Source organism: Rhinatrema bivittatum, chromosome 6 (genome assembly GCF_901001135.1).
Source record: "Rhinatrema bivittatum chromosome 6, aRhiBiv1.1, whole genome shotgun sequence".
NCBI classification, from domain to species: domain Eukaryota; kingdom Metazoa; phylum Chordata; class Amphibia; order Gymnophiona; family Rhinatrematidae; genus Rhinatrema; species Rhinatrema bivittatum.
This window is the reverse complement of record NC_042620.1, coordinates 322,512,779-322,656,957: the sequence shown is the minus strand read 5'-3', so window position 1 is coordinate 322,656,957 and position 144,179 is coordinate 322,512,779.

Below are 144,179 nucleotides of genomic sequence, written 5' to 3'. Positions count from 1 at the left end.
AAGTAGTTAAAAAACCGCCGGCAGTCAGGTGCAAAAAACGGACGCTCAATTGAGAAGCGTCCGCTTCCTGAACCCCCTGGCTGTGCGGTGTTTAGGAAAACCGTCGCCGATAAACTCGGCGTTGGTTTTCCTAACCATCGGAGGGCCGATGCACTCAGGCTCTCCTTGCTAACGCGACCCCCTAATTTAAATATTGCATGGTGCCTCCACGGGGGGCACCTGGGGGCGCATTAAGAAAGAGGGCGCTGACTGTTCAGGGCCCGCTTTCTCCGTGAAAATATTGCATCGGCCCCAGTAGGTTGCTTCTAGGATATGTACTTGGAGTATTAGGTTCTAAGTGATTCCGCTCAATTCTCAAAATGTATTCATTCATTAAAATTTGGGTATTCTCCTTTCCTATCTATCTATCTATATAAACATATAATTTATAATAAGTATTAAAAAAAAGTCAATGACAATATAAATGTAGTAGGGGCTGGGCCCCTGCTTGCTTTGTGTATCTTGCTCGTCAGCCCTGCCAGTGGGCTCTCTGCTGTAGACTCCATGTTCCTGCCTAGGTGGAAAATGCAAGCTGGGAAGGGCGAGTGACTTTAATGAAAGGAAGGATGGGGAGAGAGCTATGGAATTCTCTAACCCCCCCCCCTTCCTTTTTTCCCCCTTGACTGATTGTGCATGGATGATAAGGGAACCTCCAACAAAGAGAGAGTTAATCGCACAGCAACATCATAAAGTGGGTTTTATGAGCCCATATGTACATAACTGCTTTCGTACTTGCTCTGTTGCTCTGTCTTGAGGATCATTCAGTGGGTAAGGGTGTAGGTCAGAAGGCTTGCAGAAGGTATGTGAAGGGGGGGGGGGTGATGGGTGGGCACTTGTACTCTCCACATTCTCCCCCCTACCCCTCTTCTCCCTACCTGTGTGGCAATGGTATGTATGTGTGGGTGTTGTGAATAGTGGATGTGTAAATGGTATAGGGAGGTGAGTGGAGGAGGGGAACCACCTCCATTTCCATCCATCCTATCCATCCTATGTGAGGCAAGTGAGTGTGTCTGTGTGTATGTGTACTTTCTCCCTCCCCCCACTGCACTCCCCATTTCCCCCCTCCTCCCCTATTTGTGTGCATGTGGGGGGATGTGTGTGTGTGTGTATTGTGGGAAGGTGAGAATGAGTGTGTGTGTGTGTGTGTGTGTGTGTGTTTGTGTTTGGAAATGGACTCTTTTTTCCTTGAAATCTCCCCTCTGTATGTGAGGAGGTGAGAGAATGTGTTGTGTGGTTATGGGGCTGGTGTGAGTGGTATTAGGAATTAATTTTGTGTGTGTGTGTGTGTGTGTGTGTGTGTGTGTGTGCATATCTGGGGGAAAATAAGATTGGTGTATGGGTGTATGTGTGTGTACTCTCCCCCTTACACTCTACTTTTCTCCTCCCCCTCTTCTTCCCCATAACACACACACATGTGTTATGGGGTTAGTGTGCGTGACAGGTGTCAGGGAATGGCTGGGCATGTGGTGTGCATGTGGGGGGTGACTGGGGGGTGGGGGTTAGTATATGGGAGTGTGTGTTGGGGGAGTTGGTGTGGAGGTGAGCAATGTGGGGTAGGATAGTAGGAAGTGTGTGCATGGGAAACAGTGGGGGGTGGGGGCATCATGGTGAAGGGGAATGTGCACTCGAACCCCCACCCCCTAATCCACTACCCCTCTCTCCCACTGCTCCTCTTCCCCTCTCACTCACCCACTTCTCCAGACCCCTCCCTTTTCACTCTCCTAATGGTCCCCCTTCTCTTCCACTGCTCACCTGCTGCAGCCCCTTCCCCAGTCATCCAGTGGTCTCCCAATGTAGTCTCCCTCTCTCCTTCTGTCCCCATCTCTTCCTGTCCTCCTTCTCTTCTCCCACCTCACTCTCCTCTCCCATTCATCCCCCATCCCCCTCCTCTTCCTTACTCTCCCCTTCCTTCACCCTTCTCCTCTTACTCTGGCCGTCCTCCTCCCGTCTCCTCCACCTTGGTCTCTTTGTTCTACTGGTGGGGCCTGGGAACCCCCTACCAGCCTTTCTGCTGCCTGTCAGGGCTTCTTTCTCTCCTGCCCTAGAGGGGGCCTGGGAACCCCCCATCAGGTCTTCTTTAGCTGGTGCCTCCGTATGGGTTTGTTTTTTTTTTTTTTCCTTGTGCTGGTGGGGCTTGGGAAACTCCTACCAGCTCTTCGGCTTCTGCGCCTCTGTTTGTTTCTTTTTTTTTGTTTCCTTTGTGCTGGTGGAGCCCGGGAAGCCACTACCAGGCCTTCTACTGCCTCTCCCTCTTTGCTGTGATGGCGAGGCCCGTGAAAGCCCAGCAGCCTCTCTCATGCTGGCACTGCTGCTGCTGCACTCGCTGGCTCCCCCTTCGCAGACCTCGGGGCCGCTCCCTCGCTACCTTTAGGTGAGGTCATTATGTCGCGCATGCATAGACACGATGCAGTGATTATCCAGAGCCCCTAATCTTTTACAATATAGAGAGATAAATAAAAACATCATAAAGTGAAGTGTAAGGACTCATCTGAAATAACATTTAAGAAAACCTAAGCCATCCTTCAGCTTATTGCCTTACAATTAGCATCAAATATACTGGGTCAAGCAAGGCTTTGTCTGGTGGTAATTTTATTTTATTTTTTTTCCCCGTAAAACCAAACTGAAACTTCTCATGTTCAGCTACTTTAATAATAAGAATTAAACAAAAGCATAAAACCAGATTCATAGTTAGTGCGATAGTGATACAAGAAGACACGGCCTGTTTTCTCCAGATACAATGGCTATTTATAACTCTAACTGTGGCGTTAAGACCCCCACTTCAAATTACCAAGGAGCATGGGGGCTGGTGATGCTGTTCACCTTTCTTTCCACGTTGAAAGTAATTGCAGTGATATAATTGCTACCCAGCGGTTTATTTGTGCGACTGCCGGTGCTGCAGTGTAGCATGGCGGGGCAGGCGTAGTAATCCCGCCATTGGGTGCCTCACCCGTGCTGTGTGCTGCAGTACTGCGTGACCTCGGCCCCCCTGAGAAGTTTAATTGTAGGCTAAAAATACATACCTTTCAGCTACACTATCGCTGTCAGAAGAGAGAGATGCACTAAAGTGGCCTTATGAGGTTTCTCTCTGTATTATCGGAGTCCGAGTTATGGTGGAGGGTGATGGAAGAAAGTCTAGCTCTTTGTGAATATCCTTCCACTTTTAGCATGTCTGATGCCGACTTTCCAGAAGCTTAAGATATAAATAATGCACGGGAAGCAAACCTTTTTTCAGAGGAAAGAATGCTCTAGAACAAAAGGTTATGGCAGAGGCACTGCTAGCAGTTTTCTCTTGCAGGTGCACAGTTGATCAGCATATCTGCTAGGGATGTGCTCTCATTTGAAACGAAATGGAAAATGTCAATGAAATTTCCCGTTTCATTTCATTTCACTTTGAAAATGAAGTGAAAGTACAACAAACGAAATCTGGTTTTCATTGTGTCTTGCTTTCAAAATATAATCGGCAACCGGCCCCCCTCTGCAAAAAGAAACCATTGCTGGCCTGTGGCCACCCTGCCACATCTGCCTCCGCCAAGTTCCTTCCCTCCCCCTTCTCCCACTCTTGGCTTCTAGCTATTCCTCTGCCAAAACAGCCCCTTGGGCATTGCTCACAGCCCCCTCCCCCTGGACCTCTAGTACTCCTGCCAGCGACTTACCCCATCCGTAGGTCCAAGTGGCAGAGGCAAACCCCAGCTGTTCCTGCCTCGGTGAGCCTCCGCTTCAGAATGGTGCTGACTGGTCCTGAGACTGTCACCAGTTTGTTAAATGGCCAATCAACAGAATGGTGCCTGCCTCAAGGTTAGTGAGCTGGCTGGTGCCATTTTGAAATAGAGACATGGCATGGCAGGAGCAACTGGGGATCATTCCTATTCCATGTAAGGAGTAAGAGGCTGGGGAGTGTGGGAAAGGGAGCCAGGCCAGGGAGTGCTACGGGCAAGCCTAGAGAGCTTTCTTGATGGCAATGGCAGGGTGAAGGGGGGTGTGGGCTAGACCTAGCTTTTATTTCTTTATTGTTTTTTTTTATGTTTCTTTTTTTTATTTATTTCATTTGTTGCTTGGGGTTTGTTTGGTTTTTTTTCATTTTAAATAAAGAAAATTAAATGAGACGAGAGAAGAAAAAAGAAAAAAAAGAATGCAACGGAAAAATAAAATGAAACAAAACGTGTTCAGGGCCCCACCCCTAATATCTGAAGTGGCCCCCCTCATGTCACAAACCAGGACACTCTCAGCTCTGTACCGCCAAGCCATCGCCAACTCCCCAGCAGCGGGAGCCTGGTCTGCTCTGCACCGTCTGTACCGGCATTGCTGGCAGTGCGTGCTCAAAACTGGCGCTTCCTTAGTGTCTGATATTGTAATGCCGACAGCCAGGAAGTGCGAAACCGCGAGTTTTGAAAATACTTGTGGTGCCGGCACAGAGAGGCAGAGTGGTCAGCAGCAGCTGGGAGGATTTCCACCGCTCTTAACGTCAGCTGAGAGGGGCAGGAAAGCAGATATAAGGGAAGTGTGTGTGTGTGGGGGGGGGGGGGGGAATGAAGGAGGGACAGATGCCAGGGGGAAACGTTGAGGAGGGAAAGTGACGGGGGAGGGCAGATGCTGGGGAAGAGGCAGGCAGTGAATGCTGAGAACGGGCGAAAGAAGCAAGGAGTGGATGGGCTAATGAGACAGAGAGAGAGAGAGTTCATGGAGACGAGGGGTAAGAAATGTGGACGGATGGGAAGGTAGACCTTATAGGGATGATGTAGGGTGACGGAGGAGAAGGTGGTAGAGGGGATGGAAGCCATAGGAAAGTACTTGAATGGTAGGGGAAGAGGAATGGTGTGCAGGGGTGAGAACTGAAAGATGTGAGAAGTTACCGAGGTGCTGCGTCTTAGGGATTGGGGGAGGGGCAGATGATGCCAGATCCAGTGGCAGTAAGGTTAGCAGGATTTCCGTGGGCAAATCTGGGGTGCTTGTTTCTCTTAGCAGCAGTGGTGAGTGAGCAGTTCATCGTGGGGGAGAGTTGCCGGTGGACCATTCCGTGGAACATTGTAGTAATCTATTCCCAAAATATACCTAAAAGCTCTTAATATTTTGCTAGCACAAAATATTTAGGACCCAAAACAAAAGCCTAAGTCCTGCGTAGAAAAGAACTATGCGCCAGAAAAAGCCAAATCGGATGACAAAATCCTGTGTTCCCAACATGCAAATTCTCTGGGAGACCTACAGTGCCTGAATGTAATCCACTTTGAAGTGCTGAAAAAAGTGTGAAAAGCGGAATATAAAATCTAAATCTAAATGTTCAGGGCAAACTGGCTCCCAGGATACTTTACACTGACGAGTTATTAATACTCTGTACCAGGCAATACAAATTCCCAACCTCTGGTGTCTCTGGCCTGACTTTCTGATTCAGCACTTCTCATTTTTCTCTAATCCTTTGCCTCCTCTTCCTATTCTTTCTGCCTGCTCTTCTTTCCCCATTCCTCCTCCTCTCTCAACCCCTTCCTACTACATTATTTCCCTGGATTCTTTCTTCATCTCCCAAATCCTGGGATCTCTTCTCTGTCTCCTCTCTTCCACCCTCCACCCTCTACCCCCGACTGTCTCTAGGCCTCTCTCCCTGGTCCTCTCTCTCTCTCTTCCCCTATCTTGGGTCTTTTCTTCTTCTGCCTCCATCCAATACCCAGTCATCTCTCCCTTCCTCCCAGGTCTTTTCCGTGCCTCTCGACTCTTTGAGCGGGGAAAGTAGTCCTGTGCTAGCCTCAATGGGATTGGGTCAGGAGGTTGCTGCTTTTTGGATGCAAGACACTGTTGGGTGGAATCAGGACGTGATCCCCATGTGCCAACATCAAAAAATACTTCTTCATAGAAAAGGTGTTTAGATCCATGGAAATTGCCTCCCAATGGAAATGGTGGAGGCAAAAACAGTAACAGGATTTCAGAAAGCCTGGGACAAGCACAGATTCCTCCTCTTGAACAAGTGAGGGGACAGCCAGGAATGGAATAGGTACACCAAACAGGCCTGATGCTATCATATTCTGTGGTGCTGCATGTCAATATTTCCTAACCCTTTTGGCTCTTCTTTGAGACTCATCATTTTGATATTTTTGTCTTATCTTTAAATGATTATGTTTATGGTATTCTGCCTTCAGCTTCTGTATCAGCTGGCTGTTTGTTTGTTTAATAGAGAAAAGCTAGCTATAAGAGTGGGTGACATATGAGGGGCATTGGAAGTCCTGGAATGTTTGCAAGAACAAGCTTTAATTACCTTGTAAAGATATCCTCTCTACAAAGCCCTGCTTTGTTGATTGTATTTTTTTGGTAGGCTAACACAATCTCTCTACTTTCGGTTACGTTTGTGCCATTCGTTTATATTGCTGTCAGTTCTCGATTGATCAAGCCTCCTCCTGGAGAATTAAATGCATACTTAATAATACTCGACTCCCCTGTGGAATCCAGCACCATAAATTAATGCAGCTATTCTGCTGACAGTATGAACTGCAAGAGCCAGAAGAGCAGCCTTGGCATTCCATCTAGGGGCCCTGGCATGTTCCCGGCCAGTGCCTGTATATATGATTGGTTGTTTGCATTTAAAACCTGTGACAGAGAACAAGAATGTTTATATTGCAGGTGACACCGCAGGAGAAGGATTGCACTGAGGGCATGCAAAATTAGGAGCCAGATATTGCTAGAAAAAGAAAGTGAGCACATGGCACAGCAGTAGTTTTCTCTGGAGGTCACAGCGAGGTTTAATCGATATATCATCTCAGAGTACAGCTAGAGATAATATAAAAGTGAGCTTTTTTTTTTTTCCTGGGGTGCTTTTGTGCATTGAAGTGTGGTAGGGTATGGCTGCACTGTAGGGGTGTGATTGAGCAGAGGGACTAGAAATAGTTGCCTGAGGACAGAAGGATGGGGGGGGGGAACATCTTCCTTTCTGGCAAAACTAACATCAGTACGAGGGAACCGTGGTTAATGTTTGGAGCCCATGTCTGTTGCCACACCACACAAATACCTTTGCCATTAATCTGCTGTGGGCACAGTGCCGGCTTTGGACAGTGTTCATTATGTGGCAGCACCGTGACTGGCGCAGTTCCCGGATACATGTGAAACTGGAACTCAAGCACCGCGGCCCCCAAAAAATGAAACCCGAGATTTAAAGTTATGTAAACAGGTTGTTAAAATTAAATTGGAAATGCATGTTTTGTTGTTAAATATTTGATCATATGCACAATATACAATTGGTAGGCTAAACCAAAAAGTAAATAAACAATGATTTTTTTTTTTCATACTTTTCAATAGCTGCTATTAGCACAGTGGGATTTCAGTTACTCTAATAGTCAGCTGTCGGGCCACCAGCTGGTTATTTGAACACTCACAGGACTTCATCTGTTCTGCATTTTCAAAGGCTTTTATTCAGTCCTTGATAATGACCATACTCTCTTTATTATGACCAAAGGCATTTTCGCTGTCTCTTGCTGCTGAAAGCCCCGGGGCAAGCTCAGTGGGAAAAAAAGTGCAGTGGACTCCGAGGAGAGATGGGGGGGGGGGGGGGGGGGGGTGGGTGGGAAGCAGAGTAGGAGATGAGAGAGAGCTTGTGGTTCAGGTCCTGGAGCTGGGAATGCGAGCCTGGATTCCCCTCCTCTGCTGGAGCTGGTCTGGCGTGAGGGGAAGGGATGTGCTTAGGATGACTGCAGAGGGAGTGAGAGGGGGCTGCTGCTTTTGCCTGCCTCGGCTGTCCACCCTAGCAGCTCTCTCTTTCAATTTCAATTTTTATTTATTTATTAGATTTATGTTCTGCTTTTTGGCACTCCAAAGCAAATTACATTCGGGTAGGCTGGATGTTTCCCACCGTATCTGAATGTGATCCTCCCTTGGGTCAGCGAGGGTCCCAGAGCCATCCTGATATGCCATCTAGATGGCATATCAGGATGGCTCTCTTATCTAGATAAGAGAGGAAAAGACATGAATGGGGCAACAGAGAAATAAACAGCAAATAAGGCATAAAAGAGACTGGTAAAACTAATTCAGGTTAAATAACACTGATTGATGGGCCTGGTGTGGTTTCCCCAAGAGGAGCCTGACCTTATAAGAATCAAGTCTGTGTGTCAGTCCATTTCCCTTAATAACCTTTGAGCCTTTCATCCATTTTCATTAACAGAGTCGGCTTTCTTGATTGTGTTACCAGTGGTCCTACGCAATCTCTCGACTTCCCGTTACATTTATGCCACTCGCATACACTGCTGGTCAGGTCCCAGCTGAGAAAGTCTCCATGCCTGCTTTCTGGGGCATGCCTTGCTCCTGCTCCCAGGCACCTTTCGAAGGGAGCCGTGCCGTGTGAGTTGCCCACGGGGAGTTTCCCTTTTGAAAATTCTCTTGCCCGTCTGCGGGCTTTCTGACCCGTTTAGGGTAAATTACAGTGTATTGCACACTCCATGCTGAAGAACGACCTCTACCGGGTGGATTCCCAATTTATTTTTCCAAGGGCGTCAGGATGGAAGGAAGGATGGCTATCGCAGGCTAATATTTCATAAAGTTGCTGGTTCCTGACCTACAGACGATTGTTAATAAGTACTGAGCTCAGCCTGGTGCAGAGAAGGAAATGCCTATTACAGTGTTTCCATTCTGGGGGAAAGCCTGTGCTGTAATTTAATTTTATTAAAGCATTTGTCATGCAAAAAAAAAAAAAAATCCAAGTTTTCAGCACCCAAAATAAAGAAGAAAAAGAGCTGCTTGTACAGTTCCTGTATTTTCTAGGTTCTCATCTTGTGCAGACCAGAGATTCCAGCTGCCCTTGGATGAGGCAGGTGCTGAGATGAGGGCTTGAGATGCACTACTGAGAGTTAAATTGTATTTCACAATAATGCCAAAACCAATTTATATCTCTAAAAATACCCTTCTTGGCTGCTAGCAGCTGATGTTAGTGTTTCAGAATAAAGCGGTGTGTGACCTTTGCCGTAAAACTTGATGTTTTTGAGTTAGAGTCCAACAGCGCTCGTCCTCTTATAAAAATGAAGTCATTATTCCGCTTGTGTCATTGAATCCAAGTGATTTTTAAGAATGACTTTTCCAATGAAAGGCAAAAACAAAAGAAAAGAAACAGACAAAAAAAAGCTTTTTTTTATCTTCAGGCTAGCAAATCAAGTCATGGAAATGTAGCTGCTCTTGATTGGAAATGGAACCTCCAGGAGATGACCCCCAGCTCAGTGAGGCTGCGAGAACCACCACTCTGCCTGCGTGATGGCACATCACGGCAAGGGCTAGCTGAGAAAACAGAGGGGCTACACTGAAAAGGGAGGGGGAGGGGGGCAAGGCAGTGCACGCACATTTGGAAATCAAATGTGCACGCACTGTTTCCCTTCCCTGACCCAAACACGCCCATGGCAGCTCCTCCCTCAATTCCCGAGGCTAACAGCAGCTGGGTAATGGAATAGGCGCATACTTTTGGCCACATTTGAAAGAGGGAGGCGACTGTCAGCCAGGGCATTTTTCCTGGGTAAAGCCCCTGTTTGCCCAAGTAACTAACTTCTGAAAATCGCCATGCATGCACACAAAATACTGGTCAAGGTGGGTGGAAACCTGGAGGTGGTGAGATATCTATTATGTTTTACTGTGTTTTATGTTCATTTTAATGTCTTTAATATATGCACATCGCTTTGGAAATTTTTATTGCAAAAATTGGAAGGCAATTAACACATTTTTATAAATAAATAAATAAAACAGCATTCTTAGTTGCGCTCAAAAGAGAGGGGCGTGATTTTTAAAAAGTATGCTCTGAAATTCACACGCAGAAGTTGCAGTCTGCATAAAAGCTGCTGTAGCTTTGTGCAGGTGAGTCTGTGTGTGCTGTTTTGTATAAATCTCAGCGTGAACCTGTCCATGTAGCTGCCACATAAGCTACTCACAATTTTACAGAATCGCCCTCCCTATGACCATGAGCAGCATGAAACCATTTAATCTAAACTGATCCGAAATATGAGGCTCCCAAATATGAATAAAGTCAAGTTACCACCAAGCTCCTTTTTGAAACATTTCTGAGCCATATACATGGACGGATGTCTGGAGATATTTTTCACATGCTGTTTTTCTCATAGTTCAAACCCACCCACCCACCCCCACCCTCCAAAAAAGAAAGTTCTTTGGGCCAGCTTCAGGGCTATTTGGCCAGATCCTATGGAGTTTTGCCCTGTGCATGGTTTCTTTTTGCACACTGCTGACTAGAGGCCTCTGCATTTCAATCTGGCCATTTTAAATGGCCAGGAATTCTCAGCTTGGTAGCTATGAGATATCGATCACAGGCTCCCAGCTGGACTTTTTTTTTAGTTGCGATAGTATCCCTGAGTTACTCCTGGGGGAATTCTGCGCTACTGCGGAATGCAGAATTCAAGCAGAATTCCCCCTTCCCACAGATTTCCTCCCTCATCGCCCTTCCCCGCAGATTTTCACTGTCGCCTTGCCGATTTCCTCCCTCCAAAACCGGAAGCGCATGGACAGCAGCCATCGCAAGAGTGGGGGCATCTCAGCACGGCAGAAAATAGCAGAGGAGACCCTGGCATGCTGCGAACGGAGCGCGTCCCGAGGCACATGGGACGCGCTCCGTTTGCGGCGAAGATGAAGGCCTGACATGCCGTTTGCGGTGAAAAGGGAAGGCCCCCGGGTTCCGCGAACAGCGCACCTGGCCTTCACCTTCGCAGCAAAGATGAAGGCCCGGCATGACGTTCACGGCGAAAAGGGAAGGCCCCTGTGTGCTGCGAACGGCACGCCCGGGCCTTCATCTTCGCCGCGAATGGAGCGTGTCCCGCGGCATGCCATTGAGAGAGAATGTGTGTGTGAGAGAGGGGAGGGTGACAGAGAGCATGGTTGGTGAGGGGGTGGGTGGGGAAGGTGAGAGAGAGCAGGAGGGTGTGAGAGAGCATGGGAGGTAAGAGAGGGTGGATGGGGGGGATGCTTGAGTGGGTTTCAGAGAGAGGAAGCCTATCTGAGGGGAAGGGGATGCCGGTGAGAGAGAATGTGTGGGGGAGGGTGGTAAGAGGGGGAGTGGGGGGGATGATTGTAGGTTTCAGAGAGGGAACCTATGTGAGGGGAGGAGAGGGTGACAGTGCAGGAGGGTGAGAGAGAGCATGGGAGGTAAGAGAGGGGGGCTGGGGGGATTCTTGAGTGTGGGTTTCAGAGAGAGGGAGCCTATATGAGGAGATTGTGAAGGAGTGTGTATGAATGTGTGAGAGATTGGGAGCTCGTGTGTATGAAAAAGGGATTGTGTGTATGTGAGGGTGCTAGCCTGTGAAGGGATTGTGTATGTGAGGGAGCCTGTATGAGGATATGTGTATGTGTATTAGAGAGAGGGAACATGTGTGTGAGAGAGGGAGGGACAGAGGGAGCCCGTGTGAGGGGCAGTACTGAGAACAGGGTCAAAGTCTGGGACTGGCAATAGAGTGGAAAGGGTTGAGCCTAGAGGTAAAGGGGAGAGATATTGGCAGGTGGAGGAGTTGGGGCCTGAGAGGGCAAACTGGCCAGGGGAGTAGGAAGAGTGAGTGGAAGGGACACTCTTACAGTGAATTTCTAGGGAAATTCTGCTCAAAATATTTAAAATTCTGGAACTTTAAGTAACAACTTTTTTCTGTAATAATTTAAAATGTAGTTAAAGACTGTCATGTAAATTGTGTTATTTTGACCAATATAAAGTTTGCAGAATTTTCAGTTTTTGTGCGCAGAATTCCCCCAGGAGTACCCCAAGTCCACATGGAATATCTATTTTAGAAACGGGATCTTGGGCATCAAGGTAAATTGTTAAAAGCAATAGCATTTTTAATACTTTAATGTCTCCTACTTAAAGGCAGCTAAGGTACCTTGGCTGCAGCCTTTCTAGTTGTGAGGCAAGCGGTAATGGATTTTGCGATGGAATGTGATAAGCAGGAATTATTGATTCTGTTGGATGCAATGGCAGCACTGCCTTGATATTCACTATAGCTCCTATTGTTGGCATTACGTTCTCTCGACTTAATACTCTCCATGGTTTAGGCTTGTCAGTGTACTGACATTTTCAGGGATTAATAGTAACCACCAGAGGGCGCTCGGACAGCCCCATTAGCATGGCTGAAGCAGGCAGCATCTTGGCAAGGAGAGATTGCATCAGTGAAGTGAACGGACGGATAAGGCTCCAGTGTCACATGTTTACACCAAACCTCTCCCTACAATAAACAATACAATATTAGGGTTACTAGCTCTGAGGGGACCTCCCGCAAGTACCTCCACGTGACCTCCTTCTACTTTCCCCCAGCTCTCTTATACACCTTTATCCCACCGCAGGGTTTCTTGTACCCTCCTCTTCATTCCGTCTCACAATTCCCCATGGATCTCATACCCCACCCTCCTCTTTCTAATGCCCTCTATGCCTCTCCTCCCCACTCCTAGCCCTTGTCTTCTCACACCTGTTGTAGAACATGGAGCAGTGCAGAGCTGGGGAAGGAAAGAGGAGCCAGACATTTAAAGTTGGCTTTGCCGAGTTCAGGGAGCGAATTCACCCCATCTCACTGACCTGTTATCGTCAGGCAGCATTCACGGCCGCCTCGTCACTCCCTAGCATTCATTCCTTCCCCATGCTCCCTCCCACACTTCACCCGCTCAGTACCCACCCCGGCATTCATCTCTTTACCCCCCTTCTCAGTATTTGCTCTCCAGTGTTCCACACCACATAATCACCTTCCAGCCCTGGGCATTTGGCCCCCTGATCACCTCCTCCTCCTCAACTGTTCCTTTCCTCCACATCAGATAAAGATTGCCTGCTGGCTCCTTCCTTTGCCGGCAGCCAGCTTGAAACTGGGGATCCCAAGGGGAGAGCGGCTGCTGTCCCGTCCCAAGCCCCTCCTCCTCCTCCTTTCCCTACAGAGGGGGAGGGGCTCTCCTATGCTCCGCGTCCTCCGCTGCGCGCTGTCCGTGTCACTGCAGGGGGAGGGGAGGCGAGGAGGAGGCGCGACCACGATGGCCGACGCTGTACAAACTGCTTCCTCCCGCCTCCGAGCAGGGCATCTGGCCAATTACTGGCTTTTATAGGGCGACTTCTGACTCTGCCGACAGTTAGCCTGGCCTAGCCTGATAAAACCCAGCCCATTATGCAAGGAAATTTTCATGAAATCGGGCTAAAATCAGAGCCAGCCTAGCTGAGGGAAATCCTAAGCTGCGTTATTTCTTTCTCACTATCATTTAGGGCGTGTACAATTCGGGAGATTTTACTGCTGAATGGTTGATTTGTACAAAGAAACCACAGCCAGTCACTACAGTAAGTCGTCTTTCAGCATCATGAAATAACAAAAATACAGATTTACCTAAAGGAAGAGCAGCCCATCCTTCCCCAGCCCTAGGCTGAGAACCAGGGGAAACCAGGGCTCAGACCCCACGATTCCCCCTACTGCTCCTTGTGACCTTGGGCATGTCACTTTACCCTCCATTGCCTCATATATATATATATACATAATTTTATTTTTTCATAATTTTTTATGTATTTCAGTTCATGTATTTAAAACAAAATAAACAAACAGAAGGCAGCGGAGGGGCTGGACCCCCCTTCTGCCAAGAAAGGTCCCAGTAACTGATCTCCCAAAGTGTAAAAGCTGAAGCCCTACCCCCGGGCCTTGCTTCATCCTCCCTCTGGATCCATCTTACCTCATTTGTGGGATCCATACATCCAAATGCCTATTATGAACCATTCCCAGGTGCTCCTGCCCTGCTGAGTCAGTATTTAAAAATGGCACCGGCTGGACATGAGGCTACTACTGCTTAACATTTCTTTGACATACACAGCGCTGCACAAGCACACAAAAAATGACAGACCCTTCTCAGTAGAGCTTACAATCTAATAAAGGCCGGTGCTCTTTTCTTGTATGGAGGTTACACTGTACAACACAACGAAACAGGAAATTTCTTTAACAATGAAAGCTCATCCCCATTGCCTCAGGTGCCAACTTAGATTCTGGGGCAGGGACATGCTTACTGTATCTGCATTGGAACTCATCTTGAGGACAGGTTTGGAGAGGTGAGTAGTTACATCCAAAAATATCCAAATCTTGGACACAAGTACTGTTATTTTGTGCCCTATTCTGTTTCAGTGTACTTGAAAACAAGTATCCAGATGCAGTTTTTTTTCCCTTCTGTGCGATACTAGAGATATCTGTCCCAGTAAGAATGATGGATTTCTTTATGGTTTTTTTTTTTTTTTTTTGAGGCCTGACACCTTTTCTGCCCTAGAGGTTAAAGTTAATAGGCATAGGAAGCAGGATAGGTACAAGGGTATTAGGCACCCTAGCTATACCTTATACCCAACGCCTCCCCCCAGCCTTCCCACACACAATTTAAAATTAAGCATTGATAATACATTTTTTTCATGATAAAGGACATTCTGAGGTAAAAATATAAAATACATTTTGTGATAGTTACATTTACTGCTGCAGCGCCAACCAGAAAACTCTGGGAAAAAACCCCCACTTGGAACCCATATGATATTAGGTTTATTGTAACATATTGGGTATGGGCTGTTAGAAACCGTGCTCTCCAGTTGCTCTCTCCGAGCTGCCTGACTTACTGGCATCCAGCTCCCTCTTCATGGCCAAGCGCCACCATTATACGCTTGCAGCATGGATATAGCAATGGACACCTTAGGCACGCGTGTGCCCAGCTATGTACATGATATACATGCTTAGGCGAGAAAATGCAGGAGTTGTGCTTGGATGATGTCACCCTATAAATGCTCCTAACCATTCAGCTCTGCACTCTTTGCTTCGGCAACAGGTCATCAGAGTGATCTGCTCCTTGGTGTGTGTTGCTTCTCCCTGCCTTATCTGCCTGTGGTCCTGCCTCCAGCCATGTTTCTGTGTTCTGGTTCATCTTCCTTGCCCAGTCCTGGTTCTTTCTGTAGTGGTCTTAGCCTGTCCTTTTCTTTGACTTGCCCTGTCTCTCTTGGCTTGACTTCTTAGTATGACCTTGGCTTGTTTTCTGTCCCTCCTAATTGCTTCCTGGCCTTGACCCTCTGCTTTGGACCTGACCTTCGCTTGTCTGCTGCCTGCCCTGACCTCTGGCCTGTTTACTAGCTCTCGAAGTTCACTGCCTGCCCTGAACTTTGACTCTTGCTATTGTCTTCCTAAGAACTGCCAGCTGTCGGAACAGATCCCATGCTGCTGATGCCGGAAACAAGCAGTGGCTATTCCCTAGTGAGTAATAGCAGTTTATGAATTTCTTATCCAGGAACTTATCCAAACTTTTTTAAAACCCAGCTACACTAACTACCTTAACCACATCCTCTGGCAATGAATTCCAGAGCTTAATTGTGCGTTGAGTGAAAACGAATTTTCCCCGATTTGTTTTAAATGTGTTCCTTGCTAACTTCATAGAGTGCCCCATAGTTCTTGTATTATCCGAAAGAGTAAATAACTGTTTCACTTTACCCGTTCAAATCCTTTTATAATTTTGTAGACTTCTATCATATCCCCCCTTAGCCATCTCTTCTCCAAGCTAAACAGCTCTAACCGCTGTAGCCTTTTCTCATGGGGAGCTGTTCCAAGCCCTTTATCATTTTGGTCGCCCTTCTCTGTAGTTTCTCCAGTGCAACTATATCTTTTTTGAGATGTGGCAACCAGAATTACACACAATATTCAAGATACTATCTTACCATGGAGTTATACAGAGGCATTATAATATCCACCGTTTTATTTGCCATTCCCTTCCTAATAATTCCTAACATTCTGTTTGTTTTTTGGACTGCTGCAGCAAACTGAGCCAATGATTTCAATGTATTATCCACTATGATGCCTAGATCTCTTTCTTGGGTGGTAGCTCCTAATGTGGAACCTAATATTGTGTAACTACAGCAAGGGTTATTTTTCCCTATATGCATCACCTTGCACTTGCCCACATTAAATTTCGTCTGTCATATGGATGCCCAATTGTCCAGTTTCGCAAGGTCCTCCTGCAATTCATCACAATCCACTTAAGACTTAACTACTCTGAATAATTTTGTGTCATCTGCAAATTTGATCACCTCACTCATCGTACCTCTTTCCAGATAATTTAGAAGTATAATAAAGACTACTCTGTTTCCTGTCTTTTAACCAGTTTGCAATCCGCAAAAGGACATCTCCTCCTGTCCCATGATTTTAGTTTTCTTTTAAGCCTCTCATGAGGACTTTGTCAAATGCCTTCTGAAAATCCAAACATACCACTTCTACTAGTTCACCTTTATCCACGTTTGTTCACCTTTCAAAAAAATGTAGCAGATTTGTGAAGCAAGATTTCCCTTGTGTAAGTTTATTTTTGCTTGTCCCATTAAATCATGTTTATCTATATGATATCTGAGTTTATTCTTTATAATAGTCTTCACAATTTTTCAAGGTACTGAAGTCAGGCTCACCAGTCTGTAGTTTCCCCAGATCACCTCTGGAGCTCTTTTTATATATTGGGGTTACATTGGCCACCTTCCAGTCTTCAGGTACAATCAATAATTTTAATGATAGATTACAAATTACTTGTAATAAATCTGAAATTTAATTTTTCAGTTCTTTCAGAACCCTGGGGTGTATACTATCTGGTCCAGATGATTTGCTACACTTCAGTTTGTCAATCTGGCCTACTACATCTTCCAGGTTCAGCATGATTTGGGTCAGTTCATCTGAACCCTTGAAAACCATCTCTGGAACTGGTATCTCCCCAACATCCTCATTAGTAAACACTATTACAAAGAATTCATTTAGTCTTTCTGCAATAGCCTTATCTTCCCTAAATGCCCCTTTAACCCATCATCTAACAGTTGATCCAACATCCTTGCAGGTATTGCATCTGTGGACCCTTAGACTGAGACAGGGATGATGCAACTGCACAAGGAGGAGCCCTGCATTCCCCACTGTCAGCAAGCAGACCTGAATGAGGAAGAGGCTCAACTGGAGCTTTGCTTATACCAACCCATGTTCTCAGGTTGAGCCTTTGGGTGCTGGGTTTGGTAGGGTTAAGTGGGGGCCTCTGCTGAAGGTGGAGAGATCCATCAAGGTACCTGGGTCATAGTAGGAGTAGGCAAGTTGGATCTGGTGGTAGCCAAAGGTTTGTGGCAGGCGGCGATCAGGAGAATCCAGAGGCAGGCAGTGGTCAGTTGTAGGTGGTGATCAGGAATATCCAGAAATCAGGCAGATGTCAATATCAAGTATCCGTCCGAAGAGAATGGCGTGACGGATAAACAGGGCAGGAAGGCAAGGAGCAAAACAGGTAGGCAGGCAGGAAAGATGAATTGGAGGACTGAAGGACTGAAGACATGGAGGCTGGGCTGAAAAACTGAAGACACATAATGCAGAAACTGAAGACAAGAAATGCTGGAACTGAAGACAAGGAATGTTGGAGCAATACGCACTACTGAAGAGTAGGGAGACCTGTTGCCAAGGTGTTGGTGGAGAGTCCACAGGGGCCATCTTGGACATAAAGCACCCCCCCCCCACACACACACATACATCAAATTGCTCTTTCCTATCATTGCGATATAATTTGTACCCTGGTATAACAATATCCCATTGGTTCTTATCCTTCCACCATGTCTCTGAGATGCCAATTAAGTCTGTCAAGATTCACTGCTATACACTCTAACTCTCCCATCTTACTTCTTAAATTTCTGGCATTGATATACAGACATTTCCATTTTTTGGTTTGTACTAACAACCTGCTTTTCAGTTGATAGGGATAAATTGGAATCTTTTGGCTGAGGTGAGTTTTTAGTTACAGGCACTTGGACTACTTTTCTTATTATTGGAACCTCACTGTCGGGATGCCCTCATTCTAATGCATCATTAGTATCCTTTGAAGATACCTCTCTCTGAACCATGCGCTGCTGAGCGACTGTCGGCTTTCCCCTTTGTTCTAGTTTAAAAGCTGCTCCATCTCCTTTTTAAAGGTTAGCGCCAGCAGCCTGGTTCCACCCTGGTTAAGGTGGATCTCATCTCTTCGGAAAAGACTCCCCCTTCCCCCAAAAGGTTCCCCAGTTCCTTACAAAATGGAATCCCTCTTCCTTGCACCATCATCTCGCCCACACATTGACCTTGCTAGCCTGGTTCTAAGAGAAATAGGATTCTCCAGGTTTATCTGCAATATAAATGCTTCTTGACATTTTTGTTGGCATATGATAAAACCTGAAGCGTTTAAAGTCAGAGCAAGGACAGTAACAGATGATGTCACTCACAAGTCTCAGAATGCCATTACACAGTGTGATAAGAAATCTATCGTGGTATAGATCTTTTATATTTAGTAACTGTATTTTTTTTTTGTTTTTTAAATTTCATTTGGGGTTTGACAAGAGCAGACTGGGTGTCCTCTGGATGTGTTGGACCTGCTGAAACAGTTGGGTGTACAGTGTGCCCCTGATTCACCTCCCCTTTCTAATATCTCTTCAATCGGCCCTCCTCTTCCTTTCCTCTTCCTTTCCTCATACTCTCCCCTTTATCTCTCTCCTATCTGTCTGTCTCTCTTTCCCTGCCTTCCCCTGACCTGACGTTTATGCTCCAATCTCTCCTCACTACTTTATGCTTCTTCCTACTCAGGGGCGGCTCTATAATGAGGCAGGATGAGGTGGGCGCTTCAAGCGGCAAGATTCTGAGGCGGCAAAATTACCCCCTGAAACCTTCCTGCCACTGCCACCTCACCCTTCATTCAGGAAAATCTGGCGTGCTGGCAGCGTGAAACAGCGACATGCTTGGCAGAGTTTCCTCTCCCCGCCAGCAAAAGAAAGGTCCCATGGCGGTGCAGAATTGTGATGTGCTGGCAGGGTTCCCACTCCCTGCCAGCAAACAGAAGGTCCCAATGGTGCGGAAGTGCGATGTGCTGGTGGGTTTTCTACTCCCTGCCAGCAAAAGGATGATCCCCCGGCCAAAGAAGAGTCACTGTGGTGCTGCCAGCGTTTCCCCCACAACCGGCGGCAGAAGAAGACATGCTGCGCAGAGAAAAGGTCCAAAATGTGCATGTGAAAGATATTTGCCCTGTGAGAGTGAGTGCCTGTGTGTGAGGGAGGCTTTGTGTGTATGAGGGTGTGCTTATGCAAATGAGAGGGTGAGGGTATATATGTGTGTGGGTATATGAAAGGGTGGGTGTCTGTATGAGAGGGAAGGTGGAAGTGTCTGTATGAGAGGGTGGGTGTCCGTATGAGAGGGAGGATGGGAGTGTCTGAGAGGGTATGTGGGGGTGAGTTTGTCTATGTGTATGAGAGGGTGGTAGGGGTATGTGTATATATGAGAAGGGAGTTTGTGTGTGCATGTATGTATGTGTGTATATGTGTATTTATGAGTCAGAGTGCCTGTGCACATGCATGTGCATGGGTGAGAGAGGTTACAGTTTGTGTACTCTTCTCCAATCTATGACAATCTCAGGAGGAAAGGAAATCTAAAGTTCCCAGATATGGAGAGTGGGAGATTTGTTTTTTTATCCTTGCTAGTTTTAATTATTGGATGTGATGTATCTGCTGTTTTGAAATATTTTATGCGTTTGGTAATATTTTCAACATTTTTATACGTTTTTGACTGAATTTATCTGCAGATTTGACATTCTTTTTATTGGTATGTTTAATGTTTTATACTTCTTGCTTATGTTTGCATTGCTTACAGAGTTTGGCTTTTTGTGATTTCCAGTTCAGCTTTTGTCTGCACGTTTCAGTTTATATTTATAATCTCTTTATTCTGTATTTGATGAGAGTCTGTCTGTGTTCTGCTTGTGTGACTGAGGCTTTAGGTATTCTGCTAGCATGTAGTTTCTGTGTCGGGAGAACCTGGCTTTAATCTGACTCCTATTAGGAGGTGTAGTGGTGTTTAGGGCCTGATGTAATATTTGCAGTATAGCATTTTTCACAGGTTGAATGCTGACAATTATGATATGGAAGGCTTACAATACTGGAATTATAGATCAGTTTAGTCTTAGCTTTCTGTGGGCCAAGGCCACACCCAGTGCATTTTACCATAGGCCCAATACCATATGGTATCCAGTAAACCGCCTTGATTACTATGAGAAAGTTAGTTTATTAACTCTATTAAACTATTATTATTGAAAGTGTGGGGTTTTTTGCAGTGTATGCCTATATAATATATATGTTGTAAGTGATATTTTTACTTCAGAAGATTGTACTTTGAATGTCTGTTTTCCATATGCAATCTGCCTTTTTAGGTTGGGGAAGTTAATAAATTTTAAAATGGAAAAGAATGCATAAGTTTTAATTATATGGGGAGGGGAGAAAAGGGAGAATGAAAGGCTGTAAGGTTTGTCTAGGGCATCTAATACCCTTGTATCAGCCCTAAGAGAGAGTGTGTCACACACACAGAACTCCCACCATTCACCAACCTCTCACGCCCCCAGGGGGCAGATCCTGGAGAAGGGTGGGAGGCAGGCAATAGGGAATGGGGGAATCCTATTTATAAGACCCAGGGGATGGAGCTGCCCCAGCCCATTAAACATTTCTCCGGCACCTCCTAGTGCGGACACCAAAGACTGAGAACAAAAAAATAACAGGCCCAAAAACTGAGTGGTTAGAGCAGTGGGCTGCAAACAGGGGAAGCCAAGGTTCAAATCCTATTTCCATTCCTTGTGACCTTGGGCAAGTCACTTCACCCTCCATTGCCTTCTCCCCTTCCCTGGCTCTCGGTGATTTCACCTGCACCAGGCCATGAGGGGGGGGGGGGGGGCACCATTTCATCCTTCGCCTCAGGCAGATTGCCTTGAGCCGCCCCTGTTCTTACTGTTTGCCTTACCCTCCTTCTCCAGCAGTCAGTAACTCAGCCCTCCAGTACTGGCTGCAGTTGTGTGTGTTGTATGTCTGTGCGTGTGTGTGTGTGTGGGGGGGGGAGGGTGGGGGGAGAGCCATCTTTAGACTTGTGCAGCCACTGTGGAGTTCCTCCAGCCGTGGAGCCTGGTAGAGTTTCATCACTGGGACCTACCAGGAGCTTCCTGGAATCTCGCTAAGGCAGTCAATCCCTTGTGCTTGGGTTAAATTTGATCCGACGTAGCAGTACAAAATGGTGCGCACGTTTAATCAATGTATATGGATAGTTTACTGATTCAGTGCATAAAACACAAGGAAGAATAGGGTGGCAGTGATTCCAGCACAATCCAGCACCAAGATAATCCACAATGGAACCGGTAACCTCAAGGGAGGCCTAAGATGCTTCACTCCCTTCAAAAAACGGGCCACATCAGGATGAGACGACAAGGAAACACCATTCACCAAGCCTCTGAAACAGGCAAGAGCCGCAACCTGAACCTTCAAAGCATTAAGGGCCAAGCCTTTATTCAATCCATCCTGCAAAAAAATCTAGAAGAGGGATCTTAACTGAATGAGGAAGAACACCCCACTCCTCACATCAGACCTCAAAAAATCTCCAAACTCGCACATAAGCCAAGGAAAAGGAGAATTTGCAAGTGGGAAGTAAGATGCAATCACCGCAGAGGAATAGCCATGCTTTAACAAGTGAGCCCTCTCGAGAGCCAAACCGTAAGACAGAACAGAGTCAGATCCTCATGAAGAAACATTTCCTGCTGTAACAGATCCATGTGCGGTGGAAGGCGAAGGGGGGCCTCCACCAGGAATCTTTGCAAATCTGAAGACCACAGCTGCCTGAGCCAGTCTGGCGCCACCAGGAGAACTAGCCCCCCCCGTGGCCTTTGATCTTGCGAATTATCCTGCCCAGCAAGGGCCACGAGGAAAGGCATAAAGCAAGCTGTCTTCCAGCCAGACCTGTATGAGAGCGTCTATTCCCAGGGACCACGGATCTCTCCTGCGACCATAGAATAGAGGAACCTTTGCATTGCGAGAAGTTGCCAGCAGGTCTAGGAATGGAAGGCCCCAGAGATCCAAAATCAGCTGAAATGCCTCGGCTGACAACACCCACTATCCTGGGTCCAGACTCTCCCTGCTGAGAAAGTCCGCTCTTAAGTTGTCTTTTCCTGCAATGTGAGAGGCCGAGATCATCTGCAGATGACCTTCCGCCCATTCCATAAGCTGGTCTATTTCCTGCGACACTTGCTAGCTCTGGTTCCTCCCTTTCGACTGATGTAGGCCTCCGTTGTCGTGTTGTCCGACATCACATGAACTACTTGATCCCGCAGCCAGTGGCTGAACTGCAAACATGCCAGCCGTACCGCCCAGGCTTCCAGGTGTTTGATGTTCCAGTGGGACCCTTCGGCATTCCAACGCCCTTGGGCCGCTAACTCCATACAGTGAGCCCCCCAACCGTGGAGACTCACATCTGTTGTAATTACCAACCAGGTCAGAGAGGACAAGGGAACTCCCTTTCTCAGATGATCCTCCTGCAACCACCACTTCTTATGATTGTCAGTCGCTGACAGCTGCGACCGATTCAACTTATGTCATGTGTTGCCCTGCTCTCCTCTCTGGGTCAACTCGCGGCTGGGGCTAGCCACTACCACCACATTCTTCCGGGTTCTCAAGGCTCCTCATGGTGGCTGGGACACCGCCGATCCCCACGCCGACTCCGAGCCTTCCTAGGTGCACGCACGTGCCACTGGGCCTCCCTTTAAAGGTCCAATGGCGGGAACCTCAAGAGCGTCCACGATTGATGACATCTCAAGGTTAGGATTCATAAGCACCTCCCTCGGCCTTTGCTAATTGACTTGGCAATGAGTTCCTTCGCTACTGGTGCTTGCTCCTGTCTCATCGGACCTGTGGTTCCTATCTTGGATCTACCTGCAGCTCTGGCCTCTGGCTTGGGTACCCGCTCCTCGGGGGCCTGCTCGCGCTCCAGTTGGAGACCTCATCTCCAGGTAGCCCCTGCGCCTTCCAGGGGTCCTGCCTGCCGGCTTCCCTGCTTCTTGGGGTTGTCCCTCGAACTATCTTGCTGCTTTGGAGACTTGACTCTGCGCTTCCTCGCTCCTCGGGGCAGTGCCTATGCCAGTGACTGTACTCCACGCTTCCCTGCTCCTCGGGGCAGTGCATACGTTTCTCTACCAGAGATTCCATCATGCGCAGCCCCGCTCCTTGGCTCAGCCTACGTCATCACACCAGAGCCTCTCTCGCTACGCTATCCCGCCCCTCGGGACAGTCTCTGCTGCATTCCTCCAGAAGTTCCTGTTTCGCGCTCCCCGCTCCTCGGGGCCTGCCTAGCGCTTCTCTGTTGGAGGCTTCTGCTCTGGTACTTGCATCTCTAGTTCTGCCTGAATACTGTGCATCCCCTCCGAACTGTGTCTCTTGCCTTGCTCCTCGGGACACCTCATAGTACTCTCTGCAAGCTCCTGCGATCAGGTGGCTGTGACGCAAGATGCCCTACCTCTCTACCACTACTACTGTATCTCTTGCTGCAGCTGACCTCGCCTCCCGACGGTGAGGACCTGTGGGGCTCCTTCCCACAGGTGGTTTCAACCCTCACCTCGGGCCAAGGGTTCACAAAACCCATGAATCCTAACACCACTGGAGGCGGGAGCAGATTTCCATTGGCAAGTCCTGAGACTGCGGGTTCCAACAAGATAGCAGAGAGCACTGAAGAGGACATTTATTTATTTATGTGTTTTATATACTGTCATTCCGTGTGAAAATCATTAGTTCATAACGGTGTACAGGTTTAACATTCATAAATAAATAATGAAAACCTGAGGTAGGCATATGTACAGTAGTAAACTAGGGAAACATTTAAAGACAGAGGGTGCATATGCAAGGCAGGTACAATTAAGGAAAGACATAACTGGTTAGGTTAGGGGGAATTGGTCAGTACATTTTTGGTTATCAGACTCATGGCAACAGAGTTTTCTGTCAGACAGGCATTTGTGAAAAGAAAAGTTTTCAACTCACTCTTAAATTTTTTAATGTCTGTAATTGTTCGCAGGTCCTCTGGCATGGAGTTCCACATTGTTGGGCCAGTGACTGAAATCACTGCCTCTCTTGTTTGCATTAGATGAGAGTTTCTTATGGTCGGGATTTCTAGGCCTTTGTTTTGTGATCTGCGCGTTCATGGTGGAATATGTGGTTTAAAAGTTATTCCCATCCGCATTGTTCAGATAAATGTTGTTGAATATTATTGTAAGTAGATTGTACAGGGAGCCAATGCAGAGCGATCAGAATTGGCGTGATGTGGTTATATTTCCTTGTTCCGGTCAGTAGTCTAGCTGCAGCATTTTGCAGTAATTGCAGGGGTTATAGGTGGCCAGTCGGAAGTCCCAGAAGTAGGGAATTACAGTGGTCGAGGTTTGAGAATATTAGAGATTGTAGGGGAAAGGGAGAAGGGTAGAGGAAAGGAGAGGGAGGTGGACAGGAAGCAAGACCGTATGAGGGTGGTTTGAGTGGGAGAGTGTGTGCCACACGCAGACCCCACCATTCACCCACCTCCCTGGGGAGGCAGATGCTGGGGCAGGGTGGGAAGCAGGTGGTAAGATTCCTGGGAGTGCGGCAGGGTTGCCAGCTTTCTAGAAATATTATTCCGACACTTTATCTTCCAGACCTCTAAGAACCCTGACCCTTGCCTCCTCCCTTCCTCAGCATCTGAAATCACCAAACTGGCAAGACTGCAAAGGCCTCCCGCTCAGCAAACCTCCAAGCGGAACGCTTCCATCCCTGCTACCCCTTGACCTCTGCCGTGATGCCCCTTTGGGGGAGGGGGAAGTTGGAGGCACCCCTTTGCAAGCCCTATTAATTCAGGGCACTGACAAACAGAACTGGGGCATGGGCCAGCATCACCCCTGACCCCCCTACACTGCTGCTTATTGGCTGCATGAATACAAATCAGGTTCAAAGAGAATCCAGTTGTTTTCCCAGAGAAATCCAGGGCAATACGGAGAATCAGAGTGACGGCATTTTTCATTTTTGACTCTCGGCAGAGGTGAGGACTGCTGTAGAGTGTATGTTAGCCTTCCTGTTCATCAGGATCCTCTCCTGGAGCACAGAGAGAGAGATCTGTAACATCTGGGGTTGTGCTGCATTAACCGCTAGTAAAGGGGAACCTCCCTGTGGCAAACGTCTGCTTGTCTGTGAAATAACGTCAACGTATCAGCAAGTTTCCAGTGTCCGGAGACAGAGGTCTTTCTCTACTTATTTATAACAGAGACATACAAAGGTATTTAAAGTATAACCCGCCTAGGGCTTGGTGGCGGTGCGCCCTGCCATGCAGAGGGCCTGGGTTTAATTCTTGGGTTGGGCCTTTTGCCCTCTGCCTCAGCCGGGGCTGGGGATGCTACTGCTCCTGGGTAGGGGGGAGGGAGTGCCAGTCACTGTGCAGTGGTATCGTCTGGTGGTCATATTCAGGGTTCTAGAAGGATCCCTGGTGCGCGGCCCCCAGCTGAGCACTCTTACTGCCGCAACCTGAAAATGCTTTGCTTTAGTAAAATGCCACAAGGAAGCAATTTCCATAGAATGAAAGTTCATACGAAGCCCGAAGGGAAGAAAGCTGAAAAGGAGCAGAAGAAAATAAATGCACTTTCACTGAGAGGTAGTGGACACCTGGAACAGACTTCCATCAGTAATTACAGGAGCCAAAGCAATAGGAGAAACAGACAATGATGAGGGCAGGGGATGCCCACAGATAAAGTAAGACCTGTCACAGCAACCTAGGCAGGTAGGCATGGGCAGACTGTGTGGGCCACATGGGCCTTTTGTGCCAACATCTATGTTTCTAAAGAGCTGGAAGGGGATATAAAATACATTTAGGGCTTCCTAAACTTGTCCCTGCAGCTTCACAGCCAGTTGGCTTTTTTTTTTAGGATATACCCAATGACTATGCATGAGATAAGCTTGCATGTGCCAGTTTATCATGTGCAATCATCGTGGGGTTCCCAGGTAAGGGTCTCCCTGAGCTTGATCCTTTTACCTCAGACAAGTTTTTCTTCACTGTAATATTAAATAATAACTAGAAATGATGTCTTATCTGTGTGTCTCAACTAGAGTGTAAGCTCCGTGCGGCAGGGACAGGCTCTATTTCATGTATCTGTATAGCAGTAGGCTGGAGAAACCCTGCACTAGGCAAAAAATTCCCAGGAAATTGAGATCGAAGACTCACAGCTCCAGATCCTAACTGTGGTTCGGAGTGAAAGCTTCGCGCCTATGAAAACCTTTTCACTGAGAAGGTGGTGCCAAAAAAAAAAAGAAAGCCATAGAAGGCCTGTCAGTATTGGAAAATCTGATGGCCGACGGGACCGTTGATGTGCAATGAGTTATGTGCCTCCTGCATTACAATAGCAAATGGTGTGGTTGAGATGGTCAAAGAGCACGGCGATGAATCATCCAGAAAGCGAAAAGGTCATTTCATTTGAAGAGTAGACTTTAGAGCAAGGGGGCTCAGCCCCTAGTAAAGGCTGAAAGCCAGAATCCGTGCGTACGATGTCCGGGCGTTATTCTGAGTTTTGATTGTGACACTGGGGGAATGACTGGGTGTGCACCAGTTAAAAGCTTTGCATCCTAAGTTTTATCTGAAGGGCTACAGCCTAAACAGATTTAGAGCTGGAGGATTTATTCAGTGAGAGAGGAGAGGGCACGTATGTGTGCGAGGCACCGTAGAAATGTGGTAGGATGAAAAGAAAGGAGCAAAATGAGGAAAAAAAAAATCTCATAAAAATTAAAAGCCGGAGAAAGTAGGAAATTAGATCAGAGTAAAGAGCGTAAATCGCTGCCTATCAGCTATGAGACAAAATAATTAATGCTGCCGGTTTATGCTTTGTGCAGAAAATAGTGATCTCCTGGCGAGTTTTGAGAAACAGAAGTAAGCAATTGGCAAGATTCAAAGAGCTTGGGACTTGACTTTAATAAGAGCTTTCAAGTTTCAGCTGGGGGGGGGGGGCTTGGATCTGGAAGGCTCCAGGGCGGGCCTGGAAATCAGGTTCTGCTGCTTGAAAAATTAAAATCTACCCAGGAGTCCAGGATAAGTGTAACTGTGTTTACGGAAAGTAAAAGACTGCCAGGTGTAAGGACAGCTGAGGATGCCAGCCGCCACGCAGAAGGATGATGGGACTGTGACACAGGTCAATACAGTAAAGTGCGGCCGCGGTTACCCTGTTTCTAACCCGCCTTTTACTCACAATTTGGCTGCGTTAGTCCATCCCGTGATTCACTAGCCCCTTTAACCCATTCTTACCGCCTCTTTAAATCAACGGGTAACCCCTTCCGCCCGCGGCATGTATATGAGATGTAAACGATCGGATTAGCTATTCCCTCCCATACAGTAACCCGCGCCCCGACTATCGCCTGTTTAACCTGCAGTTTAGCCACGCGTTTAACCTGCTAATTTACGGCTTACCCCTACCCCTGCGTTAGAGGCAGGGGTAGGGGTAAGCAGCAAACTTTCCCCCAGCCCTCGCTCACCTGCCCTGGCCGGTGAGCGAAAAAGGGGCAGCCCAGTCCTCTCTACCCTCCTCCCGAAGCAACGAAAGCGAAAAAGGAGGCAAGGCGCAGGGCAAAAGTTAAAACAAAAGTGAATAAAGAGTAATAAAAGTAAACTTACTGGCGGGAGCCGGCGGGCGTGCGTTCATCGAGCCGGAGGGAGCCGGCAGCAAAAGCGGATTCCAACAGCCCCTGCCGGCGGCGAATGAATGCACGCCTGTATACGCTTGTGCAATTTGGGCGCTCAAGGCGTGAAGTCACGACGTTTGGCGTCACGTGTACCTGTCATTTCAAATGTCATTTGAAATTTCATTTGAAATGACAGGTACCAGTGCACCCAGGATTCTGTATAGGCGCTGTATAAAGCGCCTATACAGTAAAATGGGTTTCGCGGGCCTAACGCTTCACGTACGCTTCTTGGACGGTAGGTGAGCCGGACCGTGCATGCGGCAAACGCGGGTGCGCCCGGCACTAACGCAGCTCTTCCTACCGCTCCTTACTGTATCGGCCCGACAGTGAGCCCGCAGACCCTTGCCAGTCATCAGAGACCAAATTAGCAGGCGATCGCCTAGGGCGCCGGAAGTGTCGTGGGTGAGGGTGGTGTTTTCAAATGTTAAGGAGGAGAGGTGAGCGCAGGCACGCGTATGGATGTATGATAGGTTTTGGGGATGACTGGCGAAGAGAGAGAGACATTCATCACCGTTCTGAAAGGGTTTTCTTCTATGCTCTCTCTTTTTGCTTTGTTGGCTCTCCAAAAGGTATCACAAGTTGCTAAGACTCCAGCAACCACGATGACTACTGGAAAGTCTTTAGAAAGATGTGTAGGTGTGTCAAACGTAGTCAAAGGGATTTTATGTTGCCTCTAAAAACGAAGTACTGCCTGAGTTCCTGCTATTTAATGTAGCAAATTGTAGTGGTGACTTTTTGCAGAAACAGAGAGCTCTTTTTTTTTTTTAACTCGTCTCATATTGCTCCTTTGTACTTGGCATCGGGCACCAATCAGCCTTCATTCACACTTACTGGGGGGGAATTCCCCACCCCGATTGTTTAGTCCAATCATTGCAGTGACAGCTAGTGGTGTACACCTACATTTATTTCATTTTGCTTTGCTTATTTGAAAGCTCCCTAGCACCCCCACATTTTAAAAAATTAAAGCCATTCCAAGGGTCTGCCCATAACTCTCCTCTGGAGGTTGCTGAGGTAGAAGCTATCCCCAGCCATTTGTGTCCTGCTGGGTGCCGATTTCAAAATGGCTAATAATCCAGCACCATTTTGTTGAAGAATTGTACAACATAGGACCGTACAACAAAATGGTAGTAGCTTCACGGCCAGCTGGCACCATCTTACAATAGGGACCTGATGGGTAGCAGTGACTGGGCCTCACTCCTGCCCTATTTGGACATTGGTGATGTCCACGGATGAGGTGAGAGGCCTTTGGAAGGGGGTTGAGTGTAGGATTTGGCGGGGGTGGGGGGTTAATTTAGCAGCCCTGTAGTTTTTGGTGGGTGAGGGCCTAGGGCTGGATTAAGGTGATATGTGGCCATAGGAAGTGGGGGAGGGGAGTTATCCTCCACTTCCTCCCTTCAGGTGGAGAGCATGGGGTAGGGCTTTTAGCAGCCTTTGTGCACTGATGGACCCTGTGCTGCACTTGCCCCTCACACAGGTTTCCACTGTAATAGGAAGCCTCTGTCGGAGGAGGAGGGGGTGCCACGGGATCTGTCAGTGCGTGAAGTTGCTGAAGGTCCTGTGCTGATTTTTCATCATTTCTAGGCATCACTAGAGAAGGCTGCAGGCTGCAGGATCTAATTTAGGAATCTAATTTAGGAATAACAGCAATGGCCACACTCTAGTGGTAAAAATTTGCCTGGGCTAGTTGCTGTAGCCTGTTACTAGGAGAAATGAAACCTGAACGAAATTTGATTTGTTTTCCAAATACAAAAGGAAACTGACTTTTTTTCAGTGAGATCACATCTCTAGTGATAGTCTGGGGCCAGGGGTCTGTAGACCAGGTCTCCTTTTGGAACCCTGCAATTATGGTGCTGAATTCAGCCACCAGGTGTTATCCTTGGGCAATGACCAGGATTCCCTCCCTACCGGGGGAATAGAGCATTGTGAATGCTCCCTCTGTAGCCCTGGCTGATCTGGGGAGCAGAAGATCCAACCTGGGGATTCAACTTGGACCATGCACAGGGCAGTCCACAAAACTTAATGAGCCACTGGGTTGGCACAAAGAGTTTTTGAAGTTGGATTATTAGCGTGCAGTATTCCTGGCTGTTTCATCTACTGACTTCTTTAATTAAACTGGTCTGTATTTGTGTAGGTGTGCGAGTGTGTTCTGTGTGTATATATAAGAAGATAAGATTTGCCATACTGGGTCAGACTAAAGGTCCATCAAGCCCAGTATCCTGTTTCCAGCAGTGGCCAATCCAGGTCACAGGTACCTGGCAGGATCCCAAAAAGTTGATAGATTCTATGCTGCTTATCCCAGGGTTAAGTAGTAGATTTTCCCACCTCCACCTTAATGATTTATGGACATTTCCTCCAGGAACTTGTCCAAACCTTTTCAAATGCAGCTACACTAATAGCTTGTACCACATCATCTTGCAACAAATATCAGAACTTGAGTAAAGATATATTCTTCTATGTGTCTTAAATATATTGCTGCTTAGTAATTTCATTGCATATCACCTAGTCTTTGTACGTTTTGAAAGGGTAAACATCTAATATGTGTTTGCTCATTCCACGCCACTCATTATTTTATAGACCTCTATCATATAGCCAACTCTGTTCTAGAGTCCTTACCTCTTTAGCCTTTCCTCATAGGAGAGTCATTCCATCCCCTTTTATCATTTTCGTCGCCCTTCTCTGCACCTTTTCTAATTCTGCTGCATTTTTTTTTTGAGATGTGGTGACCACAACTGAACACAACACTCAAGATGAGGTGGCACCGTGGAGCTGTACAGAGGCATTATGATATTCTCCGTTTTATTCTCCATTCCTTTCCTAATAATCCCTCCTAGCATTCTATTTGCTTTCTTGGCTGCTGCTGCTGCACACTGAGCAGAAAATTTCAATGTATTTACAATGATGCCTAGATCCTTTTCCTGAGTGGTGATTCCTAGTATGGAACCTTGCATTGTGTAGCTAGAAATGGGTTTCTCTTCCCTAAGTGCATCACTTTGCACTTGTCCACATTAAATTTCATCAGCTATTTACATGCTCAGCTCTCAGTCTTGCAAGGTCCTCTTGCAATTTCTCACAATCCCCATGTGATTTAATAAATTTGAAAAATGTATCATCAGCAGACTTGATCACTTTACTTGCTGTTCCCATTTCCAGGTCATTCATAAACATGTTAAAAAGCAATGGTCCCAGTGTAGATCCCTGGGGCAGTTCACTATTCACCTTTCTTTATTGACAAAATTGGCCATTTAGCCCTACTCTCTGTTTTCTATCTTTTAACCAGTTCTCAATCCACAGTAGGACATTGCCTCCTATCTTATGACTTTTTAATTTCCTCAAGAGTCTCTCATGAGGTAATTTGTCAATGCTTTCTGGAAATCCAGAAACACTATATCAGCTGGCTCACCTTTATCCACATGTTTATTCACGCTTTCAAAAAAATTGTAGCAGATTGGTGAGGTAAGACTTTCCTTGGCTAAATCCAGGTTGGCTTTTTGTCATTCAACTATGTCTGCCCATATGTTCAGTAGTTTTGTTCTTTGTGATAGATTCTAACATTTTGCCCAGCATTTTGCCCAGCACTGATGTCAAGCTCACTGGTTTGTAGTTCTTGTATCACATCTGGAGCCTGTGCAGCATTTCGGGCTATTCCAGTCTTTACTCTGAGTTTATTTAACTACATATGAACAGTTAAAACAAACCTCTGCAATCTGTCTTTGCAGTTAAACATATCAATGAGTATTTTTTTTAAATTAAATTCAAAGTAAAAAGTGGAAGAGTTTAGGCTGCCACAGAATAGGGGTGATTGCTAAAAAAAAATAAATATTTTGCTTCCTTTTGTTTTTGCTGGTGTTTTTAAATACGGTTTGACTTTTTCTGTATCATCTTTTGAAATGAAATAAACATCTAAAGAAACAGGAAAAAAGAAAAGGTCACTGAGGGGGTCAGGCTCCTTCCCCCAGCAAGGCAAAAGTTAAAACACTGCAACCCCCATGGGCTTCCCCTAATGCCCCCCCATACTCCAGGTGCCTCTTACTCCAAATGGGGCAGGAGAACTCCCCAGTCCCTCTGATTTTAGAAAAGGCAGCGGCCGGTCCTGCAGCCCTACAGCTTACGGCTGCACGGCGAAGTGGTGCTGATCTCAGGGCTACTAACCAGGGCCGTTTTCAGACTGGTACCTGCTGGGGCAGGAGAGACAAGCGGTAAGAGGCATCCAGTGGGTTGGGGCACAGGTGTTAACATTTTGGTGGCATTGAGTTTTTGGGGTTTTTTTTTGTTTTGCTACAGTGGTGGTAGGCGATGAGACTGGGGCCGGGTGCTTGCTGTTTTTGAAAGCAAATGGAAAAAAACCCCCCAAAAACCTATTGAAATTCATGGGGGGAGGGGGTTTGTTTTGTTTGGAAATGACATGGAATGAAATAGTGCTTCATTGCATTTCTCATGTCCCTAACACAGAGTGGACACCTCGTGCTGAGTTTTTAATGATCATGAAAAATGCTTCAGATATTACAGTGCTGGGAAGTGTCTTGGGTGCCTGATGCGATGAAAATGTTTCCAGTTGGTCTGCTGCAATACGAATCTTGCAAAATAAAACATCAAATGTGCCCAAAAGTTACTGTAGTGATGAAATGAACATGTTCTGGTGTACATTGTTACTGACGGCTCATAATATGAATTTATAGAATGTCTTAAAATCTAAGTTTCAATGGATGCCATCTTGAACGCTTAGAAAAAATCCGCGGAGCATTGATTCTGCGAGAGCACCCTGCAGATTTTCCGTTGTGATTGCTTTTTTTTTTTTTTTTTTTGCCTGGATTGAGAAACCAAGGGCTGTGCTTATTGCTAAAAATCTTCTGAATCGCCTTCTATTCCTGGTCACCTCCCTTGAGCTTTGTTTGCGGCCCATTTGCTATCTGTTCAGATGCTTTGCACCTTCCCCACGTATGCTAAATAGTGGAGTTGGACATTGGTCCCTTACTTAGCTGGGATGGAAGCTATTTGTTAAAAACCTGACAGTACTGAAATGCTGCCTCACCCCAGGCCTGGTTTGGGCTTTCTAACTGACTGGCTGAGAAATGGATGTGCCAACTTTATTATTTTTTTTTTCCGCTGCATTTGTTTTTATTGTCAAAGAATGATTTGTCTGTAATGTCAGAGAACCAGGATATTATAGTTTTTCTCATCTGTCCCCATTCTCCGTGTAGCTTGTACCTTTTTTGTTTCCAGTGATCCTCCCCCAAGGCAGAAACTTGAAAGAAAATAAAACAGGACATGGCAGGAACTATGGTGGCGGGATGGAGAAGGACACGTCACGGTCTCAGCTTCCACATGACCTTCGTTCATGGAAGCAGCTTGCCTCTAGGATGGCTCCTGGTTCCCAAGTGGCGCGCTGACATTTCCCACCAGGCCAAGCTCGCGCTCCCCTTCTCCTCTTGGAGTTGGTTCTGAGTGCCCTTAGATTACATAAACTTGAATTTTTAACACACATTTTTCAGCTTTAGCCTCTCTGGTGAGGGGAAAACATCTTATTTACTTCTGGCAGGGATTTAAAAACCACTACATGTCCATATTCAAAGTTGTTTCTTCCCAAAGACTTTATTAAGTGAATGAGGAAGATTTGATAGGTTCACATTGCAGTCACTTGGAGAGCTTTGTAAGACAACACCATGTTATGGGTAATATCTTCCTTGAAAATACTTCCCTTGTAATAATTAGCTGCACATTCCTCGCTCTTCACCATGAACAGTATTTTTGGGTCCTACTCGCCTCTCATTGGAATGAAAGGTGAGGCTCTCTGCTTTGCTGAAGGTCCGGAGAGAACAGCAGGTAGACAGGACCTGATTAACGAGCAGCCTCTTCCTTCAAGCACAGCCGCAGTGAGCTTTCAGACCGGCAGGCCTCACCTTCCTCTGTAAAGGGCTGCCAGTGAGAGCCTAGCCATTTTGGTACTTCAAGCAGGCCGGCAGCAGAATGTTCCAGGTTCCTCTTCTCTTCCCCAAATCGCTGGAATTCGAGGCTGAGTGGAGATTTTAGGTCCCAATTGAATTTTACCCTTATGTGATCTGTGTCAGGTTGCTGCAGTATACACATGGCATCTTCAGAGACACTTAATTCTGCATCCGTAGTACTACTAACTCTCCCGTTATAATCTTTTCTGGGTAACTACATGCTCTTTTTTTTTTTCCCAACGGCTGAAACTGGCCCTCACACTGGGCTCTTCCCCCAGTTACCAAAACAAGTACTTTTTTTTTTTTTCTTTCCCAGCAGCTGCTTTAGCCATGCACACAGTCTCCCTCTCTGCTACTTCTCTCGCAGGCTCTTTCAGCATCTGCTTCGCTGCTTCCCCCAGAGCATGTACTCGCGGCTTCCCTCCAAAATCCCAGCAACCCTCTGCTGAGCAGTTACACTCTCGTGTAACGTGAAAGATGAAATGGAACACATCACTCCTGTTTTAGGATTAGAAATCTGAATTCAACCACTCTAGTTTTAATGAAGAGAACACAGCTCAAACTTATGAATTGTAAAACAAGAACAAGATCTAGGAATAATCATTTCAGATAACTGGAAGGTTGCTAGTCAATGAAAAACAGTGAAAACTTGGCGGAAATAAGTAGACATAACATCAGCAAGAAAAAGGAGGTGGTAATGACCTAGATTTGGCCACTAGAAAGACTCCACCTTGAGTACGGTGCTCAGTTTTGGAAGCCATACTTTTTGTAAGGATGTTGAGGGGATGGATGCAGTTCAGAGAAGGGCTACTAAAATGGTACTGGGTCTGTAACATAAACCTTACAAAGAAAGATTTGATACACACAAATTCTTGCTGAAGGAAAGAAGAGAAAGGGAGATGAAAATCTTCAATTATTTGACAGACCTCAATAAATGACAGGAAGGTGAGATTTTGCACATAAAATTAATTTCAAGGACAAGGGGTCCTGATATAAAGTTGCAAGGAGGAAGGTTCAGAGGAAACGGAAAATATTTCTTTACTGAAAGGGTGGCAGATACTTGGAATAATCTTTCAGCAGAGGTGGTAGAAACCAGACCAAATTCTGGAGCATGCTTAGCGTATAGTGGCTGGAATAGGGCTGGAATAGAGCAGTATTGCAAACACCCTCTAAAGCAGAATCAAGAGAAGAACGGAAAAGGAGAAAATAACTAGTGCCAGATAGAGGAAGCACAATCTAGCAATGCCACAGGTCAGATTAGTCGGGTTGGAACAGCAGTTTGGTGATGGCAGAGCCGCCTTGTCAGCTGGATACTTCAGAAACAAGCCTCACTGTTTTGGTAGCTGTTTAGATTATTACAAAGCTCGGTGGTAAAGGACATGGGTGGGGGCAGGGACTATGCTGGGGCCTATGTGATGGGTTTTTAAGTATGGGATATTTTACAAATAGTCAAGCTTCTATATCGGGTGGTGGGGGCAACTGGGCAAGCTGGATGGGCCACTTTGATTTGTATTCCAAAGTCTGTTAAACAAGACCACTAATTTCAGTGACAATGCTTTCCTATTTATGTTATAATGCTGTATGGACGACCTTTTAAAACCTAGCACTGGAAAAGGGAGTCTTTGGAAGATAGCAAGATGTCATGTAAAAACGAAAAGGGAACCTATTTTCCTATCAGAAGGGTGAGTGACAGTACAGTATGGTCCAAGGACCCCAAATAAGCTTCGCAACTTAGCCAACTCTTGGATCAGCTACATTTAAGAGCCTGGTTTACTAAGCTTCCCTTCTGAACCAAACCCCCTTCCCGACCATTAGGCACAGAATGGGGGGAAAGCCCTTGTAAATCAGGCCATAAATGGACCTTACTTGCTTATGAAATCAGAAGTTCTCTGCTATGAATGCAATGTGAATGCTTTAGATTGTATAACACAAGAATACTTCAGTGCCAAAATGTTAAACTAAATTAGCTGGGACATTCGATTCTGTCGTTAACTTGTCAGTGGTTATGCCGTTATGGAAAGCAACTGGATCTAAAGAAGGCCCATCGATTTGTGTACAATTTTATTAAATGTAGATGGCCAATCTGTTTGCAGTTAATTAATTGTCCATAGAAAAGAGATAGCAAGAATCTGAGTTACCTCCTCGTTTAATACCCGGAGAGAGCAAGCAGAAAAAGAATTTGCAAAGCTCCACTTGAAAATCATTCTTGCATAACAGCATTACAATTATCTGTCAAAAGATTTAGTTCAATTACATTTTTCTAGCTCTCTTGTCAAGATGGTCACACTCATGTAAGGATTTGGTACTCCTTAGAGAGGGTAAGAAAACTGAATGCTAATTCTTCATTAACCATTGACACCCAGCCTTTGCTTGTAATTCTTCACCTATCCCTTGGTTTTGTACCACTCAAGCCCAATGGAATCAATAGACAAAAAATATGTAGAGAAATCAGGAATTTAGGTATGGGGCACTGCATAAAACTATTGAAAGAAGATTCTAAAAAGAAAGGTTAATTGGGAAGCCTCTTACTGGTAGTATAATTGCTGCTACATATACAGTACTTTCTTCAAATACCTGGAGATTTGTTGTAAAATTGCTATCTTCTAAACTATAATGAAATGAACATCTCAGTAAAATTGCATTCAATCCTTTGCACATTTTTAGTGTTAATGTAAATGCATTAGACATGATGATGTAACATAGTGATTTGCAGTCTGTGTGCTCTAATTGATATGAAGTTTTCAAGCTATGCCTCAACCAGTTCTAATGAAATAGTTTTGGTTAGAGTTATTTGCAGAAAATGATGCTAAACACAGAGGTGGTAATATGGCCATATGAAAAGTTGGCAGAGTTAATTATAGGGATGTGCAGAAGGGAACATTTTGGTATGGCTCGTTAATTCAATTCAGGGACACTTCAATTTGTTTCATTGGTTTTGAAAAAAATTATTCACTTGTTACATTCATTTCGTTTTACAATGAAGTCAATAGGGGTAAGCCCCATTGACTTCACTGTAAAAGAAAAACAGGCCTGGAAGCTGGCCCGAGACCAGGTCCCGTTGCCTGGGCCTAGGCCCAAGGCCAGGGCTGGGTCCCAATCCCAGAGGTCCAGGCTGAGGCTGGGTCCTGAAGCCGAGGAAGGGTCCTGAAGTCCAGGTCCAACACCAGGGTCCCAGTTCAAGGTCAGATCCTGGTCACTGAGGCCCAGGCTGAGGCTGGATCCCAATGCCGAGATAGGGTCCTGACACTCAAGACTCAGACCTAGGCCCTGCCCAGGCCTAAGCTTGGGTGTGATGCTGAGGCCTGTTCAAGGCCCGAGTCCTGATGCTGAGGCCAAGGCCTGGGTATAGACCTAACTCCAGAGCCCAGCCCAAGGCTGGGTCCTGGTCAACAAGGCCTCATGCTAGGCTCATTTGTTAATTTCAGTTTCATTTTACAAGAAGGACAATGGGGAAAGGCCCCATTGACTTCACGGTAAAAGGAAACTGGGCCTGGGCTGAGACCTGGGTCTTGAAGCTCAGGAGCTCTTCTGGCGTCTTCTTTTTTGATCTGGTGATTAAAAATGATGTCCTCCATTTGGAGGACATGCCACAGTGATGTTACTGTGACACCCTCCTCCAGGGTTGATGGTACTTCTTTGTTGTATGGCCAGGCCCTAGTGAGGATCTGGGCCTAGGACTATGCTCTGGCTGGGGCCTTGGCAATGGGCCCTGCATTTGACCCAGGCCTAGGGTCTTGGTGACTAGGATCTGGCCTCAGGCTGAGCCCTGGTGTCAGGCCTGCATGCTTTTGCAAGATGATGATAAATACTGTTTAGAAGATGTTTTTTGCTATATTGGATCCATCCTGGCCTATCTAATCAAAAACACCTGTTGGAAAGAATGGATTAACATTTTGGTAGATAAAAAAGTAAAATGTAATCTTGTACCCGTAATGCTTCTCGCAACACATACAATAGGAGTGTTTGTGTCTTATGCTGAGGGTTTATGTTCTCTAGGTTCATGTTGGACAGGGAAAAGTAATAAAATCCTCCTTTTCCCCTTTATGACCATCTGACTGCACAGTGATAGCAAAAACATTCAATCTTCAACCCTTTTAAGAAGTAACCCACGGCCCTGGTATATGGGTAATCTAAGTCTCATTCACTGGAATATGTTGCAAAAATTATAAGCTTTTATTCTTCTGGGGTTACCAGCAGTTAAGTCACAATAATAAAATCATCACCATCCCTTTGGGTGATCTACAGCAATAAGCAGCACAGCAAAAACAAACATACTTTTACATTTTCTTTTCATCTAGTACAGTATCAATATCTTTACCAGGTTATCATATATCCTAAGTGTCTTAGTCACACTTCAAGCAAATTTGTATCAGTACTCACATTTCTTCACAAAACTCTTCTCAGCAAAATAATCAGCAATGCATTTTACCCACTCATATTTGTTTTTACATTTTATAATATGTAACATGTAATTGTAATCTGTGCAATATATTCTGCAGTTCACTCTTTTGTTTCGCCCCTCCCATTACTGTTCAATGTTCAATTTTGTGCCCTGTTCATTGTTCTCTGTAAAGCTTGTTAGCTGCATTTTATGTTCTCTGTGAACCGATGAGATGTTCCCAACGTGCATCGGTATATAAAAAGCCAATAAATACATAAATAAATAATTCTTTAGCAATTCCCACAAGGACATTGTAGTTCATAGGCGCCCTTAGGTTACCAATGAGTATTATTTAGGAGCTTAGTGGTGATACTCCATTTACCATGGTGACATGGCCTTGCTGGCCTGGGTAAATCAGCGCTCCCACCAGGAATCCCTGCTGGATATCAGATGCAATCTCTCAAGTCGAAATCAGAGGGTACTCCCGCCTTTACTTAAAGAGGCTTCAGAGAACCCGACTATATCTTTCTGTTGGAGAAATCCAAAAGAACAAAACGTAGAGGTTAAGTGACACATTTTGGATCCAAATAACATTTCTATTGGCATAGGACCAGATTTAAGGTCTGGGCCACATGCCTATAAAGGCAAGGGCACAAACTGAATAAATCCCCCAAAAATGCATTCCTAGTATACAGCAATGTCTCATTTGCATAAGGAAAAGTTGACTAAATGTATTAAAAACAAAGTTCATTGCTAAGACATCTACATAGTTTTGCAAATATTCAGTATAAGGAAAATATACTTTTGCATAAACACTATTCTTTTCTTCCCCTCCTGAAATTTCCAAACATGATTTTTTGATGCATGAATTCCAAATACATTATTGAAATAAGATGCCATCATTTTATCTATCATAGTTAATAATGTATTTATTAAATCCTGGTGCAGCTGGTATGCAGTTGGTGAGCTTAGATTCATCATTAATAGTCTCAGTAAAAAAGAGAAAAATTGTAATATCGCGGATATGAGGTCAGTATTCAAAACTGGCCGGTTAAATAACTTCGCTGGTTAGAACCTATCTGGCTAAGTTAAGATGTATAGTCAGCGGCTGATGAATATACATGTATAACTGAGTGCTTAGCCAGATAAGTCTAACCAGCTAAGTTTAGACCTGATCTATGGCATGTCTAGCTTAGCTGTACAAATGTGGCTAAGTCCGAATATCGGTAGTTAGCTGCATAATTTGTATGGCTAACTTGGTCTGCCCCAATGCTCCCTCTCCACGTCTACTTTTTATGCAGCTGCCTTTTTAGCCATATAAGGGACTTATACTGTTAAGTGTGTGCACATATTCAGCGGCCTCTACTTATCCGCATGAGTCCCACTTATCTAGCTAAGTAGCTGTGAATGCGCTTTGAATATTGACCTCATGGTTTCAAAGTCCTATTTGTAGGAAGCAATAGTTGAGGTTCATTTTTAATTTACTTGAAGTGCCCAGTTATTGCATCCTAAATACATGATTTTGAAACCATTAGAGATGTGAATCGGAACTGAAATCCATAGATGTGAATCGGAACTGAAATCCGAACCGATTCTGGTTCCGATTCACATCTCTAGAAACCATAGGTCTGGTATGTTAATTACAGATCCATGCGAACAGCCATCTTTGCCGATCACTGAGTAAAAATGAAATTGCAGCGGGAGCCACCAGATTAAGGGGGCTGCCCAAGGTGGTCCCTTGAGAAAAGACGATGTGTTGCTGCCCCTGTTTTGTTGTGGATCAGAACTGTAATTCTGATATGTACTTTTTGGCTGTGCCTCCATTTCAGGTACTAAGGAAAGTGAAAGATGAAGCTTCCTGCCCTTCTGGTTCTTGTGATCTTTTCTGCAGTCAGTGCAGAACTGAAGCTGGTGTCGAAGAGAAATTCTGGTGAGTTGTGGAAGGATCCTTGTTTAAATGCAGTCTGCATTTGGTTGCCCATGATGCTGTCTTCCTCTCTGGGCCTGCCCTCAATCAATCTTTCTGTTGATTTCAGAAGATATGAATTGTCTCGCATATTGTACTACTGTCTAGAAGTGAATCAACAGATTTACTACAGGATTTGCAAAGTTATATTCTGAAACATTAGCAAGTATTAACTATGGCTCACCTTTTTTTAAAGATACGTGTACTATGGTATTATTTGACATTTATCTATCGTTTATATTTGAAAAAAATTGAGACTTGACTGTTGTTGAGCTAGATTGTCTGCTAGCCAGGTTGTGTTTTATAAACAAAGGTAAAGTGACCACAAAAAATGCAATATCACTGTTTCCTCAAGGAAGATCTATTATTGCTAGGTAAAATCCAAACAGAAACATGGATCTGATTCTGACGTCTTTACTGCGGACCACCACAATGGGTCTGTGAAGCAGAGGAAAGGCCATATGCAAGACATTTATCATGTATCAATAGCTATTGCTGAATAATGAGAAAACAAGGATATGCTAGATGGCATGTTATGGCATTATTAATCCAATCACGCAATTAATAATGTGTATTTTAGTTTAGATATGCTTACAGTGTACATGCTGTATACATTTCAGCAGTAATTGCATGCAGTGTAAGTGAACTTAGCATTGATTTTCTGCCGGCGATATTCCAGCTTAGGCACTGTGAAATGCTATATATTAAAATGTGAACCACTTAGCCAATTTACACAGAGTTTAGAGTCAATATTAGTTTGTCTCTGAGAAAACAAATGGAAAACTCAGTGGAAAAGTAATTACAAATTCATGGAAGGGATGTTGGAGACTGGAGTGTGATTTGCAGTGTATTGAATTACCATATTGTGCAATGCATGTGGGATGGAGACAATTTTCTTTTAAGTGTAAACATGAAATTTTGATAGGACCTGAAACTGTTAAATACTGAACTGACAGCACATAAATGCTTAACTAATTGTCTGTTGTGATCAACCAAAGTGAACAAAAAGGCAAAGAAGGTATGGTAACTTTTTTTTTTTTAAATTCAGAAAGGCACAAAGGCAGAAATAGTGTGCAGTTAGGATTCGCTTGCTTGCCGCCTAGGGGCTGGCGCTAACATTTACATGACAGGTTGAATAGCAGAATGAAAAGATGAAAAGTTTTATGGAACCTTGAGTCTTATTGGCAAAACTCATTGTGCCTTCAATCTATTGCATTTTTGTGGTATGTGCTAAAATTAAAGGGCCTGTTTCCCATGCGGTATTAATGCACAAAAAGGGGGTAATTTTCAAAAGGTTCACAGCATAAAATTGGAAGTTACAAGTGTAAGTTACATGTACACATGCACATAGTATTATGTAAAAGCCAGAAGTATGTGCATATTAGCAGCATCGCTTGTAAATGCAAATAAAAAAAGGGAGCACTTTAGGGGTGTCCTGGGGGGGGATTTGCTAGTTTGTGCACAAGTTCATATTTTGTTAGCGGTACACATGCATACAGTAACACATTTACACACATGCACTTTTACACTTGCTCATTGAGACGTGGCACTGAAGTTACACTTGTCTTTCGTCTGCAGTTTTTGGGTGGGAGGTCTGGGTAAAATGGTTGGGGGGTCCAGGTGAACTGGTGGAAGTGTGGGTGAACCACTGGAGTTGTCACTGGTGATTGAAAGGGCAATGAGAAGAAAGTATTTTCATAAGCAAAGTACACACATACTTTATAAACTACCTGCCTCTGTGCGTAAACTGCAGTAAATAAGTGCAAATGTTACAATTATTTTGTGCGTAAAATATGTGCCCATATTTATATAAATTGGGTCTAGAAATCCTGAGGCTCCCTACATTACAAAAATGTGCATGTACTGGAACAAATGTGCGTACTTTCTGGACAGGGATACAAGATATTTTATGAATAACAGGTATAATTTTGTGTGTACTGTGAAAATTCTCCTCTAAATGCTAGCATTGAATTTGCATTAAAGTGACATTAACACGTTTGCTAGGAATGTGCATTCATTGCTTTATTAGTTTCATTCGTTTCAGCAGTAGGCACATATCTCACGAATGGACAGGAGGCACGCCAAATGAATGGTGTGCCCGTGTGTAGGTGGCGCGTACATATGCACACACCATCCTTTTTGGCGCACCTACTATCATTTCATGAGATACTTGCTTACTGCCGAAATGAATGAAAAAATGGAGCAATGAATGTACATCCCTAATGTGTGTTACCAGTAATGTATTTTTTCCAAGAATGCAGATTTGTCTTAAACTTTAAAAGAGCTAATTAAAATGCTACTCGGATCTTCAAGGCCCATATCAACAAAACAACCAAAGACTGCTTCTATAAACTCCAGGTTCTGAAGAGGATAAGACCTCTTTTCCATGCCCAAGACTTCAGAACGATCATCCAAGCAGTCATCTTTGCAAAATTAGACTACTGCAATTCCCTATTGCTAGGTCTGCCCTCTTCCTACTCCAAACCACTACAGATGGTTCAAAATTCAGCAGCTCGATTACTAACAGGCGCAAGAAAGAGAGACCACATATCCCCCATTCTGAAAGAGTTACATTGGCTACCCGTACACTTCCGTATCATGTACAAAGCCATTTGTGTCATCTTCAAAACTATTCATCAACGCATCTCCCTCGATCTACAAATCCCCCTCCAAGCATACAACTCGACAAGACCTACCAGAAATGTCTACCGAGGCGCCCTCAAAGTTCCCCCTGCGAAAATGACCAAACACATCACTCTAAGAGATCGTGCCACCTCCACTGCTGGCCCTTCTCTGTGGAATTCCATTCCCACAGATCTCAGACTGGAACCCTGCCTCTTAACTTTTAGGAAAGGACTTAAGACTTGGTTATTCAAGCAAGCTTTCCCAGACACAATCTAATATCACGTTATAGATACAAACCAAGGACTTCAAATATTCAGCCATTAATCATGCCATTTTTACATAGCATTTAATTTACTTGTATACCGTTCAACCGTTTATTCTTTCCTATCTCTTCCTTCTTATCCAAGTTCTGCTACCCTTGTTATTTGTAACTGCTCCTTCGATCACCACAGTTCTAGTTGTTGTATTTAATGCACTCCCGTTCCATGTAAACCAGCAAGATATGTGCTCATGATTGCCGGTATATAAAAACCTTAAATAAATAAATAAATAAATAAATGTAGCATGGTTTGCGCAAAGTTAGTTTTGCATTAAAAGTGTTAAGTAAAGTTTGTTTTTAGGTCTTGATTTTCAGAATCCATTTATGGACATAGAACATTGTTATGAAATCAACCAGAGCTCAGTGCACGCAAAACTGTGTATAACGCCTCTCCCCATTCATGTGTACTTTTATGTACTCAGGGGAGAGGCGTTGGGGCTGAGTTGGTAGGTTAACCAAAAATTATGTCCTGCGAAGAGCAGGTGTAACTTTGTGTGAGTTATTCTGTGTATTTATCAGGGCAGTTACGTTAGCAGTTTTAAAGCTAACTGATGCACATAAGTTTGCTTTAAAAATGTGGGATGAAATCTGCTTGTAAAAGTTGCATGAAGACTTTAACTCTACTCTCTGCAGCACCTTAACCTGCTATTGACTAAACGATGTAAAGCCTTTAAGTAATGACATGTTAAACATGGGACACATACTTTTAGCTTGCTTTAGTAAATAGACCCATGTGTTTGCAAATATAAGTTGTGAAAAGTCAGAATCCTATCACATCTAAAGAGATTAATTACACTTTCAGTGAAATTTCTTGTCTCTTATTTAAGGCTTGTGGAATTTCTAACATTGAAGTCCTATATGTACATCTACTAGTATGAGTATGTATATAGAGATATAGATGATTTATTAATTTTTTCCCTGAACATGATTAAAAAATATTTATTCTCATACATATTAAGTATTACTCTAAAAAAAAATACAAATGTTAATTTTCATGCAATTTCTATATATTGAGAACTTTGCTCTTTTTATCCAAAATAATTTAAGAAAAGCACTAAAAAGAATATATATATATATATTTTTTTTTAAAAGTAATTCTAATAAAAGTAAAGAACTATAATTTGGTGGCAGACTACATACCTCTTATTTTAAACAGGTTAAATTTTTTTTTTTTTTGCAACCTTTAAGGTGGTCAAAAATTATGACCAGAATCCAACCATAATTTATCACTCCTAACTGTATCACTATTCAGTGAATACCAAGTGAATGCTAAATTTCATAGAATCTGCTCGTTTAGAAGAGGCATTTGCAGATATCCCTGAAAAGGTTTTGCATCTAAACCTCACCCCTGTGTCCCAGGTATAGGAGTGAAAGTAGGTACGGAATAGTGCGATTGTGTTTTATCTAAACTCATTTTTAGATTCAGAATTGCATTTATCCATTAATGAATAGACCCTTTAAAGTGAATTTCCAAAACATTATGCATGTAAAAATTAGCATAAACATGCCCAAGTAGATTCTACTCGTGTATTCTGTATTTTATAGACATCCATAATACATGCGACGTTTCACTTTCACAAAAGCCTTCAAAAATTGCTACAATATGTTATTGAATTGTTAACAGGTTTTACCTGCCTTAAGTGCACTTAATGTGAGTAAATGAGCTTTTGAAAATTGCAGTGACAGTCTGTTACATTTACATTTTCCTTTGAAAATGACGCTGATAATTTGTACAAGGTTACGTGGCCTGTTTTAGGTGTTTTTCCCAATTCTAATATAAGGCAGGAGTAAAAGACAGGTCTGTGGAGCGTAAGTAGTGCATTTACCACTAACCTTTTAGCAGAAGGTGAGCCTCTTGGACTTTGCAGATGGCTGACAAACTTCATGAATGACTGGGTTAGGATTCATTCTCCTCAGCAGGATTCAAGGGAAATCTGAAAGGTGAGAGACAGACGCTTTGTATATTCTCGCTCTCCTGTGTTTTTTCTTTTTGCAGTCAACGGCTGACCATTTTTTTCATAACCAATTCATAAAAGAGCACACAATAAATATTTTTACACTGAGAAACTTTAATGCCAAATAACATGTGTTAGATCCCTTTACGCAGCCATCCGTACTGTCAGTTGCTTTTCTGCAGAATCGGGTAAAAGGAATATTTCCCACCGATGCAAATTTATGACTGAATTCTCATTTACCTTATCATGCCTACTCTTATCTGTCACCCTGTTTTCAGAAAGAATTGCTTTTAGGAGTGAATTTTCAAAGGAGCTTCATGCATAAAAATAATGCATATGTGCCTTAAGTAGCATATACGTGTGCATACGCTGTTTTATAACTCTCCTGTATTTTCGGTTTTGTGTCTATTTTATTGGGGGAAATAAGGGGCAGGCTGGGTGGGGTTCTGAAGTATGTGTGCTATTTTTGTAAGAGATATACACATGTACGTTACCAAACTTAGGCCTGGATGCATTAAACTGCGATGCTTTTTCATGGGAGAGGTCCCACTATCACAGCGGGGGTATCGCTGCAGTAGTAGGGTCCCTCCCCTGAAAAAAAACATCTCAGTTCTATGGCGTATTCTTTTGTCTCATGGCCAAACACTACAGGACAAAAGAACATGGCTAGCAGTCAAGGGACGGCCACTGTCTTAAAGGGCCATTGCCAAAAAAAAAAAAAATCCTGCAGCCAAAAGAAAAGTTGAATAGGGGTTAGGGTTGACTCCCGGTTCAATCTGGGACTACCACTCGAGGCAGCCTTGACATCTCAAAGTAAAAACAAAGTTTCCAATTCATGCACCCCCAAAGAGTAAAATAAAATACATTGGGGTTCAGGATGACTCCCCCCTCCCTCCAATAGTAGCATAAACTCATTGGGGTATAGTTCCCTCCTTCCACAAAGATATCACATGAAATCATTATGGTTCCCTCCCACTCCCCCCAAATGTATCAAAATATGTCATTGGGGCTCAGAGAGCACCCCACTCACCCCCCCCCCCCCCCCCCACACCCCTAGGCACCCTCTCAATCCCTCCCGCAGCCCCCAAACCTTAAAAATTAGAAGGTCCTGCGATGGCGCCCGGGGCACCCCCTAGCACCCGGCATGGTCGACAACATTTTTCAAAATGGCACTGAAGTGACTTTGCCCAGGTCTGATCCCTGAAACTTGCTACAGTCACATAAAGATCAGTTTGGATTCCACAAGGTATATGGGTTGAAATCAGACTAGTGTCATTGTTGGATGATGTGTACAAGAATTTGGACTGCAATCGAACTGGCATACTTGTACAGTTGGATGTCAGTTCTGCGTTTGATACAGTCTCTCATGATAATTTGCTATTAAAATTATGTAAATTAGGATTCGGAGGCGTTTGCTGGTTTCAGTCCTATCTGGCAGGACGTCAACAGCAAGCAAATTTTAATAATGAGACGACAGCATGGTTTTTAGTTAATAGGGGAGCTGCTCAGGGATCTTCACCATCTCCTGTTTTATTTAATATCTATGTATGTACTTTGGATGAGTCTTTGGAATCTCTCGTTTTTTGGTTCAAGCTCTCTGCTGACAATGTTCAATTTTAGATGCCGAGCATTTCTTTTGGGGAGCTTCCTAGTGCAGAGTTTAAGTATGGTATGAATTAAATTAATGCTTGGATGGAAGAAAATGGATTCATTTTAACCTATAGTAAGACTACTGACACATGGTTAGAAAAGAGTGATCCTCCATTAGTACCTGTGCACATGCTTCAGTACCTAATATCTATAGTGCCTAATTTAGGGGTTGTATTAGACTCTACTTTCTTTAAAAGATCAGGTGACTAATGTGGTGAGAATATCTTTATTTAAATTGAAAACTATTCGCTCTCTTATCAAGATTCTGTCTGCAGAAGATTTTAGGGTGATAGTTCAGGTAAGCGTACTTAGCCAGCTAGACTATTGCACTACCCTTTATTTGGTGCTGCCGGATTGTTTAATACAAATGTTTTGGAGTTAGTACAGAATGCTGCTATCCACATGATTTTTAGCTTACCCTGGGGTTTAAGTTTAATGGGATATAGAGGACAGCTATACTGGTTACCAGTCATGAAAAGAATTCAATTTAACATATTAACTATGACACACAAAGCTATATATTTAGATGATTACTGTATTAGAGAGACACTTAAATTGATCTATAAACCTTCAAATCAATGTTTACTTGCAATTCCTTCAGGTGCATCTCTTTATTTAAAATTTACTATTAACCACACATTTTCCAGAGCAGCTCCGAAGTTATGGAATAGTTTGATGTGCATGAAATAAACTATTGAAGGTTTTGTAAAAAATTCAAGGCTATTCTTTTCGTAATGGTTTTAGTGAGTCCCTAATATGATTATATGAAGATGCAGATGCTGTTAAATTGTTTTGTCTCTATTTTTATTTTATTTTTATGTGGCCTACATTTTTTAATTTATATTATTTTTATTGGTCTATTAATGTTTTTATTGTTATGTATGTAATGGTGTGATCCGCCTTGAATGATTAGAAATGGTTGAATATAAGATGGAATAAATAAATAAAATAAAAATAATCTCCGTGCATCCGAGTAAGTACTGTACTGCGGATAGGTTTGACAACTGGCCTCTTAGAATAAAACAAACGGATGGCTTATTTAGTGTACCTATTCTCCTGGTAAAAGCACACAGAGACAGTCTAATTTACAGTTCAGATAGTGAATTCTGCTTGCTGGAAAGTAGAACAAATTTGTATACCAGAACTTTCCAAGTCAGATATTTTGAAGCTTGCTCTCTTGTTCAGAGAAAATATACATTTGCTCTTTCTATCAACAAAGATTTTAAGCAACGCATGGGTTAAAAATAGTGTCCTAATCTGTGGAATTCCATGATAAACTGATGATTTTAATTCATGAAAGACATTGAGAAGGATGCATGAAGACACATTTCTGATTGCTTTATCCTTTTCAGTTGTTATGCTCATGGTAGATGAATAAGGATGGTTTAGTATATGTTAAAGCACTTGGTTGGTGGTTCTTCATGTATGAATGCCATATTAGAGTGCACTACATAAAAAATACTAAAATAGTACTTTAAGCATTTTAAATTAAATTAATACTTCACACTTTTACTGACAAGGAGATACCCACACTGGAGCTGTTCTTTGAAGGTGATGATTCTGAGGAACTGAAACAAATTGCTGTGAAACTGGAGTATGTGTTACAGCAAATTGACATGCTTAATAGCAGCAAATCACCAGGACCAATTGGTATTCACCCCAGAGTTCATAAAGGACTTAAATATGAAATAGAACAGTTGAGAGGAGAAAGCGAGGATATAATCACTTTGACTCCTAGTGCGTCACATGTGTAAACTTTGTTAGGATTTCTTGTTCTCTAACTTTAGGATATTTCAGACTCAAGATTTTTATATTTCATGATCTTCTATTTTATTGCAGTTCTAGTTCTATGGAGAAATGAAGGTAAATTGTTCCTTATTAGATTATCCGTGACAATTTGTAGTGTTCAAAATTCCAGGTGATTCTTTAAACCCTTTACTAATAAATAACGTGCTATTGTGTTATTGGCATCTTAGTAACCTGTCCTGCTATGGTGAAAGCCAGTCCTCGTATTGCTGAATCAACCTTCTTTCTCACTGGAGTAATCTGCATGAAGATGGAATGGTCCAAAGCAGTCTGGCACCTTGTTAGTTACCCTTCATTTTGACTCCTTGGCATGTCCTCCTGCATGGGCAGATGATGAGATCTGCTGAGCTCCAGGCTTGGTGGCCCCACAAAGCAGCCCTGAAAGTATGCAAAGACGTTTGGAGGCAGGAAGGGTAGTGGAAAGCAACTCTCTGGTAGATTTAGCTTTAAGAAAAGCAGACTGAAAGGGTGCAAACACGCAAGGCACTTATTAAGAGACAATTCCCAGTAGAGTAGTTTTAGTTTTATAGTATTACTAATGTTCCTTCTGTGATAGCCTGAATGTTTGTATTCCAGAAATACAAGCAGGGAGAGCGAGGGACTGATACATCCATCTGATGCTACCGATGAGTATATTGACTTTTTGTAAATTGCTCCCAGTTTAAGTCTGTCTAAATGAACCTTCTAATCAATCCTGAATTTATGACCATTGATTTTCAAAATATGCAATAATCATGTGGCTTAACTGATGCAAAATGGCTTTAAATTACACTTTAGAAATTGCCATACGGGATCCAATTTGGAAAGGAGCAATATGTGCAATGCATTATATATCTATTGTATACAATTTTCTAATTTTACACTAGTGCTATAAATGGTAAAATTACCGTGGACTATGCTTTAAAAAGATATGTAAAAACATAAAAGACTTGCAAAATTTGCTGTGGCAGGTAACATAGGGAAGAATGGTTAGTTGTTTTTATTCTGTCATTGCCACGCATCATACTGCTTCACTGCACAGATAGCTAATCTCTCATTCAGCTTCATCCACTAAGAACATAAGAACATGCCATACTGGGTCAGACCAAAGGTCCCTCAAGCCCAGTATCCTGTTTCCAACAATGGCCAAGCCAGGTCACAAGTACCTGCCAGGATCCCAATGGGTTGATAAATTCCAAGCTGCTTATCCCAAGAATAAGCAGTGGATTTCCCAAGTCCGCCTTAATAATGATTTATGGACTTTTTTTTTCCAGGAAATTGTCCAAACCTTTTTTAAACCTAGCTTCACTAACAACTTTTATTGCATCCTCTAGCAGCAAATTCCAGAGTTTAATTATATGTTAGATAAATAGGAGAAATTTTTTTTTTACCCATCTAGTAACTTCATTGCGCGTCCCCTAGTCTTTGAAAGAGTAAACAACTGATTTTGCATTTACCTGTTCCACTCATAATTATATAGACTTCTATCATATCTCCCCTCAGCCATCTCTTCTCCAAGTTGGAGTCCTAATCTCTTTAGCCTTTCCTCATAGAGGTTGCCCTTCTCTGTTGGTTCTTCTCTGTACCTTTTCTAATTCTGCTATATCATTTTTGAGATGTGGTGACCAGAACTGCACACAGTACTCAAGATGAGGTGGCACCATGGAGCGATACAGAGGCATTATGATATTCTCTGTTTTATTCTCCATTCCTTTACTAATAATCCCTAGCATTTTGTTTGCTTTCTTGGCTGCTGCTGCACACTGAGCAGAAAATTTCAATGTATTTCCAACAATGACACCTAGATCCTTTTCCTGGGTGGTGAATCCCAATGTGGAACCTAAAAATAATTCCAAAACATTAGCTGAGAAGGAGTTTAATGAGTCTGCGTGCACTTGTAACTACGACTTCAAGTAATTTACAGCAGCAGTGCTAGGAACAATGTTTAGATGGTTTAGCTGGAAATCATTAATTTCCCCCTTTCCTTATTCTGCTGATTTATTTAATTCCTGAAGAAATACTGGTGTTTAGGTTTGTAAATGCTCTTCCTTATGTATTCTCTTCTATAAAAACACATACATTGGAGCACATCTGTGCTAATCGTTATCAGAACCTTTAAATAAGGGATTATGGTTTGGACATAGCAGAGTGGACTGTGGGGAAGGATATTTGTAAAAAGAGAGAATGTGGACATTTTAAGAAGAATCTTAAAAGCCCAGTGCACGCATTAATTAGGGGGATGTGTGAATAAGTCGGGTTCACTCACGCCGACCGTAAATGCCGCGATGTGCACATCTCACAACTTTTCTAATAGGGATGGGGCGTGGGCGTGTCAGGCCCTGAGAGACACGTGCATAAATACTTATGGGCCGCGGCGTGTGCCAAGATTCCCTGCCGCATAACTTTAGTTCTGCTATGGAGATGGGTAAGTTAAAAAAAATTTTTTAAAGCCATTTCTGAGGGGGTTTAACAGATCCGGGGTAACGGGGGGGGGGCATGTAGGCTATCAAACCAGGGGTGGTTGGAGAACATATCTGTTAACTGGGTGAACTGGTGGATGAAGTGGTAAACTGGGAATAGCATGGGCGTGCGCCCCTTTTCAAATCCAGCGGGATTTTAAAGGGGGCATGAGCGCGCAAATCCCACAGTAGAAGCGGGGTTTGCGCGCTCATGCATACCCACTTAAAATTTGGCACGTGTGCTCATACATGTTATAAAAATAGCCGCGCCCCTGGGCACGGGCTGATGCACATGCACAAATGTGTGCCCATGTGCCGATTTGAAAGTTACTGCCCCTATTTCTAAAATAAAGAAAAACATTAAAGTATTAAAAAATGACTGAAAAAAGGAGAAGAATCCTATGAATAATATTAAAAGACGAACAGAAAAAAACAACTAAGAATGCTATTTTGAAGCATCTAGCAGTTACTGCTGATATAATCATTGCCCATTATTAAGTCATTTTTATATGGTTAAGATTCGTGAGTTAGTGGGCCCTTGGCCCGAGGTGAGAGTTGGCACCGCCCATGGGGAGGAGCCCCACTGGGCCTCATCGTCGGGAGGTGAGGTCTGCAGCAGCAGGTGACACAGCCCAGGGAGTATAGAGAGAGCAGGAGACTGGGGTGTGGGTACAAATGCCAGAGTAGGAACTCCCAGTGGTGAAGAGCTGGGCAGGCCCCGAGGAGCGGGGAATGCAAGACAAGGTATGGAGGAGTGCCGAGGGAACAACCCCAAGGGGCGGAGCCACGGGGTGAGTCAGCATGGGAGGAATGACATAGGCTTACCCGAGAAGCAGGGAAGCCCCAGGGAGTTTTTGGCAATGCACGGAGCACCACCCCGAGGAGCAGGGTAAGCGCGAGCACAGTCTCTGACGTTGAAGCAGAACGCCGCCCCGAGAAGCGGGGAGCGTGGTACAGTCACTGAAGTACACAAAGCGCTGCCCCGAGGAGCGGGGAGTGCGGCACAGTCACTGAGGATCATAGGACGCTGCCCCCGAGGAGCGGGGAAGCGTGGCTCAGTCACTGAAGTAAGAAGCAATGGCCCGTAGAGCGGGGTACACCTACGCTGAGTCTCCACAAAGCAGAGTAGTTCCAGAAGTGACCCCGAGAAGCGGGGAAGCTGGCAGGCAAGCATACGAGGCGCAGGGCCCTCCGAGGAGCGGATAGCCAGAGACAGGAATGAGCCCCCAAGGAGCGTGTCTCATGCCAGGAAGTGCAGGATATGGGAACCACAGGTCTGAAGAGGGATCAACAATAAGGGAACTCGTTGCCAAGTCAATTAGAGCCAGGCCCAGGTGGTGCTTAAGAATCCAGGGCTAGTGATGTCATCAGGAGGAGACGCCCCTGAGGTTCCCGCCCTAGCGTCCTTAAAGGAGTGTCATGTAGCGTGCGTGCCTAGGAAGGCCCGGAGGAGACATGGCAGTCGGCGGCATCCCTGCCGCCATGTGGGGTCCCGGGACAGGGCGACGTGCGTCGGAAGCGGCTAGCCACAGCCGCGAGTTTACCCAAAGGAGAGAGGGCAGCAGCACATGAAGTGAGTAAGAGCGGTCGCAGCCGTCTGTGACTGACAGTCATAACATATACCTGGTTTTCTTCTTGTGGTGTTAACGTTTACATTCTCAAGGCAATTGGAAATTCTAGTTGTATTTGTTTTCAAATCTCTGTTAAGTAGGTAGACAAAAAAAGCTTCAATGCTTTTTTTGTGTTGCTTTCTGTCATGCTGGATTGTTGAAAATATGTATATTTAAATGACTGTCACTTTTTTGCCATGTTCCTTATTAATATTATAATTATTACTAGTAACAAGACATTCCGTAGATCGGAATATTGTGACCGTCTGTTCACAAAAAGCTAAACAGGTCCAGAGAACAGCATCAAACTCAGCATGTGCGCTTTATTGCCTCCAACCCTTACGAACCTGACAGATCCTTAACTATGTGCACAAAAACTATTACTCCTGATGTGATGATGAGAAGATGGATTATAGCTGGATTGGAGCCAGGAAGAAGATCTCTGGCCAGAAACCAGCACCATTCCTGCTTCCGGCATTTTCTTTATGCATCAGCTGATAACAGAGAGATAAAATTGCATGGGAATGACATGGATTTGAGCACTTTTTACAAAGCAAATCAGACTTTTTTTTTTTTTTCCAGTTATTCGTACGACAGAATTGAGGTATTAGGGCTGTGTCTGTTAACAGAAGAGGGATGGAGTGCACCTGGCCTAGGTTACTGATTTAGAGAGAGATTACAGTACAGGGCAGTCCCAGCTGTTTTGGATTTTTGAGATATTTGGGATGAGTGTGTGCAACAAACTTTTCACAGATGTTTCTTCTTTTCTCTTATGGCTTTTTCTTGAAAGGGACTGCATGCATGGTGACAAAATGACTTTTTAAAACCTTTATAAAAAGAGTAGCAAAAATGTATTTTAAGTGTCAGTTAAAACAAACAAGGTTATTAAGGTCCTTCTTTCTTGTTTTGGGTTTTATTTAATTCTTGAGAGATTAGTACTTAAAGTTTCTGAAAGCCATTCCTACGTAGCCACTGCTAAGATTTTATGGAAATGATTGGGGGTGGGAAAGATCTGGCTTTCCCCACCATCCACAGGGTGCCCCCTCTCCAGGCAAGCTTACTAACTCTCTGGGTCGCTCTTCCAAAAAGAATGACATCCTGCATTCTCCCAATAATCAAGGCACATTACTTGTATCGCTCCAGTGTGCGACCTCATATTGAGTACTGTGTTCAGTTCTGGTCATCACATCCCAGAAAAGATATAGCAGAAATAGAATAGGTACACAGAAGGGCAACCAAAATGATAAAGGGGATGGTACAATTCTCCTATGAAGAAAGGCTAAAGAGGTTAAGACTCTTCAGCCTGGAAAAGAGATGGCTGAGGGGAGATATGATAGAGGTCTATAAAATAATGAGTGGAATGGAACGAGTAAACGTTAATCAGTTGTTTACTCTTTTGAAATGTACAAAGACCAGGGGGGAGACAATGAAGTTAGTACATTGTACATTTAAAACTAATAAGAGAAAATGTCTTTTTTTTTAGTTGCGCATAATTAAGCTCTGGAATTCATTGCCAGAAGATGTAGTAAAAGCTATTAGTGCAGCTGTGGGTTAAAAAAGGTTTGGAAAACTTCCTGGAGGAAAAGTCCATTAACCATTACTAAGGTGGAGTTGCAGAAATCCACTGCTTATCTTTGAGATAAGCATCATTGAATCTAATTGCTCCTTGGGATCCTGCCAGGTATTTGTGACCTGGTTTAGCAAGTCTTATGTTCTTAATGCCACCTCTTACATGTCCAGAGTGTCTTTTCCCATTCTTCAACCTAAATGTGCAATCTGGGACTCTCTTGGAATTCCTCAACTCAGTGGCTCAGCCCCTAAAATCTTTGCCTTCAGGAAGTCAGTGACTTACTTTCTGCCAACAAAGATGTCAGCCGCTGTCCTGGTGAGATGGGGCTGCTTAGGGAGAGACCTGGAGGGCCTGCTGAAATTGGGGAGTAAGAGGGGATATTTCCCAGAGGATCTCCATCTTTTTGGGCAGGTTCGGGAATGGGCATCCTTTTTAGGGGTGGGGGAGGTGACCAAAATGGCTGTGATTCTTTCAAGGGTTGGGAGGTGTCTGGAGTCCCTAATCTTTATTGGGGAGGGACTCCCCTATGCAAACTGGTCAGTACACTTCAGGCTGGTTAATTTGGGGGATTTTGCCCTAAGTCTCTACCATCTGCTCATTCTGCATCTCATTAGGTCTAATCACAGTTTTAGCATGCATGCTTGCTACCATTTTTATTGTGTGCTTTTTGCTGACTTGGCCCCTAAGGGCCTGATTCATCAAGGTCTTTTCCCATGGACAAAGACTAGTGAAAAAGCCTTAGTGAATCGGCCTTTAAAATGGAATTGTGGAATTAGTGACGATTATTTTCCAGGCCTTATCTCCTTTGCATATCTTCATCTGTGGATTTCCTATGGTCCCCTTATTGTTTGTCGGCATCACCTGTTTCAGCCTGCCCTAGGTCTGGGAGCTGAACTTGTCCCTCACATGGCAGCTGAGTCATTAGGCTGGCTCTGATTTTTTCCTGTTTGTCAGTAAAGCACTGCAATGATTACAGGGCCTGGCAATAGACAAACATCGGAGTTTTGAGTCTGTACTGGGCTGCTGTCCAACAAAGGATAGATTTTCATTATTACCTTCCTTTCCTGCCTTCTGGTGGCCTACAGTTGGTCAACCATATGGCTGGGGCACTCATTGTTGATGGGGTTAATAACATGGGAAAAATGTGATTTCCTCCCTCCTGTTCCCCCTAGGGTGTGAAAATAAAATCCCTGGGAATGTCATAAAACACAGTGGCCTACTTACAGAAGATCATGATATGATTTGCTGCACCGTATTACCCCCAGCTGATGATATTTATCTTAACAGTACAGCTCATGCAAATTCTTATTTTTATTCCACCTAGGAATGTGCCTGCTTTAAATGATAAAACCATTAGGTTTGTCTCTGAGCCCTGGTGTCTGCGTTGTCCCTTAGATCCAGTCTGCATAGTAATGATGTTACAATGAAAGCACTGTAGACTGTGCACTTTTTTTTTTTTTTTAGGGGGTTGAGGTTATAGGCGTAAAAGTCTAATATGTCCAAAGTGAGTTAATGAGCTGAATTATTTCCCTTGCCGCTGGTCTTTTATGATGTGCAATGTATGTAGAAGCCAGCCGCCTGTAAGGACAGCAGTATGATTCCAATTATTGTTGTAACGTTACTGTAATACACAAATGGTTGAAGAATATGATCACACTTTTAAAAGAGGGAATTTAAAATTTTTTTAAAAATCCATGCGGTTAACATTTTTGTTTAGAATGTTTTGGCACATATTGAGCCCACCCTGCGGAGGGAAATCCTCTCTGCGTACCCTGATAGTAAACCCTCAAGGGCCTATTAAAATTCGGCCTTGCAGTGATATGGAGGCGGGGAGCGTTAATCAAGATCTTGCCATCCTAAGCAGAGTTTCAGTCAACCATTAAACTCAAATCTACCAGGCAAAGATGAGCTATTTTCTGGGTGGAAGGCTACTCGGTTCAGCTGCACCTGACCTTCGCATTCTCAGGTGACCTATTTTGTGCAGTTCTAATATTTCTCACCGTGTGTTATTAATAAGATAAACTCTACTTGGAGTCCTGGCAAAAAGACTGAGCAAATTTCATTGCAATAGATTAAATACTTTATTACAGTTCTTTATGCATTTTTGGAAGACAAATTGTGCCTACTCTACCATCCGTTTCTTGATGGGAAATCACAGCAGAATAGGCAGGCCATAAATCTTTTTCAGATGAGTTACCTGTTGTAATTATAAGGCCTTTTTTTTTTTTGTTGTTGATATGAAAGTAAGAAAATTGTGAAAATCTTAAATTATAAATTGAAGTATACACTAGATTACAAATGTTTTGCTCATATAGATCCTTTCCTAACAAGCCACAAATGGACAGCTATATCCTTAACATAGTGTAAAACACATATTTTATTTTATTTAATTAATAAATTAATTAATTAATTTATTTATTTATTTAAATGATTTTATATACCGACAGCCGTTTGCACATCGTGTCGGTTTACAAGTAACTTACAACAAAATATATATTGGCATTGCCTTTACAAAGAACAGTATGCAAGATAAATGCAGTAACAGAGCAAATAACTAGATAAATTGGGGGGGAGGGATGCAGGTTAGGCGAGACAAAGGAGGGGGCGGGGGGGAGGGGTGAGACAATGACACAGAGGGATAGGTTATGTACAGGGTTTAGAGGAGTATTTGTTATGTATATTGGTTATATACAAAATTGTATAAGCGCGAAAACAACAGTCGTTGAAGTGAGGTTAGATGTGAGGTTATACAAATGTTAACCTATACAGATGTTAACCTATCGCACGTACATATGGGTACGTGCGATAGGTTAACATCTTTAGCTGAGAAGTATTTTTACATCTGCACCTGTAGAGCATTATTCCATTTATCAAAAATGTATATGTATGTGTGTTTGTATATATATTAATATATAAATATTCAGTAAGTGGCAAATGTAGAAGTTATGGGGCAGATCTTAAAACATACGCGCGGGCGTAGATTTGTTCACGTAACCTGGCACGAACAAATCTACGCCCGATTTTATAACATGCACGCGCTGCCGCGCGCATGTTATAAAATCCGGGCTCGGCGCGCGCAAGGGGGTGCACACATGTGCACCTTGCGCGCGCCAAGCCCAAGGGGAGCCCCGTTGGCTTTCCCCGTTCCCTTCAAGGCCGCTCCGAAATCGGAGCGGCCTTGAAGGGAACTTTTTTTCCGGCCCCCTCCCCCCCCCGGCTTCCCCCCACTTACCTTTGTTGGACAAGTTACGCCTACTGGCTGGCTGCCGGATCGCCATTCCCCGGCCCGGGGGCTGCTTCGGAGGCCTAGGCCACGGCCCTGCCCCCCCGGAATGCCCCCGAATGCTGTACCGCCCCCGACATGCCCCCCCCCCAAGCAATGCCCCAGGATTTACGCGCGTCCTGGGGCTTTGCCCGCGCCGGCGGCTTATGCAACATAGGCGCGCAAGTCCGGCTGGATTTACGCGTGCAGGGCTTTTAAAATTTACCCCTATGTGTAGAAAGTTACCTGGACAAGTTCAGCCGAAAATTCAACAGCACTTATCTAGGTATAAGTGCCACAGACTATACTTTGCTGAAGTGATCTGGATAAAGAAACCGAGACAACGTTGCCACTTATTGGGATACAGGATGTTTGAGAAAAAAAAGCAGAGGCCAAAGGCATCCTAATCCTCCTCCCGCCTGCTCTAAGGATAAAAAAAAAAAAGTGTATCATGTGCCAAACAAGCCTTCCCCCCCCTTGTTTTCAAATTGTAGCACTATTGAGTCGATCCTCCCACCCCTACCCGGGGCGGATTGGCCTTTCGGGGGATCCAGCATCCCCTGATGGGCTGGTCGCACTGGTCATCTGGTCTGCTGAGAGGGGCTGCAACAGAGCGCAAAACACTGTGCCTGGAAGAAGGGCTTGGCGGGGCCGCGACAGAGCTCTACCTGCTGCCCACAGCGGCCCAAAGACAAGGCCTACCTGGCTGGAAGTATGATGCATCTGGAGGTTGCAGGGCCACCAGGAGCATTGACCCCCTCCCATCTGCCCTCCGGCAGTAAATAAGGAGCAGCACTGATGTGGCCAAGGCCCAGCAGAAAGGAAGAGGCCTAAGGTATGTGTGTATGAGAGAGAGTATCTTTATGTCTGTGTGTGTATATGAAAGAAAGAGCCTGTGTGTGTGTGTGTGCGTATGAGAGAGCCTGCATGTGTGCATGCATGAGGGAGAGTTCCTGTGTGTGTATGAGAGAGAGAGAGCACTTGCATGTGTGTATGAACGAAAGAGCCTACATATGTGCATGAGACAGAGTGACTGCATGAGTGTTTGAGAGAGAGCCTGTGTGTGAGCCTGAATGTGTATATGAGAGACAGAGAGAGCCTACATATGTGTGTGAGAGAGTCCACGCCTGCATTAGTATATGAGAGTGAGCACCTGCATGTGTGTTTGAGCGAGAGAGCGCCTATGTGTGTGAAGGGGGGAGAGGTAGAGGATAAAGATTGTGTGCGCCCCTTCCCCCAAATCCAGAACAATCTCTGGGTGAGGGGAAATCAAAAGATCCTGGTATTTTTCTTTATTTTATGGTATGGAGAGCTGGAGATTTTTTAATCCTGTTTTAAATATTGGGGTGTTATTTCATGTGTCTGCTGTTTTGAAATATTTTAGTGGTATTTGGAAAATATTAAAACAAATGTAAGTGACATTTTTAAATTATTAGATGTTTGTGGCTCCTTTTTAAATGAGGAAGTCAGACACCCCGTGGGCTGGTTTTGAAAAAAAAATTCCCCAGGCTGTTATTTTCCTGCAATCCGCCCCTGCCCCTATCTTAAATTGTGGGCAAAAGTCCTCCCTCACCCACCTCCCACCTCCACTCCCTCACTTCCAAAACTGCCCCTAAAGCAGGACGAGGAGAGGGTCTTACCTCCTTCCGCTCTGCTACGTAGTAAGTGCCAATAGATCTCACTAGAACCCGAATTTAGTATTCATGGAGTCACTTCACCTGGGCAGTGATTGGTCCTTTCGCTGACTGTTGTTAACAAAGGGACCAACCCCTATTCAGAACTTAGGTTTAATTTATTCACTTCACTTGGGCAATGATTGGTGCCTTCACTGACAGCAGACGGTGAAGGGACCAGTCGTTGCCCGGGTGAAATGAATAAAATACTAAGTGCTGATAGCTGTCGAAGCTAATGGCACTTTAGTATTGAGCAGGAGGAGGTACGAGCTCAGGAGTGGGAGAGAGAATTTTGACAGCAGATTTTTCAGGTAGGTGATGGGAAGTGGGGAAATCAGTGCCACTTAGCAGTGCTAAAATTTGAAAAGATATTGGGGGATGGGAGGGGGTGGTGCTCGGCCCACGGTACAATTTTTGGACATGTTAGGGGGGGGGGGGGGCGATCTGCTTCTGTTTTTGCTTTGCCACTAATTTTTTTTTTTTTTTAATTATTCAGCTATCTTTAGGACAGAAATGTTTCCAATTAGTTAGCCAAATAACTTTAGCTAGCTAGCAGTGAATATAGGCAGATAAAATAGTCATGCCCCAAAACACCCAGTCACTGCCTCCTTTTTAAACCGGGTAAATTTTAAGCGGGTAATGATTTACCCGGTTAAAATGTAACTGCTCATTCACAGGGTAACTTTAAAAGGAAGGCGTGTGTGCGCCCGTAAACGCACAGATCATCACGCGAGCAGAGTGTGTGCGTGTCATTTTAAAGTGCTCCTCCCACGTGTATTTCAGCTAGGGCTTTAGCATCTTTTATGCGTGTTTGCAGGTGAATTATAAACATGCTCGCACGAGGGAGGAAACAGTTTTTTTTCCAGGTGGACCACCAGTTTGCCCAGTTCATTTCGAGGTCTTCCAGACCCCCCTTGTTCTTCATCCTGCAAGCCCCCCCCCCCCCCCCCACGTGACCCCCGAACCCTCATCCTGTGCTAAATGCCCTAAAGCTCAAGATCTCCAGGCTTGCTCCTCATGTTGAGGGCGGCTGTCTCGGAGACTATTTAGCTCCCTACCTGCCTTACCAGCAGGGCAGGGGTTTTACTAGTTGTTACCTTTCTTACCTCACAAGAAGTTCCCAATTTACTATCTGAGGCTCTTGGCACTCAGAGGTTTTGCTGCGCAGGCTGGTTTGCTATAGAAAACACTCACAGTTTTTATATTTCTCAATAATACTCTTTATTATAGTAAGCAAAGGAAAGCCAGAAGAAGAATACAGGAAAGATACAGGTTTCCTGGGAGTGACTTGAGCGTCGTAACTGTGACGCATCAAAGCCTTCTCTGTTTTCAAGTTACACATTACATGCTTATATACAGATTTTGCTGACAGTGCACTTTTTTTTTTTGTTTTGAGATGACTTCCTTATTTGGACTAAACCTTTCACCTAAACTAATGATGTAAAAGTACCGTTATCTTGGTACGCTAGGCCTTGAGCTGGCTCCACACAAACTGCTTGCGTCTCTCATGCAAAAGCCTGTTTAAAACAAAAACACATTCCTTTCTCTTGTGCAAAAACTGTTCCACTAATTTCATTATTTAGTTATTTAATCCAGGTTATCTTCACTCATCGGGACCAGAAGTAAAATTACGTGGATAACAAGCCGGCGCACGCCATGGTCAGCTTTTTTAAAAATACGAACTTAACACGCGTGCTGCCCTAGAACACCCAGGCCCCGCCCCTCTTCCACCTCCTTCGTGATGCGCGTGCTTCACGGCTTCTTAAAATGCACGTTGCTCGTGCAAGGCCCGCATGAGCATGTATGTGGCTGGTTTTTTGCACAAGCAATGCTTTTAAAATCGACCCGTGAGGTGGTAAATTCAAACTGTGGCGGTCTGACTGGCTAACTTCGAAAGTTAGCTGGACAGATCTTTTGGAGTATCAATGATGTATGTAGAACTAACCAAAAATATTTGTTTCTGTTCAAAATAATAATTTGAGTAAGCATGAAAAGAATTCTTTATTTTATTTTGTATCTGAATCTTATATTCCGCTTCTTGCCACTTCAGAGCAGATTACATTCAGATACTGTAGGTATTTTCCTACCTCCGTAGGCCTTACAGTCTAGGTTTGTACCTGAGGCATTGGAGGGTAAAGTGCCTGGCCTAATTAACACCAAGGGGGTGATTTTCAAAACCATTTACTTGCATAAAACACGTGTTTATGGGCATTGCTTGTAATAAAATTGCCCGGGGTTTGTGTGCCTGTGATCGGATTGTGAGCACACTTTTATGTGCACAAAAATAAAACATTCTGGGTGGAATTTATGTGCGTACATTTGATTTAAAAAGAATGAGGTCCACATTCAAAGGGATTTAACCAGATAACTAGAAAGTTATCTGGTTAAATACAAATGTATGAATATTCTGGGTGCATATCTTGCAAAATTACAGCTAGGTAAAATTTAGCTGGATAACAAAGGCACATTCCCGGGACATTCTGGGTGGAGTTAAGTTAGCCGGTTAACTCTGAATATTGGAGGTAGCCAGGTAATTGAATTCCAATATTCAGAGTTAGCTGGATAACTTATCCGACTAACAGTGGCCATGACTAGAGTTAGCTAGATAAAGTTATCTGGCTATCTTTAAGATAGTTAGTTATTTATTCAGTGGCATATTCAGTGCATCACTGAATATGCAGCCAAAGTTAGCTGGATACTTTGCAAGCCAGCCAGTGGCTGAATATTATCCCCCCACCCCTCCCCATGTGTGTATATCAGCTCGCACATGTTATGCCTTTGAAAGCGTAGGTGTAACCTTTTGTGAGTTTGTGCACATTCTCAGGGCACATTTTTAAAATTAATCTCATGCACAAAATGAATTCATGCAAATTTATGTGCTTTGAAAACTGATACAACATAGGCAATGCATAACTATGTGGGTTTTAGAAAATTACCCTTCCTAAGAGATATTGTTTCCTCAAATTTAGTGAAAATGCTAAAATGCACTTGTGACCCCCAGAACCAGGGGCGCCTAGAAAATAAATATGGACCCTATCTGCAACTGGTTCTGCTCGGAGAGCTTTTCCCTCTGAGTTCCAGGGCTCTCTATAGGTCCAGCACTTTTCTCTGTAAGCAGCACTTATAATCTCCACTATCTTTAAATACTATAGTCAATTACATTGACTGAAGATTCTTTACAGTACTTAGGGCCTGATTCATCGAGGTATTTTCCTATAGACACAGAATAGGAGAAAAAGCCTTAGTGAACCAGGCAGTTAGATTTAAATAGAACTGACGAAGAAGTCTTTACTCTTCTATCAAAGTATCTGATTCATGAAAGCCAGTTCCTTAACCCTAGGCTTTTCTTCTTTCCGATTACTCCGGTCGGGCAAGTATGAAAACCCAAAGTCCCAAATTTATTTCAGTTCTCTCCTCACTGTAAGGTGGCTAGGACTTATGTCTCTCAATTATTTATTAGGATACAGCAAGTCCCAGTCCTCATCCCTTTCCTGGAGTCTTCCCAATGTCCATTAGACCTCCTGAAAGCACCAGGTGGGCCCTCTCTTCTCAGCAGAGACACCAATACCTTCAGCTTCTTCTCTCCGGATATTTGCAGGGGTCCATCCCACCTTTGATGAAATCTTCACGCCTCAGGTTCTTCCTTGATGGACTGGGGACAGCGGTTCCAAATGTAACAAAAATGGAATCTTGCTCAAACGAGGGGAAACAACCCAACAAGAGACAGGAAGGGTGGAGAAAAAAAACTTCCTTGTCTCAAAAAATGAGGAGATAGGAAAAAAAGAAGTCAACCTAAGAGTTGAAACTCCTCTGCATTGGGTCACCGCTGGATGAGTAGAGGGCAGCAGAATCTTCCCTGCCCCTGTCCGAAGCTTGCACATTGACACCCCAATCCTCTGTGAAGGAAAGTCTCCAAAATGGATTAAAAGAGCAACAGAGCCAAAAAGCAGATCAGGCAGAGGACTTTATCCCTCAGGGGTAAATCCAGAAAAAAAGTCTTAAGGAAAATAACACGAGGCAGAAACAGCCTGCCTGCTGCAACCGAAATCTAAGTAAGAATTCACACCCTAAGATGGTGGTGGGGGCTTATAAACTGCTGGAGCTCACCATTTGCAGCGTCCTCATGGGGAAGCGAAACCCAAACCTTTCAGCACTAAATCTCCCAGCTAGATGGTGTACTACTGGTAAGGAAATCAAGGGTTCCCTGCACGCATTAAAAAAAAATAAGTGTAATTAATACATCCATTAACATTAATTAAAGTAACAGCAAAATGCATTTTTATACCTCTGAACCAGAAAATGCTCCCTTCACAGAGGGCAGGCAGCTGCTATGTCTGACAGCTGCCGCGTCACAGAAAAGACAGGCCCCAGAAACCTTCCATTTCAGTGTCAATTTCCGATTTTAACACAGCCCTTTAAATTTAGGTTTCGCTGCACTTGTTTGTCACACAGCTATGTCTTGTATTGTGATAATGCCTTCCAGAGATTAAAAATTGTTTGCTTCTATGAGAGACCCTAAAATACTTTGACTTCAAAATGAGAAACAGGCTATATAAATGTACCTGAAATGGAAACTTCTAGAGGATGCCAAGAGGTTGATATTCAATGCCACTTACCTGGATAAGTGGCCCCAATCAGTGGTTGGCACTTAGTCAGATAACTAAGTATTTGGCTAAGAAGTTAGCCGGCTAAGTGCTGGGCTGGATTTACAGATCAACAACCAAAGGCAGTGCAGGGGGTGGTAGGGAATATGAGGAAGTCAGGCTGGTCACAAGCAGCACAGGCCTCATCCCTTTCTGCTTTTAGGCAGTGTGGAGGCCTTGCTCTCCACATCTCCGGGACTCCTCAGTTGTCACACAGCAGGCTAGATGAGCTTTACATAGCAGCTACTTTCCGGGATGACGCTGTTTTCTAGGAGGCAGCAAGTACATTGAGGTCCATAATCATTAGGCTGGGTAATGGCCGTGGGATGCGGCTAGTAGCAGAACCTGTTCCCTATATTCAGCAAGATCAATGTGCCTCCTATTCTGTTCACCCTAAACATGCTGCTGTGTAAGGCTGGGTAACCGTAGGCCTAACTGGCCAGCGTGCAAATATGGCAGAGTATGCATAAAGTGATCAAGCCTGGTGTGACTGGCTCACTGTCTACCTACCAGGATACCTTCTACAGATATGTGGGCAAGTAGTGTACCGACTAGAAAAACATAACACTAAATACTAAATAGGGGTCCTGCCAGGCCTCCTGCCACCCCTCCCCCCCCCAGGAATCATCAACCTGCTGGCCCAGACCCCTCCCCAAACTACTTTATTCTATAAAGACAAAATTAGATGCCACCCCCTCCCTGCATCCCAAAATAATGCCCCCTAAATCATACTTCTTCCTCACCAGGTGATGCTCTCCCAACCACCCACCCAATACCTTTACAAATAGGCCCACTAAAGGTACTGGGTGGGAGAGCAACAGGTGCCAGGTGGGGTAGGTATAGACTATAGGCAGAATATTACTTATGCGGCTAGAATTTAGCCAGGCAAGTGGATGAATAGGGCACATTAGTCATTTAGAATGCTAACTACAGTTGCTCATCTAAATGGCTTTTGATGATGGACCTCGGGATATATGATAAGATAGTATAGAGAAGGTGGTGTGTAGTATACCCACAAATCAGGTACACAGCTGTCTCTAATGCAGGCAAGACTCACATGCTTTCAATGTGTTCCACAGCAGCAGGACACCACACTGTGACATGCCTTCAGTTCTGCTACATTGCAGCTTAATGAAAGCTGTAGCTACTCCCACACTGCTTGCATTGCACAAGTGAAGCTAGGGCTATTTGGCATAGGAAGATAGATACTGGAAACAATGTCTGAGTACCACCACCCATTTGCCAAGCAATGGTGTTTTCTCTTGGGCTGGCAAGTCACATCCAAGCAGCAGCTTTTAGCTCTGCTCACCTACAGCTCACTAGTATGCATGATGTCTCAGTGCTTCTCACTTTGCCATCTGGTGCAGCTGTAGCTGAACCTGAAGTATAGTAAGTTGTTCCTTAGTAGGCCTCTCCCAAGATTATACACTTTACTATACATGGGCACTCCATGTTGAAAAGCCATAGGATGCTTGTAGACTTTCTTGGGAAGGTCTAGTTATAAGGACAGGAACACAGTAGCTGATGTGTAACCTTGGCCATCTCCACAGAAGGTGGAGACACAGTTTTTGCTGCTCAGTGGAGGTGTACATCTTCACTGTAGGTTTCCTCCATCACATGTAGGCCTAATAAACTACTGTGGGCCAGATGGAGTATATACTATATTATTGTGGCTCAAGTCAGGGCATAGGAAACAATCACATACCCTTTATTCATGTTGAGTAGTATTGGCTTCCTAGCCAAGATAAAGATATGCATGTGTAACTGTGGACATATATACAGACACCAGGCATGCAGACGGAGATATAAGTTTTGGATGGTAAGGTCTGGATGTGTGTATCTCGTTCTCTGCCTCTCAGGGTGTGTGTTCAAAACTGCTTGCTATCTGCCTCTCTGGAAATTAGTATATGCTATTGGACTCTTTTGGGCACTTTCATAATCATCAAAATGGGCCCTTATGGGCAGTGTGTGGCTGTGTGGCTTCATTCTCAAAATGACTCAGTAACATATGTATGTGTTTTTGGGTGTATCATTAATACATGTCAGCTAATTGCAATGTAGCTAAACGGCTTTACATTAGTGGAAAGGACCTTGTGATAGAGTATATGACAGAGAGCCTCAGACTGCCTTAATAGACCGGCTCAGCTATCTGGCCCAGTATACCTTAAGACAGACAGGAAAAGGATCCTCAGGTGGGGGCGTTTCCCTGAGGTAAGGTATACAAAGGTGAGGCCCTGAGAGAGTTAGATAGGCCCCAGGGAGAAGAAGGAAGCTGTAATGGAGTGCTGTGCTCTTTTGGAAAAAGTGTTCTTGCATTGTCAGTCTGCTGAGGTAAGCAGCCATTTTGATTCTGTCTTGCTGAATGTTTTGTAATTAAACTATTGAAAAGCAGAACAGACTCCAGCCTAGTCTGTTCTCTGACCTTCTCCTGTCTTAGACCGCTCTAAGAGCATCATAGACCCTTTGGCTATATCTTAATCTTGCATACAAGATTCCATTCATACATACATATGGGCCTACAGGCTGTAATTAATTGCTCAAGGAGTATATCCCCACACCCAGACTGCCAGAGCGTGACTCAGAAACCCAGACATAGTGAGACCCACAGAATGACAGTAAGAGAGAGACAAACACACCCAGCAACCAGACCCTCATAAACCATAGCAAGCCACAAAGCCCACAGATAGACATGCACAGTGACTAGCACATTCCACACATACAGGCCGGTGCAGAGATGTGCTGCTAACCCAAGGCACAGGTGGAACAGGACTTGAACCCACATATTGTGATCCGATACTTAACTGCTGCTGCAGAAAGCAGGTTTCATCCTTATAAAAAAGACTCTAATCTAAGTTCTTCTTAGCACCCTAACATGTGAACTCTATGCTCATGAGGCCTTTACATTTCACATTGTAACTCAGTGAGCAGTGGTGGATGCTCACACATCCCATTTAAAAGTCTGGGAGCAAGGTGTGGTTTACTTTGGCAGCACAGCTGTAAGGCCACTGCTAACATCTCAGACCACTACATCAACCCACGCAGCTGCCACTTTGCCTCATAAGTATGTAGGTCTCTGCCTGTGTGGCACAGTGCCCAAGCTACATTGTGGGAGTTGTCAAGATGTGGTTACATAGTGGCAACTATAGCCAGATCTCAAGTTTATTTCATACTCATCTGGCAAAGTGGCACTGGATATCTGAGCTCTTACTCTGCCAAGGTTTTCAACCCCCTCTCGGCTGAATGAATAAACAGGGTCAGGCCAAGGTAGAATGTTAGGAAATGACCTCATGCATTGTAACCTAACTGCCTACACATTATCATACCTGTAGCTTCCACCCTAAAGATTGGAAACACAGGATTGCTTGTGGCTACAGCCAGTGTGTGCTCACTGGGTGCACACAATGTGCATGCTCTGGTGTATGCATTGGTGTAATAAGAAAAAAATGAGACATACATCATCCCCAGACACAGATGTAGATCAAGACTTACACAGCACATCACACACCCAGACACCCCCCCCCCCCCCCCCCCACACACACATACACTCATGTTAGGAAATTGTTTACAGACTCCCTCCAGCACTTTGGAAACCTTCAGAGGCTATAAATTGCTGTTCCTGGCCTGTTCATCATCAAACAATGTCTGTGCCAAGCTTGTTTCAACTTGTTGATGAGGTAATCAGTTATTACTACTCCTCACAGAAGATTGTGTACACCAGGCAGCCTGACAGACGTCTGTTGGAAGCATATGCTCACAGATTCTTCTTTGTAATAGACATAGGCACTTCCAGGTCTGAGGTACCCAAAAATACATGTATTTCAACAAAACAATTATGAAAGTGCAGAAGACATCATGTCTTCCACATAATAACTCTGGGAGCAGTTTGGCTATGCATTTTGCACTGTGGCTGTCTTCAGAAAGAGGCTTGTTTGTAGGCTCTTGAGCTCATCAGCTGAAAACACCTTCTCTTGCCTTAATGCTATACATAGAGCTGATTGAGTGCCTTGATCTCGGGATCCAAAAATTTAAAAATGCACCAACACCACAGGAGACATATCCTATAGGACTGCAACTCTATGTTGGCCACAAGTTATGTCTGAACATGACTTTTTCTAACTCCTGCGTGCCAGCCACAAGGAAAAGCAAGGGTCTTAAACCTGTATGCACCTGAAAGATTGTGCTTCCGCTTGGAAGATAGCAGGTCTCCCCAGGAGTCCTCAGCCTATGTGTTTTAAGAGTGGCCACATATAGGCTGATACTAGCAATCAGAACAAGCCAACTACTCTGCAGAGTTTCTATGGACCTACATAAAGCAAGACAATATGAATAGCCCAGAGCTGGACAGCAAAGATCCTTGCTGGATCCTGATATCTCAATGTTTCCTAATGGCTGCTACATCAGGGTAGGTTTGAAGCTTCTAACATAGCTTTGCCCTTGGCTACTGCTGAATATGTACTATACTGTTTTTAATGTGTTTGTGCTATTTTTTTTTCTTTTTCATTAAACGTTCCCAAATTTTGCTATTTTTAATGTTTTAAATGCACATAAAATGTCTTTCATTGCCAAGCCTAAAGCACAAATTTTCTCTCAATGGCTGATGGCGGCCACAAGAATGCAAATAAAGATCAGACATCCACTCTCTAGCCCCTGAAGCAGGCAGTTCTTGTTGAAACGCCGTCAGTGTGGGGCATGGAACATTCAGCAGGGTTGAAGAACCCATTTAAAATAGGACAGCTTTCACCGCCAACTTAAGACAAGTAAAGACTTTCACTATCCCACTCTTCTTGCGATTGATATCGTGAGAGAATTGTGAGTGACACTGAGAGAAAATCTGTGCTTTAAGCTTGACAACGACAGGAATTTTATGTGCATTTCAAAAATTAAAAACAGCAAAATTTGGCAACATTTAACGAAAAAGAGAAAAAAAATAGCAGAAATGCATTAAAATCGGTATAATATGTATTCAGCAGTAGCCAAAAGGTAAGGCTATCACTGCTGGCTAACTTACCGGATAATAAATAGTAGTCGCCAACGAACTTTAACATTGTCCTCTTCTTTGTTCTGCATGTGTGTATCTTAATCCAAATATTGCACGACTGAGGTGCAGGGTAACATGGGGAGGGTAATTTTGAAACTTGTTGCAGGGCTCCCAGCTCCATGGGTACTTTGTATCTACAAAAGTGCACGCTGAAAGTGGGATTTCAAAATGAAATCCCAGTGCACACCATCGCTGCCCCTGCCCCAACCCCCAAGTCCTCAGTACCACCGCCATCCGGTGCGTGGATTGGCATGTGCTAACCTGTGTGAAAACGTTTCGCTGCTGCCCCCAGAAGGCAGAAAGTAAAGCCTGGGGTAAAATCTGCTTCTTTGCTTTATCATGTTTTCCGTCACTCCTATATATATTAAGAGTACAGAAACATCAACTGCTCTTCAGCTGTGCAATGCTTGTTACATCTTTAATGAGCAGACACGCTACATCGGTTCTGAAAAGAATGCTACATGGATTTCTTTTCAGGAGCCCTCTTAATTCGTGAGGGGTTTCCACTAGGATATGTTAGGACCTTATTAATAGGTTACCAGCACTAACAAGAACAAGATCCAACATAATGAGGGAAAAAGTCTCATTAGTGGTCTAGAAATTAAACAGTCTCCATCTGACTGATCAGTACTAAATGACTGGTCTTTTGGCGGTGAAAAAAGCAGCTCATTAGTACAACATACACAGATGGTAATATGCTCTAAGGTATTTAAAACCTATGTGAGAGAGCTGCATTAATAAGGCACTCCTGCTCCAAACTAGTCAGGATTAACTCTCTATTTCCTACGCTATCGTAAGTAATATCATATTGGTAAACAGATTTTTACAGGACAAGTTTATTTTCCTAATGGTCAGCATTATGGATATTGGATTTTTAGTATCTTGCATGCAGAAATATTGGTTAAACATTTGACATTGAGAATGTTTGACCTGTATTGTATTTATCTCAAATAAAATGATTTTAGGATGTTATTTATAGCAAGGAGAAGGGGATAATATTCACTGGCCCGTGTCGGCACAAAGAACACGGATGCTTTTTTTTCTTTTCCAGACATTGTCTATATAAGGTATGCGGGTTAGAAAAGAACCTGCGTGCTTTGCCCTTGCTATTTCGCAGGCAGTGAAATGACAGCAAAACGCAGAGTGTAGATTTAAAAATCAGACCTAGGTGCATATTTTCTCTTTCTCAACTTATCCTTATCTCTGTGCAACGGTTTTTTTTTTTTTTTTTTTTCTGAGAGTATTACCTGCTGAGACAGGTTTGGACACAATATCCACCCAGGGGAATCTCACTGGGTAATTCCTTCCTTATCCAACTAGACCTCTTTTGAAAATTATCCTTGGAGTGATTTGGAATGGTAATTTATTTGTAGCCCCATGTCTGTAATTTTAAGTGTTCAGCTACAAAGTAGGTGTTTCCCCAGCAATGCCAGGGTCCATATTTAGGGCTGCAGTACATCAATCTGTTCTGAAATTCAGATTTGTGGCTCATGAGAGCCTATCAAAGCTGATCAACAATCCGAGTGAGAAGCTAGAAGCTTGGCCAAGCTGTTGAAACCATCATTTTAAAAAAAACCTCTCTATATATATTGTGAACTTTCTAAATAGTAAATAACCTTCTTACCTTGGGCCAGTTATTCAGTCCCAGGTCTAGCTTAGTTCACAAGTGATACTGCAGAGAGGCTAGAAAAGAATGTATGCTTTTCTGCGGATGATGCTAAGATCTGTAGCTGAGTTTAAATAAGTTTAAGGAATTCAAGTAAGGATGCTAACTAGGATTTAAAGAAAAACAACACACAGAGCATGAGCCAGGCATATGGGGTACAAAAAGCTAGGGGAGCAATATATGAGGAGACTGCGGAAGGATGTGGTATTGACCATCAAACAGGAGAAGAGATCAAGGTGGAGGTGGTAGTGGGGTGATCGGATCTAATGACTTCAAGACCGTCGGTGGGAAAAGTAGGGGAAATACTAAGGTGCACAGGGATCAGTATAACTGGCAGAATAAATGAGATGGTGGTAGTTTCTTTGTACAAATTATCGGTGATTTCACCCTTGGAGTATTGAGTTGAGGTATGGAGGTTACATCTTTGGAGAAATTCCATAGCGTTCAGGCAATTCAGAGGAAAATTACTAAACTGATGCAGGATCTGCACTATAAAATTTCTATAATATTAGACTTATGGACATAAATATGTGAGCCCTGTAGTATGGTAGGATCAGATGTGTTATAACTGATATATTTCAGTAGGTCAAAAGTATAAATACTGCACAAGAGGAAAGCATTTCTTGCCAAAACAGAGTTCCAAAGCAAGGAGCCCTGATGCAACACTGTATGGAATAGAAACATAGAACACAGGAACATAGATACGACGGCAGAAAAGGACCAAATGATCCACCCAGTCTGCCCCAGCAAGCTTATGCCAGTATCTGCTGCACTGTGCAGGCTACTCCCATGCTTATCGGTTTCTCAGATGTAAATGTCAGGGCCCTCGGATGCTGTTTGAATCCAATTTCCTTTAACCATTGCTGTGGAAGCAGAGAGCAATGATGAAACCGCATCAAAAGTATCTGGCTTAAGGCCAGATTTTAAACACTCCCCGCGCGTAAAAAAAACGGGGGTTATGCGTGTGGTTGGGCCCTGTGTGTGCTACGTGCATTTTAGAAGAGGCTCGGCCGCGTTTGTAACCCCTGTTACGCGCCTCTGAAGGGGTGGGCCGAGGGGCGGAGCGGGATGGCCCGGGACAGCGCCATTCCTCGCTGTCCCAGCTGCCGGCATGCGCAAGTTACTTCAGGTCGGGCCCTGAAGTAACTTGCAAAATAAGAGGTAAAAAAATTAAAAAATTGGTTTTAGAGGGTGGGGAGAAGGGAGGTTAATGTAGGAAAGTTCGCTCCCAGTCCGCTCCTAAATTGGAGCAGACTGGGAGGCAACTGGGGAAGGCCCCGATGCGTTGCTGTGTGAATGTTTCCAAAATCGACCCCCCCCCTTGCGCGCGCGCCACCCCCAATTTTATAATGTGCGTCCCGGCGCGTGCATGTTATAAAATTGCGTGTTCATGTGAATGGACGCGTGTGCGTATTTTTAAAAATCTAGTCCTTAGTGATTAAGGATAGTAAAAGCTTCATCAGCTAGTTACCCCCATTATTTGTTCCCAAACCATCGAGGCCCTCGCTTGCAGTCTTAATCCAATTCCCCTTTTCCCACTGCTGTTGAAGCAGAGAGCAATGATGGAGTTTCATTAACAGTATCAAGGCTTAGTTGTTAAGCGTAGCAACTGCCACACCATCAAGTTACCCCCATGCACTCTTCTTTAATTCCATCCTCTAGCCTTTAGGGATCCATAGTGTTTATCCCATGCTTCTTTGAATTCCTTCACTGTTTTTGTCTTCACCACCTCCTCCAGAAGAGTTTTCCAGGCATTCACCGCCCTCTCCGTGAAGAAATATGTCCTGACGTTGGTTCTGAGTCGTCCTCCCTGGAGTTTCATTTCGTGACCTCTAGCTCTGTTGATTTTTCCATTGGAAAAGGTTTGACGATTGTGCATTATTAACACCTTTCAGGTATCTGAACGTCTGTATCATATCTCCCCTGCACCTCCTTCAGATCCTTCAGCCTCTCCTCATTTGTCTTCCAATGCTGACTCCTCACCATTTTGGTCGCTCTTTGTAGGACCGCCTCTATCCTTTTTGAGATACGGGCACCAGTACTGAACGCAGTACTCCAGGTGAGGTCTCACCAAAGACTTGTATGAGGGCATTATCACCTCTTTTTTTTTTTTTTTTTTTCTTACTGGTTATTCCTCCCTCTATGGAGCCCAGCATTCTTCTGGCTTTAGCTATTGCCATGTCACACTCCTTCACCGCCTTCAGATCACCACTATCACACCAAGATCCCTCTCTTGGTCCATGCACATCAGTCTTTCACCCCCCCATTACATACAGCTCTTTTGGATTGCGGCACCCCAGATGTTGTATTCCGGAAGTGGATCCTTGGGCCGACCGCTTGAGAGGCGGACGGGAAGCAGACAGCAGAGCCGAAGAAGGGTCTTCACTTGGAAACCCGAGACTCCCCCAGAGGAGCTGTTGGAGACCGGGTCGCTAGGACTTAGGTGGCTTCGCCCTGGAAGCCCGAGGTCCCCCCAGGAGGAGCCCGTAGGGACCCGGACCGCTGGGACAGGAGTAGGCTCTAGCCGAGAAGACCGGAATCGGACCAGGGTCAGTACTTGCAGCAGAAGACGGAATCGAAGAGACGTACCGAGGTCAAGGCAGGCAGCAGAAGACGGAATCGAAGAGACGTACCGAGGTCAAGGCAGGCAGCAGAAGCAGGCTGGCAGAAATACCAGAGCAAGCAGACTGGAACAGCAGACAGGCAGGGAAGCAGGAACTGGAATGCCGAAGCAGACACGCTGGAAGGCAGGAACACAGGCAGGCAGGAACACGGCAACTAGCAAGCTCCAGGAGCGACCACGTTGCAAGGCTCAGAATGGAGTCAGACGCCGAGTTAAATCTCCCTCGGCGTCTGACATCATCCCAGGGGCGGAGCTGCAGTTTCGCGCAGAAGGCCCTTTAAAAGGGCCTCCTCCGCGCGTGAGCCCTAGGGGCGGAGCCCAACTCCTCCGGTGGCGTCTCCCTCGTGGGAGCACCGCCGACTAGGCCGCAGGAGCCGCGGCCGCGCTGCGTTCGGAGCCCGGCACAAGGTAGGGGGTTCGGTCGCGCTCCTCGCGACCGAAACCACAACACCAGATGCATGATTCTGCAAGTTTTCTTAAATCATTTTTCATTCTCTCTATTCCTTCAGGCATGTCCACTCTCTTGCAGTTCTTGCTATCATCCGCAAATAGACAAACTTTACCTTCTACCCCTTTCCGCAAAGTCGCTCACAAAGATATTGAACAGAAGTGGTCCCAAAACCAATCCCTGTGGCACTCTGCTTAACAACTGTTCAGGAATAACACAGGAGAGCATTTCTTCCAGGCAGAGTGGAGAATTCACGGAACAGGTGGAGCTCCAGAAATCATAGGGCCAACACAGCATCCTTAGTGGTGGAGAAATGAGGATCAAGCTGGAAATCAGGCAGGGTACATGGTATGGCAATACATGGAGAAAACTGGCAGACAAGGTGGTCTTAATGGTCTCTATTTGCTATGTTATGTTACAGTAACACACAGTTTTTGGGCATCCATCCTAGTGGACCAAGTGTTTGCTTTGGATTGTTTAAAATACATTACTTTCCAAGGCGGCCAGACATGCAAAAGGGTTTTTCTCATTTTATGACAATGCAAAAAATGCTTAGTACATCTCACCCTTAGCAATGAAAAGGCATGAGCAAAATCTAAATAAATAAATAATGAAAGCCTGGTTTAGAAATTCATCCTTCTCTGGGGAACAGAGCTGAGTGATCAGGGGGAGCATTGGGGGGATCCTTCTGCAAGTCAGCCTTGGAGATGTCAGACTGACCACAAGTGGTGAGGAGGCGAAAGGATGCAAAGGCGAGAAAAGGAGATCATGGTTGCCATTGCCCATAAGTCCAGGCCAGACAAAAGGGTGTGGTTCCAACAAAAACAGAGTTTATTGTGCAGCTGCACAAGGAAAGCCCATAAATACTATTGCTTTCTGTATGGTAACTTTCAACCTCATTCAGCAGCTTCAGTCCCATATCCAGTTGCTTGGGGTGGGTGGCAGTTCCTGTAGAAACAGGGTATAAGTGCATTTTATTTATTTATTAAGTTTTGTATACAGTCATTAAGACAGTCCATCGTAATGGTTCACAACATATTAACAATACAAGCAATATTTCAGACCTAAATACAAATTCAAAATCATATCCTTACAATTAACAAACATAAGAACCTAAAATTCATTAAAATTAACTAAAACTCATAAAATCAAATCACTTAAAAGTAATAACTACCAAAAAGACACCATAACGCTTGGCTCTGTAAAATTCAATGTAAAAAGAATAAACTCAGAAAGAAACGAAACCAATTAAAACAGTAACAAGCATAAAATGTGAACTAAAACATTCTATGATTGAGTTGTGTATGCGTCACTAAAAGCCAGGTTTTTAAATCATGCTTAAACTGTTTAAAATTAGTTTTGAGTCTTAAAATTGTTGGGAGAGTGTTCCAAATTGTGGGTTCTGCCAGTGAAAGAGCTCTCTCTCTCTAACCTGATTCAGATGTGCAGAATGTACCGAAGGTAATGTTGTTAAGCCCTTATTCGCAGAACGCAAATTCCTTTGCGGGACGTGCACTCTAATGGCAGTATTAAGCCAGTCACCCTGTTCACCATGAATCAGTTTGTGCAATAAGCATAGTGTCTTCAATTTTACCCTTGACTCAATCGGTAACCAATGTAGTTCAATCAGAGTGGGGTGATATGCTCACTTTTCTTTTTGCCAGTTAAGATTCTTGCAGCTACGTTTTGAAGGACTTGAAGAGGTCTAATGGAGGAGGCGGGCAGCCCTAACAGTAGTGAGTTGCAATAATCAAGACTTCCAAATATTAGGGTTTGTAGCACCGTATGGCAATCATTTTGTGAGAGGTAGGGTTTCGGACATTTCAGTGTCATGTGTTTCGCGTAACCTTCTCTTACTTTAGCCATAATATGTTTCTTAAAATTTTAGTTCTGGGTCGATAATAACACCCAAATCCCTAATATTTTCTGCCAGTACAAGAGTTGTGTTATCTTGTATCGACATTTCTCTGGAACATCTGAGAGAGATTTTCCTTTCTAATAAAATACACTCAGTTTTTTTTTAATGTTTAAAACCAGCCTCAGCTGTGTGAGTAATTGGGGAACATTTATTTATTTTATTTGTATACATTTCTATACCGTCATAGCACAGGCCATCACAACGGTTCACAATCATATAATAAAAATAACATGAACCAGATGAGGCTCAGCCCTCTCATGAAGTAACAGCTAGAAGGCTAGGGATTAAAGAAGAATAGTGGGGCTCATTTTAACTAGCCCTGAAATTTGGGGGGAACCTCTGATTTGGATCCTTGGAGTGCTGTCTGTCATGGAAAGGTGCATGCATTTCTATTGGGGGGGGGGCGTATTTTATTTTATTTTTTTATTTTTTAGCAGTAGAATAGGCACCCAGAGAAAGTATTCCTTCCATTAGGGATTCAGTTTCTGAAATGGACAGCACCTTCCAAAATGTGATGTAAAGGACGTTCTCACAATGCAAATGATATGGTCACAGGCACCCTTAGGTTTCCATCAGGGAGTTTTCCCCTCCCATTAGTGTGCAGTATGGTTGGATGGCAGTCACCTTGTCTGAGGTGGGAGTAGATGTCAATGTTTTGTAGAATGGGTTGGGGGGGGGGGGAACCAAAGGAGGGGGGGGTGGGGTAGTGCAGGGACCTCCATTAGCTTTAATCTACTGCTCTTTGGCAGACCACCTTGTGGCTGGATATTTCCTGACAGCCGCAAAAAGATATAAAGCATTCCTGAAAATTGGCAGTTAAATAAAATGAATTATTCCCCTTGCCTAAAATAAATGGAATGGAGGCATTTTCAGAAAAAGTCTTAGTTTCCATCTTGCAAAGCAGTTGGATGAAGATAATACCTGTTTTATAAAACTAAAACATGTTTAAAAGATGCAAGTTCAGGATTGTCTAATGTTCCTTTCTCCAGCAATGTGGTTTCTGCATTACCTGTAGATCCTATTTATTAATTATAATAATAATGTAGATTTTTTTTACATGTCCCACCACTCCAAGGGTGTATAAAGCATGTTACAGATACAAACAATTCAGTACACAGTGCTGCTACAGTGCAATAATTTGCTTTTTTTGACACATCTTTTGAATCAAGTTGTGCAACACGGCAGAGGTTTCCAATCTGAGACTATGCAGTGTGCCTTGGTGGTTTCTAATTGATTAGTTGGATTTTTATCAGTGAGGGCTAGTGTAACATTGTCTTGATTTCTACTCGTGCTTAATGCTGATCGGTGTTCCGCAGTATAGCTTCCCGTCGTGCGGATGAGCACGGTAGAGCTGGTTCATACAGCCAGACTTGTAAGACAAGTCCCTGTGTTTGCAGAAGTCATTATTCCATTTAAACATAAAACGGTTATCCTTCCGGTGTATTATCACATCCTTTCTATGAGGACTCAGACCTTTTTTTTTTTTTTCAAGAGTTCCTAAGATCAATGCTGTTTTGCTGTGGAAAAAAGTCTTTGAGGATAACTTTCAAAGAAATGCACACAGCTCCCCCATATGCATGTGAATATGAGTTTGCGCATAAGAATGCTTGTATTTTATAATTTTGTGCATGCAGGGTACAAACATTCGGTATCTCCTGGAGCAGGCTCATTCCAAAATGATCCCTCCTGGGAAAGCAACCAAATTTCGCTGCCAGGAATTTGCATAAGCTGGTGTCCCTGGTGGCGAGGGTTGAGGCATACCTCTTCCACATCTGGGGGGATCTGAAGACAAAACCTGCAGGCCTGTTTCCTACTTCTGAAGTGGGCAAGTACATTGTAGGAAATAGGAAAGTGCATGGGTTAGTGGGTGGGTGCTGCATATTGGGTGTTAGGGGGAGGACTGGGGAGCAATAGGGTGGGGAGGGGTAGATTGAGGTGGCAGTGGGAGAAATGGGTGGGTGTGGGAAGGGGCAATAATAGGTAGGTGTGAGGAAGTGTGCAGGTTATTAGGTATTAGGAATGGGTTGGGGTCAATTGGGGGCAAAGGGAAGTTTGGGGATAGATGGGAGCTGTGGGGCAAAGGGTGGCCAGTGTGGTCTTGTGGTCGAGTAACAAGAAAATAGGAATATATGTATGCTTAAACTGTTATTTCTCTTTGATGGCATAGCCTATGTACATGAGTAGCAAATGTATAGGCCTCACAGACTTTAATAAAAGATGGGGGAAAGAAAGGCAATGATGGACAAATGTCCTAAGTATAGTAAAGGGCCAAGAACGGGATATATCATCTTCAGGGACATGGTTGTGATTTTGTTGATAACTCCTATTGTAAAACGGACTAGTGTCTCTGTTCCAGAAGGGAGACAATTGGGCCAGTCTTGCTTGTAAACTTGCATCCCAAAGCTGTGTAGTATCTGTTGTCCCAGAGAGGGGCAGTCCACTCCAGCAGAGAGGTACATGCTCCAACTGAATGCTAGAATGGTGGAGAGGATAGCAGGCTTCAGGCATGACATACAAGGCTTGAATAATATGGTACAGGGCGTGCAGCAGGAGTTGAGGGAACATGCATGAAATAATGCAGGCTCAGACTACAGTGTGGAGGGAGATGCTGCAGAGGATGCCACCCTGCTAGCCACTACCAAAGAACGAGGTGCTTCCCATGAAAGAAACGTATAGCATTTGTTTCATTCATCTTCGCTTCCATAGGCTTGCATGGCTGCATTGTAAAAAATAGAGCCAATGTACTCTAATGGAGCTGTTTGAGGCTGGTTATGCAGGATTCTCCATAGCAACCAGCCCTTGCCAATGACTCATGTATGAGGTCAAAGAATAACCAGAATCTCTTGGCAAGGAAACCCAGAATGACAACATAAGAGAACGTGAAGCATTTTTCTAAATCATGGCATCACTACTATGTATATCCTTGCTTCTAGTATGTGCAGACTTTTTTTCAAACTGCATTTGATCCTTTCTTTCAGAGGAGATGGTGCTTTTTGCTATTGTATTGAGCTCTGTGATCTACAGTGTTCAGAATCAACAGTGCTCTTCTGGTTAAGATCAGAAACATTTCCATTCCAATCCTTTTGGCTGCTGTGTTCATCTGCACAGGTTTTAAATTTTTTTTTTTTTATTTAACATCTCACTATCATTCCCACTGACAAAGGAAGGCTTGTAGTTTTTGATTTTTAAACAAACTTTCTCTCCCCTTCGGGGGAAAGGTTGTCGCTGTGACTAAAGTGATTTCTGAGTTGTTGCAGTGAACCAATAGCAGCTATGCTAGCTGTGCCAAACAGTGCCCAAGATAGAGAGGCTTTTTTCTCTGTTTGGGTCTATATAGTGCACCACAGTTGTCAATGCATCTACAAAGTAGGTAGTCACCAGTTACAGGTACAGCCATTTTGTAGCCGAGTACTAATGCTCGCATGCACTAGAGCTCTGTGCTGTGTGTGCAGTGCACTAGTGTGAAGAGGAACATAATACTGTAGTGCTATCTTTGTGTGTTTACCCTTACACATAGAGTGACCACTTCAGTTAGTGTCAGCACTACACAGTACATACACAATCATGTCATTGAAAATAATAAAGATGAAAACATCTATTCCGATGTTCATAGGTACTTAGTCACAGTGAAACACTTTCTGACATGTCACACAAGAAGTCATTATTCCTGATCTAAGTTTTTGATTTTTGATCATAGGCAGCCTTTAACAAGTGTAACATTGTAACATGACATTGTGCTACAATCTTGTACTTGTTTTCCTAGACAGTCGGATGCTATAAGCTAGATAAAAATGCAGAAAGAAATGGACCACGAGTAATAGAAACATATCTAGAACAAGGCAAAGGCCAGTTGACATTCAATCTAAGATTATAGAAAACATTCCTAGAATGCTACAAAATTCCAAGAAAACATTTACTTACAAGAAGAGGATTAATTAACTTGGAGAATGAGACCAAATTATCATACAGCCATTCAGATTATTTGTTTATAATAAAAGGCCAATTATTGAAATTTTGACAATTATGTAATCTAGTTTAGGAGTTGGAAATATACAGCTGTAAATCATTTGAGGGAGTTTATGCTGGTTGCCGATTGCATGGCACTCTTCCTCTCCATAAGGTACTTAATGTCTAAGACATATTATTTTATAGCATTTCATAAAAGCTTTTCTCTTCAGCTATTGACGTTACACATTTATTTTCAGAGAACCCTAACAATTCTCCATTAAACATGCACTGCATATGATAAAATCCTAATGGTCAGGCAAATGTAGGGGGCTGCAGCAATCCCACAGTTGGTAGAGGGCTTTTTAAATAAAATGAGTCCCCCCAACCCAAAGAAAGAGGAATTCTTTTTAAATCTAAAACGGGAGAGGCAGGTATGTCAAGCTGTAAGAAATTGAAATTTGGGCGGATATGCCACCACCAGCTGTGTCTCTGCTAGACCCTGTTGTGTCGAAAGAGAAGGAAAGGGCAGGCACTAGAAGCAGGGCACCACCAGAGCCACTGAAAGTAGAAGTGCAAGAGTTCAAACCTAAAGCACCACAGCGCAATCCATTAGTGTGGAAGAGGCAGTAAAAGCAGTTTTGTCAGACTCTTCCTCAAAATTAGAAGAATCTCCCTTTAAAGGATTTCCTGAATCAGAGATGGAAAAGCTGTTAGCTTAAGACCCTGATTTAGGAGGATTAGTCAGTACTGTGTTAGCTTCCTGTTCATTGACAGAGAGAGAGAGGCTGGAGTTGATGTTGGTGAGGGAGAGCAGGCCACACTGACAGTGCAGGAACAGAGGATGAGTGAATCTTACTGCCACAGTTCCTCAGAGTTCATCTGTCTCCACCGCCATTTCAGTTGGCCAGCACCAATCACTCACGAAGAATGCAGGTGAGGGATCTTGAAAGAAATCTGTGATCTGGAGGCATTTTCAAATGCTTGTTGTAATTATTGCGCAAAAAGAGGTCAGGCAAGGGAAGCAACTGGGTCATATAAGTAATTCTGGGAATGGAGCATTAGCTGAAGGAGAAGCATGCCCTTCAATATGCAGCTGGGGATGGTGGTAGCAATAGTCATGGTACCCCCTTCTGCAAGCCAAAGGACACTATTTTCAGAAGGGATGAGTGTTCCTGAAGCTGCTTTCAGGCCTTTGACTCTTTCTACTAGTCAAGTGGCAGGCCAGCACCAGCTATACCTAGGAAGCAACAGCCCACAATGGAGGAAATGCGGTGGTGTTCGGTCGCACTGTCACAAGGAAAGAAGCAGGCAGCATCCAAAGTGATAACCAGGAGCATTGGCGAGCTGATCGCTTTAGACAATCAGCCCCTGCAGGTAGTGGAGAACATGGGTTTCAGGCATTTGCTGCAGGCATTAGCGGCAAACTATAAAGTGCCCTCCAGGACCACTTTCTGTAGATAGGTCATCCCCAGTTTGTACAATCATTTCCATAATTGCACACAGGTGCTGCTGGTGAAGGCACAGTGGAGCAGTGTGCATTTTACTGGTGACATTTGGACAGCCAAAATGCCTCAACTCCTTCCTCTCTCTGACTGCACATTGGTGGGATCTGGCTGAGGTAGGGGCAGGCAGCAGCTCCACAGGGAATGGAGTATCAGGTCGCAGGTGGGCTGTGCTGCACACTTACCTGGAAACTGAGGCCCATTGGCCAATATTTTAGGAGCCATTAGAGAAATACTGGAGGGCTGGCAGCTGGATCAGAGAGCCAAAAATCAAAATGCAGGGTTCTTTGCCACTGGCAATGGTTCCAACATGGTATCCATCCAATGGGGGATGTCAGGGTATACAATTCTTTCTTCATACCCTACACCTAGCAGTGAGGGAGTCCCTGGAACTAGGGTCCAGGGATACAGAGAATATCTACCAGCATAATTTAATAGATGTGTAGGAACATAGCTGGGTACTTCCACCAAAGTTTTAAGGTAGGGCAGCTTCTCAGTGAAAAGAGGAGGATTTTGAGATGCTTCACAAGTGTCTCATTCAAGATGAAGGCACCCGCTGGAATTCTACCTACAAGATGCTGCAGAGGCTAGTGGAGCAGCAGACACCCCTACATGATCTATGGAAATGGATATAGGTGTGTAGGATCCCTTAGGCCATTGTGATTGGGCAGTCATAAGACAGCTTGAGGAAATCCTGAAGCCCTTTCAGGATGCCACAGAGGAGCTGAGTGCCAGAAGTGCCACCTTGGGAGATATCATCCCCATAGTAATCATCCTGTTAGAAAAGTTGGAGGACTTTCAACAGGAAGAGGAAATGAGAGCTGAGGTGCTGTGTTGTCTGGAGTCCTTGGAAAAGCAGGTGGCAGAGAGACTAGGACCTCTGATCACAAACCCCACATACGTGCCCGCTACATTATGTGATCCCTATGTGAAAAGGAGACTCACCCTGTGGGCCAACAATCTGACACACATGAAAAACATGCTAACAGAGGAAGTCTGTCAACTAGAGCACCAGAGGTTGAGGCAGAGGAGAGATGTAGCACAGGAGGAAATATTATTATTGGGCAGGTCAGAAAGTAGTGCAAGTCAGAGCAGCACCCTGTCAACATCTAGCACACCCTCCTCCACTGTAAAACATCAAAGCAAGGTTGCCCTGAAACCAATCCTCGCTTCTGTCCTAGGCGATCGCGAAAACAGCAGGGAAGAAACACACACGTCCAACACAAACAAAGGAAGCAACAGCTCAAATCTCTGTGACATGCTATCCCTCAGAGACCATCGAGGACACAGACTCAGATGTGCTGGCATATTGGTCCCATAAGTCCAGAGTCTGGCCAGACCTAGCAAGAGTGGCTCAGCGCTATCTCTCTTGCCCAACAAGTATGCCCAGCGAAAGAGTGTTTTTGATGATAAAGGACATTGTGAGCATTTATCACTCAAGGCTGTCACCACACTTGATGGAAAAGCTAGAATTTCTGAAAGTGAATGTGCCTTTGCTTGGGTTTACAGATTTGCCATGTGAGTGGCAAGATGGATGAAATACAATTGAAGGTCTTGTAGCTGTTCTGCCTGTCTGCCTTCTGTGCCTCAAATACCAGCAATGGGGGCCTTCAGCCAGTATCCCAATGAGATCCAGTGACTGATTGCATCTGCCTGCTGTGTCCCCAACACCGTCAGTTGGGTCACAATCCTGCTAACACACTGCTGCTGCCAACCAGGCCCAAGATGCCAATCTGAGGGCCAGAACACATCCAGTGCTGAATCATGCTATGTTCCCAACACTGTTGCTTGGTCCACATACATCCTGCTTCTCCTAACATGTCTCCAAAACACCACTTTGGTCAACATGCACTAACACCATCTGCCTGCCTTGCTATTTTTACCACCAGCTGGGCTTCACTCCTCCTGCTTCCTCCAACAACAACACTGGGGGCCTTACACATCCTGTTGCCTCCAGCCACATCTCTAACAACACTGGCACCTGACTCGGCCCGTTAACTCTTTACTTGTCCTACAACAACACTGGAGCTCATTCAGCCTGCTGCTGTCTGACATATCCCCAGCAACACTGGGCCCTATCACATCCTGCTGCCTCCTGACACGTTCTCGACAACAGCACTGGGGGCTTCACTCCCCTTGCTTCCTCATGACAGATCCCTAATAACATTGGGGCCTGACACATCCTGCTTCATGATACATTCCCAACAACAATACTGAGGTTTCACTCCTCCTGCTTCCTCCTGACACGTCTTCCACAACAACGGGGCCTGACACATTCTGCTGCCTCCTGACACATCTCTTACATCAACACTGGGGCCTGACTTAGCCTGCTTCCTCCTGACATGTCCCCAACAACACTTGGTCTTGACACTACAGGGTCTGACAGCACATCCAGCAGCAGCCTATCACTGCCATGTCCCCAACAACACCACAAAGGTCTGACACATCATGATTCTGTCTGCCATGTTCTAAGGACCACTACTGCGGCATAACTCTACTGAGTTTCTCTGCCTCCTTTTCCTCAAACACCACTACAGGGTCATGACTCCACTGAGATCCTTTGTCTGCCTTTCTACAATCACTACTGCAGGGTCATGTCTCCATTGAGTTCCTCTGCTTGCTTAGCCCCAAGTACCACTGCAGGGTCATGATTCCACTGAGATTCTCTGCCTGATTTTCCCCAAATACCACCATTTATGGGACTTTTACAAGATAGAGCTGACACGGTCAAGTAGGCTGGATTAGGGATTTTTCCCCTACAGGAGCGGTATAGGACTTCAGAACAGGACAAAGTCTTCTGTCTGACTAGCCTCCTTCCCTTTGGGTTGAGCCTGCAGGTTCTGGGGGCTGTCAGGATGTTCCCGGCATGGTACATCATAGTGGACAGGTAGGACAGGAACTGGAGATGAAGGTGAGACTGAAAGCAAGGCCTGGACTGGCGCTGGAGTCACAGGCTGGAACAGGAGATGAGACCTGGAACTGCAGACAGGGACTGGACCTGGAGGTAAGCAGTAGTGGGAGACAAGATCTGGAACTGAAGACCAGGACTGGACAGAAGACTGGGACTGACAGGACAAGACTGCGACTGAACAGGACCACAGGAAGAGGGCAAGGAAAGTACTAACACAGGAACCAGGAACTAAAGCACATCAAGGTACAAATAAGACAGGACAAGTGACAAACAAATAAGGAGGCCTAAGCGGGCCACAAGGCAAGGCAGAGCAAGACTAGGAGGCATGAAGACCACTAGGCTGGGCGAGAAGGCAGAGGCCAGATGGCAAGGCAGGGAGGCTGAGGAGGCTGCAAGGCAAGGAAGAGAGGCTGGGAAGGCTGCAGGGCAAGGCAGAATTAAGGCCACAGTGGCCATGCAGTAGCAAGATGAGCCAAGGTAACTCTATGAAGAGGCACTGAGTTCTGAGAGAGGCAGGGCTAAATAGGACTGGCCTTGCTGAGTCATGGGAGCATCAAGGAGGTGGCTTAGTGCGGACCTCCGCTGGCCGGGAGGCTGCCTAGCAGCCAGGATCGTGGCAACAGTCTTGCGTACTGAATTTGAGGTCAAATGAGCCCTTTAGTTTTGTATTAATTGGAATACTGTATGTTTCTGCCTCATTTACAGTAGTTTTTGCTTGTATTATCCTGATATTTCCTGGCAACTGTCACTAGAGTTGGTGAAAAAGCTGTGATTAGCAATCATGATCCTAAACCTCAGCAGCCAGTCAGCACAGTTTGCTACATGATGCTTGCCTATTACAATACAGATCCAGGAAAATGGAAAGTGGGAGAGAGGTTAAAATAATTACAAGTCCCTAATTGTTTTGGTAACCTTGGCATTTTTGCCCCAGATTTTCTGGGTTTGAAATATCATGATGGGGGATCACGAGTCACTAAATCTCGCCCAGATTAGAAGCAGAGTTTACTTTAGTTAATAACCAGAACAGTAATGACCTGGAGTTTTGGATTGTAGTCAATTGGTTCCAGCTCATTCCTAATGTATAGGGATAACCCTACAGACAAACCTAACCTAAAAAGATGGATGCATGCCAGTTTTTCTGCAAGCATACCCTATCAAAAGAAGCAGCTTCTCTGTTTTGAACAGGCATCAAAAATTCACTGAAGTGTTTTTAAATACTGAATGAAGTATCTAGTATAGCTTGCATGAGAAATCATGATAGCAAGATTATTAGCAAGCTGGCAAAAGTAAAATATTGTAATTATGTTTTATGTTTGCACAGTAGCACCTTTTCAAGTTCTTAACAAGCACTGAAGTGCTTCAACTGAGCAAAGCATCATTTCATTGACCAGCAAGTTGCCTGAATGTGAAATCAGTCTGTCTTGCTAAAGGAAGAGGGACAGAGGTACATTTATAAAAGACTTGTTCTGTGCCATTGGAAAATAAAATATGTATTTAGTAAAGCCTAGAAAGACCTTACTTGCACTTTTTATTGAAGCAACCATTGAATTAAATCATATCATTTATAATGGCTGCTAAGTATATCTATTTTTTTTTTTTTTAAATCTCTGGCATTGTTAGAACACTATAATTTTAGCTCAATTAGAACTACTTTAAAATGCAGAACAAAATTATTGCTTTAGGTATGGAATCCTGAACCTAGCTGTAGTAGCAATAAAATATTTAGTCCAATTGATGTTTTTAACTCAAATTATAGACCCCCAATGAATATGTGAATGATAGAGAGGAAAAAATGCTTGCTGACTTTGGCTTTAAGGTAAAGAATAAAACAAACTGAACCATTAGGGCTTGAGGCAAACTAAAAAGACACTAAATAATTGCTTAACTAGTCCCGGTCAGCTCTGGGGCAGTGTCACGGACCAAGCAAAGGCCCTATGATCTCCCGGGGTTCCTGCACAGGGGCAAAAGACAATCTTTTCAAGGCCCTTGGGTTATGTTTCTCTGGGGCTCTTCTGTGCACCAGTTATTCACACCAAAAGCTTTCTTCACTGCAAAAACTGTTGTTCAAAACAGTCTTTACTCTTTACTGAAACTAGTGGCAGAAAAAAAAAAGTCCAAAAACAGTACACAAGAGAATACTTCACGCCAGCAAAACAGAATACACTTCTCTTTCATGTCTTCTCTATACCTCCACCCCCCAAACAGGTCAGCTCTTGGGGCAGGTACCCTTCCTCCCTGGGTCTTCCTAGTACCTTTTAGGTCTTCTTAGTTTCTCTCTCTATCTTGTCTCTTGGTGGCATCTCTGGCTGCTGGATTTACTCAGTCAGCACTCCTGGGGGCTTTCTTGGGGCAGGTTTGCTTCTTGCTGGAACCTCACAAGACAATCCTCTCTACTGCCCTCTACTTCTTTCTGTGGCTCCTCAGATGCATTTCTTAACATAACATTTTTCTTCTGGGTTCTCTTGAGACTCAGGACTTCACCCCTCCTGGGCTATGGAACTTCTCTCTCCTTTCAGGCATCCCCTTGCCCAAAAAGGTATCACTCCCGTAGGCTCTGTGGTGGGACAGACCCACCAAGTGTTCACCTGCTCCCACAGCACAATTTTAAGGCTGATTTCCCAGCTATTGCAAGCTGAATTAGCCATGCTGTCTGGGAGCGTCGCGACTGGGATCAGTAGGCGGAGTTTCTCCAAGAGTACAGAGTTTTGAACTCTGTGCGGCTGCGCGGTGAGGTTCCCGCGCAATTGCCTGATTTACGTCAGTCTTTTTTTTTTTTTTTTTTCTGCGAGCAGGAATTTTTTTTCAATTTTTCTCCCGTTACTTGGCAGCGATGGCTCTGAAGCCATCAGGGTTCAAGTACTGCCAATGCGGGAAAATTATGTCCATCACTGATGGACATAATTATTGTTATATTTGCTCGGGCCCGGAGCACGACACAGCCTCATGCCGAGACTGTGGTCGGATGTCGCCCCAGGCCCGAAGACAGCGCGCTGAGAAAATCACACGCCTCCGATCGCCTCATTCTTTGCCGGGCCCGGCGACGAAACTAAAGAAAACGCCAGCTAGAAGATCGATATCGCTGGCGGGCGATTCGGCCAGGTCGGTACTACCACCAGGGCTGCGAAAGAAGGTCGAGGCCTCGACTCCTTCGGCAGGAAAGTCTAATGCGCCGTTCGGATCACAGGGCTCTGTACCCGCTTGTTCCCACTCCTCGACACCGAAGCATTCGGAGCATGGGAGACCAAGACGGAGCAGCATTATGGTGCATCGACGACTCGGTCAACTCACGTCGCATCGGCGCAGGGTGCTTTGACACACGACGCATCGACACACGGTGCATCGGACGATGCTTCTTGAAGAGCTGCTTCACTATCTGGGTCACCTCACCATGATATTCGCAAAAGGAAACATGCAGACATCACCACCATGGTAATGCAAAGCGTACAAAACATCATGACCCACCTGCAGCTCCACCATTGACCTCTCCCCAGGATCCACCACAACGTGAACACCATTCCAAACAAAAGGCTAAGAGAAAACATCTCCAAATGCCAGAATCTCCACGAATGGATTCTGATGTAGAAGTAGTCCACCTCTCTACTAATGATTCTTCAGAGGGGGAGAGTTCTCATTTGGGTTGGTCTTCTTCTGAAAGATCTCATTCAGTCCACCATCCAGAACCACGCCGTCCTTCTCAGGACTTATCTCTGGGAGCACTGCCCCCATCTTCAGAACCATTTCCTATGCCTTCACAACATACCCTAGCATCAAAGGCGATGTCACAAATTTCTCTTGCTTTGAATTCATTCTTCCATGATCTGGAAGCGGTTCATCCCTGGATTCCAGGTCCATCTTTTCCAACCTCTCCTCGATGTTTACCAACGGTCCCGTCACCAAAGCAAAGATAAAAATCAATTCCAGTTCCGGATCGACCAGATTCACCATGGTCTACATCGTCCCCTTTCTCATCTATAGGATTTCCGTCAGATCCCCCTGAGGGCCTTCCTGAACCGTATTCTCCTCCTGAGGATTTATCCTACACTAAATTCATAGAAAATGTAGGATCTCTCCTAAACATTGAAACAGGAAAGGTTCCTGACCCTCGGGCTGAGGTTCTAGGAATCCTAAAGATATTTGAAATGCCGCCAGAACCAAAAGCTCTACCACCACATGCTGTGCTAGACGCGGTTCTACATAAAATGTGGGGAAAAACCTTTTACTACCTCAGCGGCCTCAAGGAAGACGGACTTAAAATACCGAATGAGAAATTCCACGGTCTATGAGTCCACCCAATTACCCCATAACTCGGTAGTAGTGGAATCTGCACTATTATGTGCTAAAAGATCGAAACTTCATGCGAACTCACCACCAGAAAAAGATCATAAATCCCTGGATGATTTTGGCTGTAAGATATCATTCCTCCATGCTGGCCACAAAGATACAACACCATCAATTTTACGTAATACAATACCTCTTTGAATTTCTACAGAAATTACGTCCAGTATGTGTGGCTTCTGATAATTCCTTACTGCAATCATTCACAGACATGGAGGAAGGTCTCTGACATTTACTACGTTTGGTTTATGAGTCATTTGAATCATAAGCTAGATCCTCAGCGATAGCAGCATGGCATGGTTAAGAGCTAGTTCCATAAGGGACGATGTCCATGACAAGTTGGTGGGTATTCCTTGTCTGGGAGACAATCTATTTGGTAACAACTTTGGTGAGACCGTTACTCTTCTAAAGGAGCAGAATACTGCAGTTCAATCTTTGACATCATCAGACCCTCTTCCTTCTTCTAAAAGATTTTACCCTTCATTCAGAAGAAGACTTTATGCAAGGGCACCTTTCAGGCCGTATAATACTTATAGATCTCAGTATTATCCCAATCAGCGTTACCAACCACAATCGCAACCTTCATGTTGACGTCCTCGCCAACCATGACCTCCAAAACAAACTCAATCTTTTTGGCCGCCTTCAGCATTTTTATGCCAGCTGGAAAGCGATTACTTCAGACTGCTGGGTGCTAAACATCATAAAAGAAGGTTACAGATTGAATTTGCTAACTCTTCCCACACTTCCTCAAATTTCCCCTCTCAAGAACACATCAAAACATTCAACAGACCTACAGGAACAGTTAGTCACACTACAGTTGCAGAACTCAATTCGAGTAATCCCAACCTCATTAAAAAACCAAGGGTTTTACTCCCCATATTTTCTCATTCCAAACAAATTGGGAGGTCTTCGACCAATCTTAGATTTGCGAAACCTCAACAAACACATTAAAAAATAAAAATTCAAGATGACATCTCTCAAGAGCATTCTACCCCTTCTGCAACCCAATGACTGGCTATGCTCCATAGACCTGAAGGATGCTTATTCCCATGCACCCTTCTTCCTGGCATTACCTTTGTTTCCAAGTTCAAAACAATCATCATCAATTCAAAGTCCTACCCTTTGGCCTTTCCTCAGCCCCGATGGTCTTCACAAAATGCTCAGCGGTGGTGGTGGCTCTTCTCCGACAGCTCTCGATACAGATATTTCCCTATCTCGATGACTGTCTGTTGGTAGCTTCAGAGCCAACTACATTAAAGACTCATGCATTCCAAACAATCAATTGTCTTAAGAAGCTGGGATTCATAATCAATTACTAAAAATCCCATCTACAACAAACTCAAGTTCTACAGTTCATTGGGGCGCTCATCAATACTGTGCATCAGAGGGCGTACCTACCATAGGACAGGATACAAACTCTGTCCTCTCTAGCTCAGCATCTATTCAATCAATTGCATGCATCGGCATGACAAATTCTTCAACTGCTGGGTCATGGGGCAGCAGCCATCCATGTAGTACAAGACTCTACATGCGTCGTCTACAATGGGGATTCAAGAACCAATGGTCACAGTTCTGGCAGGAGCACCATTTCAGCCTCCTCATCAAGTCACTCTCACCACGGATGCCTCCCGGAGGGGCTGTGGAGCCCATCTAAACAACTTAAAGACTCAGGGACGTTGGTCTCTTCGGGAGTCCAACTTTCAAATCAATCTCTTCGAACATCAAGCCATTTGGAAGGCACTTCAAACCTTCTCGGCCCAACTTCAGGGAAAACATATCATGGTATACACAGACAATCAGGTAGCCATTTTTTACGTAAACAAAGAAGGAGGGTCAGGTTCCTGGATTCTCTGTCGAGAAGCACTTTGCATACTGACGTGGGCAATATCCAACCAAGTCTCGATACAAGCCACTTACCTTCCCGGTCTAGACAATGTAACAGCGGACCGCCTCAGCAGAATTTTCCATCCACACGAATGGACCTTGAACCGGGATTTAGTGTCCAACATATTCCATCAGTGGGGTTTCACAACTATGGATCTGTTTGCCACAGAGAGCAACCGGCAAACTCAGGCATTTTGCTCCATCTACCCAAGCAAACTTCGTTACGCTCCAGATGCTTTCCTCATTCCATGGATGGAGGGCCTACTTTATGCTTACCCTACCATTCCACTCATATAAAAAACGATACAAAAATGCGTCAGAGATGCAGTGGACATGATACTCATAGCCCCATCCTGGCCAAGGCAACCATGGTATGCGTATCTCAAATGACTATCCATTCGCCTACCAACTCTACTGGAAAACCATCCCCAACTTCTAATTCAGGAGGGGGGATCCCTTCTTCATCCAATGTATCAATCCCTCCATCTGACAGCATGGAGATTGAAAGGCATGTACTAAATTACCTGGGACTCTCATCTCAACTTGAGGACGTTCTCATTGAATCCAGAAAACTGTCCACCAGGCGTAACTATGCCAGGAAATGGCGTCAGAATGGTGCAGACCAAAGAATCTAGACCCTTTCTCTACAACAATAACACATCTTCTGGAATACCTCCATACTCTTTTCACAGCGGGTCTCGCATACGCCTCCATTCAAGTACATGTTAGTGCAAATGCAGCTTTTCATCTAACTCACATCGGACTACCCATTTCCAACCACCTTTTAATCTCCAGATTCCTGCGGGGCATTCTACATCTGAGACTACCATTCACAAAGCCGCCAGTACCATGGAATCTCAATATCGTACTGGAACAGTTAATGTTACCTCCCTTTGAACCTCTAGACTCCTGTCATGTCAAATACCTTACTTGGAAAAAGGTTTTCTTGGTGGCGGTAAGATCAGCACGGAGAGTAAGTGAACTACAAGCCTTCGTTCACTACTCCCCGTACTTAGAATTCTTTCATAATAAGGTCACCCTTCGACCTCATCCTGCCTTCCTCCCTAAGGTGGTATCTGCGTTTCATATCAACCAGTCCATTACTCTCCCAATTTTCAAGCCAAAACCTCATCAGAACAACAGAGATAAGCTTCTCCATACCTTGGACTGTAAAAGAGCATTGGCTTATTACAAACAGAGAACTCATTCGGAATCCAGGCCATCTCAGCTGTTCCTCTCCTTTAACCCAAACTCTCCCAACCAACCTGTCTCCAGGAGAACTCTGGCTAGTTGGTTGTCCCAATGCATTATGTTTTGCTACAATAAGCAAAATCTGCCATTAAATACGAGACCAAAAGCACACCAAATACGAGCAACTGCCACGTCAGTCACCCACTACAGAAATGTTTCGCTGATGGACATTTGCCAAGCGGCAACTTGGTCTTCTCTACACACTTTCACAGTGCACTACTGTTTACAACAGCAGAGCTCTTCTGATGCAGCCATGGGTTCAGCAATCCTGTCAACCATGACACAAAAATAAGACGGTCTACTGTTCAGAATTTAAGGGTGGTGTCATAACCTACAAACACCTTGACACCACCCGGGAGCTTGGGACTCCCAGACAGCATGGCTAATTCAGCCTGCTATCGCTGGGAAAAAGCAAGTTTGCTTACTGTAAACGGTGTTTCCGTAGATAGCAGAATGAATTAGCCATGCGTTCCCTCCCTCCTCCCTAGACAGTCTTCACATACACTAACTACACCTTTATTTTTTCTATGTACTTCTCGCTTTGTAACAAGAGACTGAGGTAAATCAGGCAATCGCGCGGGAACCTCACCGCACAGCCGCACAGAGTTCAAAACTCTTTACTCTTGGAGAAACTCCGCCTACTGATCCCGGTCGCGACGCTCCCAGATAGCATGGCTAATTCATTCTGCTATCTACGGAAACACCGTTTACAGTAAGCAAACTTGCTTTTCTCAACTCTCCCGTGTCACATGGGCACAGGAATTTTGTTACCACAGGCCCTTCCCAGTGGGGAGTGGTACAACATGAAGACCACCAATTACTGTACACTGACTTCACACAAAGGGGCAGGGTCTAGATGGAAACCTCTGACTCAAGCTGCTGGCAGGATGACCTGCTGAGGCCACAATTGCCATTCGATAAATAAGGGCAAATTGCCAGTAAGGGGCAGATTTTGGGTTTCCCTCACAGCTAAAATGATAGGGTCCTAGATGGTAAAGATGTGATCATGCCAGTACATTTTTTAGTGTTTAATTCCTACCAGAAATCTTTGAGTGGCACAGTAATGTTTCATGAGGATAATGTGCTGCATGATCTCCATGTATTATGGTGACTGACCTGTGCCATAGCCCATAAGTGAACATTAGTTCACTACCCTATACAGAGAGAGTCCAGTCCTCACCTATGGTATTTTTCTTGGTGTATTTATTATACTGGAAGACATACAGAAGAAATACACATAGGAACAGCAAAGCAGTACACATAGCACAGCACCAATATTTCTAAACTATTCCCATTTCTGGACCTGATTTGTCAAAATTTTTTCACCCCTTTTCAGATGGCAGAAAAAAAAAATCTTTGAATAATGCCCTATAAATGTCAACTAATTAAACAATATATGAATAAGAGCATAATCTCCCTCTGCTCCCTGCCTAGTACCCCCCCCCCCCCCCCCAAAACAGTATTTTCCCTGGGAGGGATAATCCAAGAATCCCGGCTCCTGATTGTAGGCAAAAAGAATGGGGCATAAGCAGTGCTGAAGAAATCCCTATGGGTGTCTCCGACTTTCCCAGTTAGTAGATTAAAATACACGAAAAAAGCTCAATTTGTTCAAACAAGAACAGTTTATTTGAATATCTTAATAAAAATGCAAGAGAGCAGGGTATCCAAATAAAAGTGATGTTAAGACTAGTCAGGTGCTTTCAGGGAGAACAAAACTGACTGACCAGGTTTTCCTTTGCAGAAAAGCTCTCCCATCAACTACAAGACCTGGAGTTTAGCAAAGAGGAGAAACTCTATTCCCTGCGTAGGTGGGTGGGAGTGTTTTCACAGGAAAGTATAAAGGTTGCTGCACTGACAGAAAATAAGAACTAAAGGGCCGATATTCAGCCTTGGAGCGGCTAGTTAAGTTAGCCGGCTATAGCTATCCGGCTAACTTAACGAGGCTGTTCCGCTGAATATACCGGCTATATTAAAGTTAGCCGGATAAGTATATCCGGCTAACTTTAGGACAACCCTTCAGTGCAACCAGAGTTAGCCGCATAAGTTATGCTAACTCCAAATATCGAAGTGTGTTTGTGTGGGGAGAGAGAGAGAGTGTGAGAGCCTGTGTGTGTATAGGAGAGAGAGAGAGAGGGTGTGTATTAGCCTATGTGTGTGAGAGAGGGTGCGAGTGAGTTTGTGTTCATGTATGTGATTCTTTTTTCATGTGAGTTTGAGTGTAAGAGAGAATGTGTGCATGTTTGTATGTGAACCTATAATGCATGTGCATATGTGTGAAAGAGAGGGTGTGTGTATAAGAAACCATGTTTGAGTATGTGTGTGTGTGTGAGGGAGATGGAGAGGGTATATGTTGTACCAGAGAGAGAGAGCCTGTGTATATGTTAGAGAGGGAGTATGTGTGAGAGCAGGGGTGAGTATGGGAGAAGGAATGTGCGAGAGAATGAACTTGTGTAAATGTGTGTGTGTGAGAGAGAGAGAGGTTAAAGTTTGTTTGGCCCTGCACCCCCAATCCATAACAATCTGAGGGACTAGAAATCAAAGGTCCCAGGTATGGAGAACAGGAGGGGTTTTTTTTGTTTGTTTGTTTTTTAAATCCTTATTAGTTTTAATTATGTATGTTTGATGCTTTTGCATGTTTGATGCTTTAGCTGTTTTGAAATATTTTACTGGTGTTTTCAGAAATTTATAACATTTTTAAATTATTGGATGCTCTATTCATTAGATATTTTTGAAATATTTATTCTTTTTATTAGTATGGTTTTACTATTGTGATTCATGATTTATAGTTCTTGATTTTGTTTGTTTATGAGGAATTGTAATGTTGCACTATGTCTGGCTTGTGATTTTCAGTTCAGTTTTTTCCTGCACAGTTCTATTTATTTATTTTTTCACTCTTGTATACTGCACACTCAGAACATCACTGGTCAGTGCGGTTTACAACAAATCATAATTGCAAAACATCATGTAACAGCAAGCCAACAATATTTCTTCTTATAAAAACAACTAAAACATAGACTAAACTACAGTAAAATGTAATAAAGTCCTAGGGGTCACATGATGTGGTGAGCCTGGGAAGTTAGTTCTCTGAGCTCCCGGTGCTAGTCTCTCTAAGGGGGTCATTTTATAAAAAAAAAAACTACTTACGGAAAACTTCCTAGCAATAAACACAACCAAAACAGAGCTCCTCATCATCACTTCTCACAATAACATCGCCGCTAACCCTACTCCACATCCTTCATCGGTCTCTCCCAATTTACAGCAAGTCCGCAGCCTTGGCGTTATCATCGACAATCAATTCTCTCTAAAGAAATTCATCACGGCTACAATCAAAAACGGATTCTTCAAGCTACAAACTCTAAAAAGGATCAAACCGCTTCTACATCCACATGACTTCTGAACAGTGTTACAAGCTACAATATTGCCAGTACTGGATTACTGTAACGCCATTCTACTAGGTCTCCCTAAAAACACTATACAACCATTACAAAAGCTTCAAAACGCGGCAGCATGCTTACTCACTAATACACATCGCCATGAATACATTACACCAGCTCTCATGTTCCTTCACTGGCTTCCTGTAGCATCTAGGATTTTATTCAAAGTTCTCACCCTCATTCATAAGTCTATTTATAACCAAGATATGCAATGGTTCTCCGATCACTTTACCTTCCGCACTTCAAAGAGACCAATAAGAAAAATTCACCAAGCCAAACTCACCTCTTCTACACTTAAACACATCAAGCATGTGTCGACAAGAGATCGCTCATTCACTATTGCGGGAACCAACATCTGGAACAAAATGCCTACAGATCTGCGCCTTGAACCCTGCCATAAGAAATTCAAGCAGAACCTCAAAACTTGGTGGTTCGAACAAGCTTACACTCAATAATCTTGCTGTTTCTGTAATGCCAATCTCTTGTCCCTGGTTTTCTCTGATCCATTACCACTCGCCTATTTATTTCCTGGCTCTTACATCCCACTCTCTATTAGTCCTACCATTAATTATAGTATATGATTTTCATTAATTTAATTGTTAGTTGTTGTTTGTTAATTGTTTTTATTTTTATTTATGTTTGACATATTATGTACACCTTATTATCATATTGACTGTAAAGCTCGTTGCTGAAATTATTGTTTATTGTAAACCGAGGCGATGTTATTAACGTGCCGCTGTATATAAAAAAATTTCGAAATAAATAAATATAAAGCTTATTGCTTGCGATAAGCCGCTATCGCACACAGAGTCCTTTTTCGCGTGCAATAGCTTTCTAGGGGCGGAGTCGGAGAGGACTCCACGATGTCTTCGCTGGCGGCGATAAGGTAAGCCATGTTATCGTCGCCAGTAGCGCATCCAATAGCACCACCTTTCATGGTGGCGCTATTGGGTGCGAAAGCCGGCAGCGATAACACCACAGTGGTGCAATGGCTGCCGGTTTTCACAGGCCCACCCCCCCACCCCCTGTTTTCGCTGGATTCACCATTCTGTGATAGAATGGTGAATCCAGACCTAATTCTCTGCAGTCTGAATTCCTCTGCTGTTCCACAAGGTAAAAACATTTCGGGAGACATGTCTATATATTGATAGATCGTTTTATGAATAAATCACCTAACATTATGCCCATTAGAGGGGCAAAAAAAAGACCAAGTTGGAATGGAGGAAGGCAAAATGGCAGCTGCAACACAGTGTTTGGCTGGGCATGCTCTTTCTAGTGATCTGATCTCAAAATTAACAGGAGGAGGTCACATCTGCCTTAACTGAGAAACTTTTCTCCATCTCAGCACAAATACCAGAGGTCAAATCAGCTATTTCTGACTTTACCTTCCGCAATATCAATGTGTGAGTTAGAGATGTGAATCGGAATCGGTTTGGATTCCGGTTCCGATACACATGTGGGTTTTTTTTCATCGGGTCCGATCGCGGTTTTGTTTATCGGCTGTGCTCGAGCCGTCAATGGGCTATGGTCCCCAATAAAAAGGAAGAAGGTACTCCAATGTATAAAAAAGAAAGTATCAATTGCTTGCTTGCAAGAACCACATCTTTCTGAACTAGAAAGTGCAAAACTGAATGAGGAATGGGTGCACATTTGCCATTTTCTGCTGCAGAAAGAAAAAAATGGGTGTGGCTATTCTTATTCATAAAAATGTGAATTGGCAAAAAGGAAATGTAATTCAGGACCTGGATGGGAGATTCATTATCCTAATTGGGAAGATTAATGGCAACGAGATCACACTCTGTAATCTCTAATCCCCCAATGAGTATGACCACAATTTTTTTTCTCAAAATAGTAAATATTCTAATAACCCATCAGAAAGGTGCTTTATTCTTAACAAGGGACTATAACTGTGTTCATGACCCACTTCTTGATTAACTACCTTGTAGCACTAGGCTTAGTGCTAACAAGGGTAAGGGAATTCCATGTCTATGTAAAAGATTAGAACACTTAGATATATGGAGAGTCTTAAACCCCCGAGGTAAAGGATTTTACACGTCTCTAGGAACCATTCCTCCTTATCTCATATAGACTATATACTGGCCTCTCAAGAAGTATTCTGAAAAATTAGCAAAGCGGAAATAGGTTTATCAAGGAATATCTGACTATTCTATAATATGGACTGATATTCAGCTATCAGATTTTGGATTAGGGGAAAGAATCTAGAAGTTTCCCAGTTACCTGAAAGGAGATGTGGATTTTCAAGCATTTCTACAAAACAAATGGGAAGATTTCAAAAGAAATAACTAACAACATATAGTTACGCCTAAACATTTTTGGGAAACTAGTAAAGTTGTCTTAAGGGGAAAAATTCTCATACCTAACTGGCAGGAATACATGCCTTAATAAAACTATTTTACAACTAGAAGAGAAATTAAGGATTGCAAAGAAAAAATTGGCAAGCCATCTAACTAAAGAGAATAAATCTGAATATTTTGCAATTCTAGAAAGTCTGAATATGTATATTCATCAGAGGTCCCAAAAAATGCTGCAATGCTCAGGACATAACTTTAGATATGGGAATAAAATGGGAAAGATTCTAGCCAATGCAGTCAGAGTATGGTGAGGGAAAACCTGAAGACAACTCAGGGCTCTATTGTCAATAAGGGGGCAGATATTTGTGAGGTTCTCAAACATATCTATGAATCATTATACTCTGAAGATAAAACAGGCGGGTTGAATAAGGAAAATCTTTGTTTTAAAGATCCGATCCTCCCTCAAGTCACGGAACAACAACTAGAATTTCTAAATAGGCCCATATCAGCTTATGAAATTTTGAATGTCATAAACTCTAGTAAATACTGCAAAGCTCCCGGACCTAATAGTTTTTCTTATTATACAGTGCTGAAATCGCAAGTTGTTGGGCCAATGAGCAGGTTCTTCCTAGATGCTCTCCAACAGGGAGCATTTCCTGCAGGCTTTAACAGAACATACATATCACAATTTTGGCCAAACCTGGGAAAGATTTACTTATACAGCCTTCAAACAGACCCATTTCTGTACTCAATTGTGATTTAAAGATTTTAGCAGATAGACTGGGTCTGATAATACCAACCCTGATTGCTACAAACCAAGTGGGGTTCGTTAAGAAAAGAACAGCTTACGTACTTTAGTTAATAACAGCTATAAATAAATGTACTAATCTAAATATCCAGGCAATGGCCATAGGCTTTGATTCCAAGAAGGCTTTTGATTGGGTTGCATGACCATATAGCTTTTCCTTTCTGCAACTATTTAGATTTCAGGGTGATATTATAAAAATATATATCATTACTTTATAATAGCAAATGGGCACAAATCTGCAGACATAGCCATTGGTAGAGGAGTAAGGCAAGGATGCCCCTTATCTCCTTTGTATATTTTGTCCATAGACCCCTTACTAAGGAAAATTGATGAAGATGAATATATCCAAAGTTATAGTGCAGGAGATTATTCTTTTAAAGTAGCGGCTTTTGCTGCTGCTGATCTAATTTTTTTGACTAACCCCAAAGATTCCTTATCAAAAGTATTAAATTATCAGGACTGGTTTGGGAAGTTTGCAGGAATGAAAATTAACTAAACAAGTCTGAAGCATTAGATGTTCAGGGTAACTTGAAGGATAGCTGGGACGGTAGTTTTCCATTAAGATGGGTAGATGGAGAACTAAAGTACTTAGGGATAGGGATGTGAATCGTTTTTCAACGATTAAAATTATCGTCCGATAATGTTTATATCGTCTTAAATCGTTATAGAACACGATACAATAGAAATTCTAACGATTTATCGTTAAAAATCGTTAAATCGTGTTAGTGCGCACTAACTCGAGTTAGTGCGCACTAACTCCCCGTTAGTGCGCACTAACTCGATTTAGTGCGCACTAACTGAAAATGATACAAATAAACACTTTCCAGGTCACTGAAGGTCAGTTAGGAATGAATATGTGTTCCTATTGGCTGGCTGCCCTCTTATCTATTGATGTTACCAAGGTTACCACTGAGGTGATGGTTGGGGGGATGGGAAATGGAACTGGAAACTAACGAACACCAACAGAAAATGAAACAAAGTGTTCACACTTCCCAGGTCAGTAAAGGTCACTTAGGAATGAATATGTATGTATGTATTCCTATTGGCTGGCTGTGCTCTTATCTATTGATGTTACCAATATGGTTGGGGGGATGTGAAATGGAAACAGTTGGAAGCTTGACAAAAAAAAGTAATGTAATGATCAGCACTCACGTGACTAGAACTTGTTTGTTTATTATTTTTGTTAGCAGGCACCTGAAATGCTAGTGCATGTTGAATTTGCCAATCACTGTGCATTTTAGAAAGGTGGTCCTGGCTGGAACTGTACACAGTTCAAATATATGTAATTGATTGTTGATAAGTGTATTTTTTAAGTAGCCACACTGGCACCAGTATGTTACTTTTCCTCCTACTTAACTCACTAGCTCAGCTTTGTAAGAAGGGCTTCTCTGCTTGTGTGTTGTTTTTTGTTTGGTGTGAGGAGAGCAGAAAACATCAGATCTTTATTCAATCTACTACAGTCATCTCTTACAGTGCCCTATCCCTATTAATACCAGGAGTGTTGTGATCTTCCTGCACACAGTGCCCTAACCCTGATACCAGTCTGAGACAGCTCCCTCCCTGCATTACTAGTGAGAGGCTGGCTTCACAGACAGGGGGGAGCTGCCTGACCCTCACTCCTGACTTCCCCCATGTCCCAGCTAGTGAATGGTGTGTGGGTGAGGGGGGGGGGGGGGAGGATGGTGAAGTCTGAGACAGCTCCCTCCCTGCATTACTAGTGAGAGGCTGGCTTCACAGACAGGGGGGAGCTGCCTGACCCTCACTCCTGACTTCCCCCATGTCCCAGCTAGTGAATGGTGTGTGGGTGAGGGGGGGGGGGGGGAGGATGGTGAAGTCTGAGACAGCTCCCTCCCTGCATTACTAGTGAGAGGCTGGCTTCACAGACAGGGGGGAGCTGCCTGACCCTCACTCCTGACTTCCCCCATGTCCCAGCTAGTGAATGTGTGTGGGTATGGGGGGGGGGGGAGGATGGTGAAGTCTGAGACAGCTCCCTCCCTGCATTACTAGTGAGAGGCTGGCTTCACAGACAGGGGGGAGCTGCCTGACCCTCACTCCTGACTTCCCCCATGTCCCAGCTAGTGAATGGTGTGTGGGTGAGGGGGGGGGGGAGGATGGTGAAGTCTGAGGACAGCTCCCTCCCTGCATTACTAGTGAGAGGCTGGCTTCACAGACAGGGGGGAGCTGCCTGACCCTCACTCCTGACTTCCCCCATGTCCCAGCTAGTGAATGGTGTGTGGGTGAGGGGGGGGGGGAGGATGGTGAAGTCTGAGACAGCTCCCTCCCTGCATTACTAGTGAGAGGCTGGCTTCACAGACAGGGGGGGAGCTGCCTGACCCTCACTCCTCCGGGGTATTGTGATCTTCCTGCACACAGTGCCCTATCCCTGATACCAGGGGTGTTGTGATCTTCCTGCATGCAGTGCCCTATCCCTATTAATACCAGGAGTGTTGTGATCTTCCTGCATGCAGTGCCCTATCCCTATTAATACCAGAGTGTTGTGATCTTCCTGCATGCAGTGCCCTATCCCTGATATCGGGATGTGTGCAAGAAGATCACAACACCCCCGGTATCAGGAATAGGGCACTGCGTGCAGGAAGATCACAAACACCCCCAGTATCAGGAATAGGGCACTGTGTGCAGGAAGATCACAACACCCCTGGTATTAGGGATAGGGCACTGTGTGCAGGAAGATCACAACACTCCTGGTATTAATAGGGATAGGGCACTGTGTGCAGGAAGATCACAATACCCCTGGTATCAGGGTTAGGGCACAAGTTCTAGTCACATTGACTGATCACATTACTTGTTTGTCAAGCTACCAACTGTTTCCATTTCCCATCCCCCATATACTGTCAGTAGGAAACTTGGTAACATGAATAATAAGAGGGCAGCCAATAGGAATACATATTCATTCCTAAACTGACCTTAACTGACCTGAAAAGTGTCAAATTGTATCATTTTCAGTTAGTGCGCACTAACTCCCAGTTAGTGCGCACTAACTCCCAGTTAGTGCGCACTAACTCCCAGTTAGTGCGCACTAACTCCCAGTTAGTGCGCACTAACTCCCAGTTAGTGCGCACTAACTCCCAGTTAGTGCGCACTAACTCCCAGTTAGTGCGCACTAACTCCCAGTTAGTGCGCACTAACTCCCAGTTAGTGCGCACTAATCGGAAAAAACGATTTTTAACGATTTTTTAACTAAAAAATCGTGCCTAAGACGATTTTCTTGCCCTGCCACACGATTTCTATCATTAAGACGATATGGAAAACGATTCACATCCCTACTTAGGGATTAAGATCCCCCCCCAAATATTGGGAACATATATATGAGGCCAATGTGCAACCATTAGTAAAGGGCATCCAAATCTCTCTCTCACTGGCGGGTATTATCTTTGTCCCTTATGGACTGGATTCAATTATTAAAAATGATAGAAGTTCCAAAATGGCTCTTTGTTGCAAATGCTCCCCATCTGGCTGACTGAAAGGATCTTAAAGAAATTAACAGGCTCGTCCGGCTTTTCTTATGGAATGGGAAGAGAGCGAGAATTCCATTACACATTTTAATGAGACCCATAATTCATGGAGGCTTAAATTGCCCAAACTTACAGATTTATAACCTGGCATGTAAGTTAAGGCATGTATCAGATTGGTTATTTGAAACGTTACAATTCTCCCCTTTGAAGCTTATACAAAGCTGGTTAGGTTCAATATCTATAAACACATTAATTCAAATTGCACCATTTGCATTACCAAGTGATGATATGTCTTTCCTGCTAGTAAATTCATGTAGGAAGGCTTGGTCTTTTCTGTGACGATTAACTTACCAATTAAATAATACATCCTCTTTCATTTCTATTTGTGGGAACCTGCAGTTCCCTCCAGGTTTGGACAACCCTGTTTTTTTAAAAAAGGCACATGAAAGGTCTCAAACAAGTATGTCAATTATTTATTGGCAACACAGACGTCATACATAGTTTCCGAGAGCTTCAAGAATGCTACTTCATACCACATAAGGAGTTCTTTGCCTACTTACAATTAAGGCACTATGTTCTTGAACTTGTTAAGGATAATCCAGGTTTAAATGATTATGGAGTACTAAAAGAAGTACTATTAAGTGTTGAGACTAGGAAAAGATCACGTGCAAAATTTTCAAGGCCTTACAGAATATAAAAGGTGGGTGACGAGTTAGCTGGGATCTTTTCTAAATGGCGTTTGTGGCCTAGTTTCACTTTGTCAAAAGTAGAATTTCAAGAGTGTTTCAAACATTTATATGACGTTACGGAAAATGTTGCCCTGAGGGAAAACACAATACAAATTTTTACATCAAAGTTTTTTTTTTTATCACAAGACTGAGCATTTAAGGATAAGTTTTCTGAGATACTGCTATCTATGTCAAATGTGGGAGTGAACTGGGAACCTTTATACATAATTTTTGGAGTTGCCCTGTAGTTCAAAAATTTTGGGGATCAATACAGACATTGTGTGATCTTGCTCTCCTTTACTCTTCTGAATGATCCTTTGGCTTGGCTGTTTTGCAATTATGGAATTGTTCATCAACATCTCTGAGCGAATAAAAGATTATTTTTAGATAAGGCTAGCTTAGTAGCCAAAAAAACAATCCTATCTACCTGGATGGGGAGGGAAGGCCCAGTTTTCACCCACTGGGAATCGAGAATGATTAAATTACTGACTTTTGAATACCTTACTGCACAAAAATCTCTCCAACGAAAAGTATGGAAAAATGTTGGAAATTTGGGAAGCCTTTATAGCTTCTCTCTCTCCATTGGTTGAGAAATACGATACTGAATTTATAACTACTCTCCTTTCCCGAGTATTGGCTCTCAGAAAAGGAAAATATGGGTTAAATTGACCTAACAGCTTGCATATGTGTATATATTTCTTTATCTATTGACTAAACATTACATTGATTGCCGAAGACTGAGACATCTTTATGAAAAAGGTTTTACATTAATCAGGGAATGCTTGTTATCCATACATACCAGCTCTTTTGTTGTAATTAACTGGGAAGGATGGAGGTAGGAGGGGATGGGATGGGAAGAAACAATGAGGGCTTCATATGCTGTAGAACTATACTTTTTTGGATGTACTGCTTTTGACACTGGTTGGATAATTGTATTTATTTTGGTTCATTGTTTCCAAACTTCAATAAATATATATATAATAAAATTCCTGTTCAACAGAGGGGCTACTGCATATAAGTAATGTCCCCTTTTCATGGCTAAGATGGAGAAAAGCCAACACGTCACCTTTTCTCAAAAGGGCAAATAATTCGTCTCCAGTGTCAGTTCTCTTGGTGCAGAGTTCTGTTACATAAAAAAAATTCTTTTCTGCATAGAAATGCTCTTCACCTTCTTAACTTTTGGTACTTGGAACAAACATTCTGAAGCTGCCTGAAGGCTTCTAGTCAATCTATAAATCTGGACCAAATGTTGTAAATACCTTGCCCCCTCACTGTGCGCAACCTTGAACATTAAACATGTTCGTTTAAACTGAGCTCTTAATCTTACTGGGAGCCAATGTAGTTGTTTTAACAGTGGAGCTGCAGTGTTTATGATTTATGATCTCTTTATTCTGCATTTGTCTTCAACAGTTACCCGACACCTGTGGGTATATTTTGTGCAATCAATGAGGTGTTAAATATCATGTGACTACAATCTTCTATCCATTTTCTATAATTGTTGATGTAATGCTGTCAAATGATTAAAAAATAGTTTTGCTGGGTAGCTAGAAATGGCCAGGGCTTGCTTTATTGCATGTAGGGCCCTTAGGAGTTTTTCTTGTAATATATAGCCAAGTTGTCAGATACAGTTAATGGCAGGCCAAGGTATGCATAGTCTAGGGTGGAAATGTTTTGGCTCAATTCTGCTGGTGATGTGTGATCCAGAGATACATGCTAGAAAATGAAAAAAAAAAAATATCTGGTTTTTATTGTCTATGCAGCATATATCTAGAGAATGTGAATTTTTATGGCCAGCACAGGATTGGTGGGAGGAATGGGTTGGAGCAGGGATCAGTTGGGGGAGGGGTCCAATCAACTATTTTGCAAAGGCCACCATTTGCCCTAGAGCTTGCCTTGAGTGCAATGATCAGCCCCCCTGGTGGTACTGGGCACAGTATAGCTACTGTAAAAATTTTTTAAAATAAAATAGAAGAGGCTGTCACCTGTGCCAGGGTATTGAGAAGGCTGAGAGATATAGGGATACTTTGGAGCAGAAAAAAGGTTGGTGTTGGAAGAGGACAGCAGCACTGTTCACCAGCTCTGCCCAAGCCAAGATATAATTTGGGGAACAGTTACAGTGATTGCTAATATCTGCATTAGTGTGTGATTTTGAAGGATGAAAGAGGCAAAAGCGATTTTGACCTGAAACTGCTCCCTATGCTAGGTAAGGGGACAGGGTAATTAACTGTAAAAGTATTAAACAGGAACATGGGAACAGTGTAAGGAGTGTGAGGATGTTGAAGAACTGTGTGACATGTCATACTTTGGGTCACCAGAAAGTCACTTCTATTAACAGAGAATTGACTGCATAGGAGATGAAGAGCTTTGATTCTTCTATTACTATTGGTATTGATAGCCATTGTGAATGTACCTGTTGGTTAATTCTTAACCACCACTGAAGACCAAGGCACCCAAGTTCATATCTTCAGCTGTTTGGGCTGTGGTTAGCTCTTAAAGGATCGCGCTGCATCGTTCTGAATAAGGTTTACATTGACAAAGGGTAAAGCAGAAGACCAGCTCTGACTGCCTGAAGAGCCCTCGTTCTTCATGCCCGTTTGCTATGTAAAATATAACTTGGAATGTGAGAGAGAGAGGGAATGTAGAAGGGCTCTTCCCTAATTGAAAGTTCAAGACAGAATTTGTGATTATCCTTTTCTTTTCTGTAGGGTTCCTGAGATGGGATGCTAGGCCGGGGGTTACAAACACGACAGTGTAATGTAAAGAGGAATATAAACAGTGTTCCTAGCTGACTCTTAGTTGGGTTCAGCACAAGAACCTAAAAGAATATCCTTAACACTGCCTTAAGGTATTTTGCTGTTAAACGATTCAAAATTTTATCTAAGTGTGTATAAAAGACTTTTCATGAAACGCTGTTTAAAAATACTCATTGAAAGTTTTTCACTGCCTGTGGAGCTGTTTATTGCCAGCCAGTTCTTAAATCTTTTCTGCTCTGGTACAATAAAAGTTAAACCATTAACTCCAGGAACTGTCAGATTCCTGTTAAATTAGGATTCCTCAGGTCTCTTTTTACTCCTTTATTAGACTGCAAAATTTACAGCTACACCAAAGTTGGCTGCAGTTAGAACTTCCTCTTTTTATTAATATTGAGTATACAAGAGAACAGTGTGAAAAATTTCTGGCGCAGTTCTGCCAGAATAAGTAAATTGACTCTTATAATAAACAGCACTTCTCCTTATACTCCTTGCAAGGTAATCTTCAGGAAACTGACAGTTTCATACCCATATTTATTCAACAGACTAATGAATATTAATAATCTCTTGCTAAAACCTTACTTTTTAGGAGTAAACAATATCTGGTTTTATCCATTTTAAACTTGCAGCTCTTGTATGCTTTGCCCTATAGCCCACTATGTCCCATGTCCAGCCTTAAGCAGTTTCTGCGTCTTTGCGCGAACAACTTAACCTAACTGCGCTGTCTCAACATTGCCAGCCATAATGCATCGTTATTTAAAAGAATCTAACTAGAAGTTCCTATTGGATTCAACAGAACACTTACTGTAGATGTCTTCTCAATTATTATCCTCGACAGGAGGTTTCCAAACTTTTATCCCTGCTTTCTCTCCCTAACTCTGGGAGACTGGGTGGGTTGTACTCAACCACACTAAACCTGGCAGGAAAGAAGTCTTTCAGGTGTGCCCTCTCAAGGAAACCATCATGGGTGCCTACTTATCTTCATTGGCCATTGGCCTGGGAAACCAAAGTAAGAGGGATTTCACTCTGAGGCGGTTTACAATAGATTTCAGGACATTTATTATAGAAAATCAACAAGGCAATGACCAGGGAGAGCTAGGCTCTTTAAGATTTCAAAGCAGCCTCAGAAAGATGATTTTTTTAGGCTGGATGTAAATATGCCCAGAGGGGTGCATGACACACCAATGTCACGTGTGACTCACATCTCATGACACCAATCTCAGGAAGGTTGTTCCAGGCATACAATTTAGTGAGGTGGAAAGCATAGGAGTAGGCGATGGTGAAGGGCATGATAAAAGCAGCTTGCTGGATGAATGGAGTTCACCAGGAGGGATGTAGATGATGAGAAAGCAAGAGGAAGTAATAAGAAGCTGCAGAGTGAAGGTACTTGTAGGGGAAGCTTGAAGTGTATGTGGAAGAGGATGGGACGCCAATGTAATGACCTAAGGAGTTACATGGTCATAACACTGGAGAAACATAAGTAATTCATTTAATTGGATCTCATATTTACGAGTGTGCTGCGGCAGTCAAAAAATCAAACAGAATGTTGGGAATTATTAGAAAGGGAATGGTGAATAAAATGGAAAAATGTCATAATGCCTCTGTATCCGCTCCATGGTGAGACTGCACCTTGAATACTGTGTACAATTCTGGTTGCCACATCTCAAAAAAGATATAATTGCGATGGAGAAGGTACAGAGAAGGGTAACCAAAATGATAAGGGGAATGGAACAGCTACCCTATAAGGAAAGACTAAAGAGGTTAGGACTTTCAGCTTGGAGAAGAGACGGCTGAGGGGGGATATGATAGAGGTGTTTAAAATCATGAGAGGTCTAGAATGGGTAAATGTGAATCGGTTATTTACTCTTTCAGATAATAGACTAGGGGGTACTCCATAAAGTTAGCATGTGGCACATTTAAAACTAATCTGAGAAAGTTCTTTTTCACTCAACGCACAATTAAATTCTGGAATTTGTTGCCAGGGGATGTGGTTAGTGCAGTTAGTGTAGCTGGGTTTAAAAAAGGATTGGATAAGTTCTTGGAGGAGAAGTCCATTACCTGCTATTAATTAAGATGACTTAGAAAATAGCCATTGCTATTACTAGCAACAGTAACATGGAATAGACTTAGTTTTTGGGTACTTGCCAGGTTCTTATGGCCTGGATTGGCCACTGTTGGAAACAGGATGCTGGGCTTGATGGACCCTTGGTTTGACTCAGTATGGCATGTTCTTATGTTCTTTCTATCATGGCATAAACAATCCTTTCATTATAGGTCCATTATTCTAGTGTCCATTTAAACATGATTTTGAAAAAAGAAAGATGGCGGGGAGGGTGTGAAGAAGAGGTGATCAGGGCAGGGTATTATGAGGGAGAGATGCAGGGGATGGAGAATTGAAATGTAGAAGGGGCCAGAAGAGGGGAAATGGGGGATTAAGAGTGGAGAGGAGAAACTCACTCACCTCTAAAAATAAAAAAACTTGCACCCCTGCCTGTTATCCATGGATTTTCCCCCACAGCTGGTGGTTATTGCATTGCAATCTTAGATCATAAAAGTGGCAGTTTCTGGTCATACTGTAAAGATGCACGTGGATAGGATAGGATATTGTATTCAGCTGTGCTTGTGGTTACATTATGAAAATAATCGGGTAGTGTGAGTGTATCAGAAAACAATAGATGCATACATTGGTGGTACACACTGTTTTCTTAGTATCCAGTTTATTCTGTAACTGTAATAATAATTGCCCACAATGTATACATTCCTTTGCTCTGCTCCCTGCTGCTCTCTTGTTGCAGCAGTTCTGCGCACATTTGTTTATCATCAGTCACCAGGCTAGGTGGGTCAGCCCCCCATGGTGCCTACGCGCCCCCATGCCTCGCTGCTGCAAAAGGTATCAGAAGATGCACCGTCAAAGCCCGCACCCAAGTCTGTGGTGGCCAACGTTAAGGCCTCGACGCCAGTGGCGAAGCATCGCAACTGAGGGGCATCACCTCGGACCGACACGATTCACAGATCCAAGCACCGTGCACAAGATGCACCGTTGATGCCTGCATCAAAGCCAAAACACCCACGCAAGCATGCGTCACAGCCCAACTTGTCGAAGCACCACCGGCATGCATTGTCTGGCTCAACTCAAGTACTGACGCAGGAGTGGGTGGTGTCTCAAAGCCCATGACGCAAAAACTGTCAAAGTCACATCAGGCACGTCCAGAGCTGAGTTCATTGTTGGGGAAGCTCCCTAGAAAGCCTCGTCCAGTGGTAGACCCTCAAGTTCTGTTCATCCCAGAGGAGATGGTTGAGCTTGGCTTTTCAGATTTTGAGCCTATTTCCAAACAAATATCCACTGGCTCCTCAGAGTCCTGTGTCTTTGGGATGGATTTACTCCAACTTGTCCTCTGTATCCAAGAGGAAGAGGTCTTACCCGCAGCTGCAGGAACCCCTCCAAAAGAGACACAAGGAGTCTTCCAAGACAGAGCTCCGCCCAAGAGGGCCTGACTGACAATTTGTTAGCGGCCTTGCCTCCAGCAGATCCAATTCGGAGAAGAGCGGCTTCCTGCCCTAGCCGAGGAGACCTAGCCTCACAAGCCATATCTCAGATTTCTCACATCCTGTCATATTTTTTCACCTCCTTTGAGGAACAGAGGGGCAGCCCGTCTAGCCCTCCTCCATGTGACACCTCGCCTCAGAAAACGTCAACTTCTCCACAGTCGAGGGAGAGCAGCCTGGAGCCACATTCTAGCAGCCCAGCCACTCAGTTTTCTCCACAGTCGGACACTACTCCACAGGTCTCACTCCCAACCTCACCGGGCTCTTCGGGATTTCCGTCAGACCCACCTGAGGAGCAATCGGAGCCGTCTTCACCACCAGAGGACCTGTCCTATTCTAAGTTTGTGGAAAGATGGGTACTCATCTAACATCAAGACATGGAAAGTGCTGGATCTGCGAGCAGAAGTGCTGGGGATCATAAAGATGTTTTAAGTCCTGGCTGAACCTACAGCCTTATTCATCCCATGTGGTTTTAGACTCTGTGATGACAAAGGGGTCCCCCTTTTCTGGTCAGGTGACCATGAGAAAGATGGACCTAAAGTTTAGAATGAGGATGTCACCATACTATAGCATGGTCCAGCTTCCACATGCCTTGGCAGTGGTCGAATCGGCCATGAAGTGAGCCAAAAAGACCTGCCTCCATTCAATTACTCCTCCGGGCTGGGATTGCAAGTATTTGGATGACTTCAGAAAAAGCGTGTTCCAAGCAGGTATGCTGAATGCAAAAAATATAACAGCATCAATTTTATATTTATTTATTTATTTAAAAATATTTCTATAACCCGGCCTTCATGAATGGGATTCATATCAGGCCGGGTTTACATGAAACAAGGGAAAAAACCAAGTAACTATAAATAAGAAAGGTTGAAACAATCAAAGTTACAATAAACAGGGGTATTAAAACTTGGGAGCTAGAGTAGCTAGGAATAAGTGAAGATGGAGTAGGAGTGATAGAAATTAACTAGTTAATTATCATATAATATGGTATGAAATTGGTAGACACAATTTCATACCATATTATATGACACAATACCTGCATGAGTGCTTACAGTCCTTGAAGCCCCACCTTGCCTCCGCTCGTCGGACTCTGCTCCACCAGAGCAATTCCATGATGTGGAGGAAGGGGTTGAGGCACCATTTTAGAATCATCTATGAGGCTTTCGAGATGTCTGCCCAGACTTTGGCGGGGGGCCATGGTGGCCAAAGAATGGCATGGCTGCAAACTAGTGCCATTAGGAAGGACATTCATGAAAAACTAGCAGACCCCCTGTGTAGCACTGACAACTTGTTTGGTGACAGGTTGTGAGAAAGGGTTTCCCAATTAAAGGAGCAAAATATAGCGGTCTTTTTGCTAGCGTCTCCCTTGGACCAGCAGTCCTCGAGCAGGAAATACTACCCGAGCTTCAGAAGGGCTTGCCTACCAGCAGAGGCCATATAGGCCATATCCAGCCTATCATCCGTCCGCCTTTCCACAAAGCAAACCAGGAGCAGACAGTCGGGCCAGCATCAGCAGTATGCACCACAAAACACAAAGCCCCAACAGGGTTTTCAGAGATAACCGGGCCACTCCTTACTACTTCGAGTGTGGGGCAGAGTGTCCTCTTTTTACTATTCATGGGCAGTGATTACCTCCGATCATTGGGTACTGAACATAGTCAGAAAGGGTTATCCTTTGAACTTCAAGAGCATCTCAGACCTTCCGCACCTAGTGCAACCCCATCAGCCCTGCTTAGAAAATGGGCATCTACTGTGTGAACAAATCATCAATCGATTCAGCAGATTCCTCACCACCAGTTGAACAAGGAATTCTATTTCCAATACTTCCTCATAATCCAAAAATGTCTGGGGAGGTTTAGCCCCAATCCTGAACTTGCAGGCTCTCGACAAATTTCCGCGCAAGGAAAGGTTCAAGATGACATCTCTCAAGTTAATTCTACCCTTTCTGCAAACCCAACAATTGGATGTGTTCACTAGATCTCAAGGATGCATACTCGCACATCCCAACACACCGCTCCTCCTGGTGCTGCCTTTGTTTTCCAGTCATTATGCGCCATTATCAGTGCAAGGTTCTGCCTTTGGTCTATCATCCACCCCGAGGGTCGTGATAGCGGGTAGCAGAGGCCCATCTCAGAAAGAAGGGAATCAACTGTTCCCGTAACCTGGGCAACTGGTTGATAGTTTGTCCCCAAACCAGCAACTCTACAGAGCAGCATGAAACAACATTTAGTTGTCTGGAGGGTCTCTTTCATCATCAACTATGAAAAATCCAGCCTCCAACCCACTCAGAATATGCAGTTTATTGGGGCCCGAATAAGTACTATGCTGGGAAGATCATTCTTGCTGGCAGACAGGGCCCACACACTTCGCTCCCTGGCTGTCCAAATGAAGAGTTGTGCACACACCTTGGGCTGTCAGATCTTGACTCTACTGGACCACATAACAGCGGCAATATATGTAGTGCCATGCACTCACTTGCACATGCAATGCCTGCAGTGGGGACTGAAGGCTCAGTAGACTCAATTCTTCCAACTGCTTCCAGCAGAATAATTCTGACCCCAGCTATGCAGCAGATTTGGGTTGGTGGTTACAACCTGCAGTTCTTTCCAACGGAGTGCCATTCTGCCCCCCAGACCATCAGGTGGTTCTTACCATGGACGCCTCAACCAAGAGGTGGTGAGCCCACTTGGAGCATGTGCAGACACAAGGGCTCTGGTCTGTATGGAGCAAGGGCAGCAAATAAACCTCTTGGAGCTACGGACGATAAAGAACGCCTTACACATTTATTTATTTATTTAAGGGATTTTATATACTGTGGCACGTTTAGAACATCACCTCGGTTCACAATGAAACATAATGTAGCAACAGGCTTTACATAACACGTAAACATAATAAATGGAAGCAGGTATAAGATAAAAATTCTTGGATGGGGGGAGGAGGTAACAAAACTTAAAACTTAACTAAACCATGAATGCATCAAGGGCATGGCTATGGGTGATCACAGATACAGTTGAGAATAGATGCGGATAAGCATACAAACAGCTGATAAGTATACAGACAGCTGAGCATCAGTGCAGATAGGCATAAGTACCAATGAGCATATATAAGCATGTATAAGCATAAGAACCAAAGAGCATAGATATAAATGAGCATATATAAATGTTTGGAAACTTCCTACGGGGGGCGGAATGTTATGATTCACATGGACAACAAAGTCGCCATGACCTACTTAAAACAAAGGAGGGTCCGGTTCCTCAATATTATGCAGGGAAGCTGTCCGCATTCTGGAATGGTCAGAGGAGCGCTACACCACTCTTCAGGTGACCTATCTCCTGGATTTAGCAACCACCATGGCCAACAGATTGAGCAGAATATTCCATCTGCATCTTCACCAGGATGTGGCGGATGAGCTGTTTGCGACATGGGGCCTTCCATGTATGGACCTTTTCGCTACGGAACGCAACAGGAAGGTGAAAAATTCTGCTCAGTCTACCCCAGCAGGTGGCGAATCGCACAGGATGCATTCCTAATACTGTGGACAGAAGGCCTCCTCTCCACCCCGTTTATGCAGGATTCATCATTCTGTGTCGAATGATGTCAGTAGGAGAGTTTCAGTGGAATGACCTTTGCGGAATCCATGTTGATTTGTATGTAAAATATCATTTTCTGAAAGATAATTTGACAGTTGAGATAGCACTACTGATTCAATCAGTTTAGCTAGGGATGTTAATGTGGCAATGGGTCTAAAATTACTGAGATCAAAGCCTTCCTTTGACTTATTATTTGGAATGGGGAGTATAGAGGTTTTTTTAAGAGATGATGGAAAGAGACCACTTTCTAAAGATTGATTAACTAATAACGCAAGAAAGTTGCTAGCATCAGGACAGTTAAGAAATGTGTTGCGGACGTCTCAGACCTCATTCTAATTGCTCTACTTGGCCCAGGCAACCATGGTATGCTTATCTAGTGCAGCTCTCCATCGCCCCGCCTATTCCCTTGGGCGACAGTGTGAATCTCCTGACACAGGAGATCGGCACCTTACTTCATCACATGCACTCCTTGCTAGATCTCACTGTGTGGAGGTTGAAAGGACAGTATTAAGCCACTTGCACTTGCCAATGGAAATCCATGAGGTCCAGGAAGTCTTCTACCTGCAAAAATGATCAAGGCAAGTGGGATCGATACTCAGCCTGGTGTAGCGACAGAGACATAGACCCATTCTCTTGCTCCCCAGAATTATTACTTGATTACTTCCATTCCCTGTATCAAGCAGGACAGGAAAAAATGATAATGGGGATAGAATGTCTCTATCCCCATTATCATTTCTCTATCCCCATTATCATTATCAGGCTAAAGAGATTAGGGCTTTTCAGCTTGGAGAAGAGACGGCTGAGAGGGGATATGATAGGGGTCTATAAAATCATGAGAGGTCTAGAACGGGTAAATGTGAATTCCAGAAGGAATAGGGGGCACTCCATGAAGTTAGGAATTAGCCCATTTAAGACTAATAGAAGAAAATTCTTTTTCATTCAATGCACAATTAATCTCTGGAATTAGTTACCAGAGTATGTGGTTAGTGCAGTTAGTATAGCTGGGTTTACATAAGAACATAAGAAATTGCCATGCTGGGTCAGACCAAGGGTCCATCAAGCCCAGCATCCTGTTTCTAACAGAGGCCAAATCAAGCACATCTAAGATTTATTTATTTATTTATTTATTTATTTTGAACTTTTATATACTGACATTCATGTGGCAGGATACATTACATATCGGTTTACAGTGGAACACAATATTGCAACAAGCATTACATAGAACTGGGGTTACATAGAACTGGGAGAAACAATGAATAAAACTGGGGGTAGAATTAGCGGCTGTTAACCAAAGAGACACTTAGAGAAATGAAGCATCAATTAAGCAAGAAACTATACATCAACGCCAGAGAAATTTAAAATAAATATATGCAGGGATAAAATGAATAAAGGTGCAATAAAAGCCTGTGAAGGGAGTCATAGTAAAGTTTGTCGTGTTATGTTACTGGTAATGTTCGTCATGTTATAGATAAGCTTGTTTGAGTGGTATGGTAAAGGTAATGTTCGTCTGGTTATGGAAAAGCTAGTTTGAATAGCCAGGTTTTGAGTTTCTTTTTGAAAGTCAGATGATCCACAAGGCGGCTGACCACGCCAAGAGGACCTTTGATGCCCACCGAAGACCTGCTCCTGAGTACCAACTAGGCGACAAGATGTGGCTCAGTAGGCGCCACATCTGCCTAAGACTCCCATCACAATGCCTAGCTCCTACGTTCATCGGCTCTTCTCCAGTAGTCAGATGAGTTGGGCCAGTGACCTTACCAACTCCACCTTCCTCCGTCGCTGAGCATACACAGGACCTTCCACGTCTCCCTCTTGAAGTCCATGGTCCTCTCTTGGCCTACCCGCAAGATCCAGGAGCCCCCTTCTCTCGCCCCCGAAACAGACGCCACCTACTGGGTGCGAGAAGTTCTGGATGTTTGCAAAAGAGGTCATAGATGGGAGTACCTCCTCTCCTGGGAGGGGTATGGACCAGAAGAAAATTCCTGGGAGCTTGCGGTCAACATCCTTGACAAGGACCTTCTGAAGCGCTTCCATGCTACCTATCCCAGGAAACCCAGACCTCCAGGAGGGGGCCGTAAGTGGGGAGGGTTACCGTTATGAATTTGGACCTAGGAGGCCACCTCCTACCTTCCAACGCTGGGCCCTGAGTTCGGTCCCTCCTGGTCTTGCAGCAGTTGGCAGCCCCCTGCGCGGCTGCACTGTCATCACATGCCCTGATCCCTCTGACATGGTGGGGGGAGTTTCCCCTTCATCAGCCCGCGCCTCTTCCCTGGCGGTGTCTGCCAGCAACTTGGCGCGAATCAGCCAGTCATAGTAACATAGTAATGATGGCAGAAAAAGACCAAAATGATCCATCTAGTCTGCCCAGCAAGCTTCCCAAAGTAGTAACTGCCGCTCCATGCAGGTTACCCCAATACGAGTGTACGAGGAGTCCATCTTTTCTCAACTCTGCCGCAACTATCACCATTACCTTGGAACAGGTTCTGGGAGCGATGTTCAGACCAAGGGCAGCACCCAAAACTGAAAGTGGCATCCCAGAACTGTGAACCGCAGGGAAGTGTTGATGTTCTAGTTGGATGGGAATGTGGCGATACGCCTTTTAACAGATCAGGAGAGGTAAGAAATTTCCCAGACTTCATGCAAAAAATGCTTCACTCACAGATGACGATTGACGCTTTTGAGGTCCAGGATGGGATGAAGTGCCCTTCTCCTTTGGCACGAGAAAATAATGGAAAAATCTCCCCATATTTTCTTGAGACATGGGCACTGGGACCACAGCCCTCAGACTGAGGAGCCTTGCCAATGCAGTTTCCTCTGCCTGATTTTTTTTTTTTTTTTGTGGTGAATGGCAGGGACACACCATGAACACGTCCCAAGGAACACTACAAAACCCCAGCGCATAGTCCTCTTGTATCATCTCCAGGACCCACTGATCTGATGTGATTTCGGCCCACCTCTGATAAGAGAGAGAGGTGTTCCTGGGGGTGGGTCGGCAATCCTTCATTAGGAGGCTCGGGAGTTTCCACTACCCGAGCCTGCACCTCTTCTGGGTTGTCGGGGACCCACCCAGAGTTGAGTCCTCTGAAGGTGATTCGATTACAGGGTCATAAACGCTTGGATCCTCTAGTACACCCTCTCATGTGAAGGGAGCACTGTACCTGCTCCTTATCCTCCGGCAAATGAGAAACCAGAGATTTGCCCCACTTACTGGCTAATTTCTCCAATTCTGAACCAAATAAATGCAAGCTGTTATGGGGCAATTTGGTGAGGTTTGCCTTGGAGGTTGTATCAGCTGATCAGTTTCTCAACCATAACTGACACCTGGCTGCTACTATTGAAGCCACTCTTTTGGCTGGTGCAGACTAAATCACAGTCCGCCTCCACCAAGAAGGCAGCAGCTGGTTCCACAACTGCCCTCGAGTTTACCCCAGAGTCATCAACCTCCTGGGAGAGAAGCAAACAAGAGCGAGCCACCAATGAACAACAAGAAGCGATCTGCAAGGTAATTGCCACTGCTTCAAATGCTTATTTAAGGTTAGTCTCAATTTCTTTAGCATGAGCATCCTTCAAGGCCGCTTCTGCTTCCACGGGAATAGTGATCCTAGAAATTATGCATCCAACACTTAGGTGCACACACCTAGGCACTTACCTAGATGGCCAAAAATTAAATGCATGGCCACTAAGCGTCACTTAACGTGGACACACACACTACAAGGCCCCACTGTGCACGCAAAAACTGGGCATACAGCCTGGATGCACAGCGAGAGACACATGCTGGACCGACAATCCTGTAGAGGGTAGCTTTAGAAAGCACGCAAAAAGCCGTTTCGGACTATTACACTGCGCACAGCGAAAAACCTCGGACTGGGACCTAGCCTAAGGAGCTGCTCAACCTGCCAGGCCACCCACATCCCTCGACCTCCCACGGAGCCTGGGGCAGGAGGAAACCCTGTATAACAAATAACCTCCTGCTAAATCTCTGTATCTATCTATCTCTCTCTCTCTCTCTTTTTTTTTTTTTTTTTTTCTTACTGGAGCTCAGCTGTACCTGGCTGAGCACAGACTGTCTCTGGCTGTGGGGAGAGAGGGCATGTGCTATCACCGCCGCTCTTGGCTTCCTGCATCTGCTGCCTTTCAGCTGCTTAAGCAGCTAAGTCCATGGCGGCAAAACCAGCTACTGGACCAAGGCACACATCTGAGGGACCACAGCAGTCACCTCAGGAATTCTCAACTGGGGAGGACCATTTGGTATCACCTCAGGAGGAGCGGGGCAAATTTTATCCTTAATTCACCTTATTTTAAAATGAAGCAATCCCCAGTGGGGATCTGCTGGAGAGGGAGAATATTAGCAGGCTGATGTAACTGCAGTGGTATATTACTGTGAGGTCAGTTTACTCCGTCTCCATCTGCTGGTAGGAATGCATAACCCATTTGTTCTGGATTCATCTGACTGGATGCTAAAAACACGAGTTTCTGGTGCTTGTCTGGCGATCCGACAATTCCTTTAGAATTCTGGAGTCTTGAGGTCAAATCCTGAGAGTTCCCAGTATAGGAATTGCATCTGGAAGCAAACTGGGCAAAACAGATGGGCTTGAAGGCCCTTACCTACCATTGTATTCTGTTTCTTTCTGTGGCAAGGACTTGAAATATCAGAGTTAAGAAATGTGCTCCATCAACCCTTCCTAATTAAGGGCCAGATGTACTAAAGGATTTTTCTAATTTTGTGCCTATGGGGAAAATGCTGTGGGGTAGATTTTCAAACCGCGTGATTTGGCGTACTTTTGCTGGCGCATCAGGCGCAAGCAAAAGTACGTGGGATTTTAGTAGATACGCGCGTAGCCGCTAAAATCCTGGATCGGCGCGCGCAAGGCTATCAATTCCGTATAGCCGGCGCGCGCCGAGCCGCGCAGCCTACCCCCGTTCCCTCCGAGGCCACTCCGAAATCGGAGCGGCCTCGGAGGGAACTTTCTTTTGCCCTCCCCTCACCTTCCCCTCCCTTCCCCACCTGCCCGGCCCTGTCTACCTTTGTCGGGGGATTTACGCCTCCCGGAGGGAGACGTAACTCCCCGCGCGCCAGCGGGCCGCTAGCGCGCAGGGACGCGACCTGGGGGCGGGTCCGGAGGGCGCGGCCATGCCCCCGGACTGCCCCAGGCCGTAGCCACGCCCCCGGAACGCTCCCGACACGCCCCGAAAACGCCGCGCGGTTCGGGCCCGCCCCCCGACACGCCCCCCTCAGAAACCCCGGGACTTACGCGAGTCCCGGGGCTCTGCGCGCACCGGTAGGCCTATGTAAATAGGCTCACCGGCGCGCAGGGCCCTGCTCGCCTAAATCCGCCCGGATTTGGGCGGATTTAGGCGAGCAGGGCTCTTAAAATCCGCCCCTTAGTGCGTATGGCTTATATCTTATTTCATAGGTATGCCTATTAGTTTGTTTCTTGGGTTATCCTTGTTCAAAGTTCTTATGGAACAAAATTCATTAAAGAGCTTCTGTTAATTTACAATTGAGAACATCTTTACCAGTTAAAATGCTTACTTGAGTAGGCTACAGGCTTCAAGACAGTCAGTCAGTGACAGATTTGCTCTGCACTAGTTAGAGCTGATTGAAGTTTGTCTCTTTTTTTTTTCCAACCTTGATTGGGTAGGCTGCCAGATTTATTTTAATAGCTTTTCTAAGTCCCCTGATTACAACCTGCAATTTTGAAATGCATTTACAATTACCCATTATTTATTGCACTATAAAATGTATAGATGGATCCTACAGTGGACCTTGCTGGTGATCTTTTCACCTCAGAAGCAATATACAAAACAAGGGGGGGTACCTTCAAAGTTTAAGGGGCGGATTTTAAAAGGGTTACGCGCATAAGTTACGAACGTAACCCTTAAAAAAAAAAAAAAAAAAAAAAAAAAAACAACCCTGCGTGTGCCGAGCCTATTTTGCATTGGCTCGGCGGTGCGCACAAGCTCCGGGACGCGTGTAAGTCCCAGGGCTTTGCTAGGGGGCGTGTTGGGGGCGGCACGATATTCAGGGCATTCCGGGGGGCGGGGCTGAGTTCTCCAGACCAGCCCCGGGTCGGGTGATGACACGCCAGCGGGCATCACCTCGAGCAGGTGTAACTTTTGCGATAAAAGGTAGGGGGGTTTAGATTAGGGCTGGGGGGGGGGAAGGTGGGGGGAGGCGGAGGGGAACGGGCAGCGCGCACAGGGCTCGGCGTGCGCAAGGTGCCACAAATGTGCACCTCTTCCGCACGCCGAGCCCTGCGCGCGCTGCCCGTTCCCTCCGCCTCCCCCCGCGTATTTATTGAAATCCGGCATACTTTTGTTTGCGCCTGGTGCGAGAACAAAAGTACGCACTCGCGCTTTTTTTAAAAATGTACCCCTAAGGGAATATCTGTCATCACCTTTAGTGGGAGGAATGTTTTACTTAAAGATTAATCAATTTACAGGATGTTTTTCTAAAGCTATGCCATCAAAACAATTAAGAAAAAAAAACTGGACAATGTTTTATAGGAAAAAGTATGGAAACTCTAACCCAACTATCATTTTTGGGGTTGGGACAGACTTTTTTTTCCACTGTTGTAGAATTGGCTACAGATAAATGGTTGTTTTTTTTCCCCACCTTGCCCTGAATTACCACAGAGGGAGTTGTAATTTTATCACATCGTGGGTACTTTATGTGGCCATTTTCAAAGCAAATGCAAAGTAATTCTCACAGACTCACCCGCATAAAGTTAAACCTTCTCTTTGCAACACATAATTTGTGCATGTTTTACATGAATACCTCTTAAAATAAAAAAACATGCTGCACACAAATCCAGGCTCTGCCCCCTGGAGCACCTGTTTTTTGTGCACATAAAAGTGTGTGTGAAATTGGGTTACGTGCATGCTTTTATTAGCACAAACTCCGGGCAATTCCTTAAAAAAGCCGTTCACACACACAAACCCATGTTTTATGCATGTTGTACAATGGCTTTGAAAATTCACCCCACGAGAGCTATAAGTCGGATTGGCCTGAATGGGTCTTAGTTGATTTATGTAAAGATCTATGAATGTACCTATATATGTGTGTGCAATTTTTTTCTTTTACTCACTCATTCTGGCTGAGATATTGGAGTGCTTCTTGTTTAACAGTAGATCTCCAGTCCTGGCAATGCCACTCACATGTAAGTCAGGGACGCCCTGCATCAGAGAGCCAGTCAGCCGATCGGATATGACACAAGGTCCTATACGTACTCCACTTTGTCAGTGCCCTTGCAGCTGTCAGTGGATTAGCTTCGTGTCACGTGTCGCTTCTGTGAGGGATACGTATTAAAAGAAGAACAAGAAAAGTTCGTGGACCTTTCTTTAATGTGCATATCTAACATTGCCGACCTTTGTCACATGTGGAAAAAGTACCATATTTTCCCATTTTGCGAGCACTTTTTCAAAAAGCTTAGAAAAGGTTGAATTTTCAGTAAACATAATATTTTCACAAACCCTGAGCTAGAAGATTTCTTCATTGAGAATTAGAAAACCTTTTGTCTTACCCACCTACCTCGTCTCAGATTGCTTTAAAAAAACAAAGAAACAAACTGTAAGAACTTGCTGAAGTGTGGGATCGTTTATCATCCCGAATACACTGTGCTTCATATTGCAATTTCTGCCGCTCTTATGTTGAATCGTTCTTGCATGCTTTTTCCACATGCTTTTCCTTTATTTTTTTTCTAAAAGAAAACGTGGTCTAGGGGATGAAACACTTGAGGGCTGAGCACTTTCTCTGCTGTTCCTGACTTCGGTTTTGTTTACCCAGGGCTCATAAAACAATACTCGTGTGACATGCAACGTGATGACATTGACATTGTTGACTTGGTTTTCATTTATTCTTCATATTCTTGGCTAGATGCTCGGTTTGTTTGTATGGTTTTTTCAGTCCATCAAGGCGTACAATTAAATGTACGGTTATGGGAGTCATTTTTTTTTTAACAGCTCATGTAAATTTAAAGGCAATTACTTGCAGCCTTTATAGCAGTTTTCAAAGGGAAAGTGGGCACCTACTTTACTTTTGAAAATTATCCCACCCAAACTCCCCCCACACAATTCTACCTGATAATTTTTTAATTTTATTTATTTAAAAGTTTTTATATACCGCTAATACGATTTAAATTAATCCATCTAGGTGGTTTACAACAGAACATACATAAAGCTTAAATTATATAAAATTAAAAAAACATCAAATAAGCAGTGGTAAAAGGGGTTGTACATAAGAACATTAGATAAAAAATGTGTAAACTGAGCTTTTGGTGGGGGAAAACAGGAGGCACATACTTTTGAAAATGCAAAAATCTGCATAAAGTGCAGGCCCTGCCTCAAGCCTGCCTCTGGTGATACCGCTGCTTACCGCGTGTGAAATTATATGCGCACAGGCCATACGCGCACAGGTTTGCTCACATATTGGGAGAGCAATGTTGTAAAAGGCAATTTCAGCAAGCAAAGCATGGAAATAGCTTGAAGATTACTCTCCCTATGCATTGTGTAAAGGAATCTTCATTTTTAGTTTTTATTTTATTTTTTCCTGGGAATTTTCAGGGTGTGTTCTCTCATTTCTGTATGTTACATCAGTGGCCAAAATAGATTTTCTCCCATTTTTGTTTGTTAGAATAAGCACTGATAATTTCCCTGAAAGTAAAATAAAAACTGAAAAACATAGGTCCCTAACTGTATGGGAGTTGTTGAGTGATATGTGATTTGTTGAGGTATTTCTGAGTGTTTATAGCATGTTGATTTTTGGTTATGTCGATTTGATGATCATTACATTTTATTTACAATGTACTGTAATTTCATTTTTTGGGAATATTTTTATGCTGTACCATGCTTAGAATATCATGGCGATTAGGTGTGCAAACAAATTTAATGAAAAGGTTCAATATTCAGTAGCAAACTTATCTGGGGAAAGTTGCACACCCAGCTTTTCTGGATATTCAGCAGGACTTATGCAGAAACATTTCTTGCTGAATCTCAATGGATAAATATATAGGGGGTAACTTTCAAAAGGATTTATGCATGTAAAAATAGCATATATTGTAGCAATTTTCAAAAGCTCACTTATGTGCATAAAACTCACTTATAAGTGTAAATACTTTTGAAAATTACCCCCCTAAGACGGTAACTTTCAAAGCGGCACGCAGGCACACATGTACACACGTTCATTGTTCCATACCCAGGGATGTGATCATTTTATAGCGTGCACAAATATATGCGTGCATGTTAAAAAAATAGCCTGACTGTGTGCACCTGTGCTCAATTTTAAGTGGACGCATGCCTGTGCACACAAATGCCATTTCTACTGCATGAGTAAGTGGGGGGGGGGGGGGATTTTAAAAGGCATGTGCACTAATGCCATTGCCTGTTTTCCCAATTCATTCCTAGTTCACCTAGTTAAGGGATAGGACTTCCAAATGCCCCTAGTTTGTTTATTTATGTATTTATATGTATTTAGGTGTTTTATATATCGTCATTCCAAATGTAGATCATAACGGTTTACAAGATCTGCATACATATTCATGGTCAACGATCACATACTGGGGTAGATTTTCAAAGGGTTACGCGCGTAACCCCCGAAAACCTACCCCAAACCCCCCTTGCGCGCGCCGAGCCTATCTTGCATAGGCTGCCAGCGCGCGCAAAGCCCCGGGACGCACGTAAGTTCCAGGGCTTTCCTGGGAGGGGGGGGGGCGTATCGGGGGGTGTGTCACGGCCGGCACGTCATCGGAGGCGTGGCCGTGGCACTCCGAACCAGCCCAGGACTGGACCATGGCACGCCGGCAGCCGGCCCGGCGCACACAAGTTACGCCTGCCTCGGGCAGGCGTAACTTGTGCAGCAAAGGTAGGGGGGGAGTTAGATAGGGCAGTGGGTTAGGTAGGGGAAGGGAGGTGGAAGGTGCAGAGGGGTGGAAGGAAAGTTCCCTCCGAGGCTGCTCCGATTTCGGAGCGGCCTCTGAGGGAATGGAGTTAGGGCTGCGTGACTCGGCATGCACAGGCTGCCGATTTTGAAATTGAAATCCGGCGTACTTTTGTTTGCGCCTGGTGCGCGAACAAAAGTACGCCCACGCGTAGTTTTATAAAAATCTGTCCCATTGTGTGGTAGCATTCACCATCTAGTTCGACACCACATTGTATACATATTTTCATTCATAATCATAAGTATTTTAGGAAAATACACATCTATTGTATATTCTAGTCATATTCGTGCATTTTCATGATCGTTCTAACAGAATACAGGTACTAATTCTACTAACAATGCACATCACAACATTCATTACTTATTGCTTGTTTTAATAAGGAACTGGGGAACCTTTTGGGAAGGTGGGGACTTTTCCAAAAGGATGGGCTCCCACTTAACCAGAGTGGAACCAGGTTGCTGGCACTAAATTTTAAAAAGGAGATAGAGCAGCTTTTAAACTAGAACAAGGGGGAAAGCCGACAGTCATTCAGCAGTGCACGGTTTGAAGGAATGTATCTTTGAAGGATACTAATGAAATAGGAGAGGTAGGGCATCCCAACAGAGAGGTTCCAATAAAAGCAAATGTAGTTCATGTGTCTATATGTAAAAAAATCACCTGAGCTTAAAGATTTCCAAATTATCCCTATCAACTAAAAAGCAGGTGTTAATAGAAACAAAAAATGCACTTTGAAATGTCTGTATGCCAATGTCAGAAGTCTAAGAAGTAAGATGGAAGAGAGAGTGTATAGCAGTAAATGATGAGGTAGACATAATTTGCATCTCAGAGACCTGGTGGAAGGAGGATAAACCAATGGGGACAGTGATATATCAGTGTACCAAATTATATCACAATTATCGGATCACTTGGTAGGGTGGTGTGGCACTTTATGTCCGGGAGGGTATAGAGTCCAACAGGATAAAGTTTCATACAAGAGACTAAATGCTCAGTAGAATCTCTATGGGTAGAAATTCCATGTGTGTTATGGTCTTTGTACTGAATGTGAACCCTGGGGCCGAGATGAGAGATGTCTCTGCCCACAGGGAGGAGCCCTGTGAGCCTCACCATCAGTAGGTGTGGTCTCAGCGACATAGGACAAAGCTGTAGTAGAGACTTTATTAAAAGGAAAGACAAGACATAACCCGTGGAGCGGAAAATGTAAAACACAGTTCTTGAGCAATAGGTTATGCCCAGGGTGGCACCGCTGGAGTGAGGGTCCGGTAGTGGCTCGCAGTGCGGGGTGCACCAGGAGGTTCCTACAAGCAGGTGGAGATTACCTCAGAAGTGCAGATCCAGTAGTGGCCCGCAGCGCGGGGTACGCTGAAGATGACTGTACTGATGATGAAGGTATTGGTAATATCTGAGGTGCAGGAACCCGTATGTGGATCTTGTAGATGCAGCAATTCCCTGCAGCTCAGGATATGTTGGAATAGTAATTACTAAAGAGGAACCGTAGTGGCCCGAGGCACGGGGTACACCGTAGTAGGCTTCAGTGAGGCAGGTATCGTAGAAGGTACTCACAAGATGAAGTTCCAAGAGAAGTCTCAGGCAGGAAGGCCCTCCGAGGAGCGGATAGCCAGGAACGCGGAAGGGCCCCTGAGGAGCTGGTACCCAGAGCGTCCGAACACCAAGAGTTCTAGACACTAGAACTGGAGATCCTAGAATGGAGTGGATTCAGCAATGAGAGAAGTCCCTGCTAACTCATAGTAGCAGAGGGCCGGTCAGCTTAAGTACAGCAGCGGATTGATGTCATCGGACGGGGACGCCTCCGAGGTTCCCGCCATGACGTGTACAAAGGAAGCCCTTGCATGCATGCTTTAGGTCATTCCGGAAACAAGATGGCAGTTGGCAGTACCCACGCCATCCTGGGAACACTGGGGAGGTCGTCGGTGGTTGGCGGAGGCTGCCATTCGTCCTAGGATTGATGGTGCTGGGAAAAAAGAGGTGAGCATGAGAGGTCACAGCCGTCTGTGACCAACGGGTGTAACGGGTTGTAACAGTGTGTTGGGTAAGAGTAGTTGTGGTAATGGAACAGTGTGTTGGGTAAGGATACCACCATCCACCTGGATAAAATGGTCAGACAATGATGAAATGCTAAGGGAAATCAGGGAAGCTAACCAATTTGGCAGTGCAGTAATAATGGGAGATTTCAATTACTCCAATATGACTGGGTAAATGTAACATCAGGACATGCTAGAGACATAAAGTTCCTGTATGAAATAAACGACTGCTTCATGGAGCAATTGGTTCAGGAATCAACGAGAGAGGGAGCTATTTTAGATTTAATTCTTAGTGGAACGCAGGATTTGGTGAGAGGGGTAATGGGGCCACTTGGCAATAGTGATCATAACATGATCAAATATGAACTAATGACTGGAAGAGGGACAATAACTAAATATACAGCTCTAACACTTACATTTCAAAAGGGTAACTGATAAAATGAGGAAAAAAAAAAAAATGAAAGGTGCAGCTGCAAAGGTTAAGTGTATAACAGGCATGAACATTGTTTAAAAATATAATCTTAGAAGTGCAGTCCAGATGTATTCCACGCATTAAAGGTGGAAGGAAGGCAAAACGATTACCAGCATATTTAAAAGGTGAGGTGAAAGAGGCTATTTTAGCCAAAAAAAAATCCTTCAAAAATTGAAAGAAGGATCCATCTGAAGAAAATAGGAAAAAGCATAAGCATTGTCAAGTTAAGTGTAAAACATTGATAAGACAGGCTAAGAGAGAATTTGAAATGAAGCTGGCCATTGAGGCAAAAACTCATAATAAAAACATTTTTAAATATATCCAAAACAAGAAAGCTGTGAGGGAGTCAGTTGGACTGTTAGATGACAGAGTCGTTAAAGGGGCTCATAGAGAAGATAAGGCCATTGCAGAAAGACTAAATTAATTCTTTGCTTCTTTGTTTACTAATGAGAATGTTGGGGAGATACCAGTTCCAGAGATGGTTTTCAAGGGTGATGAGTCAGAAACAGAGTGGGATTAAATGGTCAATTTTCTCAGTGGAAAAGGATAAACAGTGGAGTGCCTCAGAGATCTGTACTTGGACCGGGGCTTTTCAATAAATGATCTGGAATGGAATGCGACGAGTGAGGTAATCAAATTTGCAGATGATGCAAAATTAAGTCACATAATACCCAATAATTAAAATGGTAGTCAATCAAGAAAAATGAACTTAAAAAGCCACCTTTACTTACCCTCTCTAGCAGTTCTCCTACTCCTTTCCCTTGCAGGCCACACCAGAAGCAGCAGTAGCTGCTGAAGCTGTCTTCACTGTACTCTTCCTTAGGGACCACAACCAGTCTCTTCTGTCTCACACACACATACAACCAGACACTCCCTCAGGACCAGTTTCTGTCTCTCGCACACCAATCATCTCCCCAACCAGTCTCTCTCTCTCTCTCTCTCTCACACACACACACACGTCATCTCCCTGATCAGTCTCTCTCACACATACACGTCACCTCTCTGCCAGTCTCTCTCAATCACACAATGCTCTCACTCTCTCTTACTTACACACAGGCTTTCAATCACACACAGGCTCTCTCTATTTCACTTACACACAAACTCTCAATTAATCACATGTTCTATCTCACTTTCAAACAGGCTCAATTACACACATGTTCTATCTCACTTTCAAACAGGCTCAATCACACACATGCCCTCTCTCATAGCCACAAGCCAGCCAAAAACATGTTCCATCTCTCTCTCGCGCACACACACATTGAGTAGTTAAATCTCAAGCGGATTGTGATAAATTGCAGGAGGATCTTGTGAGACTGGAAGATTAGGCGTCCAAATGGCAGATGAAATTTAATGTGGACTAGTGCAAGGTGATACATATAGGGAAAAATAGTCTTTGTTGTGGTTACACGATGTTAGGCTCCACATTAGGAGTTATCACCCAGGAAAGAGATCTAGGCGACATAGTGGATAATACATTGAAATCGTCGGCTCAGTGTGCTGCGGCAGTCAAAAAAGCAAACAATGTTAGGAATTATTAGGAAGGGAATGGTCAATAAAATGGAAAATATCTGTATCGCTCTATGGTGAGATCACACCTTGAGTACTGTGTACAGTTCTGGTCACCGCATCTCTAAAAAGATAATTGCACTGGGAGAAGGTACAGAGAAAGGCAACCAAAATGATATAGGGAATGGAACAGCTCCCTGTGAGGGAAGGCTAAAGAGGTTAGGGTGAAAGGGTGAAGAGGTGTTCACGAGGTATGTTATAATCAGGGCGGGACAACAGTGAGCATACAGTGATGGTCAAATATGCAAGAACGGTTTCACTCTCGCTTGGCCGCTCACACGCCATAATACAAAAACACTATAATACAAAAAAACACCATAATACAAAAACACAATCCTCAACGTGAACGTAACACAAGATCAACAAACAAAGCCCTACTAACAATCCCCTCAGTCACATCCGCCAATCTTACCACAGTAAGAAAAAGAGCAGTCTCGATAGCCGGTCCACATCTGTGGAATACCCTACTAGAAAACCTAAGACTACAAAACAATTCAAAAATATTAAAAAATCTACTCAAAACCTGGTTATTCCGACAAGCCTACAAAGATGGAATAGGGTAAACATTTCAATGTCCCTTCCCTACTCAATAAATATATTCATCGTTAAACACTATTTATTACCCAGTTACTTTACCTTTCCTATATATTTATCATTGTAATCAGTTGTTTTCATTGTAATCAGTTGTTCCTCACTTGTAAAATATATTGTGTGATACATTACATCACTGTTAACCCTCTAAAACTTAGCTGTTATAGTTACTAAATCGTTCTTCCATAGTTATTTGCCTGTTCATGTAAACTGTTTTACCTGTAAACTAGAGTGAAGGCCTGCGCCAAACTTCGGTATATAAAAGCATATAAATAAATAAATAACAGATGCAGAGTTTGAGGCCCCATTGGACGCGCATTCCTTATGCGCTGCTGGGGTAGCTTTTCTTTTAAAGTGAGTTGCAAATTTCTTAAAAGTTGAGCAGTCCCTATTCAAATGCCATTTAGACAGACAACATAATTATCCATCTAAATGGCTTATTTGGCTATATTAAGCCTGTATATGGCTAAATTCTAGCTGGGTAGCTAGTTATCCAGCTAGAAATTATTTGGATAAGTCAGGGGGTGTTCCAGGGCAGGCTGGAGGTGTTCCGGGGAGAAGCAGAATTAGCCGGATAACAGGCTGTCTCTGATATTCGTTGACAAAAGAAATCAGAAGAGCAGATAAGACACATTTCATCCTTCTCAGGAGCAGCCCCTGTACTGTGGAACTCTCTCCTAGAAGAGCTGTGCCACATGCATGACTACTTCTGCCTCAACAAGCAAGTAAAAAGCCTGTCTTTTCTGCCAGGGCTTTAGTGTCAAACTGATAACTCCTTCCACCGTTGGAAACAGCTAAAATTCACTTTGAGCTGCCTGGCAATGTTTGCTTATTTATTTTAAGTTTAATCATTTTTATTGATTTATTTCAAAGTTAATGCCCTATATTTGCTAAACATTTCTCACAGAAACAAAATAAGAGAAACCCTTCATGTTCCATTGGCCTTACTGTGCAACTTCCTCAAACCAGGATTGTGAAACTGCTTCTGATCTCTGATTGCATGCTGCCATTTTAATCTGTCGTACCCCACTGTGGGTTATTTTCTTATTCATAAAGGCATGCATGCTTTGTAAGTAGGCAGCCTGTTGAGAATTGGCATCAAAATTACTTGCAATTAAAAATAAAAAAAAGAAAGAAAGCAGATTATAAACATTGATTTAATTACTCTTTCATAAGGAAAATCCGTCAGCTTTTCCTTTTTTCTTGTAATTTTGGAGGGAGAACAATTTTATGTAGTTTTTTAAATTTGTAATTTCAGTGCAGTGAACCTTTTGAGCATTTTTACAGCCCTATATTTGAATCAGACAAGGATGTCTACACGTTTCCTTCAGACAGGCAGCTGCTCTCTCAGGGAACTCCAGCCTGATAGAGGTATAGCCTCAGGGAGGGGAAATTTTCACAGGCATTTCCGCAGGTTAATCTGTGTCCTACCCACAGAAAAAAAGCCTTTTAAAATGGCCCGCCCAATATGCAGGCGAACTTGCACGCATCTCTTGTTCATCGATTTGTTTACCCGAACTGAATGGCGGTATTCCGGGGTGCATGCACATCTCCATTGTCAAAAGTATTAGATGTTAACATTTCCTGAGAATTTTCCACGCTCGCAGCAGCAGGATGAATTGTGCCCTGGTAGATTTGGTGGGATAATTTTCAAAGTGCATATGTTCGCTTTGATGTTCAATGTACCTTAGGCACATTTTTTACTGCTTCATTCAGGTGGACTGTTTGAGAGTCGCGCCATCCAACTTGCTTGTTTGGATGCTTGCGGTTTTGTACGTTGATCCAGTGGCAGTCTATCTGATAACCTTTTGTCATGTTATATGAGCATACTGTAAAGCTATGATCTAATCAAAAAGTTAAAAAAAAAAATTGAACATGTTTAAAGAAAGGTGGTACTCAGTTTGAAAGCGTTATCAATGAAATTTTGAAATATCCTTGACTGTTCAAATGTCACGTTGACCAGCTCAAATTTTCCTTTAGTGTACTCATAGAAAAGAGTTTGAACAAATTCCACACTGTGCAGTAATATGTATTTTACCATATGGTCATGTGGTGAGATTTAATCACTCAGGATAATGGAGGTGATTTTAAAAGGAGTTACGTGTAAATGTAACCTAAAAACCTGGCTTTTCTGGCTAGGCTTCCCCCAATGATCAAACCCCCCCAACCACTGCGCCTTTTTAGCTCTGCCCCTGTTACTCAGTTCCCCGCCCCCCAAGTCCCTGGTAGCTTGCCGATCACGTTCACCACGTTTCTTTTTTAAGACTTTCTAGTCCCATTAAGATGCGTTAGAAGAGTTTCGTATCATTTCTATTAATTTATTTTATATTTCTATATTTTTTTATCATGTTGCCTCGTTAGATATACGCTAGAACTTCGTTTCATTACGTTGCATTGTTAGAGATATGTTTCACTGTAAGAAATAAGTACCCCCCCCCCGCTTATTTCCTTTTGTTATCTGTAAATCGATGTGACATCATTGATCTAATGTCGATGTATAAATAAATATTATCATAGCAATTTAAAAAAGACATTTACGTGCATAAAGTGCACTTTCACGTGAATGTCCTATGGACAATTCTATGGCATATATTGTAACAATTTTCAAAAGCCTACTTACACGGGTAAAGTACATTTACACATGTAAAATCCAATTTTGAGTATGTAATGTTTTTTAAAATTAGGACCCATAATTTATAACTCTAAACATTGGATTTTAGATTTTCTATATTGGACCTGATAGGTAAAAATTGATCCATATGTAAAGTTTCAAAAACCATCAATTTAGTAAATTAGATGCTTCCTCTTAATGGCTCAGGAATTTCCCATTGTATAAATTCTTACATTTTTTTCAATTTTATTTTTTTTTCAATTTGTCTAGTTTCTTGGGGAACCTTGTATCTGGTTTAGAAGCTAAAAATGCTATAGACAGTATACATTGGATTCCATTTACTAACTTTATAACTAATTTATTCAGTAGGTCTTAGAAATCCAAGGGAGAAGTTCTTGAATAAGGTTGAGGTACTGATGTGCAGCAAGCAGGAGAGAGATCTTGGAATGATTGAATGTGATAACTTTAAGGCAGTAAAATGATATGACTAGGCAGTGGTGAGAGCCAGCAGAATGCTAGACTGCAGAGGGAGAGGTATTACCAGTAGAAAAAAGGTGAGATAATGCCTTTATAAGATCATTAGTGAGACTTCATCTGGAGTATTATATCACTGGAGGCTATGTCTCCAGAAGGATAGAGATGGAGTAGAGGCAATCTAAAGAAGGACTACTAGAATAGTTTAGAACAGTGTGGCCAACTTTGGTCCTCAAGCACCACAAACTGGCCAGGTTTTTGGGATATCCTCAATGAATGTGCATGAGATACATTTGCATGCGCTGCCTCCATGTAATGAAGGCAGCGCATGCAAAATTATCTGATGCATATTCATTGTGGATATCCTGAGAACTCGACTGGCTGGGAGTCCTCCAGGTCAGGTTTGGGAACCACTGTCCTAAAAGAAATGAGGGAAACAGAGAGAGAATTGAAACATTCAAATACCTCAAAGGTATTAGTAATGCTCAAGAAGCAGCATTTTTTTAATGAAAGAGGTTTTAGAACAAAAGGTCATGATATGAGTCAAAGGAGTTAGATTCAAGAATAATCACAAGGAAATATTTTTTCACAGAAAAGATGTGGCAATGGGGGAGGCCAAGCCAGTATCAGGATTTACAGAAGTAGAGTATAAACCTGGGGGATCTTGCAGACTCTGCAATATTGCATTACGAAAGAGGCAGAGTAGACAAGCCTTGAGGTCCTCAAAGATCTCTCTTTCTCTGCACATAATGCAGAATCTGCTCTTTACAAGATTTTAAATTCTATAGCATGAAAACTGTGGTATTACCTTTGATTAGGATGATTAGAAAGATAAAATAGGGCAGGAAAAATGTTTCTTTTGCACTATGTTTGCGAGCATGTGAACTGAGGGTTGTAGTAGCTCTGTTTAAAAAAAAAAAATCCAATCACATTTGTATTCTATAATGTTAGGAGACATGTTTATTCCATATGATGCTTGGGAAGATGGCCATGAAAAGCACAGTATTTTCACAACGAATTAATTATCTCCTGCTATTTTACAAATGTAACTGATTATGAAGGGATTCTGGCAGATATTGTAGAACATGTCACATTTAACTGCTTGTCGGTGTAATTAGTATGCAGAGCTATCTTAGGAGAATATGCCAGACCTTAATCAGGAATTGAGGATGTCAGTAGAACCGCATGAGCTTGGGAAAAACCCAGTTGGTGTTCAAGTTCTTTAATAATAATAATAATAATAATAATAATAATAATACAGCTCCCCAAGCTCTTAAGCCAAGGAGGAGCTTAATTAAATTCAGTGGAGAAATTCCAGAAATGAGAACTATTGGGCAGCAAGAATGATATTAAAGCATGCAATAAATTAGTGAATACGGAGTATTGTCAGGAGCAAACAGTCTCATGTAGAATGAGATCAAAGTGTTAATTTTGAGTATTATCCTGAACATGGTCGTCACTCCAGGTCAGCGGGGATAGGCTGAGACAGCCTTTTTGTTTTTTAGTTTTTTTTAACAATTTTATTTTATTCTATAAATTGATTGCTTAACTCATTCGTTCAATTTGAAAAGGATGCTAGAGGGGCCTTCTAGTGTTCTAAGTATATATAATTGATGTTGCAGGAAGATGGACTAAACAAGAGAAGCCAAACATCTAATTTACAAAAAAACCATATTATCAAACCAACCTGAAAGCTCTAAATCCCTGCCTTATTGCATCTAGTCACATTCATATAAAGTAGCATTTCAGCTTAGTTGAACCAATAATAGATTCAGACTCTTTATTCCTAGAGCAGCTCCACTAGGCAGGGGAGAAAACCAGATGGGATAAGATTGGGTGATGATCATATTATTGTTCCTTTTTTCCAGCCCTTTGGAAATCATCATGCAGGCAGGGATGAGAAAAATGTGGTGCCATGCTCTTTCACTCCAGATGTGGTGGCTGCTTGCATTACATTGTGAAAAGTCATAAAGTCCTGTTTACAAGAAAGGAGCTGTTATTATTTGTTATTGCACACCTAAAGCATAATCTTTTCAGGGTCGGTATTTCATTTGGATTTATAGATGTGTCAATGTGCTTTGCCCTGCCTTTTATCCCACTGAAAATGCTGTATTCAAGAGAATCTTTCATTAAAGCAAAACTTAGATGTACTTGTACCACAATCTCCCTTTCCTGCTTTTCTTAAGGGCCAAAGAAGTACCAGTCTGTACAAATAGGATTATAAAACAAGGAGGACCACTGCAGTTCTGTAAAAGGACAATAGTGGCCCCTGTTATCCCTTCATATATCAGAGCTTGGATTTTGAAACCACAACTGCTTTAAAAATACCAGTCCTTTATTTTGCAACATGGCACTGTGATCATGAGAACGTGGCTTCCGATGTTACTGCATGAATGGAAGTCCAGGGGTAACATCACTGCAGCTCCTCCATGGTGCTGTATTCCAGGAAGAACATCAGAAGACAAGATGACCCTGCCACAGTATTATGGCAATCAATTAAAAGTAACTACACAACTATTTTAAGAAAGGAAGACGGCTTTAAAAATCAATCAACAAAACACACAAGTTGATATTCAAACAAATTTGTCCAGCAAACCCCATGTTTTCAATATCTCACCCCATCAAACAGCTATGTTTTAGATGGATAAGTCATTACCTAGTTAAAACTTACCCAGATTAAACAAAAGGCAGAGTATGGCATTCCAGAGGCAGGCTTTAAACTTAGGTAAAGCTGGTCATGGAGAGTTGATATAAAGTTATCAGATAGCTGATTCTTCATCAACAAGCAGGGCTGAATTAGCTATGACATGTGGGTAACATCATCTGATGGTGCCAAATGGATTCTTCTCTCTTAGCTCACAGAACTTTTACTCTATTGATCATGTGCAGGAATTCCCATATGGGCATTGCCTCATGAGCCCTCAGTCATTTTTCATCTGAGCTTCAGCACAGATATGCACTCTATCTCTATTTTTTTCTTGATTGAATACTTCTTATATCTAAGTTTTTCCTAATATTTTCAAATACCTTGTTGCCTTGAAAACCCCCGCAAAAAACACTTTTCAGTGCTTTATAAAAAAAAAATTTCTTCATAGAAAATGTCCGACACTGAGAGATCCACAATCGGTGGCTTCAAAGTATGTGGTAAAAAGATGATGACCATCACTGATGGATTTATTTGTTACTGGTGCCTAGGACCTGAACATGACAAGTTCAGTTGTTACCACTGCAGCAAGATATCTCTGTGCTCTCAAAAGTTCAGAGCCTGGAAAATGGAGGATCTGTGTAAATCTCAAAGAATCCACAGCTGTTCCTCTTCCTGGAGCACAGCATCTTCTGACTCAAGTAAGCTTCCCCACTTTGTTGAGGTCAAGTAAGCAGAAAAAATTCTCAGGCATTGGCAAACCCACAGGATTCAGTGTCATGCTTTAGAACCGTTAGTGCCATCGGTGCCAAAGATGCACCGTGCTTTGGCACCGTTGGTACAATCAACGCATGAGGCACCGTCACTGTCACTGTTCATCAGAGCATTGAGCCCCGGTGATGTCTGTGCATTAAGCTTTGGCATCATCAGAGTATCAGGGCCTGATGCCCTTGATGCATCGAGCACCAGTACCGTCGACAAATTGATCCCCAGAGCACTCATTGCATTGAGTCTTTACACTCTCCCCCTCAGTGCCTCAAGCCTTGGACTATAGTTTGGTACCACTGATGTACCAAGTCTCACTGATGCAGCTATTCCTAAAATCACCAGTCACTGGAATCATGGGAGATATGGTTCACTTAACTCCCGTTATTTCAAGGGCGGATATCCCCATTGAAATTACTTGAGCAAGGCCTTCAACTAGAAATGTGAGATCTGTGGTGCCATTAATTTCTAACCATTCACCAGGATAAATATTACAAAGCCCTGAGAGTTGTCAATACTCCATCATAGTTTCTGAGGAGGATGTTCCACCCCTCAAAGCCTTGCCAAACAGCACGGCAGCCCTTGGACCAAGTGGCAAAGTAGGTGAAAACTTTCTTTACCTCCTTGGTGGCTAAGAACAAGGAGAGCACTCCAACCTTTCCTCTCCAGGGTATCAGATTTGTTTTCTTAAGAAGGAGTCTCGGTCACCCCTGACCCAAGGGATACCCCATCAGAACCCCTGCAAGGAGGTTTGAGTCCCCACACTCTCACAGAATAGTCTAGCCAGTCAGATGATATTCACCAGGAAATACTCCCTTCTGAGGTGACAAAGGACCTCTTCTTAATCTCCTGTATCATCATTGGGGTCCTGAATCAGTGCCCTTCACCCCTTGAATCAGAGGAAAGTTCAACCCCCTATCTGAGCCTCTGGAACACTCATTTCCACTTGAGGACCTCTCTTATTCTAGTTTTCTGGATAAATTTGGCAAGGCATGGAGTCAATATCCATAAGAATAAGGATCCATGAATGGATGTTTTTAGCCTTTTCCAGATTCTGGACACTCCAGCAGAGTCTGCAGCATTCCTATCCCTATGAATCTAAAATAATTACAGGTGAGAATGTGGGAGAATCCTATTTCCTATTCTCCAGGAACCAGGAATTTTGACCTGAAGTACAGAGTCCAGAAAACCACAGGTTTTGGAATGGTAGAGCCATCTCACCAATAATTAGTTGTTGAGTCCGCACTGAAATGAGCAAAGAAAACAATATTTTTCAATACTCCATGGAAAGATCCCACACTGCTGGATCACTTTGGGAAAAAGATGTTTCAGAGCTCCGTGCTTAACATTCACATTTTCATGTGCACTAGTTCTACATGATGCAGTACTGATATGATTGCAATCAGAAATTGAAACCCTTCTTGACCCCAGTGGCCACTCCTAGATGCAGAAGAGTGTATATGTCATCCGATTTGGTTAGTCTACGAGGTTTTTGACAGCTTGTTTGTCATCTGCCTCCATAGTCATATGGCTTTGGGTATAGGCTTGCATGACTATGTCCATGGTGGATGTTCCCTGCCTGGGATGTCACCTCCAGAAAAATCTCAAAGAAACAGTAGCTCATATCAAGGAGCAACATGTGACAGTCCAATTACTCTCTACTAGCTTGTGTTATGTTTGAGGACCCAGTTAGGCTGGGGATGCCCTGTGGGAATACTCCAGGGCTACAGGGCAAGAAAGAACTAAGGTATGGAATTTTCAGCCTATACCAGCCACCTCCCCTGCATGTTGAGCCCTTGGGTTCTGGCGGCTGGCAGGACAGACAGGGGCTGAAGACTGAGGTCAGGCTGGACTAAAGATTGGAGCTGAGGAAAAGCTGGAATCAAAGGCAGATGTGAAACTGGAGTCTGGAACTGGGTGCAGGGAGACGTTTCACACTGAGGCAGGCAAGGCTGGAACAAAAGGCAGATGTGAAACCTGGAGTCTGGGTGCAGGGAGATGTGGCACACTGAGGCAGGCTGGAATACTGGAGCCAGGCTGAGGCTGAGCAGGACTGTAACTGAAACAAGACTGGATCAGGAACAATAGCTGGATACTAGGACAAGACAAGACAGACAAGACAAAGACTAGATCAGAAAGATAACACAAAAGGCCAGAGGAGGCCTCTGAACAAGACAAAAGCAGATGGCCTAGGGGGGAGGCCCCTGAGCAAAGCAAAAGCAGAGGCCTAGGGGGGAGGCCCTTGAGCAAAGCAAAAGCAGAATGCCTAGGGAGGCCCCTGAGCAAAGCAAAAGCAGAAAGCCTAGGGAAGCCCCTGAGCAAAACTAGAGCTGAAGGCTTTGGAAAACTACAGAGCATTCAGAGACGTGGGGCCAAGCAGGGAGCAGAGTAGACGCGATGACAATGCCCTGAGCATAACAAGAGGCAGGGTTAAATAGTCTGGACCCTGCTGAGTCTTGAGATCATGGTGGCTATGACTGGAGAGAGGATAAGTGCAGCTCCAAGAGGGCCTCTGGTGGTTGGAAGGCTGTATAACATGCAGAATCACAACAGCTTGAAGAACTGTTGACTTCAAGGTAGTCCTACTTCACTTTTAAGTGTTCGTATGTTCAGAGATGCCCTTTCCGGCAATTCCAGCAATACAGGGCTCCTCTGCTTCCAAAACAGCAATAGCTTCCAGCTCAAGGCAGACAGCATGCAAAGTACTAACCAAAAGTGACACAACAGGTCCAGTCCAAACCTGGACAAAGTATTTGACCAATCTCCAGATCAACCTCTCAATCCTTCCAGTATGTTGGGAGAATTTGTCTCTACTTGGAGGAATGGTGGAAAATCACCAAAGATCACTGGTATTCAAGATTATGGAATCTGGCTATCGCTTGTGTTTCTCCAAACTTCCAATACTACCTTATTGCCCAGTCTTCAATCCGGATCTGTCTGTCTCAACGCAACTTCAAGAGGTGGAGTTGCTGCTCCATCAGTGAGTGACAGAACCTGTCCTGCCCAATCAACTTGTCATCCCCGTGAAATCTGAGGGGAGTAAAACCAATTCTGGATTTATGACATCTGAACAAGCATCTTTTGTAGGAGAAATTCAAGATGAACTACCTCCACACCATTGTGCCCTTCAGGTGGGGGAATTAATGTGTGTTCTGGATTTGAAAGATGCATATGCCCACATACCCATCCATCCTTCCCACTGGCACTATCTGTGGTGGAATCCTTTCACTACCAGTACTGAGTGCTCCACTTCAGTCTTTCAGCAGCATTGAGGATCTTTACCAAATGTTTAACTATGGTAGCAGTGTATCTCCATTGTCAGGGTATCTGAATTTTATTTTATCTGGATGGCTGGCTAGTGATGGTGACTTTTCAGGAAGGAGTATTGACCTTTCTACAAATGACAATTCAACTCTTAAAGTCCCTAGGGTTACTGGTAAATTTTAAAAAATCAACCTTGATCCCATCACAGAGAATCACGTTCATCAGGGTATGGATAGGCTTCTCACAAAAGAGAACATTTCTTCTAGCAGATTTCTTGTACATCCTCATATCCTTAGCTCATCACAGATTAGATAACAGCCAGGGAATTGGTGGTTGTTCTGAGCCACATGGTGGTCTTCGTGTATGTGGTTCTAGCCAACCTTCAAATGCGAGTCCTAAAATGGGGCCTTTGCTCCCAATGGGATCAGCTGACCAAACTGTAGCTGGCCCCTGTCTTGTGCTGTGAAACACCATCCAGAGTTGCTATTGGTCCAGGTCTGAGCCCAGCTGTGGGGGAGAAACTAATCTCCAGGGCTCTTGGCTCAGTCAATCACACTCTAGTTCAAGGATTTGCAAAAGGTACCAAATTGTCCAGAAAAGGAGCATTGAAGCCAGAACCAATAAAAGAAGTAGAGACCAAGATTCACACCAGTGTCCATCCATACAGTTCCTGTATTGGGGTTAGTAGGAAATATCAAACAGGAGTCCAAAAATGGTGTTCAAAATAGTCTTTACTGCAACTTAAAGAAAAGTACCCAGGCCAAAATTACAAAAATCAAAATCAGCATACAACAGATCACTAAAATAAAACAGATGGTTTCCTTGTCGATTGTAGATGTTCTCTCAGCCTTCCAATCCCTTGCACCTTCATTCTTGGAAAATATATCCTCACCTGTGAGAGTGGAACAACCAGAGTGTAGCTCCAGCATAAAACTAGTCTGAAGGAAGAATTATCCCCAAGCATCAAAAATATCCAAACTGGGTTCCAAAAATGTCAAAACAGCAACTGTAATCCAAATAATCAAAACTCTTCTAGTCTCTTGAGTTCTTAGCTCAAATGTCTTAATCCTTAACTTCACCCATACTGTTAATGGATAGCCTAGGAAAAAATATCCTTTGACCTAGTCCTTTGGGATACCTGGGGAAGCTCTTCCCTCTGGAACTTATCAGTCAAATCAAAAGGTCCTCTCCAAAATCTCTTCCTCAAAAGCTCTTGCTTGAATGCTTGAATTGCCCCAGACAATCCTGAGGCATCTCCAGTTCTCCAACCACCCTGCTTGAGACTTTGGGGAAATCTCTAGCTCTGCTTGAGATCCAAACCTTCCTTTCAGCTCCTCACACACTGAAATATTGGGCATGCTCCAAGGAACATTATACCCTCTACAAATGTTTCCCCCAAAAAGGTGGGGTTATATCAATGGGAGGAATCCCAAACCTCAAAACTCCTCCTCCTACCCCTAGTTAGAAAAATACATAGGGATAATAGTGACTGGTATAGCTCCGTCACAAAACCTCTGACAACTCTTGTCAATGACTCACATGATATCAGAGAGCTCTGATGTTGGTTGGTCATGAAGATCTTATGTGAGGGAGCCCCCCTCTATCTTCTTCCCCCATCAGGTAACAAACACATCAACCATGGCATGAGAAGCACACACGAGTCCTTTCCAAACTCAAGAAACTTGGTCGCTAGTGCAATGACTATGTCAAATCAACCTATTAGCACTTCAGGCAATCAGGAATGCCTTGAGTACCTTCTCACATCTTCTCAGAGGGAAGATAATCTTCATCCAAAGCAACAACTAGTAACCATGTTTTTATATTCAACAAGCAAGGAGGCAAGAAGCGATAAGTATTAGAGATGTGAACGGAACTGATATCGGATCCGATTCTGGTTCCGATTTCACATCTCTAATAAGTATATGGGAATGGCATGCATCCATCAAGCTGTTTGCAAGAAACCTACCTTCCAGGAATCGCCCAACATATTGGCGATTGCCTCAGCAGGGTGTTTATCCTCACGAATGGTCCCTACTCAATCTTTGGGGGACATCTCTCCATCCACTCTTTCACAATGGAGGAAAACAGAAAAGCAGAAAGGTTTTATTCCATTCTTTCCAAGCAAACTCAGGTTTCACTCAGGATGCTTTTTTCTGCTCACCTGGAAATGCAGATCTCATTTATGCTTTTCCACTGATTCTGCTGATAGCCAGGAAACTGCAAAAGTCCTTCAAGGACCAGGCCTACATGATACTTATTGCACCAGCATGGCCCAGACAAGTATAGTTCTTGTACCTAAATACCATATTAGGCCCCCGATCTCTCCTAAAAATGACCCATCATTGTTTGACTCAGAGTTGTCAGTAATACCCAAACCTCCTCTCACTCAGCTTGACAGCCTGGATGTTGAGCGCTCACTGACTCGCTTCAATTTTCTTACCCATGGAAGTGAAGACATGCTGGTATCTGCCAGGAAGCCCTTAACTAGGATAACTTGTAACTTTAAATGGAAACTATTCTCATCCTAGTGTAAACAAATTTCCCTGGATCTATCTACATGCTTCAGTATTGTACTACCTTTCTTTTTCAGGACTCAGTACCTCATCAGAGTTGTGCAATCAGTGCCATAGCAGCCTTTCCATATTCAAGTAAGAAATCAGGCTGATTTTGATTTTCTGTAGTGTCCAAGTTTAAGAAAGGCCTATAGCATACTAAACTTCTGGTGGCCAAACACCTGTTCCATGGAATCTGTTGCGTCAGAGGTGGACCCTTGGGCCGAGGTGGGGTTGACGCTACCCGTAGGTAGGAACCTACGGGTCCCCACCATCAGCAGGTGGAGTGGGCTGTTAGAGGCCGCTGGAGCTTCACTTATACCCAGCCCTCGTTCCCTGCGGGTTGAGCCTTTTTCCAGGGCCGGCAGGACTTAGGTGGACCTCTGTGTGTAGTCAAAGTAAGAATCGGTTCAGCCCAGAGGACAAGCAGATGAGAGAGAGTACAGTTTTACTCTGGACAGGGTTGTGTGCTGGAAACTTGGGCGCCAATGAAATGGAGGCAGACAGGGGGTGCTCGAGCAAGAGCAGGCCGAAGCCTGAGTGAACAATATCCAGGGAGTAAGCCGGAGAGGCGTCGAAGAACAAGCTTGAGTCAGGGCTGGTGGCAATCCAAAGGCAGTGGCAAGCAAGGCTGAGGTCTGATCATGAACATAGTCAAGCGTAGTCAAGCGAATCAGAGGTCCTGGGTCTGGAGAGAGGCAATAGCATAGGTGAAGCAGACGTCTGGGTGGAGGAGAGGCATAGTGTGGTCAGGCGAAGCAGAGGTCTAGGTCTGGAGAGAGGCAATGGCGTGGTCAGGCGAAGCAGAGGTCTGGGCTTGGAGAGAGTCAATGGCGTGGTCAGGTGAAGCAGAGGTCCGGGCTTGGAGAGAGTCAATGGCGTGGTCAGACTAAGCAGAGTCAAAGTCCATGTAGGCAATCCGAGAAATGGGAGACTGGAACCAGGAACAACGAGGAACAGGAACGCAGAGATGAGATGAATCTCTAGGAGGCAATGAGTACTCAACTAGCGAGGAGACCTGTTGCAAAGGTAACGCTAGGGAGCGGAGCCTGAGGTTAACTACTGTAGCTGAGTTGACATCTGGGGCCGCAGCTAGGTGAGGAGGCTGTGCTGCGGGTCTGCCTCAGATGGCACACGTAGCAGAATCTTAATGTTCTAGCACAGCTTATGAAGCCACCCTTTGAACAATTATAGTCATATTCTTTGAAATTTATGTGGAAAGTATTTCTTGTGATCATGTCAGCCAGAAGAGTCAGTGAACTTCATGCTTTGGTACATTACCCTCTTTATATGCAGATCTTCCACACTAGGGTGGTACTTTGAACCCACTCCAATTTCTTCCAAAACTAGTCTCATTTTTTTCATATGACTCGACATCGTGCTACCCACATTCTTTCCAAGGTACATGAAGGGGAGAAAGCCCTTCATTTCATTAGGCTGTAAAAGAGCCTTGCTTACTACCGCAGAGGACACAGCTGCATCATCAGGCCCTGCAACTATTCATCCCTTTTGATCTTAACTGTATGGGCCATAGCAATGGCGAAATGTGTTGTCTCATTGGCTAGCAGACTGTATCATGCACTGTTACGTTACAAGCTGGCTTTCAGATTAGACTCGGTTAAGGCTCATCAAGTGAGAGCCATGGCTGCATCAGAGGCACAGCTTGCAGATGAGCCAAATGAAGACATCGGTAAAGCTGCAAGTGGTTGTTAGTGCCACACCTTTACATCCTATTACTGTCTTGACATTCTGTCAGAAAGTGACGGTAAATTTAGAGAAGTGGTTTTGGATAGCCTGTTTAGCCTGTAATCTGCTTTCCATGGTGGGGTCCAGGTTGCTTTTTTCAGTGCTCTGCTGCAACCCTGAGCTTGGGCTCCCCATTTGTCATGGCTAATTCAGCTCTGCTTGTCAGTGGAGAAAGCAAGTTTGCTTACCGTAAATGGTGTTCTCTGTAGACAGCAGGATTAAATTAGCCATGCTAAATTCCTGCCTGCCTTCTGGAGAGTCAACCAGCTAACTAGTCTTAGCTCTAATATCGACTGAGGGGGCTCACAAAACAATGCTATTGTGGAAACTTTTGCACATGCTCAGTAGAGCAAAAGCTATATGTGCTAAGAGAGAAGGATCTATTCAACCTCATTGGAGCCACATGTCCTGGCTAATTCATCTTTGTCTATGGAGAACAGTTTTATATTAAGCAAACTGCTATATCTTGGCTAAAGTTACCTGGGAAAGTTTACCCTAACTTGCCGCTTATCGCCTCTCTCAATATTGATCTCGTAGTATTTCCAAACATCACAAGAATCTAGGGACACAATATTGAATAAAAAATACATGGATATCTTTCCTTTAAGGATGCCTTTGATAACTCTGATCACACAGAAACCTAAAGGAAGAGTCTCAGGGTCAGCTTCATACGGTAGCATTTTATGCTACCATGCCTTTTTCTCACTGAGCACTGAACTCTACTGCACTGTTTAAGGAGGTGCTACTAAATACCTTTTTCATTCAGTGGCAGTGAGCCAAAAGTCAAAGAGCTACATTCAAATGCTGCCTTTGCCTTATACTTGAAATATGTTAGCTTCACCTGTGACCCATTCAAAATTCTGCAGGGAAAGAGTTCAGAGTAAGGACTGTGAACAGTTTATTTGGGATTCCCAAGTCTCAGAGAGAGTTCTAATGGTCTATCAAGTGCACAGCTTGTTATTGGCCTTTAGGAAAAATAAGCAAGTTTCATTTTAAAGTGACCACCTGAATATATTTGTATTGTACATTCTGCTTCTAGAGCATTTCAATATGGCAACCAATTATTTATGGCTTGAATGTAGTAAGTACTGCTTCAAACAGAGGCTATGAAGTTCTACTGCTCTGGTATTTTCCCATTTATAGATTCTCATTTGATTCCACAGTTGTACCCTGCAGTTCATAGTTATTATGAAAATTAGCTATTATAATAATATATCCTCATATATTTCCGGTAATTGTGTACATTTTGATTTTAGTTTCTTTTATTTATCAGCTGTGAGAAAATGTTGACTATGCCCAATATTGCATGGTGATGGCTGCATGTCCATGCATCTGTTGTAACTGAAGCATGTATTTTGCATTTTGGGTGTCTTGGTATGTTTGCATTCACTAAATTACGCCAACTGAACAAATGATCTTTATAAATAATAATAATAACCACTGAGACAGAACATAAGATAGGAACTGCTGCTCAGTCCTGGGAAATTCTCTGAGCTACATGTTACATTGAAGAAGATGAACACAATCAACATCCTTAAGAGATTCTGCACACACACACACACTGAGGAGGGCTACACTAGTAGAAGCTATCATATTAAAGTGGAGAGAAAGAAGTTACAGATGCAGTAGCTGCTGTAACTGAGGAACAAAGAACATTATTGCAAACCACCGTATTACTGTAAGAAAAAGTCAAACACTATGAAGCACCATTGAAACAGAAAGGCTTCTATAGTCATAATAACTGCTCAGAAACAGAAAGGTGACTTGCTATTGCAAATTGGAATAAGAAAACCAGCTAGAGAATGAGAGGGAGGGCGTAACGCCTTAGCAACAGAAATAATGATTGCTTCTTTGAGAAACGCACTCAAAGAAAATAGACTCTGTTTTCACCATTTTCAACTTAAGTACGTTTCTCTCAATTCTGAATCCCATTTCCCCTTAAAAGATAATGAAGATAAAGAAGATTGGGGGAAGGCGAGGGGCAGGCTCAGCTTCTGACATTGTTGAGTTTGAGATGACAAAGACATATTTATTAAGAGTTAGTGAAAAGGCTTCAGAAAACTAAGGAATGAATGAACAGGAAGAGATTTTTGGGGGGTCGGGGGGGGGGGGGGGTTGGGGAGAAGGGATGATTGATCAGATCAAGATCATACTTGGAGTATGATGAGTTTAGTGCCCGCTATGCTAAGAGAACTAGAATAGGACTAGAAAGGAAAGTTTCTATGTGAGTAAGAATTAGGATAACTAGGAATGTTGACCATGGAAACAAGAACACTACGAGATGATTTGGGCAACTGAAAAATAATTATGTAGATCAAGTGTGTGTGCGCGCATGTTGTAGAATATGCAAAAAGGAAACGGAAATATTTTGAAATTATTGCTATTGAGATGATCAAAGAACGAAATCATCTTAGTGAAGTTGTATGTGCATCATCAGTGGACAAAATAAAACTGGAAATGTTGCAGGAAAAAATATATGGGGTATTAAGGAATATGGAGAAGTTCTACGTCCCTGAGTAGGCTTGGTTGCAGAGATAAGCAGGGGGCCACAAACTTCATGCTAAACAGGTCTTTTAACTTTTTAACCTAGAGCTGTGAATCACTGCCAACAAGTTCATCTAATTTACTAGTAGAAAAATAGGGAAATGTTAGTACAATGGTGTGCCAATTTCAGTCATGCTGCAGGCAATGTTGAAGATTTGCATGTTTGCATATTGCCATACTAGCTGTTGAAAAGGATTGTAGAATAAGAAATCATGACATGAGCTCAAAGGTCAGATTCAAGGGGTGACCTGCACGGAACAGCACTTAACATTAACAACCCTAAAAACCTTGCTGGGCAGGCTGGATGGGCCGTGTTATTCTTTCTGCCATCATTTACTAGGTTACTATGTTAGTCTCAGGAGTAATGCAAATGCTGTACTGTGGATAGGCTTGAAAGTAAGGCATCCTGCTTTTCTTAGGTTTCCTTGAATTCTATTTATTTAAATGTATTAATCACCTAATTTGAGAACTGCTCTAGGCAATGTACAGTCAGTCATAAAAAATGTCATCATTATAATAATAATAATAATAATAATAAGCAAAAACAAAAATAGACATTTCAAATAAAAACCTAAGGAGCCAAGAGAGCAATAGGTTAATGAGAGGCTTTGTTGAAGTATTTAATTAATTTTTTAGGTCTACAATTTTTATTCTCAGCCTGTTACTTAATATGTTTTATTTCATTTTAAATTGTCTGTCTTTGTTTTTGCTTATTATGATGTCATTTTTAGATTTGACTTTACACTGCCTAGAGCTTTTTTCTCCAACTAGGTGACCAAAACAATTAAATTGAATGTAAACAAGTATAAGATATGAGGAAGCCTAATGTTCAAACTTATTTGCGGTACAGCATTTGCGTGTGTAAATGGATGCATAGAGATTTATTTTTTTTATAAACTGAATGGTGGGCAGGGCTGGATTTAGGAATAGGTAGAATAGACACAAGCCTTCGGAGCCAAATACTGAAGGTGCCCGAAAACTCAAGACTCTCCCCATTGTTCTCTGATTTCCAGAGTTCTCTGCCTATAGGCGCCATAATTTTAAATCCAGCCGTGGTGGTAGGAGCTCTACAGTTTATGAAGTAAAACGTAGTTCTGCTCTGAAAGTAGGCGCATATATTTCAGATACGTGCAAATATTTCCAAAACAAAAAAAACACATGCATACTTTCTCTACCTATTTTATAAACATATGTGCATATATTCTAGGTGCATAAAAAAAATATAATATATATGCAAAATAACTCCATTTTATACATGGAAGCAGGTATTTTATAAAGTATGCGCATATACTATTTTGAAAATACTTACAAATGTATTTGAAATCACCAGTTAACTGATACCTCCACCAATTCATGTCAATTATTTATATTTTATTTTATGCAAAGCCAAAGTCCATAATAGGCATAATCATTATGTTCAGCCTATCACGTTTATCATACAAACCTAATTATAATACATT